The 144179-nt window shown below is 35.5% G+C and overlaps 1 long non-coding RNA gene across 1 annotated transcript; it reads left to right on the top strand.

The window, feature by feature from the left end:
- Positions 1-78801: 78801 nt before the first annotated feature.
- On the top strand, positions 78802-135667 carry LOC122893845. Its single transcript, XR_006381700.1, has 3 exons — positions 78802-78811; positions 79470-79531; positions 135640-135667. It is a non-coding gene; the product is annotated as an uncharacterized LOC122893845 (long non-coding RNA).
- Positions 135668-144179: the final 8512 nt, after the last annotated feature.

Raw genomic sequence — 144179 nt, 5'->3', positions numbered from 1 at the left:
GAGAATAGTACAACTAATATACTCCCAAACAGTCCCTCAACTCAGTTGAGAAATGAGTAAATAAAATTCTCTATCTCTAATATCAGAGAACACATGTGAGAGGCAAATAACAAGACTGAAGTTATAATACCTATGCCAGATGAAATCAAGAAAAAATATTGAAGATATATATTCTGCTGTTGTTAGTGGAGTGTTCTGTAAATGTCAGTTTGATCCAATATGTCGATGACATTGCTTAGTTCTCCTGTATCCTTCCTGTGTTTCTGTCTATATATCTTTGAGAGAGAAGTGTTGAAATCTCCAACTATAATTGTGGATTTATCTATCTTTTTAATTCTGTCAGTTTTTGCTTCATGTCCTTTGCAGTTCTGTTGTTAAGAGCATCCACATTTAGAATTTTTGTTAAACTAAAACTTTTATCATTATTTAATGTCCCTCTTTATCCCTGGTAACGTCTTTGCTATAAAGATTACTTCATCTGATTTTAATATAGACACTCTGATTAGTAGCTGTTAGTTATCTAGCACATTCTTTTACTTTTAGCCCATCTATATTATTATATCTGAAATGAGTTTTTTATAGGCAGCATATAGATGGTCATGTTTATTTATCCATTCTAACAATCTTTTAATTGCATCCTTAGATCATTTAAATGTAATTTAATTTTTTGATATGTTTTTACTTAGGTCTATCACTTTTTTGTTTTATGTTTATTCCTTCTGTTTTCATTCCTCTGCATTACCTTTCTTGCCTTCTTTTGGGTTATTTGAAACTTTTTAGCATTCATTTATCTTTTATGATTTTGACTATATATCTCTTTTAGTGGTTGCTCTAGTGATTATAAAATATTTACTTTTCATTTTATTCAGAATCCATATTTTACTACTTGAGTTGGAATATAGACTCTTACTGTCTTGTTGCCTCCCATGTGTGCTATAGATTACTTATATATCTACATAAATTCAGAATATCTTTTTTCACTTTCATTCCTGCAGGGTATATTCACTGGATATAGAATTCTCGGCTGACAGTTCTTTTCTTTCAGAACTTGAAAATGTGCTTTTATTTTGTTTTGTTTTGTTTTTTGCTTGTTTGTTTTTTGGTTTGCTTGATTTCTGATAGAGAAATCCCCCCTATCTGAGTCATTGTTCTGCTGATGTATTGTTTTCTCTGGCAGCCTTCAGATTTTTTTTTTCGTCTTTACTGTAAAATGGTTTGATTATGGCATATATGGGTATGGATTTCTTTGGGTTCATCCTGTTTTAGGCTCACTGAGCTTCTTGAGTCTATAAAGACCTTTTGTTTAACTTGAGATGTTTTTGACAATTATTTCTTCAAATATTTTTTCAGCTCTGCACATTCTCCTCTCTGTAACTCTGATGACACAATGTTAAGCTTTTTTTTACTGTCCCATAGCTTCAGTGGGACTCTGCTCATTTTTTAAAACTTGATTGAATAATTTATGTTGATCAGTCTTCAAGTCTACTGACTCTTATCTGTCATCTCCATTCTTGCTATTGAGTCTATTCACTGATTTTTTTCTTCAGTTATATTTTCAGTTCTAAAGTTTCCATTTAATTCTTCTTTATATCTTCTGTTGCTTTGCCAAGACTCTCTTTTAAAACTCACTTTAATAGTATTTAAGATTGCTAATTCAGACATTTTATAAAGGAAAATCTCTGTGAGATTATTTCAGCATCTGTGTCGTTTTGTTGTTGGCATCTGTAGGTTGTCTTTTCCCTTATGAGTAGGACTTTTCCTGGTTCTCCATATGCGAATTAATTTTACATTTTAGGCATTCTGAATATTATAAGATTCTGGATCTTATTTAATCCTATTGGGAGTATTGAAATTTATGTTTTAGCAGAAAATAAACCTGCTTATCTTCAGGCCACATGTTTTGCTTTGCCTTCTGTAAATGGTGTTTCTTATAGCAGTTCAATTTTTGAAGGTTTTGTAATACTTTTGGGATATTTTCTGTGTTTGTGCCATCTGCTGTTCATCTTGGAACTTGGGTGGTGGCCTCCCCATTATTCAGGTCTCAGTTTTTATTACTGTAATTAGGGTAAGAGTCACTCGTGCAGCTGGGAATGAGCCTTGATGTTCACAGACAACATGTTGAATTGTTCTTTGAGTTTTTGTTTTTTGGGCTTTTTAGTTCAGGCTAGAAATTTGGTATTACAGTTACTATACTCATTGCACACTTCATTTTTTGAGCCAGAATTTCAGTACCAAGTGATGTGAGGACAGAAAGAAGAAAAAAGTAGTGAGGGTTAATCCTCACTCACTTGGAACCACAACTTTACCAGAGAGGAAAGTCTACCTCCTTCAGATTTTTTTTATTTTTTATTTTTTAAATTCCAGCATACTTATCATACAATGTTATATTAAGTTTCAGGTGTACAATATAGTGTTTCAGCTATTATGTATATTATTCAGTGCTCATCATGATAGGTATACTCTTAATCCCCTTTACCTAAACCTCTCTATAGTTATGAGTCTCTTTTTTGATTTCTCTTTTGTTTGTTTTGCTTCTTAAAATTCCATGTATCAGTAAAATAATATGGTATTTGTCTTTCTCTGGCTGAATTATTTCACTTAACATTATACTCTCTAGCTTCATCTATGTTATTACAAGTGGCAAAATTTCATTCCTTTTTTATGACTGAGTAATATTCTATTGTATATATGTACCACTCTTTTACTTGTTCATCTATTGATGCAAGTTTAGGTTGCTAACATAGTTTACCTATTGTAAGTAATGTGATAAAGGGCTGCATATATCTTTTTGAATTAGTGTTTTTGTATTCTTAGGGTAAATACTCAAGAGCATAATTACTAGATCTTATTTAAAATTTTTATAAATATATATTTTTATCCCCAGGGGTACAGATCTGTGAATCGCCAGGGCTACACACTTCACAGCACTCACCATAGCACATACTCTCCCCAGTGTCCATAACCCCATCCCCTTCTCCCAACCCCCTTCTCCCCAGCAGCCCTCAGTTTGTTTTGTGAGATTAAGAGTCACTTATGGTTTGTCTCCCTCCCAATCCCATCTTGTTTCATTTATTCTTCTCCTACCCCCTTAACCCCCCATGTTGCATCTCTACTTCCTCATATCAGGGAGATCATATGATAGTTGTCTTTCTCCGATTGACTTATTTCGCTAAGCATGATACACTCTAGTTCCATCTACATCGTTGCAAATGGCAAGATTTCATTTCTTTTGATGGCTGCTTAGTATTTCATTGTGTATATATACCACATCTTCTTTATCCATTCATCTGTTGATGGACATCTAGATTCTTTCCATAGTTTGGCTATTGTGGACATTGCTGCTATAAACATTCAGGTGCACGTGCTCCTTCGGATCACTACGTTTGTATCTTTAGGGTAAATACCCAGCAGTGCAATTGCTGGGCCATAGGGTAGTTCTATTTTCAACATTTTGAGGAACCTCCATTCTGTTTTCCAGAGTGGTTGCACCAGCTTGCATTCCCACCAACAGTGTAGGAGGGTTCCCCTTTCTCCGCATCCTCGCCAGCATCTGTCATTTCCTGACTTGTTCATTTTAGCCATTCTGACTGGTGTGAGGTGATATCTCATTGTGGTTTTGATTTGTATTTCCCTGATGCCGAGTGATATGGAGCACTTTTTTATGTGTCTGTTGGCCATCTGGATGTCTTCTTTGCAGAAATGTCTGTTCATGTCCTCTGCCCATTTCTTGATTGGATTATTTGTTCTTTGGGTGTTGGGTTTGCTAAGTTCTTTATAGATTTTGGACACTATTGGGAGTATTGAAATTTACTGGGAGTAAATTTATCTGATATGTTTATCTGATATGTTGTTTGCAAATATCTTCTCCCATTCTGTCAGTTGTCTTTTGGTTTTGTTGACTGTTTCCTTTGCTGTGCAAAAGCTTTTGATCTTGATGAAATCCCAATAGTTCATTTTTGCCCTTGCTTCCCTTGCCTTTGGTGATGTTCCTAGGAAGATGTTGCTGCAGCTAAGGTCAAGGACGTTGCTGTCTGTGTTCTCCTCAAGGATTTTGATGGATTCCTTTCTCACATTGAGGTCCTTCATCCATTTGGAGTCTATTTTCGTGTGTGATGTAATGAAATGTCCAATTTCATTTTTCTGCATATGGCTGTCCAATTTTCCCAACACCATTTATTGAAGAGGCTGTCTTTTTTCCATTGGACATTCTTTCCTGCTTTGTAGAAGATTAGTTGACCATAGAGTTGAGGGTCTATTTCTGGGCTCTCTGTTCTGTTCCATTTATCTATGTGTCTGTTTTTGTACCAGTACCATGCTGTCTTGATGATGACAGCTTTGTAATAGAGCTTGAAGTCCGGAATTGTGATGCCTCCAACTTTGGCTTTCTTTTTCAATATTCCTTTGGCTATATGAGGTCTTTTCTGCTTCCATATAAATTTTAGGATTATTTGTTCCATTTCTTTGAAAAAAATGGATGGTATATTGATAGGAATTGCATTAAATGTGTAGATTGCTTTAGGTAGCATAGACATTTTCACAATATTTATTCTTCCAAAACAGGAGGATGGAACATTTTTCCATTTCTTTCTGTCTTCCTCAATTTCTTTCATGAGTACTTTATATTTTTCTGAGTATAGGTTATTAGCCTCTTTGGCTAGGTTTATTCCTAGGTTTCTTTTAGTTTTGGGTGCAATTGTAAGTGGGATTGACTCCTCAATTTCACTTTCTTCTGTCTTGTTGTTGGTGTAGAGAAATGCAACTGATTTCTGTGCATTGGTTTTATATCCTGACACTTTTGAATTCATGTATAAGTTCTAGCAGTTTTGGAGTGGAGTCTTTTGGGTTTTCCACATATAGTATCATATCATCTGCGAAGAGTGATAGTTTGACTTCTTCTTTGCCAATTTGGATGCCTTTAATTTCCTTTTGCTGTCTGATTGCTGAGGCTAGGACTTCTAGTACTATGTTGAATAGCAGTGGTGATGATGGACATCCCTGCCGTGTTCCTGACCTTAGTGGAAAAGCTTTCAGTTTTTCTCTCTTGAGAATGATATTTGCTTTGGGTTTTTCACAAATGGCTTTGATAATATTGAGGTATGTGCCCTCTATCCCTACACTTTGAAGAGTTTTGATCAGGAAGGGATGCTGTACTTTGTCAAATGCTTTTTCAGCATCTGTTGAGAGTATCATATGGTTCTTGTTCTTTCTTTTATTAGTGTGTTGTATCACATTGACTGATTTGCAGATGTTGAACCAACCTTGCAGCCCTGGAATAAATCCCACTTGGTCGTGGTGAATAATCCTTTTAATGTACTGTTGGATCCTATTGACTAGTATTTCGGTGAGAATTTTTGCATCTGTGTTCATCAAGGATATTGATCTGTAGTTCTCTTTTGATGGGATCCTTGTCTGGTTTTGGGATGAAGGTGATGCTGGCCTCATAAAATGAGTTTGGAAGTTTTCCTTCCATTTCTATTTTTTAGAACAGTTTCAGGAGAATAAGAATTAGTTCTTCTTTAAATGTTTCGTAGAATTCCCCTGGGAAGCTGTCTGGCCCTGGGCTTTTGTTTGTTTGGAGATTTTTAATGACTGTTTCAATCTCCTTACTGGTTATGGGTCTGTTCAGGCTTTCTATTTCTTCCTGGTTCAGTTGTGGTAGTTTATATGTTTCTAGGAATGCATCCATTTCTTCCAGATTGTCAAATTTGTTGGTGTCGAGTTGCTCATAGTATGTTCTTATAATAGTTTGTATTTTTTTGGTGTTAGTTGTGATCTCTCCTCTTTCATTCATGATTTTATTTATTTGGGTCTTTTTCTTTTCTTTTTGATAAGTCTGTCAAGGAGTTTATCAATCTTATTAATTCTTTCAAAGAACCAGCTCCTAGTTTCGTTCATTTGTTCTATTGTTTTTTTTGGTTTCTATTTCATTGATTTATGCTCTGATCTTTATGATTTCTCTTCTCCTGCTGGGTTTAGGTTTTCTTTCTTGTTCTTTCTCCATCTTCTTTAGGTGTAGGGTTAGGTTGTGTACCTGAGACCTTTCTTGTCTCTTGAGAAAGGCTTGTACCTCTATATATTTTCCTCTCAGGACTGCCTTTGTTGTGTCCCACAGATTTTGAATCATTGCGTTTTCATTATCATTTGTTTCCATAATTTTTTCATTTCTTCTTTAATATCCTGGTTGACCTATTCATTCGTTAGAAGGATGCTGTTTAGTCTCCATGTATTTGGGTTCTTTCCAAATTTCCTCTTGTGAGTGAGTTCCAGCTTCAGAGCATTGTGGTCTGAAAATATGCAGGGAATGATCGCAATCTTTTGATACCAGTTGAGACCTGATTTAGGACTGAGGATGTGATCTATTCTGGAGAATGTTCCATGTGCACTAGAGAAGAATGTGTATTCTGTTGCTTTGGGATGAAATGTTCTGAATATATCTGTGATGTCCATCTGGTCTTTTGCTTGGATGATCTGTCCATTTCAGGAGGGGAGTGTTAAAGTCCCCTACTATTATTGTATTATTGTTGATGTCTTTCTTTGATTTTGGTATTAATTGGTTTATATAGTTGGCTACTCCCACGTTAGGGGCATAGATATTTAAAATTGTTAGATCTTCTTGATGGACAGACCCTTTGGGTATGATATAGTGTCCTTCCTCATCTCTTATTATAATCTTTGGCTTAAAATCTAATTGGTCTGATATAAGGATTGCCACTCCTGCTTTCTTCTGATGTCCATTTGTATGGTACATTGTTTTCCACCCCCTCACTTTAAATCTGGAGGTGTCGGGATGGCTGGGTGGCTCAGTTGGTTGGACGACTGCCTTCGGCTCGGGTCATGATCCCGGAGTCCCGGGATCGAGTCCCACATCGGGCTCCCAGCTCCACGGGGAGTCTGCTTCTCTCTCTGACCTTCTCCTCACTCATGCTTTCTCTCACTGTCTCTCTCTCAAATAAATAAATAAAATCTTTAAAAAAAAAAGTCTGGAGGTGTTTTCGGGTTTAAAATGAGTTTCTTGTAGGCAACATATAGATGGGTTTTGTTTTTTTATCCATTCTTATACCCTGTGTCTTTTGATTGGGGCATTTAGCCCATTAACATTCAAGGTAACTATTGAGAGATATGAATTTAGTGCCATTGTATTGCCTGTAAGGTAACTGTTACTGTATATTGTCTCTGTTCCTTTCTGATCTACCACTTTTAGGCTCTCTCTGCTTAGAGGACCCCTTTCAATATTTCCTGTAGAGCTGGTTTGGTGTTTGCAAATTCTTTCAGTTTTTGTTTTTTCTGGAAGCTTTTAATCTCTCCTTCTATTTTCAGTGATAGCCTATCTGGATATAGTGTTCTTGGCTGCATGGTTTTTCTCATTTAGTGCTCTGAATATATCATGCCAGCTCTTTCTGGCCTGCCAGGTCTCTGTGGATAAGTATGCTGCCAATCTAGTATTTTTACCATTGTATGTTACAGACTTCTTTTCCCGGGCTGCTTTCAGATTTTGTCACTAAGACTTGTAAATTTTACTATTAGGTGATTGGGTGTGGACCTATTCTTATTGATTTTGAGGGTGGTTCTCTGCACCTCCTGGATTTTGATGCTTGTTCCCTTTGCCATATTAGGGAAATTCTCTACAATCATTCTCTCCAATATACCTTCTGCTCTTCTCTCTCTTTCTTCTTCTTCTGGAATCCCAATTATTCTAATGTTGTTTCGTCTTATGGTGTCACTCATCTCTCGAATTCTGCCCTCATGGTTCAGTAGCTCTTTGTCCCTCTTTTGCTCAGCTTCTTTATTCTCTGTCATTTAGTCTTCTATATTGCTAATTCTTTCTTCTGCCTCATTTATCCTAGCAGTGAGAGCCTCCATTTTTTATTGCACCTCATTAATAGCTTTTTTGATTTCAACTTGGTTAGATTTTAGTTCTTTTATTTCTCCAGAAAGGGCTTTTATATCTCCCAAGAGGGTTTCTCTAATATCTTCCATGCCTTTTTCAAGCCTGGCTAGTATCTTGAGAATCGTCATTCTGAACTCTAGATCTGATTCCCTTCTCTGCCAGTCCTTTCAGAGAGTGGTTGATTTTCTGTTTGTAGAATTGCTATTCTTCTTCTCTTCTATCTCCCATTGGATTGTAGGTGTTTGCAATCTTTAGATAAGCTATCTAGCTGATCTCCTGATACCTGAAGTAGTCTCAACCTGCTACTTCTCCACCATCTTGACTTCTCCTCTACTTTTCAATTTTTGAGGAAACTCTGTACTGTTCTCCAGAGTGACTGTACCCATTTGCACACAGCACACAACATCCTCCCCAACATCACACAACATCCTCCCCAACATCCTCACCAACACTTGTTTCTTGTGTTTTTTATTTTAGCCATTCTGACAGGTGTGAAGTGATATCTCAGTGTGGTTTTGATTTTTATTTCCCTGAGGATGTTGAACTTCTTTTCATGTGTCTTTTGGCCATCTTTGTGTCTTTTTTGGAGAAATGTCTTTTCATGTCTTCTCATTTTTAATTACACTGTTTTTTTTGGTGTTGTAGTTTATCAGTTCTTCACATATTTTGGATAATAACTATTGGTTTTGTCATTTGCAGATATCCTCTTCTGTTTGGTAAATTGTCATTTAGTTTTGTTTATTTTTTCCTTGCTGTGTAGAAACACAGCAGTCCCAATATTTATTTTGTAGTCCCAATATTTATTATGTAGTCCCAATATTTATTTTTGCTTTTGTTCCCTTGCTTCCAGAGACATGACTAGAAAACTGTTGTTATGGCTGATGTCAGAGAAATTACTGCTTGTGCTGTCCTCTAGAATTTTCATGTTTTCAGTTCTCACATTAAGACTTTAATCCATTTTGAGTTTATTCTGGTATATAATATAAGAATGCCGTCCAGTTTCATTCTTTTGCATGTTGCTGTCTACTTTCCCCAAACCATTTGTTGAAGATGAAATGACCATATAATCATGGGTTTGTTTCTGGCTCTGTATTCCGTTTCATGGATCTATATGTCTGTTTTTGAGCCAGTACCAGAAAAGACTACAGCTTTGTACTATATCTTGAAATCTGGGTTTGTGATATCCGGTTTTGTTGATATTTATTTATATTTTGTTTGATATTTTAAGATATCATTGTCTTTTTGGGGTCTGTTATGGTACTGTACAAAATTTAGGATTATTTTTTCTAGTTCTATGAAAAATGCTGTTGGTATATTGATAGGGATTGTGTTAAATCTATACATTGCTTTGGGTAGTATGGGTATTTTAACAATATTTATTCTTCTAATCCATGAGCATGGAATATCTTTCCATTTGTATGTGTAGTCTTTAATTTCTTTTATCAGTGTTTTGTAGTTTTCAGAGGATAGGTCTTTAACCTCTTCGATTATGTTTATTCCTTGGTATTTTATTGTTATTATTTTTAGAATTTTTCTATTTTTGATGCAACTGTAACTGGAATGATTTCTTAATTGCTCTTACTGTTACTTCATTATTACTGTATAGAAATGCAACAGATATCTATATAATGATTTTGCATCTTGTGACCTTACTGAATTCATTGATCAGGTCTACTTAATTTTTTTTTGGGTGGAGACTTTAGGATTTTCTATATATAGTATCATGGCATGTGAGATAGTGGATGTTTTACTTCTTCTTTTCCAGTTTGGATAACTTTAATTTCATGTTGTCATGCACTTATTGAAGTGCATGTTTCAATTCATTCATTGAAGTGAATGTTTCATTTCATGTCAACATTTCATGTTGACAACTTGTTGTCTGATTGCTGTGGCTAGGACTTCCAATACTATGTTGAATAAAAGTGGTGAAAGTGGACATCCTTGTCTAGTTCCTGATTGTTAGGGGAAAGGCTCTCTTTTTTCACTACTGAGTATGAGGTTAACTGTGGGTTTTTCATATATGGCCTGTACCATGTTGAGGTATATTTCCTCTGAACCTACTTTGTTGAGGATTTTTATCAGGAATGTCATTAGCAAATGCTTTTTATGCACTTATTGAAGTGCTATTTTTAAAAATCCTCTCTCCTGTTGATGTGATGTACCTGTGTTGATTGGTTTGTGAATATTGAACCACCCTTGCATTGAAGGAATAAATCCCACTTGATTGCAGTGAATGATTTTTAAAAAACCTATTGTTGGATTTGATTTACTAGTATTTTTGTTGAGGACTTTTACATTTACGTTCATCAGAGAGATCTCTGATAGAATTCATCAGAGAGATCAATGATCTATTCTATTATGTTTGTTTTTAGTTACTACTTTGTTTATTTCTAGTGAGATCTTCATTATTTCCTTCTTTCTACTGATTGTGGATTTTGTTGTTCTTCATTTTCTAGCTCCTTTAGGTATAAGGTTGGATGGTTTATTTGAAATATATTTTTTTAAATTTCCTCTTTGATTTCTTGGCTGATCAATTTGTAGTTAAGTAGCATATTATTTCCTCCATTTATATTTGTGTTCTTTCCATATTGTTTTTTTGTAAATGGTTTTTAGTTTCATAGTGTTCTGATTGGAAGATTCATGGAATGACTTCAGTCTTTTTAAATTTCTTGAGTCTTGTTTTGTGGCCTAATATGTGATGTGTTCTGAAAAATGTTCCATGTGCACTTGAAAAGGATGTTGTATTCTGCTGTTTTAGGATGGAATGTTCTGAATATATCTCTTAAATTCATCTATTCTAGTGTGCTATTCAAAGCCACTATTTCCTTGTTAATTTTTTGTTTAAAAGATCTCCTAATTGATGTGAGTGGGGTATTAAAGTTCCCTACTATTATTTTGCCACTAACAATTATTCACTTTGTGCCTTTTTTTAAATTAACATATAATGTATTACTTGTTTCAGGGGTACAGGTCTGTGAATCATCAGTCTTATACAATTCACAGCACTCACCATAGCACATACCCTCCCCAATATCCATAACCCAACCACCCTATCCTTCAGTGCGCCCACCCCACCAGCAGCCCTCAGTTGTTTCCTGAAACTAAGAGTCTCTTATGGTTTGTCTCCCTCCCCAGTCCCATCTTGTTTCATTTTTCCCTTGCTTCTCCCCATGACCTCCTGCTCTGCCTCTCAAATTCCTCATATCTGAGAGATCATATGATAATTTTATTTCTCTGATTGACTTATTTCACTTAGCATAATACCATCTAGTTGCATCCATGTACATGCACATAGCAAGATTTTTGGTTTTTTTGATGGCTGTATAATACTCCATCGTGTGTGTGTGTGTGTGTGTGTGTGTGTATCATACCTTCTTTATCCATTCCTCTGTTGGTGGACATCTAGGTTTTTTTCCATAGTTTGGCTATTGTAGACATTGTTGCTATAAACATTCGGGTGCACATGTCCCTTCTGATCACTACATTTGTATCTGTAGGGTAAATACCCTGTAGTGCGATTGCTGGGCCATAGGGTAGCTCTATTTTCAACTTTTTGAGGAACATCCATACTGTTTTCCAGAGTGGCTGCACCAGGTTGCATTCCCACCAACAGTATAAGAGGGTTCCCCTTTCTCTACATCCTCACCAACACTGTCATTTCCTGACTAGTTAATTTTAGCCATTCTGAATGGTGTGAGGTGGTATCTCACTGTGGTTTTGATTTGTATTTCCCTGATGCTGAGTGATGTTGAGCACTTCTTCATGTGTCTGTTGGCCATTTGGATATCTTTGCAGAAATGTCTGTTCATGTCTTCTGCCCATTTCTTGATTGGATTATTTGTTCTTTGGGTGTTGAGTTTGATAAGTTCTTTATAGATTTTGGATACTAGCCATTTATCTGATATGTCAGTTGCGAATATCTTCTCCCATCCTGTCAGTTGTCTTTTGGTTTGTTGACTGTTTCCTTTGCTGTGAAAAAGCTTTTGATCTTGATGAAGTCCCAATAGTTCGTGTTTGCCCTTGCTTCCCTTGCCTTTGGCAATGTTTCTAGGAAGAAGTTGCTATGGCTGAGGTCGAAGAGGTTGCTGCCTGTCTTCTCCCTGAGGACTTTGATGGATTCCTGTCTCACATTGAGGTTTTTCATCCATTTTGAGTCTATTTTTGTGTGGTGTCAGGAAATAGTCCAGTTTCATTTTTTTGCATGTGGCTGTCCAATTTTTCCAACACCCATTTGTTGAAGATACTGTCTTTTTTTCATTGGTCATTCTTTCCTGCTTTGTCAAAGATTAGTTGACTAGATTTGAGTTGAGGGTCCATTTCTGGGCTTTCTATTCTATTGCATTGATCTATGTGCCTCTTTTTGTGCCAGTACCATATTGTCTTGATGATAACAGCTCTGTAATAGAGCTTGAAGTCTGGAATTGTGATGCTGCCAATTTGGTTTTCTTTTTCAATATTCCTCTGGCCACTCAGGGTCTTTTCTTGTTCCATGTAAGTTTTAGGATTATTTGTTCTATTTATTTGAATAAAGTTGATAGTATTTTGATAGGAATTGCATTAAATGTGTAGATTGCCTTAGGTAATCCATGAGCATGGAATGTTTTTCCATTTCTTTGTGTCTTCCTCAATTTCTTTCATGAGTACTTTATAGTTTTCTGAGTACAGATACTTTGCCCCTTTGGTTAGGTTTATTCCTAGAGATCTTATGGTTTTGGGTGCACTTGTAAATGGGATCAACTCCTTAATTTCTCTTTCTTCTGTCTTGCTGTTGGTGTATAGAAATAACAGCTGATTCCTGTGCATTGATTTTATATCCTGATCCTTTACTGAATTTCTGTATGAGATTCTAGCAGTCTTGGAGTGGAGTCTTTTGGGTTTTCCACATAAAGTATCATATCTGCAAAGAGTGAGAATTTGACTTTTTCTTTATCAAATTGGATGCCTTTTACTTCTTTTTGTTTGATTGCTGAGCCTGGGATGTCTAGTTACTATGTTGAATAGCAGTGGTGATAGTGGACATTCCTGCCATGTTCCTGACCTTAGGGAAAAAGCTCTCAGTTTTTCCCCATTGAGAATGATATTTGCTGTGGGTTTTCATAGATGGCTTTGATGATATTGAGGTATGTACCCTCTATTCCTATACTTTGAAGAGTTTTGATCAAGAAAGGATGCTGTAGTTTTGGAAGGGAGGTGGGTGGGAGGTTGGGTGAGTTTGGTGGTGGGTATTGTGGAGCACATATTGCATGGAGCACTGGGTATGGTGCATAAACTATGAATTCTGGAACACTGAAAAGAAATAAAAAAAATAAAAAGGTTGTACTTTGTCAAATGCTTTTCAGCATCTATTGAGAGTATCATATGGTTCTTGTTCTTTCTTTTTCTTTTTTTTTAAGTATTTATTTATTGGACAGAGATCACAAGTAGGCAGAGAGGCAGGCAGAGAGAGAGGTGGAGGCAGGCTCCCCACAGAGCAGAGAGCCCGATGCGGGGCTCGATCCCAGGACCCTGGGATCATGACCCCAGCTGAAGGCAGAGGCTTAACCCACTGACCCACCCAGGCACCCCTTGTTCTTTCTTTTATTAATATATTGTATACCTTGATTTATGTGCAGGTGTTGAACCAACGTTGCAGCCGAGGAATAAATCCCACTTGGTTGTGGTGAATAATCCTTTTAATGTACTATTGGACCCTGTTGTCTAGTATTTTCATGAGAATTTTTGCATTTGTGTTTATCAAGTATATTGGTCTGAAATTCTCCTTTTTTGATATCGGACACAGCAACTTCTTTCAAGACATGTTTCCAAAGGCAAAGGAAACAAAAGTGAAAATGAACTTTTGAGACTTCATCAAGATAAGAAACTTTTGTACAGCAAGGGAAATAGTCAACAAAACAGAGAGGCAACCCATGGAGTAGGAGAAGATATTTGCAAATGACACTACAGACATAGGGCTGATATCCAAGATCTTTAAAGAACTCCTCAAACTCAACACCCGTAAAAAACAGATAATCACATTAAAGAAATGGGCAAAAGACATGAACAGACACTTCTCTAAAGAAAACATACAGATGGCTATCAGACACATGAATAAGTGTTCGTCTTCATTAGCCATTAGGGAAATTAAAATCAAACCCACATTGAGATACCACCTTATACCAGTTAGATTGGCCAAAATTAACAAGACAGGAAACAATAAGTGTTGGAGAGGATGTGGAGAAAGGGGAACTCTCTTAACACTGTTGGTGGGAATGCACGTTGGCACAACTTCTTTGGGAAACAGTGTGGAGATTCCTTAAATAAATTAAAAATAGAACTTCCCTATGCCCTTGTAATTGCACTACTAGGTATTTACCCCAAAGATACAGATGTAGTGAAAAGAAGGGCCAATTGTACCCCAGTGTTCATAGCAGCAATGGCCACAATCACCAATCTGTGGAAAGAGCCAAGATCCCCTTCAACAGATGAAAGGATTAAGAAGATATGGTCCATATAAAGAATGGACTATTATGCCTCCATTAGAAGGATGACTATCCAACTTTTGTATCAACATGGCTGGGACTGGAGGATGTTATGTTGAGTGAAATAAGTCAAGTGGAAAAAGTCAATTATCATATGGTTTCACTTCCTTGTGGAGCATAAGGAATTACATGGAGGACATTAGGAGAAGGAAAGGAAAGGTGAATTGGAGGAAATTGGAGGGGAAGACGAACCATGAGAGACTGTGGACTCTGAGAATCAAACTGAGGGTTTTGGAAGGGAGGGGTTGGGGGCATGGGCAAGCCTGGTGGTGGGTATTAAGGAGGGCATGTATTATATGGAGCACTGGGTGTGGTGTATAAACAATGAATATTGGAACACTGAAAAAATAAAATAAAAAAGAAAGAAAGAAAGACTAAAGTATCATGGGAAAAAAGCCATGAGTATTCTGTGTTGCATTCCCCTAGCTCTGGAGTTCCATGGTTCTCACTGATTGAGGAACTTGATCTTGACTGGATGTTCTTGCTAATGGGAGGCCTGTTGCTGTGGTTCTCAAATGTCTTTGCCTGACGCAGAATTGCACCACCTTTGTCAGGGGCCAGGCTATATAATCTACTCGCGCTTGCTCTTAGTAGCTTTTGTTCCCTGAACATTTTCTGTATGGCTTTGGAGGAGAGAAATGAAGATGGCAGTCTCCCAATCTCTGGCCTGGAGGAGTTGAAAGTTTGGGTCCTAACTACTCAGTGCACCGTCAGAGAAAAGCAGTCAGTCACTCCTATCTACCAGGTGTCTGGCCACTGTGCTTGCCTGGCCTATGACTGAGAATTTCTATCTCTAATGCACAGCCCGGTTTGGAGTCTCTAAACCTAGCCGATTTCTTCAGCACACTCCCATGCCTGTCCTCCTGGTGGAGGAAGGGGGGTCTCCCTGGATCTTTCACTTGTTGGGTGACTGCTTGAAGAGTAGTGGTCTGATTGTGCCTTGGATTACGGTTTAAGGTAACCCCGAGCCGAAAGCCACCTCCTCGTCTCCATCTTTGCACCTGGTTTCCCCACTGATACCTGGGAACTCTGCCACACTCAGGCACCCCTGGTCTTTCTATGACCCTGAGGGCCTTGAGACTACACTGTCTCAGGGAGGGCTCTCCCCAGCCCCAACCTAGCCTCTGGAGCAATGTCCCTCAGTTGACCAGACTTCTGTAAATTCCGATTTTGTGCTCCACTGCTCTACTGCTGGTCCAAGAGCTGGCCCCTCTCCCCGGGGTCTATCTTCTCATGTATCACCTGGGATTCACTTCTCTGCACGTCTTACCTTCCAGAAATTGGTTGCTTTTCTGTACCTAGAATTGCTGCTATTCTTTTCTTCAATTTCCTGTTGAGTTTTTAGGTGTTCAGAATAGTTTGATAACTATCTAGCTGAATTCCTGGTACCTGAAGAAATTAAGGTCTCTTACTCATCCACCAACTTGCTCCTCTCACCATTTATGTTTGTTTTTAACTGCTCTAAATATTTCGGTGCTCCCATGTTGGTGCATAAATATTTACAATTGTTACATCATCTTGTTGTATTATCCCCTTAATGATTATATAGTGTCCTTATTTGTCTTTTGTTACAGTCTTTGTTTTAAAGCTTATTTTGTCCAATATAAGTATTGCTACCCTAGCTTTCTTTTCAAATCCATTTGCTTGTATATCCCTTCACTTTCAATCTATATGTCTTTAGGTGTGTAATGAGTCTTTTATAGACAGCATATAAATGGGTCTTGCTTTTATATCAATTCTGTTACTGGATATCCAGATATCTTAATGGGGCAGAGTGTTTAGTCCATTTTCATTCAAAGAAATTAATGATAGGTATGTATTGTCATTCCATTTCTTTATGGTTGTTTTTGTGGGTCCTCTCTTGTTCTTTTTTCTCATGGTTTCTTGGCTTTCTTTAGTGCTGTATTTTTTCCCTTTTTCCTTATTTTTTGCATTTCCAGTACCAGTTTTTGTTTTGTGGTTATCATTATATTTATATATAACATCTTACCCATATAGCAATTTATATCAAGTTGATGGTGGCTTAAGTTTGAAACCATTCTTTCCTCTTCTCCCTGCCATATTTTAGGTATATGGTATTACACTTTACATCCTTTTGTTTTGTGAATCCCTTGAATGATTTTTATAGATATACTTCATATTATTGCTTTAATCCTTCCTACTTATCTTACTCTTTGCCTTTCCTTTCCACTTAGAGTCCCTTTTAACATTTCTTGTTTAGTGATGATGAATTCTCTAAACTTTTGTTCATATGGGAATCTCTTTGTCTTTCCTTCCATTCTGATTGATGACCTTGTTGGATAGAATATTCTTGTTTGGAGGTTCTTTTCCTTCAGCACTTTGAATATTATCATGCCAATCTTTTCTGGTCTCAGAGTTTCTGCTGAAAAATGCACTGATAGCTTTATGAGGTTTTCTTTGTATGAAATTGTTTCTTTTTTCTTTCTGCTTTTACTTCATTTCATTTTTTGAAAAGATTTATTTATTTATTTTAGGGAGAGAGAGTGTGCATCCCTGCCAGTGAGGAAGAGGAGGAGGGAGAGAATCTTCGAGGAGACTTCCCACTGAGCTGGAGCCTGTTGGGGGGGCTCAGTCCCCCAACTTATGAGTTCATGACTTGAACCAAAAGCAAGAGTTGGATATTCAACTGACTTAGCCAGCCAGGTGCCCCATTTTGCTGCTTTTAAAATTCTTTATCTCTTCTTTTTGTCATTTTAATTACTCTGTGTCTAGTTGGACCTCCTTGGGTTGATTTGTTAGAGTCTCTGTGTACTTCCTGGATCTGGATTTCTGTTTCCTTCCCCAGATTCAGGAATTTTTCAGCTGTTATTTCTTTAAATAAATTGTCTACATCTCCATTCTCTCTTCTTATTCTGGCATCCCTATAATAATGTGAATGTTATTATGCTTAATGGTGTTGCTGAGTTCTCATAATCTATTTTAATTTTTTATAATTTCTTTTTCTTCATCTCTAATTGGTTCTTTTTTATTTTTTCTGTCTTTTCATTGATGATCTCAGTGAAGTCCTCCACTCTTTTCTCACGTCCAGTGAATATCTTTGTGGCCATTACTTTAAATTCTCTCTTAGTCATTTTACTTATCTTTGTTTCATTTAGCTCTCTTGCTGTGACTTTGTCCTATTTTTTCATTTGGGACCTATTCCTCTGTCTCCTCATTTTCTCTAACTGTGTGTCTTTTCGCTGTGTTCAGAAAGTTGCTATGTCTCTTGTTCTTATGAAGAAGAGGTCCTGTAGCCCCCTGCAGTGCAATGTTCTTTGTTCACCAGAATCCAGCACTTTAAATGTTACTATGTTACTTTTAATACTATGTGTATTCCATGAACCCTACTATTGTGGGTGAGCTGGGTTTTTCAGTTTAATCTGCATTGGCTCTCTTTGCCTATTCTAGGTGGGGTTTGGTCCCTGTGTTGTTAATTTTCCTGATTTTTTAAATATTTAATTAAATGGAAGGATTCATACATAATAGTTGTTTTAGGAAATCTTGATTATTTTGTAGAGTAGAAAACTGACATTGGTTTCTTGTTCTATAGTAGACAACATCTTGTATCCATCCATTATAAGAAAGCCAAATTATAGGCAGAGGAAAAGATTTTGTTTTCCATTTTGGAAATATATATACTTCTACTTCATCTATTTTATATATCCAAAGCAGAGGTATAAATTAAAGAAAAGAAGAATTGAGAATCATTGTATATTTGTGCCTTTGTATTAGAATCTCGTCAATTTATACTTGGGATTCATATGGGGGATGAGTGATGAGACTGGGTTAAGTGTTAACTCTCTCAGTTTAAATAATTAATCAGCTATGGGGTCCCTTAAGCTTTCTGCCCAGCTCATGTCCAGGGTCTCCAAATTTATGGATCTCTCTTCTAATTTTTGTGGCAAACATCTTATTAATACTGATTATATGTTATTTGGCAAAGACTCTTTTTTTTTTTTTTAAGATTTTATTTATTTATTTGACAGAGAGAAATCACAAGGAGGCAGAGAGGCAGGCAGAGAGAGAGAGAGAGGGAAGCAGGCTCCCCGCTGAGCAGAGAGCCCGACGCGGGACTCGATCCCAGGACCCCGAGATCATGACCCGAGCCGAAGGCAGCGGCTTAACCCACTGAGCCACCCAGGCGCCCTGGCAAAGACTCTTTATTATGAGTTATTGTTGCTTGGTTAGATAGAGAGCAACTTTGCTCAGATCTGATACTTTTTCTAAGTTCCAGTTTACTGTTGAAAGAAGAATTCAATCAAGTCCTCAGTCATCTTTGAAGACAGAGGAATGGTTACAAACTAACTGCTAATTATTTTTTCTGATGTTATTTTGTTTTTCTTGATTTTTTTCTTTCAATGGGAATAAATTACCTTAAAATTCTTAATATTAATACCTAATATTTCACTAATAATGGAGCTGATAAATAATAATTGTTTACTATTCCTTATTTATAGAAAATTCTAAAAACATAAATAGGTGTAAATATAGATTGCTCCCTACTATATTTAAAATAGCAAAATACTGGCATGTCAAATGAAAGAGAAGTCCTTATGTAGATCCAAATATATATGTGGGGATTTAAAGGATACAAATTTCATCTCATAATTAGTGTTGAATAATATATTCCTTAAATGACAGTGGCATAAGTAGCCATTTGAGAACAAAGAATATGGCTTTTTAAGTTCTCTACACCAAAACAAAGTTAAACATTTGCTTGTATACAATGAAATTACAAAGTATTGGAAGAAAATGTTTTTTCTTTAATACCTATGTAGTGTGAAAGGCTTATCAAATCTAATGTGAAACAGAAGTAATTTTAAAAAGTTAATAACTAAAATATATGAAGGTTAAAAATTCTATATGACATCAACAAAGAAATGAAGCAAGACAAATTTCAGACTTGCAGAAATGTGTCACAGATGTAAAACCTCTGTATTTCAAAGACCTCTTAAAAAATCAGTTTAAAAAGGCACCTTAATAGGAAAAGATGGAGAAGACAGAATCTAATGTATTAAAACACAAATTCACTAGTTTAAAAAAAAAAAAAAAACCTTGAACTGAGATAAGCATTTTACCTATCATGGTGATGCAAATTAAAATATTGATAATGTTCATTTTGGGGTAAAGTTATAGGCAAATATATGTAGTAATTTGATATTGGTTGAGGTATAATTCATTATCATTTTTGGAGAACGGTTTAGTAATATGTTTAATCTGAAAATTTTCATATTTTTTTCACCAGCAATTCTACTTTAAGAAATGAATCTTACGGAAATTCTCTCATTACTACCCTCCCAAATTTGTAATTTACAATAAATATACCTTGCAGTATATTTTATAACAACCAAAATTATAAGTAAATTAGATCAATCAGAAAGAGACTAGTTAAACAAATTGTGGTACAACTATTAAGAGCATGTTAGAAACTAATGCAACTGTTAAAAATAATAAGGTAGCTTGAAATGTCTGAAAGTGTGAAAATCAGACCAGTAATAATTGAAATGGAAAAAAGGTGCAGAGCAATATTTAATGTGTGTGCTCACTTCTGAAAAGACTACAAATATGTAAAATTAGAGAAAGGTAGATACATTTATCTAGATAGATAAATATGTACCAAAATATTAAAAGTTTTTACATCTGGAGGTTAGGGTTGCAATAGGAGTACTTCTGGTTTTTGTTTGTTTGTTTGTTTTACTGTTTCTATTTCTGTATTGCTTAAAATTTTATAGCACACATATGTTATTTACTTAAGAAAATACAAAGAGGATGAATTGCAAAGAAAGACAAATGGCTTGTTACCATCTGGGAGTGCCACAGGGCTCTGACTTATGCCTTTATACTGTTGAAAAATGTTACCAATTAGTTGAGTGAAGTCATATATAAGAACCTTATCATGTTTTTGGATGGAAAAAAATTGAGAAGGATGTTTAAGATAGCTGACTGAATCAAGTTTCAGCTTCCGTAGAGCTGGAATATCTGGTTGAAACTAACAATAAAAACTTAACAAGGATAAATATTTTTACTCTTTTGGGGCATAAAGAATTGATCAGTTATTTCAAGATATGGGGATACCTGGTTTTTTCTTCACATGGAAAAAGATTGTTTCCATGAACTGCATATGAACTGAAGATGTGATATCCTTGCAATTTTAGATTATCCAGGTTTCAGGAATTGTGGTGCTGTGTTTTGGTACATCTGGATTATTTGTTCTGTTAAGTGTGCTATACTTTTTAGAGAAACATTGCAGTGGTATGTATCCAGAGGAGAGGGATCAAGATGGTGAAGGATGTATAAACCCTGACATAAATTGGGAGTTCTTCAACTTAGAGAGGAGAGAATTAAGGGCACACAGGAAGGTTGTATTGAAATATTTGGAGGTTGTCTTGTGACAATATTTTCCTTTGCAGATTTGGAGAGCAGATATAGTACTAATTAGAGAACCAATAATGTGAGTTTGCCTTGTATAATAAAAAAACTCCCAGTTCTCAGACATTGAGCAAAAACTAGAAAATGTAAGCAGACACAATACAATGTATTCTTTACCTGGGCAAGTTGTTGACTTAGGTGTTTTCTAATATTAAAACAAAACAAAACAAAACAAAACTCTAATCTAGGGACGCCTGGGTGGCTCAGTTGGTTAAGCAGCTGCCTTCGGCTCAGGTCATGGTCCCAGGGTCCTGGGATCCAGTCCCACATCGGGCTCCTTGCTCAGCAGGGAGCCTGCTTCCCCCTCTGCCTCTGCCTGCCATTCTGTCTGCCTGTGCTCGCTCTCTCTCCCTCTCTCTCTCTGATAAATAAATAAAATCTTTAAAAAAAAAAACAAACTCTAATCTAGAATTCTTATGATAATGATTATAGATTCTTCATATATGAACAGAATATGTAGTTAAACCTGTAAGGATTTTAAACCCACACATTTTACAGAGATCTATGGCTGTGTATCAGAAAATTCTAATAAGGCTTACGCCAAATGGTTAGTTTAAGATTATTTTTTCTTGAACTTTTAAAAATAAGAATAAAATACAATTGGAATAAAGTTCAAAGATGTTTTAGTTTATGTATGTATCTGTTAGAACTGTTTTTGAAGAATAAGCCCTTCACAGATGGGACTCTTTTCTGTATCCCATCTATACAGGATAGTTCCTGAGACATATAGGTGCTCAATTTTATTTATGTATTTTTTGGGTAAGGAATAAAAAAGGAGGGACCTCGGTATCAGAATCAAGAATAAAGTTACAGAGGGGTGGGATAGATTTGGTGATGGTGGGAGGAAATATGCTGGAAAGGCTGAGATTAGAAGTCTAGGCACATCCATATATCAGGTAAATAATTTATATCAGAATATAGGAAATTTGGGCATTAGTATGTATGTATGCCAGGACCCTGAGATCATGAACTAAGCTGAAGGCAGACATTTAACCAGCTGAGCCATCCAGACACTCCTATTTCTACTGAGGTATAATTAATGTGTAGTGTTATATTAGTTTTAGGTGTAAAATATAATCAAACAATTCTATACATTAGTCAGTGCTCATCATGGTTAGTGAATTCTCAATCTCTTTTATCTGTTTCACTCATCGCCCTACCCACCTCTCTTTTGGCAACCACCAGTTTGTTTTCTGTATTTAATAGCAATGTAATAGGATAGATGGTAGCTACACTTGTGGTGAACATAGAGAACATAATGTATAAACTTGTCAAATTCCTGAGTTGTAAACCTGAAAGTAACATTGTGTATTAACTATATTCAATGTAAACAAATTGTTTAAAAATCTTTTGTTTTTTTTTCTTTGTTCATTTTTTTTGTTTCTTAAATTTTACATATAAGTGAAATCATATGGTATTTGTTTTTTCTGTCTTTAATGGATAGGGAGGCAAGTGGTTTAATTCTTAATTCCTTAAACTTGAACATTCCAGTATATCCAGGGTTCTTTCTCTCAGACAGTACATTTGCCTGACCACATTTATGTATTGGATATTTTGCATGGGATCCTTTCCCCCTTTTAATCCTCATGGTCTTTGTTTCGGTTCTCATTCCTCTAGGACTCCTCCATTTCCAACAAAATATAAACATTCTCAAGTCTTTTCCACCAGCATCATCTCATTTTCCTTCCTGGAATATCTTTTTAAATGTTGCTCCAATTCATAAGAAAGGTTAACTTTGATGGGAAAAGAACAATATAGCCTCTAGACATTGCTACTTCATTGCTCATTCAGTCCTCTATTGATGTGAGTCTGGGGTTTGTTTTCACACACTCTTGAAATTCTTGCTATGGAACCAAATGGCATCTAGGTTGCTAAGTTTGGTAGACCCTTCTCAGTTCTTTTATAGATTCTAAAGTGTGGTTCATTTACATCTACAAATTTTTTTTTTTAAAGATTTTATTTATTTGACAGACAGAGATCACAAGTAGGCAGAGAGGCAGGCAGAGAGAGAGGAGGAAGCAGGCTCCCCACAGAGCAGAGAGCCCGATGCGGGGCTCAATCCCAGGACGCCGGGATCATGACCAGAGCCGAAGGCAGAGGCTTTAACCCACTGAGCCACCCAGGCGCCCCCATTCAACTGTTTTCATTCTATTCCTAAGAATTTATTTTATCCAATTATATCAATAGCTTCAAAATTGTTTCCTTGCTACTAGTCTTGTGACCTCCAACTTGTCCTCTTGCCAGAATCATCTCTGAAACATATTTGATCATTTCCGTGCTGATTATAAATCTCTGATTAAAAAAAATTATAGATTTTTATTTCTTTACTTAACAGAGAGAGAGAGAGATCACAACTATGCAGAGAGGCAGGCAGAGAGAGAGAGAGAGGGAAACAGGCTCCATGCTGAGCAGAGAGCCCAATGCGGGGCTCGATCCCAGAACCCTAGGATCATGACCTGAGCCAAAGGCAGAGGCTTAACCCACTGAGCCACCCAGGCACTCCATCTCTGATGTTTTAATGATCAAATTTAAACTCATCTGGCCAATAAAATTAGGCTTTCAGTATTTGGCCCTTTCCTCATATCCCTAGTCTCATCTTCTTTATGCCACTCTATGCCACACTACACATGTGCCTAAGTTTGCCAAGCTGTCACTTCTGTATATTTGTATATCCTGTTCACCCTGTCCAGAGTATTCCTCTGCTTTTTCTATGCCTGGTTAACTTTTGCATATTGCTGTAGACTCACATCAAGTTCCACCTCTTTTGAGTTGTCTTAATCTCTTTCTTTCCCTGTAATCCATGTAGAAGCCCATGCTTCTCTGGGCTTCTAAAATATCTTGTGTATATTTCCATCACAGCACTCATTTCTGTATATTTGTTTATTTGCTTAAGTCTTTCTTTTAGAAGACAAGAATCTTACGCTTTTTGGTTTCCCTGTCTTCAGTCAGTCCTTAGAACTTGCAGGCATGACTCATAGAAGGCAATGGTATAATTATTTAAATGAATGAATTAAAGGATGAGCTTATTGTCCTCTAGTATGAAATTGTGACTGGTTTATTGTTTATTATCTGTTTATAGAGGGTCATCATAGTAAGGATTGATTTATATGTTCTAGTTTAAGACAAACTTTTGTCCTCAACTCCAACCTATTTTATATATATATACTACTTCTTAGTGAAACTGCCCCCAAGTTTACGATGCTCTACTACTTGATAACCTGTAGAAATCCTCAGTTCCTGGATGGCTTTTCAGCTTCTGAGTTACTATATTCACATTGTTTAATCAAACATCTCTCATATTATGCTTCAGCATGAGTCTCTGAGCAGAGACAGAATTTCTTCGGATGTATGGTATATCATTTAGGATCAAGTTCAGCAGCATTTAACTAAAACTCAAATTAATAGTGTCTTAAAATGTTTAAAATGAGAAAAATGTTGTTTTTTCCTCTCATGTCAAAGAACCTTATTTATTATCTGCTTAAGATAGGTATGGTGGTTCTACAAAATCATCAGGGATCCAGACGCTCTTCAGTTCATGACTTCCTTATCTCTAGACATGGCCCTACATGGTTACTAGAACTCTAGTTATCACCAGTATCTTTTGGGCTTCAGAATAGAGGCAGGACCACAAGAAGGGCATGGCCCAACCATAAAGAAATTCTCCTGTAAGTTCTGTAGAATATTTCTTTTTATCTCATTGGTTATAACTTACATAAAATGCAAAAATGTTCTGTCCAACTCGATAAAAATTCCACTCATTATGTGGCTTGAGGTAGTTATTTTATCTCTTTAAAATCCATTTTCTTGGGGTACCTGGGTGGCTCAGTGGGTTAAGCCTCTGCCTTCGGTTCAGGTCTGATCTCAGGGTCCTGGGATCGAGCCCCGCGTCGGGCTCTCTGCTCAGCGGGGAGCCTGCTTCCTCCTCTCTCTCTGCCTGCCTCTCTGCCTGCTTGTCATCTCTCTCTGTCAAATAAATAAATAAAATCTTTAAAAAAAAAATAAAATCCATTTTCTTCATTTCTAAAATGTTATTAACAATGCACATTCATAGAAATTCTAAAGAAATCATAAGAATGCACTTGAAACCCTAATATAGTGACAGTCACATAGCAGATTCTCAATAAATAGTAGTTGCTATTGTTATTTTTATTAGAGATGAGATTATTGAGATTCAGAGATATTGCAGCTCCTCCAAAGCCCCACAGTTGGTAATAGTTAAGCCAATAATCTAGATTTATCTGACTCTGAGACCTTTGTTCTTTCAGATAGAATGAAATGTGGCAGAGACTAGAATCAAGAGCCTCTATTTTCTCATTCAACACTCCATGTCTTGAATTGTGATATCCTTTTATTCTAAGATTTTAGGATAATTGAAAATACTTTTGAAACAGAAAGTCCCAGTTTCTTTGGTGTGATTTATCCAAATACTTGCCTTGCTTTCCACTTCTTTTTGTGGATTCTTGGCTGAAATCAACAGCATTAATCGAGTGTGTAATTCTGGAACCATCTAAGAAAGCTAAAATCATTTAAAATTAGTTGGGGTTTAGTAACTAGGTTGAACTTTGCCTTTGTCAAGCAGTTTCCAGCTGACTCACTGCAGCTGCAACAATTGACATCATTTTGTGCCTTTCATGCAAAGTCTAATTTGGCAGGCAGCACTCCCAGTGGAGTGGGTTTCAGAGCCTCAGTGAATCTCAGGGTTGGAATGGACTGGAAAGGTCATGAAATCCGAACCTTAACGTAATGATTGAATTGGATTGCATCAACCCCGCCAAGAGGTTTTCTAACTTATACGTGGACAAGTTCAGTGATTAAAAAAAATAGTGAAGATTTCCACATGGGCTGAATTGTGTAAGCCATTCTATATTTGAATAGCTATGACTTCCTATATTGAAATGAAGCCTTGCTCTTTAACCTTCTAGCTTCTGGTACTAGTTTTTTTGTTTGTTTTGTTTTGTTTTGTTATTTTCCACTGATGCTATCCCTGGTTCTGTCCCTAGTATTATAGTCCCATTTGGAACTTTACAGCCTTTAAAACGTTTGAGGATCATGACCTTGACTCGTTCCTAGAATTTTCTCACTGCTAAAAACCTCTGATTCCTTTAACTTTTTCTTATTTAATATGGCTTTAATTTCCTTCACATTCCTGAGTTCACTGCTAAATCAGTTTTGACTTGGCCAGATTTTTCTTAAAGTGTTTCCCTCTTGGATGCCTGGGTGGCTCAGTGGGTTAAGCCTCTGCCTTCAGCTCGTGTCATGATCTCAGGGTCCTGGGATTGAGTCCTGCATCGGGCTCTCTGCTTGGCAGGGACCTCCTTCCTCCTCTCTCTCTGCCTGCCTCTATGCCTACTTGTGATCTTTCTCTCTATCAAATAAATAAATAAAATCTTAAAAAAAAAAAGTGTTTCCCTCTTATTCCAGGATTTCTCCTGTAGCTATAAATTGGGAGAATTGCCTAATCAAACTGTCTTAGTATAAAGTAAGAAGGAGTTGCTTGAAAATTGTGGAGACTTGTGAGAGGTTAGAAAGTGATCAAATTGTTGAGGCTTTGTTGGCCTTCCTACAATAAACCAATGTGACGTATTAATTTTATACTATGAAAAGTTCGAATACATGACAAAGTCATAGTGCTCTAAGCACAAAGTAGAGTAAGTTGGGTTATTTACTGTGATAGTTTAGACTCCCTCTGCTTTATTTTATTTGTATGGCTCCCTTATTTTAGTACTGAGTGATCTCATTAGGATAAGCAGGATCAGATACATACATCCATGGATGTATGGGCAACTGTTTAGGGAGATTGTCCTTCAGGGAGCAACTGGGCGTCTCAGTCAGTTGAATGTCCAACTCTTGGTTTCAGCTCAGATCATGATCTCAGGGTCCTGGGTTGGAGCCCTAGGTCTTGGGGCTCTGAGCTCAGCAGAGAGTCTGCTTTCCCTCTCCCTATCCCTCTGCCCCTTGCCTTGCTCATGTCCTCTGTTTCACTCAAATAAATAAAATCTTAAAACAAAAGCAAAAACAAAACAAACAAACAAAAAAACAAGCTTGTCCTTCATTCAGTACATACAGATTTAAAACAAACCCCTCAAAATCATTATTTCTGAATCTGATGAAGTTCTGAATTCTGTATAGAATGAAAGCAGCAGTTTCAAGTCATTTGATAATATAAATAGATCTTAAGTAACTTCAGAAATCTGGCTCTGCTCTTGAAGAACATTTAACTGAAGTAGGATTGGTAATGTTTCATTCTGTGATTAAATAGTTGTGTGTTATTTGAAAAAAAGTCACTCACCATCTCTGTTTATGAAATTGGTGAAAATGATCTCTTTATTGTATAACAAAAATATAGTCAGGATAAAATGATATATTTTCTCTACTCCAACTAGTATTTATGGAATGCTTTTCTTGTTTTATTTAATGTTCTAAGAACTAAAGATTCAGTGGAGAAAAAGTTAGATAAGGGCTATGGCTTTATAGAGCTTTTATTTTTATAATAAAACTTTGCATTGGTTTTATGGGCCTTGCAGTGCAAAGTACTTTAAAATAGTTTTTGAATCCCTGAATTTTTTTTGTTTGTTTATATTGATGTTGCCATTTCTTTCTGCTACACATTTTAAAAATACCCCTAGTTTTAAATTAGAGTTTACTCCACATTTTTAAAAAATCACATAAAGCTTTTTCTTTTTCTACATGGAGAAAAATGACTTATGTTAAAGTTTTGTTTATATCTAGAGATTATTTTGCTTTTTTGTAGTCATTCTCAGTGCTTAACTGACACTAATTACTGGAAAATATTGCATCTTCCTCATATCCTATTCAGAAGATATGATAACATGCTTAGAATATATCATAATTCAAAGAGTTTTAGGGAAGTATTGATTACGAAAGTGTTCTGGACCTGGAGGCCTAATATTGCCAAAGTTGACCCATTTTTTACTTAATATATTGGAATAATTCTGATTAAAAAAGAGGCACAAGTAAGTGATTTCCTTTTTTTTCTTTTTTCATAGATATGCTGGCAAATATTAAAAAATCTGCAACTTCTGAATTTCATTTATTTATTCTTTATAAAAACAGAATTTTGAAGACGAAACTTTGTTTTCACTGAATCATATTTTTATGTATTTTCAACTTTGGAAGTTTTATAAAATCTTTTTATATAGCAGTATATAACATCCTTCAATTTACCTAAGCTCTAAAAATATCATACATTGGTTATTAGAGACATTCTAAAATGGATACTGGAATTGAGTTAAAGTATATCTTTATTCTTATGTATTTTCTTTGACATGAATAAAAAGGGCATTGGTGTTAATTTCATGTTGTATTTAGCAGTATCATATTTTAATATATTAACTGTTGTGTTTCCCCCAGGAACTCTTGTTGTCCCAAACTACACTACCCCTTGTCTCCTTAAGAGATATCTATTGCCTCAAAGAGATCTATTACAGATTTTGAGTGTCTGATACCTCAGTAGATGTAAAAACATGGTACTTTTGGCCATCAGAAACTTAGGCCTGAGGAAATTTTGGGCATAAAATGTATTTCCTAAACAATAAATATGAAAAAAAATGCAGTATCAATTCAGAGCAAAATCTGTCCCTGCCTCCCTCTCTCCCAGAGCAAATAAAATTTCCACTGCCTTTTAGAGAGCAGAGTGGTAGGAGATGAAGAAGGGACACTTAAGGATGTATGTATGTGTGTTTGAAAAGGTGGCCTTTGCTGTGATTCTCTTCTGTACATTATTAGCCAAACTACCAAGATGGATCTGGTCTTAGCCTTTTTCCTTACCGAGAACAATGTGACAGTATCTTTATTGGTAACTGGTGTGTCTAGGGAGTTTAGTCAATGTGAGGCACCCTTAGAATTTCAGATGTTTTCTGTGTGTTGAAGGATACAGACATAGCTAAGAGAAAGCACAATCCAAACTTTGTGTTCAGGAATGGGGAATATCATAAATGGTTTGGATTAGAAAATGATTGAGGACAAGGTGGGGTCAGGAGTAAAGATCTGTCAGCAATTTATATAGATTGAGGATTCAACATAGGATGGGATAATAGCTATCAGTAGCTAGCATTTATTGTTTACTTAGCAGGTGCCAAGTATTCTAAGCATTTTCTATGTACTATCTTACAGATTCTTCATGACAACACTTTTATGTAGACTACACTTTATTATTTCCATTTTATTGAAGACAAAACTAAAGTACAAAGGGGTTAAACCACTTGCCTTGACTCTTACCCACACATCTACTGCTTATTCATGAGAGGGTATACATGTTGGTGTGTAGATGACAATGACCTAGAATTGGATGCTTCCACCACAGAGCCTTCGACCTGTGTTAGTCTAACTCTGCAGAGCACTGAGTTGTATATGGTATCGAGGCCCTGAAATGATAGAAAACCATGAAATAACTGGAAAACTTCAAATACACTGGGGTAGCTCTAGGTAACCCCAGGTAGAATATGTTTAGATAGAAAATGTTGGGTTAGGAAAATTTAAGATACATTTCTTATGCACCTGATTTTGTGACTAGCGTTTTATTTCTGTTACATATTACTACAAAAGATGGGGCAGAAACAGTAGCAAAAAAGAACTAAAACTGTGACCCAGTAAAAGTTCACAAACTCTATCATCCTTTCCAGGATCTCTTGGATAGAAAATCTTTCAGTGTACTTTTTAGAGAATGCTCCCCACAGTATAGTGAAAATTTTACCATAGTTTGCTATATAAAAATGCACTCATGGAAGTGTGTTGATAATTTTCATTTACAGTGGCTTCAGAGCAATCTCTTCAACCATACATTTATATATCCTTGAATTTTGCATACTACCTGATATGTGAACTAAAGACTAAAATGTCATTGAAATTAAAATCCAATTATATATCAGATTATCATTGGGCTACAATTTCCAATCCAGTTTTTCTAGGTTTCTTATAGGCTTGTTCTGTTTCTAAACCTTATTATTTATTTTAGATTTTATTAGAAGTACATTGCTATTTAGTAGGTTGAATGTTATAGGCCCAGTCTTTGAAAATATAATAATCAGATGACTTTTGGGTTTTGCTAAATTTTAAGAAGCTTAAAGATGGGGGCACCTGGGTGGCTCAGTGGGTTAAGCCTCTGCCTTTGGCTCAGGTCACGATCCCAGGGTCCTGGAATGGAGCCCTGCATCAGGCTCTCTGCTCAGCAGGGAGCCTGCTTCCCTCTCTCTCTCTGCCTGCCTCTCTGCCTACTTGTGATCTCTGTCTGTCAAATAAATAAATAAAATCTTAAAAAAAAAAAAGCTTAAAGATGTGGGTATATTTTGACATGCTAGAATGTGCTTTGTTTTTCTACATGAGAATACATGCATTCATATGTTTTAGAAGGAAACAAGATTATATATTAACTTACCTGTATGAATAATTGGATTTTTTTAAAAAACAAGGGATATTTGTATTAGAAGAGTAAATAAACTTTTTTAAAATTTTATTTTATTTATTTGAGAGAGTTCATGAGAGGGGAGAGGTCAAAGTGAGAAGCAGATTCCCGGCTGAGCAGGGGGTCTGATATGGGACTTGATCCTGGCACTCCAGGATGACCTGAGCCAAAGGCAGTTGCTTACCCAATTGAGCCACCCAGGTGCCCTAAACTTTTAATAAATGAAGATAAAGTAATTTCTATTTTTTTACTTAACAAGGGCAAAAAAAAAAAAAAAAAAAAAAAAGAAAAAAGAAAGAAAGGAAGGAAGATGAGTCCCTTATAAATGAGTAGTGCTTTACTGTTTAAAAAAAGTAAAGCCTCATTTTCAGCAGTTAGTAAAACAGAGACTTTGAGCATACAGTTGCTTTGTTTTCCAAGTTAAAGGAATGTTTATTGAAAGAACTATTTTGATGTGTTAAATTTACTATCCAGACTTTTTGATTTTCTGGATTATGAATCAATTTCAGGGGGAGTAAAAATGTGTCAGTTACAGAATATTCAGGCTATTGGAGGGAACATAGCCCAAATAAATCATTCAAGCATTCCATCAGCACAAGTGCCCATTGTATGGTAATCTAGGCAAGAGCATAAACTGAAATGATAAGTAGTGGTCAGAAACTTAGCACATCAAAAAAGTATTGTTTGTTTTGTTAATGCTTAGTGAGGTATAGAGCTTGTGTTACAGTTTGTTCCTGGAAATAAATTACTAAGTTGCATTGTCTCTTTCAGACTTCTAAATCAATTTCAACACTTTTCTTTTAATTTACTATATTAGTTGTGTTTTGTGGGAATCATTGTCTTCTTTCAAAGCTCTTTTAGAGTGGTTTGGGCGCTGAAGATTCTACTTCATTAAGTCAGAAAACCACAGGGCAATTTTATTATTACAAGACCCAAATTGCAATTCTACTTTGTCAATTTGGGTAACTCTTTACTACAGCATCAATAGTATTCTCTCTCTCTTTTTTTGAGATTTTATTTATTTATTTGTCAGAGAGAGTACACGCGTACACACAAGTGCATACACACACAAGCAGGGGGAGTTGGAGGCAGAGGGAGACGCAGACTCCCCACTGAGCAGTGAACCCTCATGGGTGACTTGATCCCAGGACCCTGGGATCATGACCTGAGCTGAAGGCAGGTGCTTAACCAACTGAACCACCCAGGTATCCCAACATTCTTGAAATATTTTTAGAGTATATTACTAAAAAGGAGAAACATTTGATCTTTCACAAATGTGAATTACATGTTCTTCTAATGTCACCTTAGAAATGTTTTCATCTTGGTAATTTTGCAATGTAAACAAGCATTACAAAACACTGATATTTTTTCTACTAAAATATTCTGTGTTAGAGTTTCTGATGTCTATGTTAGGTCCTTTTCATGTCTATTTGAATAAAAACAGGGCATATTAAGTGTAACTGCCTCATTTTTAGACTGGTCATATACATTCTTAAGAAGGTCAAAACTATTTTTGCTCTGATTCAAGATAATATTATCTGTACCTTCACAGAGAGCACACACACATGGAAGGCTATTTAAATGAACTTTTTTTCCTCATCAAATTGAGAAAATGAAAAGGAATGTAGGAACTTTCTTGGAAAGTAATGCAAGACTCTACAGACCTCAATTCATCATAGAAAACAATGGCATTTTGCCAGTAGGATTATTTCTGGTAAAACAAACAGACAAGTGAAGATACCCAGACAGTTGGGATTGGACATATTTTATTAGTAAATTTGTAACATCTGTGTACTATGAGAGTTCCCCTGATGTAGTGTAATTTACAATTTAGAATATTTTCCTTTCCTTGTTAGGAGGTTTATAATGGCTTTTACCAGTGTACTTTACCAAAATCATTGGAGTTTTTGCCCAGGTTTACTCAAATAACAAAAATAAATATATTGAAAATATTTTATTTTGTAAAAAGAATTGTGCAAGCAAATGCCTTGGCAGGTAGCATGATATGAAATACTGTGGCTCTATCTCTTGATAGCTCTGACTGTACATGAGGGTGCCAGTGACAGAGAAGGTATGCATGTGTGTATACACATAGGTGTTTGTGTAATGTGCTTCTTCCCTCCCTAAGCAACACATAATTCTGAAAGGAAATAGATTCTGAAATTTCTATAACACCATCTTTCCATTTCTATATTTATCTTGGTCTAGGCCAACAGAAAATACCCTTTTTGATGAATTTCTCTATGTTGTTGGGAAATAAGGGGAGAGCTATTATCTATCTCATAATACAATGACACTCATACAATTACTATGCAATTTCTTTTATTAACAATAAATACTTAGGTGAGAAACTGACATGATGGAATGCTTTTTTATAAGATATATTAGAGTAAAATGTAAATTTGGGGGAAATACATCAAAATAAAAATCTCTGGCAAGGTTGTCTGTAACTAAATTTCATATTTTGTGGTAATTTTCATTGGAAGCAAAGAAATGTTCAACCCTGTTTATAAGAGGGCTCATTTTCATTTGTTTATATAATATTATATAGTACTTGTTATGTCCTAGTTAACTATATAACTTTTGGGAAAAATACGGAGACGAAGAACATTATATACAGCAGTCCCTATCCTATAGTGGAGGAAAAGGGCAGATAAACAAATAATAGGTAATACTGCTATGCTGAAAGTATGTGCAGTAGAAACATGGAGGCAAGAATATTTCTCTATGACAGAATTTCTGACCATTAAAGTGATACTGGAGTTAGAACTTAGAGGATACAATATGTACATTAGGTGGAGAATATTGGAAAAGATATTTTATATAGATGGATAATTTCATTTTAAAAAGCTCCAAGTGTCATTTAGGGAATGACAAACAGTTAAGAGGAGTGTTCTGGAGGAAGATGTCTATTTGGGCTATATATTTTTTTTTCTGGGGTCATCCATTCTACTTGTGGATAGAGTCTTTTTTGTATTTCTCTATCTCTGGCTCCTACTTTTAAATTAATGATACAATTAACTTATTTAGGGGCTATTAATTAATAATCTTAAGGACTAATGATATTTTATAAGGATAAAATACTAGAGACAAAGTGACTTAAAAAATCAGTTAAAAACAGAACATTTTGATAACTGCCATTTATTTGGACTCACTAGGTAGAAACTTACTATGGGATTCAATCTGAATAGTGCCAATGGGGCATGAAGGCTTCAGTGTATATGTAGAATTGGAGATGCTTTCACTTTCCATTTGATGAAGTTGAATTTCTCAAAAATGGACTCTTTTTAATTCAAAGATTTTCAGCAAGAAGGAGGGAGATATCCTATAATGAAGATAGTTATTTTATTTTATTTTTTTATTAGCCTTCAGCTTTAGCAACTGCTTATTTATTTTTTCAGCCATCTTGCTGCTGGTAATCCTTATAAGGCAAGTGCTTTCATTTTCATCTTCCTTAGCACAGCTGGTGCTTACACTATTCTGAACACCCATTGAGTCATTTCCTGCTGATAAATGTCTATATGTAGTCACGATTGTCACCTATGTATGTGATACAAAACTGTCCTCTCTTTTTAAACCAAGATAGCATTTGTACCAGCCTCTAATCTTATGTACCACTTTCTCCCCTTTCAGAACCAAGCTGGCAATTCTCATCTTGAATAGCTTTAAAATTGCTCATAGCAATCAATGACAACTGAGGCATCACTAAAGAATTTCTTTTATCTCCAAGCTCCAATTTAGATCTGTCATTAAGCTTGAGTAAGCTTGAACTGTCAGAACATTTTCCCTCATCACATGCTCTAAGCACAAAAAGTCAACTTCAAAATCAAATTTGTTCTATCTTTTACTATACTTTGTAATGGTTTCATGTGAACAATAAACTTCACTGAAATAGTACTGTCAATCTTTAGTAACTCAGATAACTGTAGCTTTAAAAAAATAGTGACATGCTGCTGAAACTCAAGTATGACGTATGGTAAATACCTCACATTCAGTTATTTTTTGTTGTGCTTTAAGGGAGGAGCATTATGATAATGGGGGAAAGAGCACTTGGCAGTAAGTAAGGAAATGTGGGATCTGTTTCTTCTTTTTGCATTAAAGATTATATAATCTTTGGCAAGTCACTTTACTTCTTTAGGCCCTAGTTTCCAGGTCTGTAACATGAGATGGTTTTGTTAGGTGAATTCTAAGGACCCACCCATTTCTAATTTTTGGCATCTTGATAAATTTGACTTTCTATCCTGTGGTATTCTTCTTCTTTGAGAAATGTATTAGAAACAGTTACCATTAAGAGCCGAAAGTCATAAATTATTTGGGAAGTCTATATTCCAAACTTAACTCAAAAATGCTTCAGCTTCATCTTCTGGACCAAAATGGGTCGTTGTGTTTGGGTTCTGTTGCTGAACAGTAGCTGTCTTAAAGATCACAGTTTCTATCTTGGAGATCTTTTCCACTGACAGATTCTTCAGCCTCAGCCACATATTTAAATGTGCTTTGATCTTTCTTTGTTTTGCAAATTTCATTTTGAGACAATCTGTGTGAACATTGGAGGTGCCAGACTGAGACTAAAGACCACAAAAATCTGGCAGAGGTACACATGCAAAGTGTTCAGCAGCTTGCAAATGTTTATAGAGTCCTTGTTCAAAATTAGAGTGTTTTTTTAATAATTTTCAAAGCTCCAATTTGGCTTACTGTATTTTTTCTCTTACCCATAAAGTAAAAAAGCTTCTTTCTCTCTCTCTCTGTCTCTCATTCATTCATTCATTCATCATTATTAAAGTATAATTGACCTATAGTGTTTTATTAGTTTCAGGTGTACAACAAAGTGATTCAACAATTTTATATATTATAGTGCTCACCAAAAGTATAGTTATATCTGTCATCACACAAAGGTGTTAATAATATTATTGATTATATACTCTGTTATACTTTCTTTCTCCATGATTTGTTTATTGTGTAACTGGAAACTTGTATCTTTTTAATCCCAAGTAGGTTGTTTCTTAATACTCATTATTTTGTTTTATTTTTTAAAATATTTTATTTATTTGTCCATGAGAGACAGAGAGAGAGAGAGAAGGGCAGACACAAAGGGAGAAGCAGGCTCCCTACTGAGCAAAGAGCCTGATGCAGGACTCCATCCTAAGACCCTGGCGTCATGACCTGAGCCAAAGGCAGACACTTAACCGAGTGAGCCACCCAGGAGCCCCAATACCCATTTTTTAAATAAGTACTGTAGTTTTCAAAGTTAATTTTTTTCTCATCTATCTTCCTGTAAAGATATGACTTAAATGGAAATATAGTTCAGGTCATTATTCCATGATGCACTAGAATGAAAAAAGAATTTGATGATCCTTTTAATTCTTAAAAAGCAAGGTCTTAATACAAAAGTATTTAAGCAGATAATCACTAAATCAAGCTTGCCATTCTGTGATTTTTCACTTCTTTTTAGTGGCAGATCTCAATCATGGGAGTTCTGTAATTTAGCCCAGAATTCTTGGAGATTTCTTATCACCCACCTTTCCTTGTTGTCACTCTGATATTTCTTAGCCTAACTGATTAAAGTTAGACTTTGATATGAATCTTTGCAGTTTTGGTCACATTTCCTTGTTTCTAATTAAAACATGTGTGGTTCCTTAGGAATTCATTTGTTAATGGCTAACTGGTCTTTTAGGCTATTCTATCTTAGTTGTTAATGGCTAATAGCAGTTTAGGAAAAGTCATCTCTGACATTAATAGCATTTTTTTTTCCAATTTATTTGTTTTCAGAAAAACAGTATTCATCACTTTTTCACCACACCCAGTGCTCCATGCAAGCTGTGCCCTCTATAATACCCACCACCTGGTACCCCAATCTCCCACCCCCCCGCCACTTCAAACCCCTCAGATTGTTTTTCAGAGTCCATAGTCTCTCATGGTTCACCTCCCCTTCCAATTTACCCAAATTCCCTTCTCCTCTCTAACGCCCCTTGTCCTCCATGCTATTGGATAGCATTTTAACAGCAATGCCTTAACTGGATGGATTGAGGATCTGAGGTACTTTGGCAGAGAATTGGGCATAGATTTATGGCAAGTTCTAGCTTTTCATGATCTTCTAGAATCTTTTGACACAAGTTGATGTCTGCTTACTTTTTCTCATGCTTATTGGTTTGAAAATTATGTTTCTTTTAAAAATAAGCACCATACAATTCTCTTAGAGGCACACTAACCTATAGTATGATTTTTAGATCTGTAAGGCAATGTTAATTTGCAAAATTGTTTTTGTAGCAAAAAGAAAACTGTTTTTTCCATCTCTGATTTATGAATATCTTTTATATTTAAGGACTGGACCTAGGTAGATTTTGCCCTATAGATAGATCTTTTGCATTTATATGCCACTACTTTATTTTCATAAGTGAATTTTATATTTTAGCATCTAACATTTATTTAACACATTTCTTAATATGTAATGCTAGGTTATGGTGCTTAATATTTAATTCTCATTTGTGATTAAATTTTCTACATATTACATGTTATAACAAAAGATAAATTAAAATTTATATTTGCTTTATCTTACATACCAAATAATTTATGACATTTCACCAATCTTAGATGACTTCAGTTGTTAGATGTACTGTTATTACATATCACTAATAAAAAAAATTTTAGTCCAATTGTGAAATGTCACTGACTATAAGTTTCATACACATGTAGAAATGTTAGAATATGAAAATATGTGCATCTTACAGTTAAGAAATTGTGTTAATATTAGAATGTATGTAATTAGGATGTAACTATTCTAAGCAGTTCTTATTGTCTAAAACATTTAAAACGTATTTAAACATATGATCTCATTTGTTTTTACAAAATTTTTATAGTACTCATTAAGATACAACTTAGGTTTCCTTTTATGTACTGGAAAAATTAAGTAAACTTGTAAAATAGAAAACAAATCCTTCAATCTGCTATGAACTTGAAATATTTCTTACATTTTCTTAATTGCTGTTGCTGGAGTATTAGAATATTTGAAATTGGATTCTGTACTGGAAATATTTTCAACTTTAACTTTGGTTTTACGGAGGCAGGCATATTTTTATATATATTATATGCAAGTGAAAATTTACTTCATTTGAACTTGTATCTTTTTTTTTTTTAAGATTTTATTTATTTATTTGACAGAGATCACAAGTAGGCAGAGAGGCAGGTAGAGAGAGAGAGAGGAAAGCAGGCTCCCCGCTGAGCAGAGAACCTGATGCAGGACTCGATCCCAGGACCCTGAGATCATGACCTGAGCCAAAGGCAGCGGCTTAAGCCACTGAGCCATCCAGGTGCCCCTAAACTTGTATCTTTTATGGTGGTAAATATACGCATTAACATTCTAATTAGTATTCTTTCCTTGGCCTTTCACCAGAGCTTATATTACTGTATATTTACTCTGAGAATTTCCTTGTAATAACACTAATGATGTCCAGTATTTGTATTGGTTTGCGGTGGATCACTCTGCTGCCCCAGTTTATTTGCATTGTCATACATAGCTCCCAAACTGGAGACAAGAATTCAGTGACACAAAACAAATCTTTATAAAGGTAATCTAAATATGGAGAAAAACAATATTTATCTTCATGGGAATTTCTGATATGTATGTTATTATAAAAGTTAATTCCCCCTCTGAATAAATGATATTTGATTTTCCTATTAGCATAGTAGTTTGCACAGCTGCACAAAACTCCAATAAAAATTAAAAAGTTTCAGATACAAATTTTGTGTTCAGATTAACAGGTGCAGAAGAACCCAGGATATATAGTTTTGTCTGAAAGAAGGATTTTGTTTGGAATACAGATCTATTAGGTTTGCTATGACTAATATGCATATGGTAATAGTAAATACTTTTACAGGTGTAAGTTTTCACATATATTAGATTAAAATGATTAGGAGGGAAAAAAGCTAGCCCTTGTGACTGAGCAATATGAATACTTGTAACAATGAAGTCACTGGACAAATAAGCCTACTATACAGCTGATCCAGGTGCTATCAAAGCAGAATTTCATATTTTTATGTGTATGAATATATTATATATGTTATATATTAGAATATATAACAACACAATAGCAGTATAACAGTAATATCTCTATTATGTATAATACAGTAAAATACATTTTATTATTTTATTTTATTTTTTAAAGGGAGAGGGAGAGATATGGGAGGAGGGGCAGAGGGAGAGAGAGAATCTTAAGCTCCACACCCAGTGCAGAGCTGATGGTGCACTTGATCTCATGACCCTGAGATCATGACCTAAGCTGAAATCAAGAGTCCACTTAACTGACTGAGCCACCCAGGTTGCCCAAAATACATTTTAAATATAATTTATAAAATGTGTCACATAGATCACTTAAAGGTTTATTTATTTATTTATTTTTAAAGATTTTATTTATTAAACAGAGAGAGAGAGATCACAAGTAGGCAGAGAGGCAGGCAGAGAGAGAGGGGGGAGCAGGCTCCCTGCCAAGCAGAGAGCCGGATGCGGGGCTCGATCCCAGGACCCTGAGATCATGACCTGAGCTGAGGCAGAGGCTTAACCCACTGAGCCACCCAGGTGCCCCGATCACTTAAAGATTTAAATTAATTTTATCCTATGTTTATAAATGTTTACTTTTTTTATTATTTAAGGTCTATTTAGAAGTTAGGAATTGTATGAAACTTTTATTTTATTCTGGCTGCCATTTTGTGCCTTGCCTCTTTAAATGTTAGCAAAGTTGACCAAGAAAAACACAAAATAATCCCCTGAATCAGTTGATATATTTTTTTTTTCCTCCTTACACTGACTAACAATTTCCTAAGCATTTGGGGTAATCCTCTTTCTTCCTGTGTGTCCTCATATTGTTTTCTCTGCTTTGCTGTATTCTTAAATAATTCATTCTTTCATTCTCTTATTCACTTATTCATCTTTTCAACAAATATTTATCAGTGATGCAACATGTCAGCCATAGAACACAAATAAATGAGGCAGACATGGATCTTGCTGTCATGGACTTTCTGTTTTGTGGAAAAGAGACAACTAAATAATTTAATTCCAGAGTATGTGAGAGATGCCATAAAAGGGAATTGTGCTGTGCTGTGCAAGCACATAATATAAGAGATATGTAACTAAGGTTGAAGAATTTGAAAAAAGCTTTATTTCTTGTTCACATCCCCATTAGTTGATTTGTAATAAGTTTCTATTTAATTAAATGTTTCTGATTATGTTGGTTTCCTATGGCTGCTATAACAAGTTATTACTAATTTACTTGTAACAACAAGTGAATTGTAACAACAGAACTTTATTTTCCTTTAGTTCGGAGGCTAGAAGTTCAAAACGGGTCCAGAAAACTGGGCCCAAACTAAGGTATCAGCAAGGTCATATTCCCTAGAGAGACTTATGGGAAAAATCTGCTTTCTTGCCTTTTCTAGCTTCTAGAGATGCATTCCTTATATTCTTCAGCTCATGGCTCTTTCCTCCATCTTCAAGGCCAGAAGCATGGTCACATTACCTCTCCTCTTCTGTTAGCAAACTCCCTCTGCCTTCTTTCAAAGATGCTGGTGATTACATTTAAGGTTTATCTGGATAATGCAATATAATTTCTCTAATTTAATATTCTTAATCACCCATGTGAAGTTCCTTTTTTCAATTAAAGATATAAATATATATAGATATAAATATAAATGTGTGTGTGTGTGTGTGTGTGTGTATGGTAATATTTATAGGTTCCAGGGATTAGGGCTGGATATTTTGGGGACTAATATTTAGCCTGGTGGACTGACCCTGGGTGGCTCAGTTGGTTAAGCAGCTGCCTTCGGCTCAGGTCATGATCCCAGCGTCCTGGGATCGAGTCCCACATCGGGCTCCTTGCTCGGCAGGGAGCCTGCTTCTCCCTCTGCCTCTGCCTGCCTCTCGGCCTGCCTGTGCTCCCTCTCTCTCTGACAAATAAATAAATAAAATCTTTAAAAAAAATTATTTATAAGTGATTGTCTGAACATGTATTCTAAGAGAGGTCTTATAAATTCCATGATCAGATATTTTATAACTTACTTTTGGAAGAGAAGACCAATCTTGATGAAGTACTAAATCTTTATGCTTTTAGTAAAATAGTGAAATTATATTTTATAATATTGTAAAGTATTTTGTATGTTACTCAAGAAAGGGGGCCTACTTTTATTTAACTACTGCAGGTGTAGTGAAAGTGTATAGACAGGATTTGAACTGCTGAATCTACTTTATCAGACAGGTGTCTGATAAAGCAGTTGCTGCTCTCCTTGTCCATCCTAACCTGGGTCCCATGTGCCTGAAAAGAAAAGTAATTAATTACTCATTTGGCTTTGAAATGCTCACCTCTCCATCTCTGGAGAACAAAGCTGTACTTCATATGTATCACTAGGACTACTGTGTCCCAGACAATGGACAGGCTTAAGTAGCCTGCTCCTCAGTTTTTTCCTGGGTTTTTCCTCTATGGTTGTTGAGTGTGGAAAACAATGCCTCTTCTATTAGGAAAGGGGACTTACCAGGCACAGGGAATAATAAGAAGGAGAGTATTTCAAGAGAAAAGTGATTCAAGAAGGCCAAGAGCATGTTTACCTGGGTTCAGCTATCTTTAAAATTACTTTCTTCTATCCAACAGAAACTCTACCTTTTAGTTGATTCCATTGACCATAGTTCTATTTTATTCCCCCTAGTGCTAGGGAAGGAGTGGAATGAGGTGATGGGAAGAGAAAATTTGGGGGACTTTCAAATGATATGGTATGTACTCAAAACTTGTGATTGCCTAGGGGTAAAGCAGAATATAAAGAAATGGAAGTCCAGATCACATAAAGGAACACAGAATTTTTGACTAGCAGCTGATAGCATAGAAAATTAGAGTAGAGGTAATGCCTGAGATAAGTGAACTGATAATTATTGAGTACACATTATCTTACAGATAATCTGCTGGAGTTTTTTTTTTCCTTCAATCGTTCTGTTTAGGTAGTGAATCCTCTTTACTGTAGAAAGAACTGAGGCTGAGAAAAGTGAACTAATTTTCCAAAGTATTTCACTTACTGAATGGCAATGGTTGTATTTAAAGTCTAGTTTCTCTGAATCCAAAATCCATTGTCATTTTGATACCCCACCTTTTCAGGGGGTGTGAGTTTATTTTATCACAAAATTACATGGGAGAGACTGGGAAAATAACGTTAAAATGTCAAATCATTCTTCTATAGAGGATTTTGCCACAGCTGTGGAAATATGCCCAGAGGGTGTTTGATAGAATGTGAAACAGATCCATGGAAAATACATCTTGACTGTGCTCTTTTACTTTCCCTCTGTATCCATGGTAGGAAATGAATGTCTCTTTCTTTCCTGTAGGTATTGATATTGTTCACTGTGGATATTCACAGTGTTGTGTCCCCCCTCCCCCATAGGATTATCTTATGTAAGTGATGTTTCTTTTAAATTTGGGGTAAATTTTAATAGGGTTAGTTCTGAGTTTGCTCTTCTAACTAACACAAGCTGAGTAGGTATAAGTTAAATTAGTTTGGCTGCTTCCAAAATGTGATCAGCTATTAATAAGTGGTCTGTGGATTTTCTTTTTTTAACTGAAAGATTGATTCTCTCATTCCCTTCCTGAAAATTAGAAAAGCTCTTCTGATTTCATTTGCATGTTGAGATTTTCTATTATGACTTGTATTCAATTTAACACACTAAAATATGAAGCAAATCTGTTCATTTAATCTGCTGATGACTGAGCCAGTATCTCTGCAGCAAGAGATATCGTTCCTTCTTGTGTGCTTGTGCTCAACAGCCATTGTTTGCCTATAGCTTTTATTAATATAAATCAACATCTACAAAGAAAGCCTCCTCTATTCCTGCAATTCATATTTATATAAATAGAAAAGTAATGGATTTCAAAAAGAGCCCAATAGGTTTGAGCTTTTAGAATTATCCCAAGAGTATAGGCAGGATTGAAATATTTCAAGGTGTTTTGGAGTGAGGTGTTGATAAAGTATTTCCATGTTTGCTGAGTGCCTCTGAGCTGGTGGATTCATACTAATAAAGGCAGAAGCTAGGAATAGTTATAATACGCTTAATTAACTCTAAGCTTATTTAATGCTATGGTCCAGATGAACTCTAGATAGGGAGATATAATACATATAGCTCATTAAAAAATAATTTGGACTTTTCTAATCTATATTTGCATAAAGTTCAGGTCTTTGTCCTGAAGGTATTAATTATTTTATAATATTATTGTTGAAAAATGGATTCCCATGAAAAAAATGGTAATTAGAGGAATGCTAGCTAAATAATTCAGTTTCACATAACATACTCATGCCAATTATACCATGAGATGCCTTTGTTTTGAGGAAATATCCTTTTACAAAAGGGTTTTAAGAATAATAATAATAATCATAATCATAATAAACATTTGTATAAATGAGCTCCTGACTGAGAGCCATTAAAAAAAGTAAACAAAATTAACCTATTTGTCTCTATTTATATAAATTGTAAAGGTACTTGCAGAGCCTTTGTGTTTCCATAGGGAATAGGTTATTTTTGCTTTGATCATATTTTAGAACTCATTTTCTTAAGGATAGTACATGTTATTTTGAGAAAATGTATGCAGAGAATTAAAAGAATCTGATTAACTCTTATATCTGATGAAATCTCACATGACATGCTTCTGGAATTTTGTGGTGAATTGCTAACAGTGAACAATTCTAGAAATCAACATTCTAGCAAAGAAGCTATAATAGCATCTTAAATAAGAAACAGCAACTTGAGCTGAATGTGCTATGGGAACTTTTTCTTCTAATTTTATGCATGGTATATATTTCTTAAAATGTTTTCTCTATTCCATGTGTATATATTAAAGCTATTTTATGTAAAGGCACAGGTCAGTAACCCTATCCAATATCCTTGATATTTATAAACAAAGTAAGAAAAGCTGGAGAAGTGAACAGAAAGAGATTACAAAGGAGTAGGAGTATGGAAAAAGCATTCAACATTCACCCCTGGTCTTGTACTGCTCTGGGCCTAACCCATATTTACCTGATTGCATTGGATGATTATATTTTGACCCTATAGCCATTTGCCAGGTTGTAAATAGACTATTGCAGGTGCGGTTTGTATTGTATCCTATTCCAAATATTTTTTACTTTTGTATTGCTGGGGCCTTTCTGGATTATATTATTTAATTTATTTCTTGTTTTTTAGATTTTGCAGAAAAAAAGAGAAAACAAATAGTATTTTAAAAAATTTCTTATTGTGAGACCTGCAGCTCCTCTATGTTTTCCCAATTACTTTAGGACTTCTGACACAACTTTTTTTTTTTTTTTTTTTAGAGAGACAGGGAAGGAGCAGAGGAAAAGGGAGAGAGAGAATCTCAAGCAGTCTCCACACTAAGTGCTGCTCAATGTAGGACTCGATCTCATGACACTGAGATCATCACCAGCCAAAATCAAGAGTCAGGCATTTAACCAACTGAGCCACCCAGGTGCTCCATCTGACATAATGGCATAGCTTTTTTTCTTCTCCTTCCTGCTCTGGTTCAAGATAATATATACTGCTAAAATAGTGCAGTCCTTCCAAGGAACTTGAATGCTGCTGATATTGAGATGGTCTCCTGATCTAATGATGCAAACTAAGTTATGCTAATGCTCTATTGAACTGAAACTGGTCCACCATTGCAGACTAAAGTCACTGTTGATGCTGAAGAAGCTCCATGCGGCCATCCTGCTTTATGTTTAGGGGCAGCAGAGATCATTCTCTCACTTTTATGGTGTGTTGGATACATGTATTCCAGAGTGTAGCTGCCTTATTCCCTTGATATCTGTGGAAATTCTGGTGAAAATAACTTTTATTTTCTCCTGAAGCCAGTTGCACTAGAATACAGATGTGAGACTAAGACTGGGCTGAGGAATAAAGTACCTTTTCATAACTGCCTCTTCTTTCTTACTTGAAACATCATTCTCAAGTTGAGCTGGCATGCCTCATTTTTAGGATAAAGGATTTTCTAGTAGGGAATCCAATGAAACATATTCCTGATTGGCTCAACTAACTAGTTCTCTGAGAAGTTTTACGAACACCTCCTTAAATGTAGTTCATGTGCTATAAAGCTGATGTACCATACCAGATCCTATAGTTTTATGCCAGTTCCATTTAACTGTTATTGTTATCAGGAAATGGGGCTAGGCCTTGTAGAAAATGGAGTATTTGAGTATGTTCCTAGAAAATTACTTTTGTGCATCTTGTTTAGAGATCATTCACTTTAGCTCAGGACATTTCTGCCATTTTTAGATTAGGTATGTGATCCATAGTCAACTTCCAGGGAGTACTGTAGCACATGGATGGAGCAGAGTTTAGTCATCTGAGAGTTAATACTGCAACACGGTGCAGGAGGATGTCTAAGTACTAAGACAGAGGTACAGATCTAAGGTCAAGGCTATATATACTTTAAGTCACAAAGATAGGAAGCAAAGAGTTTTGAAGTACCATTCTGACTAATATGAGGCTTCTGAGACAAGCAGGGAGGTTGTTGTCTGTAAAGCTCAGATAAGCAACTAATCAATATGGCAAAGGGTAGCTTATTAATAGTAACAGATAGGATTTTTGCTGGACAGTGACACATATGAGACTGTCAATAGTGATGAATATGAGCCAATGCATGTTGAGAACAGAGGGAAGCTTCAGACAAGGTCTCCCTGGCAACAATCGAAGGGAGTATTGAAGGCGATTTTGTTTGTTTGTTCCTTTTTTTCCTCCTGAACTCAGACTTGTCTGATGAAAGTGCTATATGGACCTTTTAAAAAGAAATTTTAAGCATCTTTTGGGCAAAGGCAAATGAACCTCAGATTAAGGATATGCATTTATCCACACCCAGAGATCAAATTTACTCATGTAATAATGGAAGTATATTTACCAAATAGGGCTCCTAGAAGCTGGGGGTGCCCAGAATGGACGTTGCCTCTTCTGTGAGGGGAAACATGAGGAGGACAATAATCTAATTGTTGATAAAAACTTAAACCTCTTTTTATGGGTAGCATCTTCTCATCTATATTTAACCCCAAAGAAGAAATAAACCCCTACCTTTTGTGTAGTGTGTTGGTGTTAGAAATATCTCAAAGCTTGCTTGGAAAATAAAATAAAATGTGTAAAAACATCCACTCTGTGCCAAGTATTGTGCTAAATTAACACCATAGGGATAGAAAAGGCGTAGAAGCTATTTTGTAAAATGTACCCGTGTTTCCATTCTAGCTTTGGAGACAGGAAGATTATATCTTCCAAAGATGGTCCCAACTATATTTCCTATTATGTGTGTGCTTTTATAATGTGATTTTGCCACTCTCTCAAGTCATGGAGTTTGTTTCTCTGCTCCTTGACTCTGAGCAGGCTCCATATTTGCTTTTTATTGCTCTATATTTGCTATCCTATTTGCTTTGGTTTATAGTTTATGGTGAAAGAGATGTTATGCATAATTGGGGGTCAATGTATATCTGCTCAATCCTGTAGAAGGGTGATTCTGGGAGAAGGGGGAAAAAAATCACTTCTTTGAACATTTTAATTCTTTAATGTGAGGCCTTCAAGTTAGGATGTAGCAGTAAGTTGAAGTCTGGGAGTTAAAGAGCAAATACTGGTTTGCAATAAGAGAGAGCCCATTTAATGTCATTTGTGTTTTGGTGTAAACATTGCTTTTTTTATGCTAGTGGTTTAACGTACTTATTTTTATTTATCTTAATGAACTAAGGGGACAGTTTAGCCTATCCAAGACAGAGATGATACTATTTTAATGTCACCTTTCTCTGGTAGGCTAAGTACTACTTGGGGGATATTGACCCGTGATGGAGAAAACCAGAGGTAATAATATTAACAGTTAAGATGAAGGAGGTGGAACAGATGAACGTGATTTTGAGCTAGGATTCTGGTTATATTCCAGAAAAAAATAGGCTGGTATATTCTTTACTTTACAAACACATGTATCTTCTTTATGCTTTCCCACTGGATTATAAAGGTACTTCTGAGTGGTAAGAAACAACCATGTTTGGATCTCCACTCCTGTTAGGATTTCATTGTAGGTTTTCAGAAAAAGAAGGGAAGCCTGAGAAACTGCTTCAGCAACCAAATATCCAGGCTTTCAGAAGTTCTTTGAGTGTCCCTAGAACTTTTAATTGTCCCATTAGAGGCAAGGGTCCATTGCCCCTGTTTTTAGTCACTCTGCTTTTCCATTTATTTATCTGGTTTTATTTGTGTCTATGTCTTCCTTTTCTATTTTTACCTCTTGGCTTTTGCTTACTCATGGTATATACTTTCTCATGGCTCTTGCTCATTTATTTATTTGTGTGAGTCTCTTAAATTCCTTCACTCTCTGCTCCTTCTCTAATTGGGTTGGATAGTCTCTTAGTGACTAATTTTAGTAAGACCAATTTTAGTAAGACCTTATAAGTTCAGAATACTCAAGCTGGCCAGGTTTTGACAGATTCATTCTGCAGGAGATCGTGTGTATGGACAAAATTCAGTTTCATGGTCAGTTCTCCAGAACTCTGCTATGCAGTTCATTGTTGATTGTTCTCAGGTGGTAAATTCTGACTTTAAAATATGTTAAAACTGAGTATTTACTAATGTGGAAATGTTTGGGTTCAGAGCCGATGGCCAAGGAAGAATTCTTGAGACGTCTTGGGTGCAAAAAGGTGGTTTTATTAAAGCACGGGGGCAGGACCCATGGGCAGAAAGACGTGCCCTGGGATTGGGAGGAGCAACTGATTATATACCATGTAGTTGAGTGAGATAAAGACAAGAGAAGTTTCCAAAAGGATTTTCGTATGTTAAAGAATGCTCACAGGATCCTCGGGTCCTAGCTATTTTTAAGCTACAGTTATTTTTCCCTCTTTTAAAACATTAACATTAAGAGAGTTGGGAGTTCTGGAGGAAAGTTATACTCGGCCTGCCTCAAGTATTTGTCAGTGGACTGCAGGTTATAAGGAAATTTGGTTTTCTATGCATTTCCTTTTTGCCTTTTTCCTCAAATCATCTACCATATAGCAGGAAAGGTAGGAAGGAAAAAGACTCTTCAAAGAAGTAAAATTCTGAAGTCACCATGTCACCTTTATTTGCTTTGCTTGAGAGGCTGCCCATTCTTACACAGAAGCCCTGAATGGTATCTGAATTTATACCACTTAAATGAATGTGTACATTTTGTTGAAGTCAGCAAATATTTACTACTGTATACTCTATTAAATTTTGTTTTAAATCCCTCACCTTCTTTTGTGTGTGTTTCTTCATTGTTAAGAGTATTACTGAAAGACCAAAAGGGTTATCTCTGAGGGTAGAATAGGATTTCTAATGATTGGCTAGTTCTTTTCCAGACAAGAATATTCTTATTTTAGCACTTGGCTCCTCTACTGAAAATTGTGCATTTGAAAGAATCAGGCCACAACGGGAAAGTTGACATTCTTTCATTTTTTTGGTGCATTAGGTATAGGAAGATGAAGGACAGCATCAACACTTACATGCTGTCATTGTTGACTAATTCAGTACCATCTGGAGAGCTAGCTCTGGCATTTACTTTGTAAGACTTGCTAACCAAAGCCCTTTAATACATCTTGAGAGAGCTCTAAGATGAAATTACTGATTGAAAAGGAGTGAGTGGCATATTTCCTGGAATATTTTTTAATAAGGTTGAGAAGGATTCAAGTTTAGTCTATTTTCTTCAATCTGTTTTATTTAATACCAGGAAAATATATTACATGCATCCTGGGTACACGTATAATAATATTTCCTTTTCAACTGGACACTTTTCCTCCCACCTGTCTCTTAACTTATTCAGACATCACATCTATTACATACTAGAATCTGGGGTTAAAAAAATGAGTAAGAAGTCATCTAAGTAAAGTTGAGAATAGTCTAAAGTGGAGACAAATGTAAGCAGATAAGTACATTGATGTGCTGTGCCTGATAAAGACCAGTGCAGAAAGTAGTGGAAACATAAAGGGTGTAAGACTACACTGTACCAGCTGCTGCTGCTGGTGGTGGTCGTGGTGGGGTGTGTCTGTGTGTCTTTGCTTGTGTATATATATTTGTGGGCATAAATGAAATGTGGAAATCAAATGAGGCATATGAGTAGAATCAGTCAGGCTTGTCAAAACAAGACTAAGTTTACCACTATTAGTTTTATATAAATTAGGGGCAACTGAGTTACTGGAAGAAATAAGAGGCTACCTCATGAAAGCACTCGCATTTCTTGTCCCATTGGTAGTGAGATGTCTTTGAAGATGTTTAAGCTAGGATATCCCTATGACAACATTTGCTTAAGAAACATAATTTGGGGGCATGACAGAATAAGAAGGGAAGTAAATAATTTCAGCAGTTCAGTATAAAAAGATGAAGCATAAACTGAAGACTGAGGCAGGAGGAATAGAAAAGAGAAGATAATAGAAAAAAGAAATCTTAAGGAGGTAGCAGTTTCAGGGCATGACAAACATTTGAAAATGTAGCGATAGGATGGGAAGGAAGAGAGCTGACTTTTTCTAGCTTAGTTGACATGTGCATGGTGGGATCAGTTTTAGAGCATAGAGAATAAGGAATCAAGAGAAAAAATATATTAGTATTGGTGTGGTGTAGAAGAATGAAGAAATCAGTAATGAAAATATTAAGTTTGAGAAACCTGAAAAACATTTAGAAGCTGAGATAAAGTTCAGGGTTGGATAGGGAAGTGAACTGGAGGAAGCTGCTTGGGAATTTTCAGTATATGGTTATTCCAGTGAGACCATGTAGAGATGCCTCCAAAGACCTGTGAAGTTTGGTTAGAATGGTTTTTGATATATCTGCAGGAGAGGTGTATTAGAAGTCAGTTAATGTATATAAAAGTTGGTTCATTTTAGAAGTTACTGTATGTAAAAGTTAGTTTATTTTTACAGGGTATCTAAAAACTTAGAAATAAAAAAAATTATCATATGGTTTCACTTATTTCTGGAACATAACAAGTAGCATGGAGGACAAGGGGAGTTAGAGAGGAGAAGGGAGTTGGGGGAAATTGGAAGGGGAGGTGACCCATGAGAGACTATGGACTCTGAAAAACAATCTGAGGGGTTTGAAGCGACGGGGGGTGGGAGGTTGGGGGAACCAGGTGGTGGGTATTAGAGAGGGCACAGATTGCATGGAGCACTGGGTGTGGTGCAAAAATAATAAATACTGTTATGCTGAAAATAAAAAAATTAAAAAAAGAAATTAAAAAAAAATTATGCCTCCCTCTGTGCTAGGGAGACAAACAAGATTAAGAGTACACTAATTTTGCAGTTAGCCCCTATTCTTCATCACTTCTTACATACATATCCCTTTGCCTTGTGACTTTAAATTACTCCTATTAAAACTTGGAGTTTATTTCTCTGCTCATTGATTCTATGTTCAGCCATCGTAGTTTGATTCAGCCAATGGGCCAGCAGATGTGATGAATGAGGAGGCTTGAAAATGCACAAGTGCAGTGACATTTCTGCTTTTGCTCCTCTGCCTTTGTCGTAAGAACAAACCAGCATAGTCAGCTGGATGATGTGAGAGATGCACGAAGCACAGCAGAGTTGTTGTAGCCAACGCCCAGCTAATCCATATGTATAAGCCCCAAACTGGCAGCCAGGAGAACCTCAGATGTGTAGATGAGCTCATCTGAGACTAGAAGAATTACCTGGTTGAGTCCAACCTAAACCATCTCCTTATGGAGCTGTGAGCTAAATACACGTTTACTGATATAGACCACTGATGCTTTCTGTTCATTTATTTCACAGCATTATGGTGGAAACAGATAACTGATATGAGTAGGAAAAGGTGAAATTGCTTTGTAATTAGATTTGTAAGGGTCACGGAGTCCTGAAAATAATCTTAATTCTCTACTTTCTTCAGCCTGACATAGTTATAGCCAAGAGTCATCATGAGGAGAGGAGCCATTGACAAGATTTAATGCTTTTGAATATATCAAATAGCAGAACAGATTCAATGTAGATTATGAGATAGGTTTTTTTTTTTTTTTTTTTTTTTTTTTTTTTTTTTTTAACCCACAACCTTCTGTCAAAGGAGCATAGTCACAGTATCACATCAAACTCAAGAATGATTATGACTTGGGTATTTTCTTGAAGGACTGCTTTCACATGATTTGCAGTGATTACAGTGATGGGCACCACGTGTTTTCTCAACCATGCTGACCTTGTTCTCTCTAAGCATAGACATTTCTTTTTGAAAACCAGAGCACATATGATGAACCCATACCTAGATATATTCCCAAGTTAACATACAATTTATAATGTAATTTATGGGTATGGAAATGGGATTTCAGGACATATTTAAAAAAAACAAGATGACAATATGGTAGGTAGTGCAAAGCAGGGAGTGTTATGCTTAGATGTAGGTTTTTTAACACTTTCCCCCTTATATTAACCGTGCATCTTTTATATGAAATTTTTTGACCTGACTGGGGATTAGGCATATTTTACAGTCTTTCTGGCATAGACCCATAAATTTTTATGTGTTTTTTCCCTCAAAAGATAAAAACCCTTAAAAATAATCTGAGCGGGCCTGGGTGGTGCAGTGGGTTAAAGCCTCTGCCTTTGGCTCAGGTCATGACCCCAGGATCCTGGGATCGAACCCCGCATTGGGCTCTCTGCTCAGCGGGGAGCCTGCTTCCTCCTCTGTCTCTCTGCCTACCCCTCTGCCTACTTGTGATCTCTGTCAAATAAATAAATAAAATCTTTAAAAAAACAATAATTGGATATTCTAAGTCAAGGTAACATCTCATACCTCCAGGTCTATGTTGACAGATACAGTCTCATCTTGATTGTTAGTTTCCTGTATTCTCTCTTATGTCCTCTTTTAACAAAAAGTCAGAAATTGGGCAAAACAAAAGCTAAATGCCTACTCACTGCTGTTTTAGTTTTCCTTCTCTCTCATTCTCCCTCCCTAGACTTATTCTCTAGATTCTCTGTTCCCCATAGTTAAAATACAAAAAAGCATGGAATACAAAAAAGCATGTTACAACTCAAATGCCAAAAAGCTCATTGAAACATAACTGGAAAGTTTATGAGGTATTATTACTATTTTTTAGATTTTTTTTTTTTTTTTTTTTGACAGAGAGAGATCACAAGTAGGCAGAGAGGTAGGCAGAGAGAGAGAGAGAGGAAAGCAGGCTCTCTGCTCAGCGGAGAGCCCGATGCGGGACTCGATCCCAGGACCCCGGGATCATGACCTGAGCCGAAGGCAGTGGCTTAACCCACTGAGCCACCCAGGCGCCCCAATTTTTTAAATGTCACTTTACCTTTCTCTGTGCTCTAAATTTCTAAGTTCTTCAATCATACTTGTTTCTTTAATCTTTCTTATTTTTAAAGTTTTAAAAATATTTTAAAGTATTTTTCTTGTTTTGTAGTTGACATACAAGATTGTTTCAGGTGCACAACATAGTGATTTGACAGCTCTATACATTAATCTCTGTTCACCACTGTGAATATGGTTACCATGTATTACCATGCAACATCACAATACTATACACAGTATACAATACTATGACAGTATACTATAGGGAATATAATAATATTCCCTATACTGTACTTTTCCTCTCTGTGACTTATTTTATAGCTGGAAGTTTATACTTCTTAATCACCTTCACCTATTTTGCCTATTCCTCCACATCCTTCCCTGGGCAATTACCAGTTTGTTCTCTATATTTATGAGTCTGTTTCCATTTTTGCTTGTTTGTTCATTTGTTTTGTTTTTTTAGATTCCACATATGAGTGAAACCATATGGTATTTGCCTTTCTTGATCTGACTTGTTTAACTTATGAAATGTTCTCTAGGTTCATTCTTGTTGACATAAATGGAAGGATCTCATTCATTTTTATGGGTAAGTAATATTCCATTATATATATGTTTATACACATACACACCCCCATCTTCTTTTTCCATTTATCTATTGTGGACCCTTTAGTTCTTCCATATCTTGGCTGTTATAATGCTGCAATAAGCATAGGTCTGGGCTGCATATATCTTTTTAAATTACTATTTTTTGTTTTGGATAGACTTACTAAATTGTATAGTACTTTAATTTTTTGAGGAACCTTTGTATTTTTTTCATAGTGATTGCACCTGAATGTATGTGAGGGTTCCCACCAGCAGTATGTGAGGGTTCCCTTTTCTCCACCTCCTCATCAACATTTGTTATTTCTTGTCTTTTTGTTGCTAGCCATCCTGACCATGTTGAGGTGGTATCTCATAGTTGTTTTGATTTGCCTTTTCCTGTTGATTAGTAATGTTGAACATCATTTCATGTATCTGTTGGCTATTTATAGGTCTTATATGGAAAAATGTTTACTCAGTTTCTTTGCCTAGTTTTTAATTGAATTATTTTGCTTTTTAAGCATAGAGTTGTATAAGTTCTCTCAATCATACATTCTTAACTCTTGCCATGTATTTAGCCACATACAATCCCTAATTCAGCTTTTCTCCTTTCACCTTTCCCTTGGTTCCTCATATGAATCTTCATGATACCAAGCACAAGAATGAATGTTGAGTGTTCTAGGAGTGAGGAAATGGTGTCCCCTAGAAGCATCATTAATGTCATGACCAAGCAATTTATAAGCTCATTTGCCCTGCCCCCTTGATATTAATGAGGAAAGCAAGGTTGAAAAATTTTAACGATGTGTGCAAAGCTACAGGGTTAATAGCTGATAAAGTAGGGGCTAGAAATGTGTTATGACTGGCCCAGACCTTTTTCCATTATAGCCTGATGCATGTTAAAACTAAATCTGAAAATTTGAAAAATACTGTGGATACTCTTTCCTTTCTCTACAGAACCTAGAACCTATTATCAAGGATGGATAAAACAGAACTCGAGATCTGTTAGATTCTCTACTGGTCAAGAGGAAAATAGTTTCAATATGTAGATATAGGGAGAAAGCAGCATCTGTTGAGTATGGGAGATAGGGCTTTTGAATCTCAAATATTCGCTCTAAGTGTGGGTGTGTATACACGTTGGGAGGAAGATGGGGCTATAGTGATATATGGGTGATCAAACTGGGATAATTTTGAGGGCTAAAGGAGATGCTAACTGGACATAATATTGATAAATAACAAGCATAAATTGGGAAATACCTATGCAAACTGGATTATATGGTCATTCTAGGGATTGGAAACTAGTATTCATTCATCAGGAAAGCCCTAATGATTTGTTGCGTTTGGCAAGCGGAGGCCAGTAATTTTGCCTTTCTTCCCAAGTCCCTCATACTTATCTTCTGGGAGAAAGATTCCGTATATAGTTATTGGTTATTGCTTAAATTCATATGTGACCCTTTTTTCTTCTTTCAGACAGGCTATAAAAGAACCTGTTTTCAACGTTTAGTGACTTTTCATTCCTGTAGTATAAAATCATGCCATTAATTTGATCATTTTACAGCTGATGCAAGGCCTGCTTTTATTGATTACACAATTTCTTTTATCTTTGCAAATTTATCATATTTTCTGGATAACCAAAAACTTAAATAATGTTTTCCAAAATATGAATTTCAACTTTTTCAAAATCCCTATTTTAACATTGTGGGTATCTGGATTCTTGACGATGGGAAACTAATAGTTATGAGCTGAATTGTCTTCCCTCTAGGCTCAAATGCTGAAGTCCTAAACTCTCAGTATTTCAGAATGTAACTGTATTTGTAGATAAAGTCTTTAAAGAAGTGATTAAGTTAATATGAGGTCTTTAGAGTAGGCCCTAATCTGGAATGACTAGGATCCTCATACCAAGAGTAAATTAGGACACATGGAGAGACACCAGAAGGGGTGTGTGTGTGTGTGTGTGTGTGTGTGTGTGTGAGTGTGCACAGAGAAAACACCATGTGAGAACGCAGTGAGAAAGCAGCCATCTGCAAACCAACGAGAGAGATTTCAGAATGAAGCTGATCCTACCAACACCCTGATCTTGGACCTCTAGCCATCAAAACTGTGAGAAAATAATTTCTGTTGTTTATTTCATCCACTATGTGGTATTTTCTTATAGTGGCCTAGCAAACTAATATACTAAATATCATACATTAAATTTTGTTCCTTCTTTTATTTTCTTTAACTAATTAGTGTACTCATTTCTGTACATCCATAAACTCCTTCCTAATCTAGTTGTTGGAACAATTCTTCCTGCTCCATCCTTTATTTATCCTTGCAGTTTTTTTTTTAAAGACTTTATTTATTTATTTGACAGAGTGAGAGAGAATGCAAGCAGGTGGAGCAGTGGGGTGGGAGTTGAGGAAGGAAGTTCCCTGATGACTAGGGAGCCTAACTGGGGGCTCAATCCCAGGACCCTGGGATCATGATCTAAGCCGAAGGCAGTTATGTTACTTCACCAACTTTAACCGACTAAGTCACCCAGGTGCCCCTATCCTTGCAATGTTCTTAAAGTATTTCTGACAAGAGTAAAACATTCAACAAATTTATATATTCATATATTAAATGAATAGTTCTATGCTTATTAAGGACCAGGCACTTTTCAAGCATAGTGGCAGATTCCAAGACCCACCAATATGACTTTTAAATTAATATAAATAACAACATCTAAAGATCAGATATAAATATTAGAACTTTTTTTGACACCCATTATTTAGCAAATGAGAGTTATTTCTTTATGGCACTAAATTTCACGAGGAAAAAGGAACATGTATGTAAAGCAACATTTAATTTAAAATTATGTTTTAAATATAGAAATTACTAAATTCATTTAATGTCTTATGTTTAAGAATTAGTCTGTTGGAGAGGATGTGGAGAAAGGGGAACCCTCTTACACTGTTGGTGGGAATGCAAGTTGGTGCAGCCTCTTTGGAGAACAGTGTGGAGATTCCTCAAGAAATTAAAAATAGAGCTTCCCTACGACCCTGCCATTGCACTCCTGGGTATTTACACCAAAGATACAGATGTCGTGAAAAGAAGGGCCATCTGTACCCCAATGTTTATAGCAGCAATGGCCACAGTCGCCAAACTATGGAAAGAACCAAGATGCCCTTCAACGGATGAATGGATAAGGAAGATGTGGTCCATATACACTATGGAGTATTATGCCTCCATCAGAAAGGACGAATACCCAACTTTTGTAGCAACATGGACGGGACTGGAAGAGATAATGCTGAGTGAAATAAGTTAAGCAGAGAGAGTCAATTATCATATGGTTTCACTTATTTATGGAGCATAACCAATAGCATGGAGGACAAGGGGTGTTAGAGAGGAGTAGGGAATTTGGGTAAATTGGAAGGGGAGGTGAACCATGAGAGACTATGGACTCTGAAAAACAGTCTGAGGGGTTTGAAGTGGCGGGGGGGGGTGGGAGGTTGGGGTACCAGGTGGTGGGTATTATAGAGGGCACGGCTTGCATGGAGCACTGGGTGTGGTGAAAAAATAATGAATACTGTTTTTCTGAAAATAAATAAATTGGAAAAAAAAAAGAATAACTAAAATAAAAAAATAGTGACAAAACCAAAAAAAAAAAAAAAAGAATTAGTCTGTAGGTAGTTTATTGTTTTATTTTTTTATTTTATTTTTTTTTAATTTTTAATTTTATATAAACATATAATATATTTTTATCCCCAGGGGTACAGGTCTGTGAATCGCCAGGTTTAACACTTCACAGCACTCACCGAAGCACATACCCTCCCCAATGTCCATAACCCCACCCCCCTTCTCTCAACCCCCCTCCCCCCAGCAACCCTCAGTTTGTTTTGTGAGATTAAGAGTCACTTATGGTTTGTCTCCCTCCTACTCCCATCTTGTTTCATTTATTCTTCTCCTACCCCCTTAAGCCCCCATGTTGCATTACCACTTCCTCATATCAGGGAGATCATATGATAGTTGTCTTTCTCCGCTTGACATATTTTGCTAAGCATGATACGCTCTAGTTCCATCCACGTTGTTGCAAATGGCAAGATTTCATTTCTTTTGATCGCTGCATAGTATTACGTTGTGTATATATACCACATCTTCTTTATCCATTCATCTGTTGATGGACATCTAGGTTCTTTCCATAGTTTGGCTATTGTGGACATTGCTGCTATAAACATTCGGGTGCACGTGCCCCTTCAGATCACTACCTTTGTATCTTTAGGGTAAATACCCAGCAGTGCAATTGCTGGGTCATAGGGCAGTTCTATTTTCAACATTTTGAGGAACCTCCATGCTGTTTTCCAGAGTGGTAGCACCAGCTTGCATTCCCACCAACAGTGTAGGAGGGTTCCCCTTTCTCCGCATCCTCGCCAGCATCTGTCATTTCCTGACTTGTTGATTTTAGCCATTCTGACTGGTGTGAGGTGATATCTCATTGTGGTTTTGATTTGTATTTCCCTGATGCCGAGTGATATGGAGCAGTTTTTCATGTGTCTGTTGGCCATCTGGATGTCTTCGTTGCAGAAATGTCTGTTCATGTCCTCTGCCCATTTCTTGATTGGATTATTTGTTCTTTGGGTGTTGAGTTTGCTAAGTTCTTTATAGATTTTTGACACTAGTCCTTTATCTGATATGTTGTTTGCAAATATCTTCTCCCATTCTGTCAGTTGTCTTTTGGTTTTTTTGACTGTTTCCTTTGCTGTGCAAAAGATTTTTATCTTGATTAATCCCAATAGTTCATTTTTGCCTTTGCTTCCCTTGCCTTTGGCAATGTTCCTAGGAAGATGTTGCGGCTGAGGTCGAAGAGGTTACTGCCTGTGTTCTCCTCAAGGATTTTGTTGGATTCCTTTCTCACATTGAGGTCCTTCATCCATTTTGAGTCTACTTTTGTGTGTGGTGTAAGGAAATGGTCCAATTTCATTTTTCTGCATGTGGCTGTCCAATTTCCCAACACCATTTATTGAAGAGGCTGTCTTTTTTCCATTGGACATTCTTTCCTGCTTTGTAGAAGATTAGTTGACCATAGAGTTGAGGGTCTATTTCTGGGCTCTCTGTTCTGTTCCATTGATCTATGTGTCTGTTTTTGTGCCAGTACCATGCTGTCTTGATGATGACAGCTTTGTAATAGAGCTTGAAGTCCGGAATTGTGATGCCACCAACCTTGGCTTTCTTTTTCAATATCCCTTTTGCTATTCGAGGTCTTTTCTGCTTCCATATAAATTTTAGGATTATTTGTTCCATTTCTTTGAAAAAGATGGATGGTACTTTGATAGGAATTGCACTAAATGTGTAGATTGCTTTAGGTAGCATAGACATTTTCACAATATTTATTCTTCCAATCCAGGAGCATGGAACATTTTTCCATTTCTTTGTGTCTTCCTCAATTTCTTTCATGAGTACTTTATAGTATTCTGAGTATAGATTCTGTGCCTCTTTGGTTAGGTTTATTCCTAGGTATCTTATGGTTTGGGGTGCAATTGTAAATGGGATTGACTCCTTAATTTCTCTTTCTTCTGTCTTGTTGTTGTTGTAGAAAAATGCAACTGATTTCTGTGCATTGATTTTATATCCTGACACTTTACTGAATTCATGTACAAGTTGTAGCAGTTTTGGAGTGGAGTCTTTTGGGTTTTCCACGTATAGTATCATATCATCTGAGAAGAGTGATAATTTGACTTCTTCTTTGCCAATTTGGATGCCTTTAATTTCCTTTTGTCGTCTGATTGCTGAGGCTAGGACTTCTAGTACTATGTTGAATAGCAGTGGTGATAATGGACATCCCTGCTGTGTTCCTGACCTTAGCAGAAAAGCTTTCAGTTTTTCTCCATTGAGAATGATATTTGTGGTGGGTTTTTCTTAGATGGCGTTGATGATATTGAGGTATGTGCCCTCTATCCCTACACTTTGAAGAGTTTTGATCAGGAAGAAATGCTGTACTTTTTCAAATGCTTTTTCAGCATCTATGGAGAGTATCATATGGTTCTTGTTCTTTCTTTTATTGATGTGTTGTATCACATTGACTGATTTGCGGATGTTGAACCAACCTTGCAGCCCTGGAATAAATCCCACTTGGTCATGGTGAATAATCCTTTTAATGTACTGTTGGATCCTATTGTTTAGTATTTTGGTGTGAATTTTCACATCTGTGTTCATCAAGGATATTGGTCTATAGCTCTCTTTTTTGATGGGATCCTTGTCCGGTTTTGGGATCAAGGTGATGTTGGCCTCATAAAATGAATTTCGAAGTTTTCCTTCCATTTGTATTTTTTGGAACAGTTTCAGGAGAATAGGAATTAGTTCTTCTTTAAATGTTTGGTAGAATTCCCCTGGGAAGCCATCTGGCCCTGGGCTTTTGTTTGTTTGGAGATTTTTCATGACTGTTTCAATCTCCTTACTGGTTATGGGTCTGTTCAGGCTTTCTATTTCTTCCTGGTTCGGCTGTGGTAATTTATATGTTTCTAGGAATGCATCCATTTCTTCCAGATTGTCAAATTTGTTGGTGTAGAGTTGCTCATAGTATGTTCTTATAATTGTCTGTATTTCTTTGGTGTTAGTTGTGCTCTCTCCTCTTTCAGTCATGATTTAATTATTTGGGTCTTTTTCTTTTCTTTTTGATAAGTCTGGCCAAGGGTTTATCAATCTTATTAATTCTTTCAAAGAACCAGCTCCTAGTTTCATTGATTTGTTCTATTGTTTTTTTGGTTTCTATTTCATTGATTTCTGCTCTGATCTTTATGATTTCTCTTCTCCTGCTGGGCTTAGGGTTTCTTTCTTGTTCTTTCTCCATCTCCTTTAGGTGTAGGATTTGGTTGTGTACCTGAGACCTTTCTTGTTTCTTGAGAAAGGCTTATACCGCTATATATTTTGCTCTCAGGACTGCCTTTGTTGTGTCCCACAGATTTTGAACCATTGTATTTTCATTATCATTTGTTTCCATGATTTTTTTCAATTCTTCTTTAATTTCCCGGTTGACCCATTCATTCTTTAGAAGGATGCTGTTTAGTCTTCATGTATTTGGGTTCTTTCCAAACTTCCTCTTGTAGATGAGTTCTAGCTTCAGAGCATTGTGGTCTGAAAATATGCAGGGAATGATCCCATTCTTTTGATACCGGCTGAGTTCTGATTTAGGACTGAGGATGTGATCTATTCTGGAGAATGTTCCATGTGCACTAGAGAAGAATGTGTATTCTGTTGCTTTGGGATGAAATGTTTTGAATATATCTGTGATGTCCATCTGGTCTAGTGTGTCGTTTAAGGCTTTATTTCCTTGTTGATCTTTTGCTTGGATGATCTGTCCATTTCTGTTAGGGGAGTGTTAAAGTCCCCTACTATTATTGTATTATTGTTGATGTGTTTCTTTGATTTTGTTATTAATTGGTTTATATAGTTGGCTGCTCCCATGTTGGGGCCATAGATATTTAAAATTTTTAGATCTCCTTGTTGGATAGACCCTTTTAGTATGATACAGTGTCCTTCCTCATCTCTTATTATAGTCTTTGTCTTAAAATCTAATTGATCTGATATAAGGATTGCCACTCCTGCTTTCTTCTGATGTCCATTAGGCTGGTAAATTCTTTTCTACCCCCTCACTTTAAATCTGGAGGTGTCTTCAGGTTTAAAATGAGTTTCTTGGGGCGCCTGGGTGGCCCAGTGGTTAAGCCACTGCCTTCGGCTCAGGTCATGATCAGGGTCCTGTCATCGAGCCCCGCATCGGGCTCTCTGCTCAGCGGGGAGCCTGCTTCCTTCTCTCTCTCTGCCTGCTTCTCTGCCTGCTTGTGATCTCTCTCTGTCAAATAAATAAATAAAATCTTTAAAAAAAATCATTTTAAAATGAGTTTCTTGTAGGCAACGTATAGATGCGTTTTGTTTTTTTATCCATTCTGATACCCTGTGTCTTTTGATTGGGGCATTTAGCCCATTAACATTCAAGGTAACTATTGAGAGATATGAATTTAGTGCCATTGTATTGCCTGTAAGGTAACTGTTACTGTATATTGTCTCTGTTCCTTTCTGATCTACTACTTTTAGGTTCTCTCTTTGATTAGAGGACCCCTTTCAATATTTCCTGTAGAGCTGGTTCGGTGTTTGCAAATTCTTTCAGTTTTTGTTTGTCCTGGAAGCTTTTAATCTCTCCTTCTATTTTCAATGATAGCCTATCTGGATATAGTATTCTTGGCTGCATGTTTTTCTCGTTTAGTGCTCTGAAAATATCATGCCAGCTCTTTCTGGCCTGCCAGGTCTCTGTGGATAAGTCAGCTGCCAATCTAATACTTTTACCATTGTATGTTACAGACTTCTTTTCCCGGGCTGCTTTCAGGATTCTCTTTTTGTCACCAAGGCTTCTAAATTTTACTATTAGGTGATGGGGTGTGGGCCTATTCTTATTGATTTTGAGGGGCGTTCTCTGAACCTCCTGAATTTTGATGCTCGTTCCCTTTGCCATATTGGGGAAATTCTCCCCAATAATTCTCTCCAGTATACCTTCTGCTCCCCTCTCTTCTTCTTCTGGAATCCCAATTATTCTCCTGTTGTTTCGTCTTATGGTGTCACTTATCTCTCGAATTCTCCCCTCATGGTCCAGTAGCTGTTTGTCCCTCTTTTGCTCAGCTTCTTTATTCTCTGTCATATGGTCTTCTATATCGCTTATTCTTTCTTCTGCCTCATTTATCCTAGCAGTGAGAGCCTCCATTTTTTATTGAACCTCATTAATAGCTTTTTTGATTTCAACGTGGTTAGATTTTAGTTCTTTTATTTCTCCAGAAAGGGCTTTTATACCTCTGGAGAGGGTTTCTCTAATATCTTCCATGCCTTTTTCAAGCCCGGCTATAACCTTGAGAATTGTCATTTTGAACTCTAGATCTGACATATTACCAATGTCTGTATTGATTAGGTCCCTAGCCTTCGGTACTGCCTCTTGTTGTTTTTTTTGTTGTGAATTTTTCCGCCTTGTCATTTTGTCCAGCTAAGAGTATATGAAGGAGCAAGTAAAACACTAAAAGGGTGGCAACAATCCCAGGAAAGTATGCTTTAACCAAATCAGAAGAGATCCCTAATCGTGAGGGGGGAGAAATTTCTCCCCCCTCACAATTAGGTGAGGGATCTCCTCTGATTGGGATCTCCTCTGATTGGGATCTCCCAATCTCTTCTGATTGGAATCTCCTCTGATTTGGGGATAAAAAGAGGTTCAAAAAGAAAGAAAGAAAGAAAAGAAAAAGAAAGAATTAAAAAAAGAGATGGAATTAAAAATTCAATCAAGAATTAAAAAAAGAATTAAAAAAAGAGATTGAAGAGATTGGGATCTCTTCTGATTTGGGGATAAAAAGAGGTTCAAAAATAAAGAAAGAAAAAAAGAAAAAATATTAAAAAAAGAAAACAAATAAAGAAAAGTATAAAAAGAAAAAAATATATATATATTAGATAAACTAGTTAAAAAACGTTAAAAAAGAAAGGTAAGAGTTTAAAAAAATTTTAGAAGAAGAGAAAAAAAAATGAAAAAGAAAAATATTAAATTTACTGCAAGATTAAAAAATCACAGGGAGAAAGCCATGAGTTTTGTGGTTGTTTTCTCCTCCTCTGGAATTCTGCTGCTCTCCTTGTTATTGAAACTGCACTTCTTGGTAGGTGAACTTGGTCTTGCCTGGATTTCTTGTTGATCTTCTCGGGGAGGGGCCTGTTGTAGTGATTCTCAAGTGTATTTGCCCCAGGCAGAATTGCACCGCCCTTACCAGGGGCTGGGCTGAGTGATCCGCTCGGCTTTGCTTTCAGGAGCTTTTGTTCCCTAAGCGCTTTCCGTAGAGTTCCGGAGGACGGGAATATGGCGGCCTCCTGGTCTCCGGTCCGGAGGAGTCGAGAGCCTGGGGCCCCGCTCCCCAGTGCGCCCTCAGCGAACAGCTCCTAGTAACTCCCGTCTGCCTAACCTCCAGCCGCGCTCCGAGCTCACCGAGCCTGCGACCGGTACAAGGCAACACCGAGCTGTGAGCTTACTGTCGGCTCTGTCTCTGTAGCTGGCTTTCCCGTTCCAATATCCGCAAGCTCTGCAACACTCAGACACCCCCGATCCTTCTGTGACCCTGCGAGACCTGAGGCCACGCTGACCCCGCGTGGGCTTCGCCCTGGTTTAGCCTCTGGAGCGATGTCCCTCAGTGGAACAGACTTTTAAAAGTCCTGATTTTGTGCTCGTTGCTCCGCCGCTTGCCGGGAGCCGGCCCCTCGCCCCGGGGTCTATCTTCCCGTCGCTTTGGATTCACTTCTCTGCCAGTCCTACCTTTCAGAAAGTGGTTGTTTTTCTGTTTCTAGAATTGCTGTTCTTCTTCTCTTCGATCTGCCGATGGATTTGCAGGTGTTTGCAATCTTTAGATAAGCTATCTAGCTGATCTCCTGCTAGCTGAAGTAGTCTCAGCCTGCTACTTCGCCATCTTGACTCCTCCCCTGTTTTATATTTTAAAAAGTAAAAATTGGAGCCTCAAAGCCCCATATTTCAGTAATTTTCTTATGGTAGGTATTCCTTAAATGTCCTTTGTAAATGTGAGGATTCAGCTGTCCATTGGCATAGCTATACCACAAAAACCTTGATGGGTCTATCATTGCCTTGGTGAAAATAATTATTGTATGAATATTTTTTCCCCTATATAGCTCAAGATGACAAAATGAGCCTTGTATCTGGTTTGTTAGTTTCAGGGATACAATGATTGTTTACTGTTGTATTCTGAAACAGGCAAACTATGAGCTAAACTTTTGGCAGTCTGGTCACTTTAGCAGCCACTGGATAAAAGTGACTTACTAAGTTAATGTTCTTTTTTATTAACACATGTTAGAAATTGAGATAAGGAGGAAGCTTGAGGTTGAAATTTTCCTCCCATAGGAACACATCGCTTAGCTCTTATGGGTTTAGCACACTTTTAATATTTTAATGAAGGCTTTTTATGTGCCTGTGCTACTTAATATTCCAAATTAAGGTCTATTCTCCTCCTGATATGCACATATAGCTCCCATTATGAACCATCAAGAGGAGTATAGTAGAAAAGCCTCTATCTGCATGGAACAGCACATGTCTTTAGCACAGAAGGTCAACATCGTGCTTTGAGTAAGCTAAGACTACTTAATGAGAGCTTCAATACTTCAGTAAAAAGTGTTTTACATTTTAGTCAAAGCACCAGAGTTGGATAATGATAAATTTCAATATGTTCTCAGTCAAAAATAATTTCATAATTTTTCTAATGTCATTCTCCACTTCGAAAAAGACAACACATAAATCCATGATGTGAAGGTACCTCAGGAATTTCAGAAAAGCACAAATTTAAGTTTTAATGTGTAATATAGCTTGGTTAACTGCCACGGTCTTTCCACTTAGGTCCTGATGACCTGAATTCACTCTTTTTTTTTTTTTTTTTTTTTTTACTAACGGCTGGTGTCTATCACTAGGAGGAAGATAAGATAAAAAAAAAAATCTACGTGGAAAATTTTCAGCTCTCTAACACTTGACTAATTGAAAAAATAACTAGGGATAATATTTATTTAAGGAAAAAAACCTTAGCAATATACTGTAATATCTAAAGATGAATAAGAGCGTATGTTGGGTCAGAATACTACTTGAGCAAATCTGATCCTTAGGAAACTCTGTATGCATTTTTATTTGCTTTCTGGAGCAAACAACCAGAAATATATCTCTGCCTAATATTCTACCCATTTAATGATGTCAGAGAGAACTGCTTCTGTGCACTGTTGTGAAAATGGAAACTATCCGAATTTTAATCCAAAGACATCACACACTGTTTTTAAAAGTAATTAAGGAAGAGACGTAAGTGTCTACCTCTCCCTTAAGAAATGTTGAATTGATATAACTGTAACTAGGGTTAATCTAGGGTTGGAGAAAACTGATGAAGATGACAACATAATGATATATTTGAGAGATTCTAAGCTAAATATTTGGAAATAAAATTATAACTCCACATCTAACACCATCGGTGCTTCATTATTCAAAATTAAGTCACTGCTCATGAGGGCTAAAAAGGACAAAAGTGAAAGGGACCTAGAAATTATAAAGCACATACCCTTGGTTTTATAACAAGGAAGCTGGAGGCTCACAGGCTTATAATTAGTTATCACCTATTAATACTTCACTGTGAATGGTATTTATCAGATCTTTTACAAATACTAACTGGCTATAAATATATTGTTATTGGAGAGATTGTTGTTCAGAAGTCGAAAGAAACAACTACTGCTTTGGGATATATTCCAGTTATCTATTCTTATATAATAAACTACCACAAAATTTAGGGCTATAAAACTACATTTATTATGCTCATGGAATGTTCAGTGACAGGGAGTAGTTCAAGAGCTGAAGGCTGAAAGAGTTTGGGCTGGAGAGTCCCCTTTCAAGATTCTTCACTCACATGTTTGTCACGTAACTTAGGATGACAGAAGAATGGACTCAACAAGGAATGTACATCTTGGGATCTACATGACTTCACTCCAGCATGACAGCAGTTGCTCTGGGCTCCTAGAGCATGTATTCCAGTAAAGAAAATGGAAATTACATAATCTTTTATAACCTAGCTGTGGAAGTTACATGGGCATATTATACTGAAGATACAACCCTGCCCAGATTCAATGAGAAACACTTAACAATGAAACTTATGTTAAAGACTTTGTGTTTTAGAACTGCATCAGAGTGGGATGGGTAAAATGGAGAAAGAAGACACTGAGATAGTTCAGAATTCAGATGAGCAGTGACATTAAACATAATCTTTCTCTATTGCTGTCTCTAGTTGTTAAATGTAATTTTAAATTTAGAAGAAATAAAGGAATAAAAGGAAAGGAAAAAGAAATATCAAAGTCTTTACATTTTGTCTTTAAAAGTCTTTGAAATTTGTTGTAGTTTTTCTTATAATGTTCTCTCCCATGGCTTATATGGAAAGTTGTGATTTGGTATCTTTATGAGGACCAGAGGTAACAATAAGAGCATGATTTTTTATAGGATGAGATTGGTGCAGATTTAGTCCATAGTGGTTTCTTTAAAACTGTAACTCAAGATATCTTGCTTAGAAATTTTAAAGTGATAGAAGTGAAAATTGGGCAGATATTCTTTTCACCTATTGGATTTGAAACTTCCTTTTAGCATTGTCTTTCCATTTCTTTCCTACAGTAAACTTGCGAGGTTATAAACCTTAAAGTAGGACAAAGTAAACTGGCATTACTATTTAAACAAAATGAGTGATGAATGGGAAAAGGAATCAATTTAATTACTCAAAATGAATTCTTAAACCTAATCAAGATTTCTTTTGTTAGTTGCTTGAGTGAGCTTGGTTGCTCCATTGGCAGTATCTGCTGAGCTAGGCAGGTTTCCTGGTAAGAGATTTGGACCTATATCAAGGGTCATTTAAATGATCAGGAGAAGGCTTGAATAAAATTTGGAAGGTTAAATTTCTATGGTTCATATTAAGTAGGTGAAATTCCTTTATACTGAAATGGGTCATATATTCTTTGAGGGAGAACAAACTAGGGAGCTGTGGATAGCCATCTTTCATTAGGAATATGAAGAAGCAGTGAGAGGCAGAAATGAAATTGGGGATGGAGGAGAATAGATGGAGAGAGAGAAAGAAGCAGAGGCTGCCAGAGATGTAGTGAATGTGCAGAGAACCAGAGGTAAACAACCACCTGGCCCCCACAGAGAGACTGTCTTTCCAATTGCTTTTTCAGTTTCTAATTTTAGTTATTTCTTAAGTGTGGAGAAGAAAGTATCTGATAATTTTCATTTCAGTGAAACACTCATGCACTAAAAATTTTGCCTCATCTAAAAAATATTAACTTGTTTGAGTTTGTACTCGTTGTTCCGAAATATTACTAAGACTTATGTGCAGACCAAAATGCTGAACATTGTAGGTGGAGGTGTGGTTAACGAAGATAAATGAGATACTAATGTTTTCTTAATGGAGACCACAAAATGAGAAAGGAAATAAGATATATACAAATAACTTCACTATAGTGTGTAGTATGTAAAATAGCTTAAAAGAGGGAAGAGTGATTCATTCAACATTGATGTAGGCACTTAAGATATATTTGTGACCAAACATATATAATAGATCTTGCATCCTAGTAGGAAGAGATGGAAAAAATAGACATTGTATATGTAAGTTAAATAGCATATTAGGTGATAAATACCATGGTTAAAAAATAGAAGAGGTAGAGCTAATCAAGAGTGTGGGGGGTGGTGGGAGAGTTGTAATTTTAAATAGGATGGTCAAAGTAGGCTTTATGGAGAAGGAGGTATTTATGTAAAGACTTGATAGAGGTGAGAAAGTTGGTCATAAGAGTATCTTGATGAAGAACATTCTAGACAGATAAACCAGTCACTGAAAATGTCCCAGAGGGGAGTGTGTTTGGTTTATGTGAGGAATAGCAAAGAGACAAGTGAGTCTTAAAAAGAATGAACAATGGAAAAAGGAGTAACTGATGAGGCTACAGAAATAATGGAAATGATGGGTTAATGTAGATCTTTGCAGACTATTGCCTATTGTATCACGAATAATAAGAAAAAAGCTCATTTTAAAAAAGCTTATTAATCAAGAAGATATTATAAAAACATATAAGAAAATACTGGTGGATAAGACCAGATGATAGCAATCAAATTACTGGGAATTAGTTAGATTCTAGATAAAGTCTAAAGGTAGAGCCAAAGGATTTTCTGATGCATTGTACAGGGTTTGCTAGAGACAGAGATATGTAAAGGAATGTTTAAAGTTTTTGGTGTGAGTAACTGCAAGGATGGTGTTTTTACCCTCTAAGATAGGGAAGAGCAGTTTTGGATGGAAGATTAGGAGTGCAGTTTTGGACATGTCATGTTTGAGAAGTTTATTAATCTTCTTGGTGGAAATATCAAGTTCATTACATAGGTCTGGGACACTGAAAAGAAGACTGGGTAGGATAAGTCAATTTCTGAGTCTTTGGCAAAGAAGTGGTATTTTAAGCTATGAGATTGGATGACTCATCAAAGAAGTGAGTGCAGATAATGAAGAGGAGGTGATGATATATTGAACTTTGGAATATCCAAAATTAGGAGGTCAATTCAAGGAGAGAGTGCTTCATGTACAAAATACAGAGAGATTGTTTTATATAAAATAAAGAGGTTTGAGTAGGGAAAACTTATGAATGAAATAACATTTCAGTTGAATCCTGAGACTACGAGGCATCTGGAGTGTGTAAAACTGAGGGGGGGTGGTGTAACATTATAGTAAAAAGGAATAGGTTGAGCAATATGTGAATGAGAGATAGCAGGTATTTCACTTTGACTGTTAATAGCTATATCAAGGTTTAGCAGTAGGTTATATAGATAATATAGACAGTACTGCTGTGAGTAGACAACTGTGGTGGGCCTTTGAACAGAGTGACGTGATGAAATGGTGCTTTAGCAAGAGTAATCTAGCAGCATAGTGTGGTTAAATTGAGAGGGGTTGGGTTTGGTATCAGAGAAATAAATGAGTTAGAGATTAAGTTAGATGATATATAAGAAAGATGTGTGTGTGTATATGTGTGTGTGTGTGTCTGTGTATGTGTGGTTCACTCATACTTTGTCACTGTGATGGTTAATTTTATGTGTCAACTTTACTGGATCATGAGGTGCCCAGACATTTGCTCAAGCATTATTCTGCATGGTTTCTGGATGAGACTAGCATTTAAATTGGTAGGTAGAGTAAAGCAGATTGCTCTCCCTAATGTGGGTGGGCTTCATCCAATCAGTTGAAGACATGAACAGAACCAAAGCCTGACCCTCCTGCAAGTAAGGGGGAACTTGCTCTGTCTGACAGTCTTTGAGCTATGACATTGTTTTCTCAGGCCTTCAGACTTAAACTAGAACTAATGCCATCAGCTCTCATTTGTCTCCAGCTTCCCAACGGCAGATCTTGGGACCCATCAGCCTTCATAACTGTATGAACCAATCCCTTCTAATAAGTTAGTCTCTCTTCTTCTCTCCTTCCCCATGCACACACACACACACACACACACCCTATTGGTCCTGTATAGAGAACTCTAATACACTTGCTAAGGAACTGGGGGAATTATTAATTAGGTGTGACTAAAGGCAAAAAGAAAAAGTTGTTTTAGTAGAGTATGGCCTTGCACCAGGCCCTAATTTTGTACCATAATTTTTAATATTTGCTCCCTAGGTTAGTAACTGTTTCATATCAAGTCTTATACTAACAGCTGAAAACTACTAGTCTTTCATTATTTAACTTTCACAGAGCTTGCACTTAAGGGTACAGGCTCTGTTTTTATAACTCAAAATACAACTTTAACTCATATTCTATTGTGCTAAACTGTGTAGTGCTAAAATAAAAGAAGTGTTGTTATCATTAAGTGAGTGGCCTACATGACACCTGTTATTACTGACAGTTGGTTTTTTCCTAGGTCATTTTGCACCCCATCTATTTCATATTTATGTTCTATGGTGTCACCTAGGGTTTTATAGATAACCTCTATCTTATTTATATTTTGTCTACTCTTCCACTACCCCTAAAATATGTTCATTAGTGGAGGTACATTATCTATTTTGTTCATTACTGTGTACCTATTGCCTAAAATAGGACAAGACACATAGGGACTACTCAAAACATAATTGCTAATTGAATGACTTGACTGACTTAAGTGAGTGCATTTTGGGGGCTCGAGTTTTCAGATTTGATGCAGTCTGACAAAAGTTGTCATACTATGAAGCTATCTTTAACCCTAAACTATTTCCATTTTTGCATGATTGTGTATTTCCCCTGGAGGTAACAACCATTGTTCTGTTTGAAAGTTTTACAGCTACTTGAAGATCTTGGAAATTAAGAGAAGATTAATGTGTTTAAGTTACCTGTTCCAAAGTAAAAACAAAATGGGTAGAAGGCAAGATTTCATTATAGTAAGAATATTTTTACATGAGATTGATGCTTTTAACATTTTTAGGTGTATAATAAAATTACAATATCATAAAGTAGATCTCTAGAACGTATCTTGCTTAACTAAAACTGCACTTGAATCTGTGCTAAAGTATTTGGAATAGTTTATGACTTTTTGACTTCTTGGTCTGTTCTTCTGTCTTGAGGAAGCCTGTTTCTCTGGCTCTCAAACAGTTGTTTGCCTCAATTTATAGGATAAGAGTGCAGAATTCATCTGAATAGAGAGACAAAATGTATGGGAGTTGCTTAAAGAAAATATTGAAAAAAATGTGAGTTGTTGGGGTGCCTAGATGGCTCAGTAGTGACATGTCTGCCTTCTGCTCGGGTCATGATCCCCGGGTTCTTGGATCGAGCCCCACATTGGGCTCCGTGCTTGACAGGAAGCCTGCTTCTCCCTCTCCCACTCCCTCTGCTTGTGTTCCTTCTCTCTCTGTGTCTCTCTCTGTCAAATAAATAAAATATTTTATAAAGAAGTGACTTGTTTTTGGAGCTCATCAGCCAAAATGAATATTAATTCAAGTTCCTGCACAACAACAGACTGACACATCTATCTCTTGGTGTATCAAATATTTATTTTTGAAATATTGCTTATAAGAGTTTTTTTTGGCTCAATGCAACTGCCTTCTTTTTAAAATTCAGGTTTATTGAGGAATAAATGGCATAAAAATTGTAAAATATTATCAGTGTTGGGGTGCCTGGGTGACTTAGTTGGTTGAGTGTCTGGCTCTTGATTTTGGCTCAGGTCATGATATCAGGGTTTTGAGATGGGTCCTGTGTCTTGGCTCCCTGCTCAGTTGGGGGTCTGCTTCTCTCCATCTCCCAATGGCCCTCCCACTGCATGCATGCACTCTGTCTTTCAAATAAATAAATCTGAAAACAAAATTAAAGTATACATTGTGGTGGCTTGATATACATATACAACTGTCTTAATGATATTATCCATAAATTTTTTTGTTATGTGAGAGAATATACTCATATTCTCAAGAATAGAGAATTATAGTGAGTTATCAAAGTATAATAGAGGCTAGAGCCACCAATGGGTAATAGTTTTTGCGAGGCAACTTGTTATACATCCTGTTTGCATGAAAAGGGGAATTTTCTTTTAGACTTCAACTATTCTAACAGATTTTTCCATTAATATCATCAGAGTATGTGTAAGCAAGTTTTTATTGTTCAAACTTTAAAATTTTTTTAGGACTAGTAACATTTTTAAGTAACAACTGGAAGATATTTCTTAATATTAAAAATGTCAGAAAGAAACTTGCATATTTTTGACCTGAAGTGGAACCTGAGGAAGTTTTACATTCTTTCTACTGTAGTAATACCGTAAACTGAGCTTTCTCTACTAAAATTGAGCAATTTCAAGAGCAATGTCACCCTACAGCTGACATATTCAACATTTTTAGTGTTCTTCTTTGCTATAGGTTTAATAAAACTCTTTCATATGACATCCATCCAAAAAACCCCCAAAACCCAGTGACGTCATCAAATTTTGGCATAGAAAGAATGTGAAGTGTTATTTTTTAAATTGTTGTTATAGTAAATGGATGACAAAAAATTGTAGATGTTGTCATGACTGCTATTTCTTTGCTTTTGAGAATAGGAAATTCTCTTTTATAATTAGGTTATTTTAGGTTAATTTAACCAATAATTAGGTTATTTAGTATTTATAATTTACTTATTTATATTAATTATTTATGTATAATGGTTCATACAAGTGACCACTGGAAATACAATCTTGAGTCATTATTAATGAAAAATACTATGGAAAGATACAGACATTTATGTGAATCCTCAAGAATAACTTTAGTTTTTATCCTAATAAAATAAGCAGGCAAATATTAGACAATATATCAACTTTACTTTTTAGCCCTCAGAAATCTATTTTTTAACTTGAAAAATATATCTTAAAAGTATTCCCTATTGCCCTAATTAATTAAGTTTATTGCTCTTATGTGGTGCTTGATATATTATGGTGTGTATTTTCTACCTTTTATTCTTGCTTTAATGGGTATAACTGAACCTGAGAAGTGAGAATTTCTTTCCCTCAATGAATTCCTGGTTTGGTCTATAAACCTGAATAATTATTGAAGGTTATTTGAATCTGAGTTCTTTTCATGAAATTTCAAAATAACAGGTACTGTTTAAATGGATTTTTAAAAAATATTTATTTTATTTTATTTATTTGCGAGAGAGAGAGAGAGCACAATCAGGGAAGAGGGGCAGAAGGCAATGGAGAAGCAGAGCCCCCCCCCCCCCCCAACTGAGCAGGGAGCCAGATGCAGGGCTGGATTCCAGGACCCTAGGATCATGACCTGATCTGAAGGGAGATGGTTAACTGACTGAGTCACCCAGGCACCCCTATTCAAATGGGTTTTAAAAATATTTTCCAACATCAGATATTACAAACTTGTTTTTAAATTTACTGAAGTGTATTTGAAGTCAAATATTTGTGTAAGATTTACAATTTTGTTATGCTATAGATAGAAGCATTTCTAGGGATGTCTGGGTGGCTCATTCAGCTGGGTGACTGACTCTTGATTTCAGATCAGATCATGATCTCAGTGTTGTTGGATACAGCTCTGCCTCTGGCTCCACAGTCAGTGGGAGTTGGCTTGAGATTCTCTCCCTCTGCACCCTGTTCATGCTCACTATCCTACTCTCTCTCTCTCTTAAATAGATTAAAAAAAATCTTTAAAAAAATAAGAGAAGCATATCTAAAGCCATGTTTTTCAAGATTGATGATGAATGTGATAGATGGACTCAACAAAAGATTTTAATGTAATCTATGTTTGGAAAACATTACATAGAATGTTACTTTTCGAATATATTTGGCATAAAATCAGTGAAATATAAGCAAAAATTAGAGTGCTAGTATAGAGCCTAAGAATCCTGATCTTGATTAGTTAGATTTCAGAAACCCAAGTAGATCCTGGGTTCATATCACTGTCCCACCTGTGGTTAGGCTCTCTGTGCCTATTTTCTTAACCATTCAAAATTTAAGATGTGTGTTAATTTTGTTAAAATTGTCTGACACATGCTTAATAATATATAAATGTATGCTGAATAAAAAGTCATTTGGTTTTATTTTCCTATGACCAGTGATGGTTCTGATGAACTAAATTGATATAATGACCAATTATATGTAATTTGGAAAAACAGAGCATTTCTTTCTTGGTAAATTATAATGTACACAAACTGCTTGAGCATGTGGAGATACTGTGCAGAGAAAATAAACCAATTTATCATTTCTTAGACAGTACTACTTGTTGACTTGTCCATAGAAGTCTCTTTATTTAAACCAGGTGTAGTAGATTGAATTCTAAAATAAACCCTCAAGATTTCCTGCCCTGATCCCTGGGATCGTGATTAGGATGAGATAGCATATCCCTGCTTCTGTTATCTTACACTGAAAAAGAGTATTCAGATGTAATTAAAGTTACTATTCAGCTGACTCTGAATCAGTTGAAAGGGAGAATATGGAGTTGGGCCTAACCTAGTCACATGAACCATTTAAGAGCAGAATTTTCTCATAGTGGTGTCAGAAGCAAAGTCAGAGATATTAAAGGCACAATAAGGATGTGATGTACTGTTGTATTCCTGGCTTTGAAAATGGAGGCAGCATGTTCAAGGATCCAAGTATGGCCTCTAGTTGCTGAAAGTAATGCCTGGCTAACAGCCAGCAAGGAAAAGGAACCTCAGTCATAAAATAGCAAAGGACTGAATTCTGCCAATAACCAGAATCCGCTTAGAAGTAGATTCTTCCCTAAAGCCTCCAGATAAAATCCCAGCCTGGCTGAGACCTTGGTTATGGCCCTGTGAGACCCAGAGCAGAGAATGCTGCCATGCGTGTTTGGACTTCTGACATACAGAACTGTGAGATAATAAATAGATGGTATTTTAAGCTGCTAAATTTATGGTAATTTGTTACACAGTAGTATAAAACGAATATACCAGAACACACAACTATAAATCAAAATAAACTAACAATAAGAAAGTAACTATAATTTAAGCACAGAAGGAAAGGTATAAGGGAGGATTTTATGTTGATTTTAAGTATAGTTATGTCTTACTTGTACAAGCAAGAAAAAAAGCCAGTTTGTTTTATATGATCATTATCTTGTTGAAACAACACCTTAAAAAAAGCAGCAAAAGGAAAATGCAAAAACAAATAAAATTCCTGCTTTTTTCCTTGGGCTTATGCTCTTTTTCATGTCTGGAAAGAGTTTTTTCTCTATTTTATCAACTCAAAAAGAAACCCCATACCCTTTAACTTTCATATCCCTAATCCACTCATCTGTCTCCCTAGCCTTAAGCAACCACTGTCACTATAGATTTCCTTATTATGGACTTTCATGTGGTTGGAATTGTGTAATACATGGACTTTTATGACTGGATTCTTTCACATAGAATAATATTTTCAAGATTCATTTATGTTGCATGTATTAGCACTTTCGTCCTATTTGTAGAAGAATAATATTCCCTTGAATGAATATACCACATTTGTTTATCTCTTTGTTGATTGACTTTTGGGTTATTTTCATTTTTGGGTTTTTATGCATAATATTTCTGTAGATACTTTGTGCACATTTTTGTATGGACAACTGTTTTCATTTCTTTGGGGCATATGTGTAGGAATAGAATTTCTGGGTCATATGCTAACTCTGTGTTTAATCCATTGAGGAACTAACTGATTATTCTCCAAAGCCATTTCACCATTCTGTATGTCCACCAACAGTGTATAAGGCTTGTACTTTCTCCACATCCTCACCAACACTTATTATCTGACTTTAAACTTCAACCATCCTTCTAGGCCTGCTCATATGCTATCTCATCTGTGGAGTCATTCCTGACTCATTACAAAACAGAATCATTTCTTCTCCGGGCTTGCAAAGGATTATATTTGTTTGTTTCTTAGGGCTTACTTCACATTCCTCATTGTATCATTGTTTGTATAGGTCTTACCTGCCTACCAGCTTCAGCATCTTTATTTTAGCATTTGTGTCTAATTTCATAATTTCATCCTTCAAACCACAGCTGTTCTAGGTGGCTTGAAAATAAGGGAAGTTCAGAAAGTATTTTCAAGGGTTTTAGATTAAAAATGAACCAGATGACCTAGTTCAATGTAATGTAAGACATTTTCTGCCAGTATGAGCCTAGAGAGCTTGTCTGGCTTAATCATACATGCACCGAGTTATTTTATTTCACATTTTTTTGCTACCACTTATTAATTATGTACTCTTAAGGAGATTTCTAAACTTTCTCAGATATTTCTCTATCCACAAATGTGAAGTTTAATATTATATAAGGTTTCTGTGAAGCATAAATATGATAATTTATGTGGAGCCTGGCACATTATTGTGCCAGTATTGTATTATTGTGCCGGGCACATACTTGATACTCATTACATGGTAGCGAAACTATTTTATAAATAACACTATACATAAAATGTAATAATCTCTCCCTTGACACACTTTCCTTGATAGAATAATGATACATAGATTTAATTCTAGTTGCATTTTATCAAATTTCAATTATTTTTGGATTGAATAAATGTGGATTGCAAGTCATTTAAAATTGTATAATCAAAAACATTGGGTCTATCAAAAAAAATTAGGTCTGGTTGTCCCATTTACAGCCTGCTGTAAGGTGTATTGCCCACATCTGTTGTCTTTTGCTTGTATTCTATTGCTCACCTTGAAGTATACTCTGCTTACATTAATATATTTCATAAAACACATTTTCTTTTGTAATATGCATATTACTGTCTGGTCCTTAAATTCCACATAGAAATACTGTATGAGGGGCACCTGGGTGGGTTAAAGCCTCTGCCTGCGGCTCAGGTCATGATTCCAGTGTCCTGGGATTGAGCCCCACATCAGGCTCTCTGCTCAGCAGGGAGCCTGCTTCCCTTGCTCTCTCTCTGCCTGCCTCTCTGCCTACTTGTGATCTCTGTCTGTCAAATAAATAAATAAAATCCTTAAAAAAAAAAGAAATACTGTATGATCTCAGTGATTGAAGATTTTAATAATTCTAAATCTCTATGAAATGAGTGTGGAATGGAAAGGTACAGTCACCTAGAGTAGGAACAAATGGATAATGACAGTACCTCAAGAGAGTAAAGACATGTGGAGTCTTTAGAAGGCAAAAATTAAAGTATATATGCACTCTTAGGGTGATATTAGACATAAAAGATGAGGTTGCTGTTAGGCCTGCTGTTGCAAATTATAGTTGTCACACTGAAAGTTCAGTGATGAGTGCATTCTTTTACTATTTATTTGAGTGTATATAAAGATTTTTATAGATTTCTTCAATTTCTATATAATATCTAAATATTTCATCTGAGAGTTCAAGTCATATTTTTTTAAAAAGTTTTACTGTTGTATGGAGATATATTATGTGGAGAGGCTGCGTTGTACTGGTTAAAATATACTGGGAGTGAAAAAGCTGTTCTTATCCAAATTCCACTGCTTGCCAGTAATTAAAATCTCTTTGAGACCCAGTCTCTTTGTCTATAAAACAGATAATAATATTTCTCATGTTTAGCTCAATTTTTAGCTCAGTTTGTATAGAGCACAAGCTAAGAAATGTTCGGATGATTCCCCTTTGCAATCTTTAGAGTGCTCTGCAACACAAGATGTATTATCATTTAGTACTAGGAACTGATGTTTGGTAACTTTTGGTGTCCTTATCACTATCGAAATCTACTAGTAAGGTTTTAAGCATTATAGTATTCCCTACCAGGTATCCCCTTCCCCAGGATTTACTACCTAAGTTGTCTTTCTTTGGAAGATTCTTAGTAAAATTATATTAACTTTCCATCTTGATGCAGATATGGCCATTCCATAGTCCCCTGCCTTATGGTTTCAGTCCATTTACTTCCTTATCAAACATGCAGTTCTCTAATCATTTTGTCAGTTAAAGTTTTGTTCAGAAAAATGAAACCAAGCAAAAAGAGACTTAATACAAGGAATTAAGTGTTTATAAGAACCTGGGTATATACAGGGAAATGGGTGTTTACATAGGGAATTAAATATTTACAGAGGCATTTTAGGGAGGTTGCCATTGGACTTATTGTTACAGGATCACAACAGTATAGCTGTGATAAAGACAGAGCAAAACCCTGCTATTGCCACTGCTAGTACCTACTACCACTGCTCCCTTATACCCAGATGGTTAGTGACAAGGGAGCAAGAATATTCAGTGTGTCAGAGCTCACTTGCTAACCACCATTACCTCATATGACTAATTTACTTCTAGAAACATAGTTTCTAAGGGAGTTGAAGTTGTGTGATTTTTGCCTTTTAATCTCTCCAAGAGGAGAGTAAAATGAAGTATTGTGAAAACCAAGTCTAATAACCAACAGAGTGTCTGTAGTTAATTTCATTTCTCTAGTTGTTCCTCAGTGACCTAGAAACTTTTTACCCTCGAATTCCATGTCCCCATCTACTCATGAGATACTGCAGTTCTGCCTTGGTCCTTTAAGGATTATGTGAGGGGAGAAAAAGGAACCTCACCTTATGGAGCACTATAGTTAATTAAGCTATCATTTCTTTAACTCCTCTCAGTACAGTTGGTATGTATTTGCAAAAGTAACAGGAAGTAATTCTTGGATACACATATTCTGAAGAAACATGTTACCCTTACTGAGAAACTGAAGAACTCATTCCAAGATATGTTTCATCAATCTAGAGAAAAATGAATTTTTATTATAGTCCCTATATATTCCCCTTATAAATGGGGAAGTAGGGTCCTTGGGTTTTCTTTTAATTTCCCAGGTGAACAAAGAGATGTATTTATTCAAGTACAGTGTTTGTCAGCAGGCAATATGCATGGTATCAGTTTCATTCCTCTATCACTGTGAGACTGATAGAATTCACATCTCTAGTTGGAGGGCAATTTGATATCCATATTCTTACACACTTTTGGACATTTACAAAGTGCCTAAACATTCTAGGACAAAATTCAGACCTTCTTTAAAGATACAGAAAGAATTCACAAACTACTATGGCACTCATGGAAAGGTATTTCATATCTCCTGTCGTGGTGGAGCATAATTAAAGACCTGTCCAGCTGCCATCTCCCTAGGTCTACCAGCATGCCTATAATAAGGTTGTGCTTCCCTAACATATTCTGAGTGATTAAACACAGCTAGAATACTAATGTTGGTTTATTTGGACAGCAGATTAGATACTTCTTGTGGGCAAGTCTGGGTTGGTAATCCCCCACCTTTTTGGCTGAGATTTTTCTTAAGAGTTGCATGCAACCTGTGCTCCTTCTTGCTCCTTTTCTTTCACCGATGTCAGGACTACATTGCAATCTGAATGTTTTCTTTGCCTACTGCTTCCTCCCCTTTATTCTTAGAAGGTGTTTCTCTAAGTCTCTTGAAAGACTGATCCCATCTCAGTATTTGCTTCTCAGATGACCTGAACAAATACAGAAACTAAACAGATTACAAAGTAGGGGCACCTGGGTGGCTTAGTGGGTTAAGCCTCTGCCTTCGGCTCAGGCCATGATCTCAGGGTACTGGGATTGAGCTCCGCATTGGGCTCTCTGCTCAGCGGGGAGCCTGCTTCCTCCTCTCTCCCTGCCTGCCTCTCTGCTTACTTGTGATCTCTGTCAAATAAATAAATAAAAATCTAAAGAAAAAGAAAATTTTTTTAAAAAAAGATTACAAATTAGAAATTGTTTTGAAGATGGTGTACATAGAATTTCCATCTTCATGGAGAATAAGAGTGGGAGTGACTGATTAAATCTAAACAAGGGAAGTTACTTCAAGTAGCATTTTCAAATACAAAATATTACAGGTCCTGAGATGGGATAATGTTGGAAGACAAGTTAGAAATATACTTTTTAGAAAGCTTTGGGAAGAGAGCCAATAAATATATTGACTTGTTATATTTATGATGTATAAATAATGCCCTAATCTATGAACATTCTCCCTGAGTAGTGGACCCCTGTCAGTTTTAGCCATAAAATTGTGCTACTGAACTGTCGATACTATCCATCCCTAATACTAGTTTTGGACAGGTTAGCCACATTATAGGTTCAAAGCACTCAAGGATGCTAATCATTATTTATGGAATTTGTCTGTATGTTAATGCATTTTGGGGTTCAAATTTGGAACAGAGACTCACTACAATATAGAAACTATCTGAGCTTATTGTTGTTAGTGATTTAAATAAGAAAAAGTTACCTTTATTGTAGATGGTGCTTCTTTCAGGGTGTGGTAGCCCTGGTAGCCCTAGTTTAGCAAACCACCTTCTTTCCCCCACTGACTTCCTACTATAGCCCATCATTAATCAACATATTTCTTTAGTATGGAACTCTGGCAGTTTTACCCCTCCCTAGGATCTGCCTTTGTATTGTAGCTTGCTTAAGAAAGCACTTCTCATTTTTCCAAAGGTCTACATTTTAGGGTGTAGGCAGAGTTCTGTAAGGAGATGAACATGATGTCCATAACAAGTAACAAGAACACAGAAAAAAATTTCAACTTTTCACATTTGGTATTTCATATTAAACTGTTATCTTTCTGCAATACTCATAATTTGTGTTCAGAATATGTGATGATTATTTTTTTTAATATTTTATTTCTCTATTTGACAGACAGAGATCACAAGTAGGCAGAGAGGCAGGCAGAGAGAGAGAGGAGGAAGCAAACTCCCCGCTGAGCAGAGAACCCAATGCCAGGCTCCATCCCAGGACCCTGAGATCATGACCTGAGCTGAAGGCAGAGGCTTTAAACCACTGAGCCACCAGGTGCCCCTTTTTAAAATTTTTTTTTTTGAAGAAGAATATGTGATTATTTTTCAAAATGTTTGTTAACTCATTCTTTGCACAAAAATATGAGCAGCTTAGGTGGGAAATACTTTAAATAATTATATATTTGAAGTACAATCACTGAAATAACTCAAACAGATTTTAATATGTGAAATTATCTGTTGGATGATAATATATGTTTTATTATACTTAATATAATTTACAAGATACATTATATATAGAGAGATAGATATTTATATGTATATAAATGATATTTATATGTATCTATCTATATTTCTGTACTCTCTTAGTTCATCCTGAAGATCATCCTTGGTATGTAATTGAGACAGTTTTCCTTCAGTCTGAATTTTATGAGCTTTTAGTAGCCTCAGCTTCAATAACTATTTTCTTAGGAAGTCTGTATTTGTATAAATATATTAAACTTGATTTTTCACTGAAAGCAAATATGGCTACATTTATTATTCCCAGTTTGAAAATAAAGCCTCAAATCATAATCTCTAGGTAAAGGACTTTTCTTTCATGGTCCTAGGTAAAAAGAAAATCTGTTTCACTGTTTACTTAACATTTGATGGTGATGCAATAAATAAAACATTAGCCAAAGAGTGACTGTTATTTTCGCTGCTTTTTCTTTCTGTAGGTTGTATTTCATGTGGATGTAGGTATTACGTGCTGTATGTAGCAACATGACGTCTTGATTAGGTGAGTCTCTCAAGACTGCTTTAAAGAACATTGTCACTGCAGAGTTCCCAAGTCATGACATTGTATTGTTGGTATTCCTAGCCTAAATACCGAGGAGAATGGGATTCTTTTTGCTTTCTTGCTGATCTTTGGTGGAGTAAATCGAATTCCAGTTTCCAAAAAAATAGTATTTGTGCGTTTTTTTTAATGGGACTTATATTAAAAGTGAAATCAGGGAAGTATCTGAAAAGTCCATTAAGGTGAGGGCAAAGCAATATCAAAACAGGTTATATGTCATCTTCTTCTTATAGAATAGCCATAGTAGACATTTACAGAGCTCCAATAATGGACATGTCTTATGTTGAAACAGTTAGTATATTATATATGCAAGAAATATATCTTGATTAGTATTCTTACCCAATCTGTACATATGTAATTTTTCTGCTAATATATTTTGGCACCAAATCTATAATTGTGAACATTCACTTCCAAAATTTTCTTGATTTGGATACAGTCACTCTTGCTGAGTGATGTCTTATTTATTGCATTGCCACCAAATGTTAAGTAAACAGGGAAGCAATTTTATACTATAACTGGTTAAGGTGCTGCAAGAATAGGCAGGTGAGCATCTGAACAAATGGCTTTTCCTGTCTCATGACCTTCATGACCTAGTACGTAAGATCTTGATTCTGTTTGGCAGATAGAGGAACATGTCCCAGAGTTTTCAGGTTCCTGTTAGTTTATACTGCCATTTAGGTGTTGATAATAACTAATAGAGTTGTGCAGCTGGTCTGGTGTAGTAAAATGAATGTTGGCCTGCCAGGAACATCCCTTCATATTAATCTTGTTTTTTATCTGATCATGTGTGCGATCATGTGTAAAACATGTCACTTTTTACAGACATAGTCTCTTTATCTATAAAATGAAGTGCTCCTGTAAGGTGATTCTCACCCTTAATTTTAGGTTTGTGATTGTATGGATTTTTAATGAATGAAATTTTTTTCTGTCTGATGAATGGTAGTAGTGCTCCAGTTGCCAGAGTGATCACACTGTATGCAATTGGACAGGTCAATTATGAACATGATAAGCATTTAAAGTAATGTGATTTTCTCATGTCTGGAGTATTTCTAAATAAAACCAGAGGTTAATGAACTGCCTTGTTTGATTCAAGATGCTATAGTTGTTTTTCTCCTTCTACTAATTCTCTTTCCAGGCAGCATGGATATCAATTGAATAAAATATTAAGAACCCTTCCAATTTTATGGTTTTATGAACTATTACCTGATAACACCGTATATTGGTATTGAAAGAAATGGGAACTTTTCCTGATTTCTATTCCTCTTTTCTCTTCTTCTTTTTCCTCTTAGAAAAACAAAATTTCTTTCCTAGATGACCCATCTCTTTGTAATGCAAAATAATTAAAATATTCAAAAGCAAAGTGTCACTTATAGCCATCACCTTTTAAGAGTGTTCAACCATATTTTAGTTGAACTTGCAGATTTATGATAATGTCCTTTTCAAATCACCCTTCATAAAACACTAAAATATTAATACTGACCATTGTGTGAGTATGTTAGTTTTAGTAGGAGTATTTTCAGATGCTAAGTAATCAGTTGTCCAAATAACTGGTAAAAACTGCAGTCCTATCAGAATTTGAGAATCTTGTAACCTTTCTTCCTGTTGTAAGTGCATAGTCAGGTTGCTAGAAATAATATTTTTTTTCTTTTATTAGTCTTATTATTATTAGTGAAAAGACACATATATCAGGATATTTATACATTTACCTGGGAAATATAGAAGGAATCAGTGGTATATGTGGTGCCAAGCACATTATATATTTTTAATGATTAAATATTTCAAAAAATACATATATGTGTATATATATGTGTGTGTGTGTGTGTGTATACACACACATATTCATTCTCCCCAAGTTGATTAGATAGCTCCTTTCTGGATTTATAGTAACAAAGGCTTTATTTGCCTAAAGGGACAAAGGGAACCATTTAGGAGAATGATGCAGTTAATTATAATTAAGTTATAATTATACAACATTCTGAAAACATTCAGTATTTCCCACCATTTGATTTTCACTTCTGGAAGCTGCTTTTCTCACAGTAGCAGATTAGAGTACTTAGATCCTCATACCCCCTCCCCTGTCATTCTTCTTTTCATCATGAACTCATATTTTTTTAATAAAAACATTTTCTGAAAAATTAATACTTATAGTGAATTTTGCAAACTTAACAATATAGGATTTGAGATGTTTTACTCCAAAGAATTAACAAAAAATGGTTTTAAAAGCATACTTTTGTGAAAGTATTATCACCTCCAAATTGTGTCTTGCAAATTTTGTCTATACTATCACTCTCACATATTCAGGATGAGAAATAAAGCAAATGAAATGAAACAAAACAAAACCAAACAAAAGGAAGAAAATACTAGGGGAGAATAATCTATCATAAAACAAGAACAAAAACTCTCAAGTCTACTGAAAAGCAGGTGGGAAAAGTGGATGAATAAATATAATGTATGGCTGATCCAAAAACCTCAGTATAGTCTAGAGTATCAATCTGTAGAAATACAGAACAGTTGCCCAAAATTGTTAACAAGTACTAACACTAACCAAATTAAAAGATGCAGTTCTCCCTTCTGCTAGTCCCTCTTCCCTACCAAAATAATTAACAATAAAACTGAAGGCAACAGAAACTAGAAGTGAAGATCTTGGGAAATCTACTAAATAGAATATTATTTTCTAACAATTGTTTATTAGACTGTATTTGTTACATGGTTATGCAGGACAGTTTTTCTTTGCCTTCCTATATATTAGGTACAGTGTTTTATTTATCTTGGGCAGAACATATAGCATCTGATAGGAATTCTAAACGCCAAATGGTAAGATGACAGTTTCATTATCTGTGAATCTTAATAGCCCTGGCAAATAGCAAATAGCACTATTTTTTTTTTTCTCATAGAGAGAAGAGAAATACAGATAGAAGAAGTTTCAGTGAATGAGTTATGGAGTGTGGTCACAGAATCTTTTCTAAGTAGCCTCTTAGGGAAAATAAGTTCTGATGAGGAAACCTGGATTTGTTTCTCAGCACTGACTTTGTGGACATACTTCCTTGAGGAAGTGACCAAACTTCTTTGTGTTTATTTAACAGTAAAATGAAAAGATAGGATTAAATGATCTCAAAACTTCTTTTTGCTTTAGGTGGTTTCGACATAATAATGATACATAAGACTTACTTAGGAATTAGATTGTATCAGACCCTGTAGGATACTATCACTTTAAGTTTTATGTGGCTTGTGTATTTGTCAAACAATCCTGTGAATAGGTACTATTATTAGTTGGCTTTTATGAGGAAATTAAAGCTTAGGGATTCAAGTATCAAATAACGCACACTTTTAGGAACAGCAGAATTTAATTTTTAAATGAGGCCATCTGACTCCAGAGTCCACGATCTTAAGGACCATGCTGTATATCCCTAACGTTATCCACAAGCCAGTCAGGACTTAGGAAGTTATAAGTGTATGAAACCTGCCTTCTTTCCAACTTTATTTTCCCGGAGTAGATAGTTATCTGCTCATCAGCCTGGCTTATGCTATAGTGAAACATCCTTCCCCTCTGGTTAACATTTTCCATTCATGTTCACTCTTTAGCCCTAATCAAGATAGTATCATATCTTCTAATGAAATATTTCTACTGAGTATATTCCAGAGACTGCCCATGCAGTCATTGAACATGAATCAGAGGGAAGGTTTACAGAAATTATAAATGAACAGTCAAGGGAGAGTCTTTTTGTAGCAAAATTATAGGAGTGTCTCCTTAGGTCAAAGTCAAAGTAAGGATGAATTAACTCCCGAAGCAATTTCAAAAAGGTGAAATTCAATGATATTGCAGTTGTTGGACCAGGTGTTAAAATGTTATTGGGTGTTAATTTAATTTTCATCCTGTCAACACTCATCTGAACTGTAACAGCTGCTAAACACGGTTCCACAAGAGCAAACCATCCACAGAGAGGAAGCAGATGCCTAATCAATAGGGCCAATAGAAATGTATGGCTCAGCTAAGCAACCTGCACAAGGGGGAATGAATCCCATAGGGCTTTGTCTTACCTGAATGGAAAAGAATTTTAAAGATAGTGAGACTACTTAAGCAGTAAGAACAGAAGACTGAAAGTCCTAGGTTGGCTTCTTGTTTTATTGACCCTTTCCTTTCCTATCCTATCCTTTCCTTCCCTTTGCTTTCTTTAATTCTGCATGACCTTGATTGACAATTCCTTGGTTTCTCAGTTCCCCTGAGGTTTCAGAGGTATTGAGGATGTTGTTTCAAATCCATTTCTATCTTTACTGCTTTTATCATCTCACAAGCCTTGCATAGTTGAGAGTAAAAACTGGCTGCTTCTTTAGAAAAGTTATAACATGAAAGAGATTCTAATGATGATGTAATAGTTAATAGCTGTTCTTCCTTACATCCTAGATGGATAGGAATAGGTGACTTGTAACTGAGAAAGACATTTTGAATTTGAATAAGTTTTTGACTGCTATACTTGCTAACATGATAGGATGTGTAATTTCCCCTATTGGAGTTTTTTAAATAAAATGGTAGGTTACTATGTTTATACCAAGTGAAATCTTACCTAGAAATTGTGGTTTGACTATATTAACCCCTTAAAGTTAATTAATTTTCCATGCTTTTAATAAATTTTTATAAGTTAGTATGCCTCATCAAAAATATCCTCTTTGTTTAATGCATCTGACTTGGCTCTAAATCCTTCTGTGCCAGCCATTCTCTAAACTCTCCTATACAGAAGAGTTGTGGCATCCTGGAACTTCAGTATTAGAAGGTTTGGGAGCTGTTTTTCTTTCTTTCCTTTTTTTTTTTTTTTTTAAATAAGTGAAAGTAACTGGATTTAAATGAATAGAATGCAAATTTTATGTCATTATTAAAATGATTCATCTTTCAAACAGTTTGAATGTTGAGATAGACTTTTTTGGCCCATATGCAAACACTCGGTAATTGTTCTCCTTTTAGGGATCAGCAGGGAAAAGATTCACTATGGCTAGTCATCTAATATGTTCTCCTGAAGGAGAAATCTTTCATTTTCCTGAGCTTGTTACATGTCAAATAAAGCAAAACAACACAAAACAAAGAAACACCTGCCTTCTATGTAGAATTTTACAGAGCTTATATTGTTCCCCTTCTTCTGCTTTCTATTTCTGTAGAAAGTAAAAGGTCTAAGGAAGTATGCAGTGTGGGTTATTTTATCCTATATTGGTGTGGTACTACTATGACCTTACTGCAAAAAAAGGTTAGTTTTGAGTAGGTAAAATAATTGTGGCATTTGGGCTGATGAACTGGACTTTTTAATATTTTGGAGATAAGATGAGTTATTATTGGGAAGAATTCAAAAGACAATCAGAAGCACATTGAGAATTTTGTATTATGAAATTTTTATCCCAAATGTAAATGCAAATAAGGCAGATAAGGGGAACTGAGCCAGGGTTTTTTTTTCTTTTTAATTTTATTTCTTTTACAGTGTTTGAAAATTCATTGTTTATGCACCACACCCAGTGCTCCATGCAATATGTGCCCTCCATAATACCCATTAATAGAACAATAATTTTGAAATGACTCTTTAGAGATCTTAGTAGAAAAACAGAAGGTAAAAGCAAGAATTGAATTTCTTAGTATCTAACTGAAACTGGGGACAAGAGCCAATATTGGTTATGTTTTTTATGACAATATACTACATGGTTCCAATTTTGTGTTAGGTATTTGAAAAACCTAAAGTTTGTTGTAAGAATATGATTTTAAAACTTCTTTCCTTCTTCACTCCTCTCCCCTTCTCATCTTCCTTCCTACCTGCTCCTCACCCTTTTCCTATTGGTAAGAAATGAATGTAGATGGAACACTTTGATAAATGGATTTTGTATAATTTCAGTGAAGAAATACGTACTTAACAGGTTAAATTGGGTTTCTCAGTGTGTTCACACATTATCAGAGTTATTTATAATATAACCTGTATCCTTATGGCTAAGGATGAATTTCATTATACAATTTTTATAAAATAGATAATAGATTAATGAAAGTTATTATTTCCTTACTTTCACTAATTAGGTTATTATTAAATGAAATCAACTGAATTCTGAAGCTTTTAATGGAAAATTGATGTAGCTTTTGTGAGCCCTAGAAATCTTACTTCTTTGTTCTATCACTGCAATATATAGAGAGATCCATCATCAAAATTTGATATTTAAATCAAATTAAAAGGTATGATCAGCCTTATAAAATTTATGAAAAAAGTTAAATGAAGTTCATAGAGAGATTAATGTTTTACCTTTTCAGTTACAACTAGAAGGTTTTCTAAAGAGAAAACTGCTTACAGCTATTCACTCTTTTTTTAGTGATTTCCATACAAAAATGAACAATTTCAGGTGCCACTTTATTTTGACTGTGCTGTCTAGTAACTAGTGTGATTGTTTGATAGAGCAGAGTAAGTAAAAAATGAGAGACAAAGGAGGAGACAGAAAGAATGCTGGTAACATTCTGTAAAAACTCCTTTAAGATTTAGACATGTTTTAATCTTAATTGGTTAGTTCACATTTCACTCAAGAATTTAGTAGGGAAGATAATGATGTACATAACTTGGTTTATTTTCCCATATATCCTTTATATAGGGTTTTAGACTTATAATAAATTTTAAAGTTATAATAATATAACATCCTACTACTGTTATCATACAAGTAAGTACGCATTGCCTTTTTTCTATAGAACTTTGAAGAGTTAAGATACATCACTTAATAAATGCATTGTCATATACTCATCCTATAAGTCTATGCTTAAGTTTTAGAGCGGCTTATTTTTCATCTAGAATAGGGTAGTCTCTAACTTTCTAACACCTTTAATGAATTACTTAGTGTTTGTTGTCTCCCTCAATGTACCTCTGTGCTTATCATAATACCTGGTACATGATGTGTTGAATTAAATTGAACAGAATTTCTCAGATACTCCTTTATATTTATTTGAAAGTGCTTATCCGCATTTGCTAGTTGGAGGAAACCAACAAAAAAGAGATTAAGATTTGCTCATGATCTCATGATCTCTTGAATCACTAGAATCCTCATTTACTGAGTTTTATTCTAATGCTCTTCTTAAGGTAATACTATAATCCTTAAACCTAAATGTAGCCTATGGCTAATGAAAGCTGAACACTAAGACATATATCTAAGCATAGCCTAGAATTAAAAAATGTTGGACCTTGCACTAATCCTGCTACTAATAAGTTTGGAAAAGTTTCTTATATAAGTATGAATATAAATGATCTTTGCAAAAGTTGTTTTCTTGTTTCATAACTCTAATAACATTGCTGACGTTATTTTTAAGTATATTTTCAAGGTATTTGGTGCAACATGGTTGTTTGAGAGTTCCATACTTTGCATTTTCTCCAGAGCACTTAGCATTACTTTACATTTATGTATTTTGTGTATTTTTTTTTTCATTATAGGTGGAAGCTCTGTGGAAGGAGGGACTTTGTTTAGGTTGTTCACTTCTGAACCCCTCTCTTAGAAAAGTGCCTAGAACAGCACTGATGCCCAGTTAACATTGGATAAGTCAGTCAAGGAGGGAATCATACTTGTGACTAATCAGCAATGACTCTATAGCTGAAATTTTAGTCTTGGAACTCTGTCCTACCTTAAGGGACCCTACTATGAGCTTTCAGCACTACTTTCTAGTGGTTGTTCTGACAGTACCTTTGCTTTGGTTTTGGCTTGGTCTTTGGTTGCTTCTTCATTTTTATCTTTTGTCCAGCTGAATTCACTGGGGTTCTGTTGTGGCTAGACATCAATGTAGGATCTCCTTCCACTGTTATTCTAAGATTTTAAGGTTGTGGCATTTCTTGTTGCTTATAAGAAACAGTTTTTTGAGGGTAATCCAGTCAAGGATGATAACTTTGTCAAGGTGTTGTGCTCAAATTCAGAGATCTATGCTCAAGTGGGCTTGCTTGTGTAGGCCATCTACTGGTGAGACTTACCTCAGCAGTGCAAACTGAAATGATACAGATATACCATACATCAAATAAAATAATAGTATAATGCTAACTAATCTTAGAGAAAGATAACTATTTTGTGGAACAGAAGGAACCAATATAAATGAAATAGCTGATTCTAAGCAGTAATTGTTACTCATTACTGTAATCTAATTTTGACTTTAAATTCCAAGCCTAAGTATCTTACCCTGGATCTTTTGATAGCATTAGATGACTCTTGGCTTTCCTAAAAATTAAGGCACCTTGGGGTGCCTGGGTGGCTCAGATGGTAAAACGTCTGCCTTGCTCAGGTCATGATCTCCAGTCCTGGGATAGAGTCCCACATCCGGCTCCCAGATCAATGGGGAGTCTGCTTCTCCCTCTCCCTCTCTCTCCGCCTCTTCCCCTGCTTGTATTTGCTCTGTCTCTCTGTCTCTCTCAATCTCTCAAATAAATAAATTAATTAATTAATATTTGAAAAAAAAATTAAGACTCTTTACATGTACAGGTGTTGAAGATTTACTTTACTAGGTAGGCCAAATGACTGAAGAATCCATTTGTATGTTTTAAAATACAGGAAGTATCACAAGAATAATGTAACTGTGGCATGTTTCCAAGAAATGATTTGGGAATAGATTTTATTGGACAAAATATATTCATAGTATGTGACTGCTCTGTAAATTTTGACCTACAGTAGTAGAATATGTGTCTCTTTGTAGATGCAAGGAAGAGGAAAAATATAAGTTGCTGGTATGCTGTGGTAATAATAAGTTCCTAGAGGGATATCAGGCTAAAAATATTTTATTGAAACTGTCCTCTATTTCTAAAGACATTTCTGAGTTGCATTTAGAACATAGCCATTGATTACAAAGTGTGATTTGAGAAGGCAGAAGAGGCCAATTTTCCTGCAAACAAATTAAGAGATGCATATTGACCACGGGGAAGAATGTCATCACTGAGAAATCGAAAGCAATGGGACTTTAGGAAATCTATCAGCAGTCTTGTCAAATTAGATTTTTTCCTCATACTTTGTAACTGGAGCCCTGTGTGGGATGTACATATTTTTGGCAGATAAAAACTTTTTATTTTTATAGTAAACCCAGGTCAGTAAAATGAATAGAGGGACAGATTATGGGTTCTAACTCATTCACATTCCATATTTTAGACCCACCCCCCAAAAAAACAGAAGTTCCCTGATATCCTATGTAAATATCCATTCTTCTGTAATAAATTTTGTCCCAGTAACCCATTTTTCTTAGCATTTCAGGTGCCTTGTGAGAACGTATTACTCTGATCTGAGGCCAATAACCAGTTGCCACATTTATTTTAATGCTTTGGGGAATGAAAAAAAAAGATGTCTTTTTTTCCCATATAATAGCATTACATTCTAGTTCATTCTACATGGAGCTATATGCTATAAGAGTTCAAGTTTATTTTTTTTCCTGAAATAAGGAAGGGAAATTATTTTTAAGGATAAAAATTCAAATAATGCTATTAGATCTCAAGCACAAAATGATTGATCTGAACATACGTATTTGCTCATTGTGGTACTAAATGCTCTGTTTTTTAAGATGATAAAACAGAGTTGATACTTAACAAGTGTGCAGTATGCCCCAAATTTCTTATCTTCAACATGATGATACACACTTTTTCCAGAAACTTTTAAAAAACTATTTTTTAGGAGTTAAAACATATCTTCCTAATACCTCAAGTTAGGCGGTTGATAAGATGATACTGAGCTGTGTATAGTTTCAAGATTATGGAATAAACATATACTGCAGTTATCCTTCACTGCCTCAAACCTTAGTTAGGAATGATAGGTATAAAAGTAAATAAATGTGTGTATGTGTAATGTATAAATGTGAATAAATATAATATATATAGTATATATAGTATATATATATAGTGTATATAAGTGTATGAATATAGTGTTTGTATGTGTGTATGTATATATAATGTATAAAATTTATATTATATATACATGTATATTGTATATGTATTATATATATTAAATACTGTTAATATTTCTATACTCTGGTTTCTCTTCAAATCATATAAATCATGGGATGCCTGGGTGGCTCAGTCAGTTAACTATCCAACTCGATTTCAGCTCAGGTCATAATGTCAGGGTCGTGAGATCCAGCCCCATGAGTCCAGTTCCCCACTGGATGTGGAGCCTGTTGAAGATTCTGTCTCCCTCTCCCTTTGCCCCTCCTCCTACTCCTCCTCAGTACTTTTGCACTTTTCTTCATTTTAATCCTGGATATTTTGGACAAAGTTTATGTATAAATATTTTCATGTTTTCATTGTTATGATCTTTTTCTATGTTCTAAGATACAAAGAAAAGTTACCGAATCTTGCATATTATTTTTACCTATCTTCCTCAGTTCTCTAATTAATTTAAATTTTGGCTATGTTAATTATTATTCTTCATATACCCTCAGAGCATCCTCTGATTGCGAAGTTTTTGTTTTTAACATGCATCCTGACTTAAGCTGTATACATTTGCAATATCTGATTTTTAACCACACACTCTTCATCCTATTGACCCAGAGTGAAAATTGATATTCTTGTCTGAAGGACTGTTCCCTTGAGTATATTTAAACCAGACCAATCTCTGTGTTTAATCTGGGTTCATCAGGAACCATTAGCCTTGATTGGTTTGTTTTTCTCCCCCTCCATCTCAGGACTTGATTCTATTGAGTTAACAACTATTCTCCCCAGAGAATAGCTACCATAAGCCTGTTTCAAGTAATTCCAATCTCTTGCTTATAGAAATTGAACTGATCTTTTTTTCTTTTTCCTTTTTAGTTTTATTTGAAGAACTGCTATAATGAATTCTGTATTTGTTCAGATCATCTTTGAAGATCTGTGAGGACAAAACAGTTACTCAGATCTCTATCATGTTAGCATGCTATTTATCATACTTTCCAATCGTCATTGCTGAATTATGCAATCCAGTTGAAAAGAGTAAGCATTATTTATTGAAGACTCATGCTGATATCCAGTAAATCTCATTAATCATGATTTGACTAACTTGAGATTTATGGCATTTCAGAAAAGAACTAGGTATATGTTTATTTTTGTAAAATATCAGAGAAATATATTAGTAAGCATTTTAGTAATATAAATAAGACTGTGGAAGAATTATTAGGAATAGACTATATTTCTTTTAAAATATTGTAGCATAACATATTACTCAGAAAATAAGGTAATCTATTGAATTATTGAATTTTCTAGGGAGCATATTACATCTATGAGCCCCATTATAGCTCTTTTATAATAGTGCTTAATTAAGTTGTGCTGCTAATATGTGCAGTCCATCCCTAAGTACAGTAAAACTCCCATTCAGATTTTACCACTATAATTCTGACATAGAAAAACCACTGTGTTATCATTCAAAACATAGTTCTAGCTCTATTTTTGAATATCTGTGACTTATGACCCCAAGTAAATAATTTACTTCTTCTGAGTCTAATTGCTTATTTCTTAAATGAAAAAAAAGCACTGTGCATACCTCAGAGTTACTTTGACAGTTAAATTGAGACTGAAAACCATCTTAAAAATCATAAATCACCAAAATCCCAACTACTCATTACTATGTACTAGAATACTTTTATTATAAATTCACAAGTTGATTTTTGTCTTCCAGGTTTTTGAATTCCATATGGTAAGGAACACAATGGCTTGTGCTAGCTTGTCTAAATTTCAGTTTGTACAGCTTTGATAATTGCCTTGGCTACGAAATTCTTGAATAATTCTCAGTTTCACTTCAAATATTTGAATGAGTGAAAAAATACCCCTGATATCTTAGAAAAAGAATAAGGTTCCTCATTTAAGCTCTCAAACCCTTCCCATTCTGTAAATTAAACTCATCATTTATATTTAAGAGTAAATTCTGATAAGACTATATTTACTCCTATACTATTACAGCACAGATTTTACATGTCACAGGTTTTAAATTAGTGATGTTAGGGTGCCTGGGTGGTACAGTAAGTTGAGTGTCTGACTCTTGGTTTCTGCTCAGGTCAGTGTTGTGAGATCAAGCCCTGAGTTGGGCTCCGAGCTTGGCATGAAGTCAGCTTGAGATTCTCTCTCCCTCTGCACCTTCTGCTTGTGTTCTCTCTCTCTGTTTCAAATAAGTAAATAAATAAATGCTATTTTCCCATGAAATCAAAAAGAAAACACTACATGAAGCAAACTCAAAATACATCCTTACGAGAAACTTTATAGACAAGTAACAAAGTTTAAGAGTTTAAGACTTGCTTAGTACGCTGTCATTAAGTGATTACATTCAGAAAACTATAACCTATTTTTTTTTAAGATTTTATTTATTTGTTTGAGAGAGGGCACATGTGCACACAAGGGAGAGAGAGAAGGACAGAGAGAGAGAGAGAGTGAGCACAAGCTGGGAGAGAGGCAGAGGGAGAGAGAGAAGCAGGCTCCCTGCTGACCAGTGTGGAGCTTGATCCCAGGACCCTCGCATCATGACCTGAGTTGAAGGTAGAAGCTTAACCAACTGAGCCACCCAGGTGCCCAGAAAACTATAACCTATCATTGAAGCCTAAATATAAAAAAAAATTAAAATATTAAATATTAAGTCTTTTTGTATACTGAGGCACTTTTCTTTTTCCAGATAGCGACTACATAAGTAGTACCCCTTGTTTAGGGGAAGATGGTTTCAAGAGAATAGCAGAACAAAGGCAAAAATCTAATGTTCTTGTCTTTGGTATTTTAAAGGATACTATGCAGGTATAAGACTACAAAATGAGGAAAAGGGTACATACTACACAGAAGCAGATTTTTTCCCCTGGAACCCTTGCCGAAGTAGAGAAAGCTCTTTAGATCTGAAACTAATCAAGTAATCAAGATGCTGTATGATTTTTGTACCCCTTCCTGTTCCACTTGAGGTGATTCTGAACTGATGGGGAGACAGTGGAATCCCCTGATAATTTTAGGGACTTGCAGTTAGGTAAAAATTTGTGCTGCCACAGTACTATGTGTCTTCTTGGCAGAAGAAGATAGAATAAAATGGCTAAATGGGTTCTCCATGCACCAATTTACAGGATAGGTGGATGGTTTTTCAAAATGATGTTGGCATAGCTTTGTGAGTCAGAAAAATTGGAGGAGACTTGCAGCAGCTTATGTGGCATAGATGGTATGGTGAGACCACATGAGAATGGACACCTCAAATTATACCATTATGAGGATTTTAATGCCAGATTGGAGAATATACCTCAGTGAATATCACTATAGCAATAGTGATGGAGGATATGATGCCACCATCTCCCATTCCACCTTTCACCAAAATGACCTTAGCATTTATATACAATACCAGAAAGAAAAGGAAAGGTAGGAGGAATCCTAGAAGTCTGCCTTGAATTGGCAAAAGGATACTTATTTTTTATCTGGGACTGAATGGGATTAAGATTGAAACTAGGTTGAGTTCTGGAAAATAAAGAAAATTACTGTTATGTACAGTTGAGTTTGACAGTGTTGTACTTACTACCCTAGTCTTGCTATTCCATTGATTGAGCAGAATTCACCATAGAACTCATTTTTATATATATAAAACACAAAGCAGAAAGATAAGGAAACTGTTACTACCTTAATAAATTTTCTCCTTTTCCTTTGACATAGGCTAAGTTTATCTATAAGGGAGGGGTCTCAGTTCTGTCTAGAATCATGTTTGGATACCAGGAATAACAGTTTATTTTCCTCTTTACCTTTTATCCACTTGAAGATAATTCTAACTCTATCACAGATGGGTAGAAAGAAACATTGTTCTTTATTAAAATCCTTTCCAGGTAGGGGTTCCTGGGTGGCTCAGTGGGTTAAAGCCTCTGCCTTCTGCTCAGGTCATGAACCCGGGGTCCTGGGATGGAGCCTGGCATTGGGCTTTCTGCTCAGCAGGGAGCCAGCTTCCTCCTCTCTCTCTGACTGCCTCTCTGCCTACTTGTGATCTTTGTCAAATAAATAAAATCTTCTAAAAAAATCCTTTCCAGGTAATAATTTTTTGGTTCCAAGTAATGATTTTTTGTTACAAAATATTTTTAACCAATGGTGACTCCTTAATTTCTCTCAAGGAGCTTAGGGAGGCAATCTGCCATGAAGATCAGAAGTGGCTGCATTTACAAAGACACATCCTGTATTATTTCGATAGAGGTAATGGAAAAATTAACAAGGATTACTCATCAGCCCTCACCCAGTGGCATCCACAGATGATGAAACATTTCATTATTAGTTCTCCTGTATTCTGCCTTCTGCAATGGCTTGTATATTTTATTTAATTTGTAATATGTTCTGCTTCAAATTTGGTCAAGGATTAGGTAGAGAAGATGATTCTCTAAGAGGTAGGTTTTAACCTGACCTAAGAGGTCAGGTTTTAGCCTGACCATGTAAACATGTCCATAGAAAGTTCTTGGATATGTTAGTGCTGAGATTATGTCTGGAAGCTTCAAAAATAAAAGCTGGAAAGTTTGATCTTCCATTTTTATTTTCAAGCTATCTTAAATTATGTCACAGGAGGCATTCTAGACATTTTATTGCTCTTCAGTATACTGTACATTCCTTAATCCAACTTTCAGATTTAATTCTTCACTTAAATAAGACATGAATGTATTAATGTATTGAATCTTAAAATGCCAAGTTAGCAGTCTCCTATTTCTGTGGTGATTGTTTTATCTAACTCTGAAACTTGGAGAGAAAAATATATTTTAGGACCTAGAAACTCTATGACTTAGTAAAGTTGATTTAATTTTTCAATAAAAATACTGAGGATTTTGGTCCAAGTAGTAGAAAGTTCACCAGCCTATTCATTTAACAAGTACCTATTTAACACATACAGTGGAAAAGGCACTTGTTCTAGACTTAAGGATGTAGTCATTAAAACCACCAATTCTCTCCTTCTCTCAAAATCCTAGTAGAATGAACAGACAACTAATAGGCTAATTTAAAAAATAACCCAAAATGAAAGCAACAACAAACAATAACAAGGTTTTCTGATGAGTGCCTGAGTGGTTATTTTACAATGATTTTCAGCTAATGTTCTTCTGAGAAGTTAGTATTTAAGCTGAGTCTTAATAATAAGAAGGCAGGGATGTGAAGATAGTCTGGGAGAGTTTGGGAGGCAAAAGGATAATTTTATGAATAGCAGTTCTGAAATGTCAAAAATCTACTAGATGAAGTGAATGGCAGCTTGAGGGGAAATCAGTTTAAAGGGGTTGATGTGGGATGATATTGTCTGTAGGTGTCAGGGAAATTGGATTTTATTCCCACAGTGATAAGAACCTAGGGTAGGTTTTAATACAAAAGCATAAAGTGATTTGTTAGATAATTTAAAAATACTACTCTCTATTATAATCTCAGTGATTAAATAATATATCAAAATTTGCTTAAAAAATATTTGGAGAAGTATTGGGTAGGAGCAAATGAGGTTCAGATGAAACTAGGTTAGCCATGATTTTTTTTTTAAAGATTTTATTTATTTATTTGACAGAGAGAGAACACAAGTAGGCGCAGAGACAGGCAGAGAGAGAGGGGGAAGCAGGCTCCCTGCCGAGCAGAGCGCCCGATGTGGGGCTCGATCCCAGGACCCTGAGATCATGACCTGAGCCAAAGGCAGAAGCTCAACCCAATGAGCCACCCAGGCACCCCAGCCATGATTTTTATACTTGTTGAAGTTACGTACATGAAATTCATTATACTATTTCTACTTTATATATATTTGAAAGTTTTCATAATACAAAGTTTTAAAAATATATAAAAACCACAACTTTCCCCTCAGCGTAATAAGCGATCTAGTGCCCAGATTTAGACCTATAAATAGTGCCCTTCACAAAAGTAGAGAGTTAATAGGATAGATAGTGAGACGATGGTGGCCAGAAATATAGAGTGGATGGTGGTGCCATTTATTGAGACAGGAAAAATAAATCAGAGGATTGCAGGTTGGAGAGGGCACTGGAAATTTAAGGTTCATTTTGGAAATGGTAAATGTGAGATGTTTATTAGATATCCAATTGGAGTTATCAAATAGCTTCAGTGTGTATATGAATCAGGAGTTCAGAGAGAGGGTAGTGCCATAGGTGGCATTATTTGTTCACAGGAATTTGTCTCTTCTTCTCCCTTGCCTTTTCTTCTATAGGTAGGACATGCTTTTTACCCAGTTACTTTGGATCTGGCCACATGACTGGCTTTAGCCAATAGGATATGAATGGACTTGAAAGTTGCTGTATCTGAGCAAAATCTCTAAATGTGCTAGCATCTTTTGGTTTGGTCCCGTTTTCTGCTCTCTACTGAGAGAGTGGTATTTTTTAATTCTCACACCTGGGATCTGAAATAAGATGAGATGACACTGAGCCCATCAGAGTTGTTAACACTGGAGAAGCAGGCACAAGAAATAAATGTTGCTGAAAGCCATTGAGATAATTACAGATATTTGTTATCTCAGTAAAGTCACTTGATACAGTCAGAGATGGAGATATAAATTTGGGAATCATTGGCTTATTAACTGTAGTTAAAGCCATGGTATTGGTGACATGATCTAAGGAAAGTGATGATTTTAAAATTGCTTTTTATATTGGGAGATAGACTTAACAAAACAAAATAAAACAAACAACCCCACAAAACCTAGAAGTTCTTCGAAATTTTGACTAAGAAGGCATTTATTTTTTGTTTCTGTTACATTTAGGTTAGTAGGATTTTGAAAATTGGCAAGTAGATACTTTAAGTCAACATTTGAAAAGTATTTTTTCATGATGTATATCAAGTCAAACAATGTGAAATGCCTTCTTAAGTTACACATCACAAGACAGGAATTTCTGATAATTTTTCAAGTTTTCATAATGTAGTTGAAATTGGAGAAAGTTCACTTGAAATAAGTTGATTGTTCTGTGCCTAAAATTAGGTCACTAGCTTTAAAACATAAAAAATATGATTTTAGATTATATTGTTTCTTGGTGTGAGTTTCTATCACAAAATGTATTAGGCTTTGTTTTAATTAGATGAAATAAGGCATTTCTAAATTGATGACAAATGTTTCTTTAAAGTGCATATGAAATTATGCTGGTTGGCAACTTGTTAAATTATTATGGAAATTTCACACTTCCACAATGATATGTTTCATGTGCCTTTGATTTAGGCTAAGTGTCCTGTTATAAACTGCCCACTCCTCTCCATATCCACTCAGCTTAGCGATTTCATGGACATCTACACGCACTTGTATTTTCCCTCGCACTCAGGGTCCCAAAGAAATTGTAGTCAAGATGGGGGTGGTAGGGTTAGTATAAAATTATTATTTTAGCAAACACTTCTCTTTTCATTTTCAAGTTATATTCTTTTCCTTTGAGTGGTTTTTCTCCTATGGTTTTAGATTTTATTATTATTAATTAGTATGTCTCTTTAAGGTACTCTCTTTCCTTAATCATTTTTATAACAAATTTGGAGTTTCTTTTACTTGCTTGTTTCTATGCAATTTATTAAAGTCCTAGAAATAATACTGAAATATGACCTTATACTATTATGATCCATCCCATCTAAATATATTTGTCTAGTGATAGGATTTGCCTCAATCCTTTGTTCTCACATAAAAATTATATCATGTTTCATTAAGTTAAGGAGAGATTTTTGGGTGACCCCATGAATTCTGTATTTTCAGTTATTTCAGTAGTTAACAACAACAACAATTATTATAACTGCCATTTTTAAGCTCTTACTGTGTTTCAGGTATAACTATAAAAACATTACATAACATGTTTAATCTTTATACAACCACCCTATAGAGGTGGGTTTTGGTAATATTCCCACTCAACAAACGAAGGAATAGGCTAAATAACTTGCCCAGTGTTATGTAGCTAGTAAATTATGGAGTCAAAATTAAATCTCTGCTCTGTGAAATGCTAAAGCATTCATGCTTAACTCTACTTTTTATAGTTGCTATTAGAGTAGGCTAACAGCTCTATCACATAAACTCCAAATCTCACTAGTTTAACAAAGTAAAAATTTATTTTTCACTCTTGTCACAGTTCAGTCAGATAATTGTCATGGACCTTCTAAGCTCTTTTGATCTAGAGTCTTTGTTCTTCCCTAGAACCACAGTAGTGGTGGTCATTATTCAAGTGGCTTTTAAATTTAAAGGGATTAAAATGAAAAATTCAACTCTTCAGTTGTAGTAGCCACATTTCAAGTGTTCAGTAGCCACATTTGGCTCTTAACTGTTGGGGAGTGCAGATACAGAACATTTCTATCACCACAAAATTTCTGCTGGACATCTTTGTCTAAAACCTCTATTTTTTCCTCTTGGACCTCTGTTTCAAGCTTCACTATGGTTTGTCAGGGAGATTTTTTGAGCCAGACTGAGGTCTAATATATTATTTCATTCTACTTTCCATTGGTCAGAATTCAGACAAATAACTGAACCTAAATTTAAGGGAATCTGGAAAATGTGGTTGATCTGTATGTCTAAGAGCAAAAGGGAAATGGCTGGTGAACAGTCAGCCAGATTTTATATTAGTGTTGCTCTAAATCTTTCTTTTCTAAGCATTTGCTAAGCACTTATTTAAAATAACAATATCTAAGTATCTGAAGTGCATTTTAAAACTCTCACAAGAAATTGGGGGAAGATTAGATTATTGTTCAGACCATTGTCTTTGCTTTTCCCCTTACCACCTCTGGGGGAGAAATTTTCTTCCACATCTTCTTGATGTTGGGCCTGCTATATAATTTGCTTTGGCAAATATGAGTGAAATGGCATTATCCTTGTGTAGAACTTGGGTCCTAAGAAGCAACTTGTTTTCCTACTTAAACCTCTGGAAGCGTCATAGCTCTACCGTGAAGAAAACATGTCTCCAGGTAGCCACTGCCCATCCAGTTCAGGCCCAGAACATCAAAATCGTAGAGCTAACCTGGACTTTATCCACTCACTAAGCCATCTTGCAAATCTTTGAGTTAGAAAATAATTCTTATTCTATGCCTACATGATTTTGTGGGTTTTGCTATGTAGCAAAATCTAGTATAAATTTTTGAAGAAACTGTTGTAAGGAAATTGAAACCTAGATTGACTAAGTGTCCTACATCACATGGTTATTGAATAGCCAAACTGGGATTCAGACTAAGTCCCTCTGATTCCAATATACATATCTTTAATCATTATTCCATGCTGCCTCTAAGTAGGCATATTATTTTCCAGTACAAAGAAACATTATTTAGAAAATAGGGTTTCTTACGCTTCTGTTAAATATTTCTATTATTAATAGTTTAATTTTCTCACTCTACTCATTAAGCTCTCCATATTTGTAAACTTAATTTATGATTTGTACACATATGTGCATATAACAATGAACAAAATTTTGATGTTTTCTAAAGAATGTAATTCTTCAAGTGAATTGTTAGATTGGTTTCCAACAAGTTTCTCTTTTTGAAAGGTGGTGATCTCTTGGGTAGGTGATCCTGGTGGGTCACATTGTGGTCAAGTTGAATGAATACAGTGCATGAATTCAGGCAAGTATTCCTTCAAGTTGGGTTTGAACAATGATCTCAAAGAAGTAGCACCTTTTGGTGAGAGCTCAAGAGAGATGCTTTTAAGAATGTTCATATTTCCGGGGCACCTGGGTGGCTCAGTGGGTTAAGCCGCTGCCTTTGGCTCAGGTCATGATCTCGGGGTCCTGGAATCAAGTCCCGCGTCGGGCTCTCTGCTTAGCAGGGAGCCTGCTTCCCTCTCTCTCTCTCTGCCTGCCTCTCCATCTACTTGTGATTTCTCTCTGTCAAGTAAATACATAAAATGTTTAAAAAAAAAAGAATGTTCATATTTCCATTTGTGCAAAGGGGGTTTGTTATTACTTAAGTAGCATATGGCTGTGAAATGAGAGATGAGCTCTTGCTAAGCTGCCACGAGCACTTGTGGACACTGAAAATATGAAAAATAAATAAATGAGCAAGATGTAAGGAAATCTTATGGTTGAGAAAGTGTTAGTATAGTTGTGAAGTGTTAGTGTAGTTGAGAAGTATTAGCTACTGACAGTTTGTTCCACAGTTAGGATATGTAAAACATATTCAACAGTATAAAAGGGGTTTTTTCGGGGTGCCTGGGTGGCTCAGTGGGTTAAAGCCTCTGCCTTCGGCTCAGGTCATGATCCCAGGGTGCTGGGATCAAGCCCCACATCAGGCTCTCTGCTCAGCAGGGAGCCTGCTTCCTCCTCTCTCTGGCTGCCTCTCTGCCTACTTGTAATCTCTGTCAAATAAATAAATAAAAAATCTTAAAAAAAAAACAGTATAAAAGGGGGTTTTTAAAACTCTTAAAGTTATTATATTTTCCTTTCTTTTCAGATGTTGTTGTAAGTTAAAATTATATGGCTTTCTAATCATTGTAGCCAATGTGAACTAAATGAAATGAAAATTGAATATTGCCCTAATATGACTGCAACCTTATTAGGCATCCCAGCAACATTAGGCATCCCCAAGGAAATTTTTAGAACTGTGTGATTACTGTTCCTACCCAAAACCAACTGAATCAAAATATTTATTTTAACAAGGTTTCAAGGTTTGATGAAGGGTAATGACAGAGAAATTATGAGTTATTATCCGGAAATCACCAAATTCAATTCTGTTATTAACCAGGCTAATATTTTCTTTATACAATAGTCAGGAAAGGAATTACTTACTAAGGTCAAAGGGAAAAGAAGATGAGAAGAAATGCAAAAATATTAGCTCTCTTATTCTGTAATAAATACTTGACTACCAATTAATGTCTAGAGGAGTGTGAAAAGAGGTTGTTTTTGTTATTATTGATATTGTTGTTTTTAATGGTCAAAATAGGGAAGAAAATGTGACAATTCCATTATTATTTGGTTTATAATCCTATCAAGTTAGCATACATTTTTTCTTAAATAGTATTAGGTACATAAATAAGAGAAATATTATATACTTAATTTATTTGACTTAAAACCTTGGCCAAAGCATTAAAATAAAATGAATAGGTTTGGAAATTAGAATAAAATTAACATGAGTATCAATAATGTGCTAATTATCTTTCCTTTCTGTTGACTTTAGGAAAACTTGGGCCATAATATACAAGAATATGACTTAGTTCTGCTATTTGATGCCTTACTTCCATATCTTTGTAATAAGTCAAAAACATATTTATTCCAGTAATGTCCAATTTAAGATTGATGTGATTTGCATAAGTTACAGTAGGGCTCTTGTTTGTTGAAATATCTGTAATAAATATTTAGGTAAAAGTGCTTAAGATTGTAGAGATTACAATGAGGTTCTTGATATAGTTTCTTTTGGTGAGGATTTTTATAAGAGCATTTGGCATGTTCCTATTGAAATGGCTTTTAATTTGTTTTTAAATTTATTACAGTTAGTCAAAGGATTGGTTACCAGTTAACATCCTAATTTATTCTGTTGGGTTGTTTTTCTTTTCTTTTGATGGGTCAGTGTGAGGGATATATAATTCTTGTTATTATAAAATGTTTTATTTGTTCTACAAGGGGAAGTTCTATTTTGATTCAACATCCAGGCTCAGTGTGTTTCATTAGCATTGCTTCTGGTGATATGTTCTTGTTTCTGTGTTTTAGTTTATATGACCATTGGTAGTCAAGCTAAAGCAGCTATCCCTGTATGGGCACACTGGGAACAAAAGGAGTGTGACCTACTTATCTTTCCAAAATGAGGATATGGGTGGAAGCTTGCAACTTTTCAAAAGCCAGTCACTATAGGATGCTATTTGTCCAGATTGGAGACTGCTTACAATCTTGTTCAAAAATGTCTGTTTCCTAGTGTCAGAGGTCACCTTTATTCTTCTTTAGTGCTGTCAATTTAGTGCCTTCTGATGCCATGATTTCAAGGACATCAGGAAAGCACCTTTGTTTTCAGAGGACTTTTCTACTGCTTACAAATAGATTCTTTTTTCTTTCAAATACTTGACATTTAGCTATTTTATTTTATTTTTTCTTTCTTTTCCTAATTTTTTAAATTTATTTTTTAGTTTAAATTCAGTTAGCCAACATATAGTACATCATTAGTTTTATATGTAGAGTTCAATAATTCATCAGTTACGTGTACATTAATTTATTTTAATGAGATAGTCTATATTACTTAGAATGAACCTTGAAAATGTCAAATGTAATTCTCAATATTTACATGTGTGTCCACTTAATATATTTTGATTACTACAAATCTTGAAAAGTTAACCTCTGATCTGGGTAGAATTTTTTTCTTAAAAAAAAAAAGTGTGTAGCATAACTTGAGAGCTTAGTTAATTGAATAGGCTAAATGCTAGTAGGGGGTTACATGGTGGGCCCTGAAGCCAGTGACAGATGTCATTGGGAAGGCAGGGAAACATTTAAGATACACAGAGATACGAACTAGAAATCAATGTGAAAATGGTAATAGAGATTAGAATGGTATCTAAAAGCCAAGAAATACCAACTGTAGCTACCAGCCTCCAGAAACTGGTAGAGGCAAGGAAGAACACTCCTCCAGAATTTCAGGAGGGAATATGACCCTGCAGATACTGTGCTTTTGGATTTCTGGCCTCTAGAACTCTGAGAGAATAAATTTCTGTTGTTTTAATCTACCAAATTTGTAGTAATTTGTCAAGTTAATCTTGGGGAACTAATACACTGCTATACCAAATTCCCAAACCTCATGACTTAGCAAAATGTATGTTCATTGCTTGTTTACACCTCACAGTCTATTGTGTTGGGATATATGAGACTCTGCTTAATGTGGTTACTCACAGACCCATATTCTACCCATTATGTGATTCAGCTATTCTCAAGAAATGGCTTCTAATATCTTTGCAAAAGAGAAGAAGGAACATAGACAATCTCATGGGTCTTGTTTGTCTGTTTATTTGTTTGTTTTTGCCATGTGTGAAAGTGACAACATCACTTCTACTCACATATCTTTGTCAGATTTCAATCATATGACCCACACCCCTAGCCCTCAAACAAAGGGATGTGTGGAAAATGTAGTCTTCCTGTGTGCTAAGGAAGAAGATGTGTTTGATAAGTACATAGTATTTTCGCTGCCAGAGTCAGTCTATAGTATGAAGTATCTGTTTCACTATTTCTTTTAAACATAAAAAACATCTTCTTGATCCATTCATCTGTTGATGGACATCTAGGTTCTTTCCATAGTTTGGCTATTGTGGACAATGGATCAAGAAGATGTGGTATATATACACAATGGAATACTATGCAGCCATCAAAAGAAATGAAATCTTGCCATTTGCGACCACATGGATGGAACTAGAGCGTATCATGCTTAGCGAAATAAGTCAAGCGGAGAAAGACAACTATCATATGATCTCCCTGATATGAGGAAGTGGTGATGCAACATGGGGGCTTAAGTGGGTAGGAGAAGAATCCATGAAACAAGATGGGATAGGGAGGGAGACAAACCATAAGTGACTCTTAATCTCACGAAACAAACTGTGGGTTGCTGGGGGGGAGGGGGTTGGGAGATGGGGGGTAGGGTTATGGACATTGGGGAGGGTATGTGCTTTTGGGTAAATTCGAAGGGGAGGTGAACCATGAGAGACTATGGACTCTGAAAAACTATCTGAGGGGTTTGAAGTGGCGGGGGGGTGGGAGGTTGGGGTACCAGGTGGTGGGTATTATAGAGGGCACGGATTGCATGGAGCACTGGGTGTGGTGAAAAAATAATGAATACTGTTTTTCTGAAAATAAATAAATTGAAAAAAAAATACAGAGAACTCACAAAAAAAAAAAAAAGAATGTTTGGATCAACCAGGAAATCAAAGAAGAACTTAAACAATTCATGGAAATCAATGAGAATGAAGACACTTTGATCCAAAACCTATGGGATACAGCAATGGCAGTCCTAAGGGGGAAATACATAGCCTCCCTCAAAAAAATTGAAAAATCCAAAATATACCAGCTCTCTTTACACCTTAAAGAATTGGAGAATCAACAGCAAATTAAGCCAACCCCACACACAAGAAGAGAAATAATCAAGATTAGAGCAAAGATCAATGAGATAGAAACTAGAGGTACAGTAGAACACATCAGTGAAACTAGAAGCTGGTTTTTGAAAGAATCAATGAGATAGATAAACCATTGGCCAAACTAACCCAAAAGAAAAGAGAGAGAACCCAAACTAATGCAATTATGAATGAAAAGGGAGAGATCATGACTAACACCAAGGAAATAGAAACAATCATCAGAAATTATTATCAATAGTTATATGCCAATAAGTTAAGCAACCTAGGCGAAATGGATGCATTCCTGGAAACCTATAAACTTCTAAAACTGGATCAGGAAGAAACTGACAACCTGAATAGACCAATATCTAATGATAAGATTGAAGCAGTGATCAAAAACCTCCCAAAAAACTAGAGCCCAAGACCCGATGGATTCCTTGGAGAATTCTACCAAACATTCAAAGAAGAAATAATACCTATTTCCTGAAGCTTTTTCAAAAAATAAAAATAGAAGGAAAATTTCCAGACTCTTTCTATGAAGCCAGCATTACCCTGATCCCCAAATGAAGCAAAGACACCACCAAAAAGGAGAATTTCAGACCAATATCCCTGATGAATATGGATGCCAAGATTCTCAACAAGATCCTAGCTAATAGGATCCAAAGGTACATTAGAAAGATCATCTACCATGACCAGGGGGGAATTATCCCTGGATGCAAAGGTGGTTCAACATTCTCAAATCAACCAATGTGATAGAACAAATCAATAAAAGAAGAGAGAAGAGAGAAGAACTCAATTGATGCAGATAAAGCATTTGACAAGATACAGCATCCGTTGCTGATTAAAACGATCCAAAACATAGGGATAGAGGGAGAATAGCTTTGGTTTAATCAAGAAGAATTGTAAGAAATTCCAACCAAGAGCCCTGCGCCCACCCCCTGCCTAATAGCAGACACTGGGGGGTGCTTAGTGCACCATTCACATCTTTTCTGTTTCCCTACAGTTTCAGTGCAGAGTACCCAGTACATTTACAGAATCGCTCACTAGATTATTTGCATTCTCTGACTCTGCTTAAGGACTACAGAATCAGTCCAGGACTAAGGCCACTCAAAGTGCTAGGGATTTAATTAATACCTGCATGTGCAGCCTTGATTCAGTGAGGCATGGGGATCAGTGAATAAAAATACAGCCAGAGTCTATCTCTTTTTAGATGTACCACACAATTTTTCAGAGGCTTCTAAGTATGATTGAATTTCAGTAGCTATGGCTTAAACTACACATTGTTGGTTTTCTTACCTTCTCTGAATCTATTTTACAGCATTCTTACTTGTGCTTTCCAGGATCACTTCCCAAATAAACCACCTGCACTTAATATTTAGATCAGTGCCTGCTAAACACAAACTAATATACCCCTGAAAGAAAAAGTTTGGTCACATATGAAAATATGACCACATTTTTGCATATCTCAATCTCTTTCTCCATATCTGTCTGTTTATTTAATAAATTGCTTAAGATAATTTCTTACTTTAATTGGATTTTTGATTAACTGGTCAACTTCTAGTAGCCATTATTTTAGATAAGATTTCTATCAAAGTTTGTTTGTTTGCCTGTTTTGTTTTGTTTTGTTTTGTGATCCAGATTGAGCTTAGTGACTAAAAACTCAGATTCTGGATACTTAACTGCTTTGTGTATACCAGCTAAACATACAGATGTTTTAACAACATGATATTTGGGGACAACAATCAGCTTTAACCTCTAGGAAGATATTTGTTGAAATACACCTTTGTAAATCAATGTCAAGGCAATTAATTACATCCATACAACAGGATATTACAGGGGGTCACCTGAAAGACCTAAAATTCTTGTTCCCCCCTGCACAATAAAATAATTTAAATTTATTTTCTGGTCAGTGTGAGAATCCATATATTTTACTTTTTTTAAACCCTAGGTTTTGTAATTTATTGACATTGACCTTCATAGATATATTTTTACAACTTTTTTTTTTTTAACTATGCATTAACAACATGGGACATCCACTTAGTTTAGGCCAGTGCTGAGCAGATTTAAACCAAATTTTATATCATGCTGTTTTTGTGTCACATAAACATCTATAGGATCCACAAAATTATTTCAGAATGGCAATGCTCTGATTTCAAAGTTTCTCAAATGAAGACAACCTTCCTGGATTAGCTTACAAAAAAACACAGTTATATAAAGCCTAAAATTCACCATCTATTTTGCATGAAGCATTTGTAGATCACTTTTTTTTCCCATTTTATCTTATTTTATTTCTTTTCAGTGTTCCAAAATTCATTGTTTATGTACCACACCCAGTGCTCCATGAAATACATGCCCTCCATAATACCCACCAGCAGGCTCACTCATCCCCCCCCCGCTCCCCTCCCCTCCAAAACCCTCAGTTTGTTTCACAGTCCACAGTCTCTCATGGTTTGTCTCCCCCTCTGATTTCCCCCATCTCACTTCTCTTCTCCATCTCCCAATGTCTCCCTCCCTATCCCTCATATCAGGGAGATCATATCCTCCGTGTGTTATTCCTTATGTAGCTCACTTTATGCAAGCACCAACAGGAAAGTGCTACAAGCATTAATCCAGGAGTGGTTTTACTGTACAGTAGAAATGTGCTAGGGAGAAAAAAAAATAGGGGTGGAAAGATTAGCTTTCTTTCTTTCGGATTTTTTAGTCATGAGGATCTTTGTTAAGGAAGGGAATTTTAAAGCCTTTGGACAAGAAGAGAGAGGAAGAATGACAGCACTGAGCAAAAGAAGTCAAACAGGGTTTCCTGAATGTTCCTGAGTGGAACAATTGGAGAGATCAGAGAAGTCATGATAATTCAATGCAGTCACACAGTGTGTTTAAATAAAGTTTCCTTTGCCTAAAATAATTGTAAAATTTAAATTCCAGCCAGGTATTAGGTATAAAATGACTCTCTTTTTCTATTTAGTTATTCTATGAAAGTGTAGAAAACCTTCTTGTACACCTATAAAATTGAAGGAGCAGACCATACTTTCCCTATATATTAAATGTTGATTTTTACAGATAAAGAGAAAAAATGTGTTCAAACTATAATGAAATACTAAATATCCATTAATAGATTTTGGTAGTCTTTGGGGTGGGGTATTTGGGAACATAAACGAAGTTTTTCTTCAGGAAGATTACAACTCAGAGTGGCTAAGTTATTTTCAAAATTTCATAATTCTGGGTTATTTTCAGCAAGTTGCCTAAGTTAAACAACTGTTTTAAATTTAATAATAGCCAATTCTTCCACTGTTGGAAGCAGAGATGCGACAGCTTTTATAAAAGTTCTTGCCTTATTAACAAATGCTAATTATGAGTAATGGAAGTCAAATTAGTTTCCATTTCTCCAAGAGCTGTACTATATTTGCAAAGAATTTCAAAGAAATTGAATTAATCTGTTTGTTTTAATTACAATTTGTTTTCATAACAGCCAACCGACAGGTGATACTTACACTTGCTTGAATTACATCCACGGGTTATGCTTTCATGTTTGTAGCTGTATTATTTATTTTAGCTCAATGATAGTATTTAGTCATAAAATAAAACATAAATATTTTAAGAACAGACTGAAGATGTTTATTCCCTAAATAGATTATTACCTATTGGGCATGCACTTAACATCTGTGATATCGAATATAAAATCCAAATTACCTTGAATACTCTCTACTACATTTCCTGAAAAGTTTACATTTTCCTCTCATGAATTGGGTTGCCATGTTTAGCAAATAAAAATAGACAATGACAGTATATTTTCCTACATTTTTTTCTCCCCCATCCCACTGTTACCTCAATTATTATAAGGTGTATATTTTTACTTTTTAAAATGGTAGAAGCCAAACAAAAAAAGAAATTGCCTTTTCTGGTCAGCAAATCATAAAGCTACTAAGGGATAGATATTCCTCTTCCTTGCTTTAAAAATTGAGTTCCTTATTAGACACACTATGAATGCTTCCAGATAAGGTTCTAGTGCAGTTCAGTGGGGGAAGCAGAGAGAAGTATAGCTATCAAGGACAGGTTTTATGAGGGTGTATTGCATCCTTAGGGCCAGGAGTCTGAAAGGTTCTTTTTGTTGTTTTTGTTTTAACTTCTTTGAAAGGAGTGTCTCATGGGGGAAAAAATGAAATCTTAGGTTATAGGAGTTAAGGGAGGAGGTTTAGTTAAATATTGTGGGATAAATCATTTAATTTCCTTGAAGTTCGAATGGTGTCTCTGGGGATTCTTGATATTTTTGTCAATCAGCATTTAATGATTATTCTGCACTAAACTGCAAGAATCATAGGAAGACTTGATTTCTATCAGGGAGCCCAACTGATTGCTAATCCTAATACTGTAAAATAAAATCTCAATACTTTGGTGAGCCTTGATTTCCTTATCTGTGATACTAGACTGGACCAATCTACTCTTAACCAAACAGAGGAGGTAACATTTCTTAATCAATTGGGGTCTTAAAATGACTGAGTTTTTAAATGAATTACATCAACATTTATATAAACCTTATTGTCTTTGGATTTTCTTCTTGTTTTTTCATGTCGTTGTTTCATCTACCCACTCCAAGGTTAAATTTGATCAGATGTTTGAATATAGAATTCATACAAATATTGTGAGATTCACTTTTCCCATAGAGTAGAAGTTTGGCATGTAATTTAATAGCTCTGATTATTGCTATAAACATCTCCTTCTCCTCCATCTTCTACTTCATCTTCCTTTCTTCTTCCCTTTGTTAAACTCTTATACTCCTAAATAAGGGATTAGTGGTAGGTCAGTAATTTTTATTGTGTTTGCTAAATGCTTTTTTTACTTACACATTTTTATAAGTTTTCTCTGACCAATGGGAAACAAACTCAAATGGAGTTCCTGCTGTTGCAGTTTACTCTCTTGCTCATTGGGTCTCTTGAAAATATTTTATTTTGATCCCTGGATATGTTTCAAAAGAATACCACATAAAAGACCTTGGAAAAGATTAACTGGATAGGGATGGGAAGTATACATACATTACCTGCAGACCTAAGATAGTGTAATACTGTGTAATACTTTTACTCCAGATGTATATGCCATTGCTTAATAATCTAGACATAAATAATTTTTAGAATACTTAATGACCAGATAAAAGATCTTCCTTGAAATTCTTTACTTCTAAAATTATTTCATTATTTTAACCGAATAATGTTTTTCCTACAAATACACTTCCTAGTCTCAGATGGCTACTAACCAAAACCTCATTATTTCTTAGAAGATGGCTTAAGTCTCATTCTCCCTGAAGTTTGCTTCTGGTACCTGCAGCGAAATCAGGCACATGTTTTGTTTTGTTTTGTTTAAGATAACAAATTGATCTCTGCAGTCTATATTGTGGCTGACTGCAGTGTCCTTACACATTGGGTCAGCTATCCATGTTGACACAAGGTTCAGAGAACTCATCTCTGAGCAGCATTCATCATTCCCTGGAAGAAGGAATGGATAATGTTTAAGGATAAGAATAATGAAATCATGATGGGATCTGGATTACTTAAGTGAATGAAAGCAAAACAAGACAAAATCTCTGGAAGAGAGATCTTAGTATTTTTCTGTTTGTTTCTAAGTTTCTATGACATTCAGGAAGTACTAGTATCACTGCCACTTCCTAGTGATAATTGCCCTCCCAATAAATGTCCTTTCCTGACTTTATGAAAGTATAGATTATAAAGGTTTTTTATCAACTTAATTTAATTTCATGAGATGTAATAATGATAAAGAATCAAATTTTCCTTCCACATGCTTTTTCAGGTCTTCACCATTTATCAGAATCTCATTTTATTTGAGACACAAATAATTATGTGGATGTTTTATTAGAGGAAAAAAAGGCACTCTCTTATCAAATTTAGATTTTTTTATGAATGCAAAATTAAATAGAAAGCTGAAAATGTAATCTTGGAATTCTGCCAACATTTTCCTCTTGAGAAAAATAGTTGGGATCTGGGTTATCCATATTGGCTGTCTTCATTTTCACACTCATTTCACAATTATTTTTCTGTCCACGTTATTTTTCTTGAATTGACATATATTTAAAGAAACTGTGTTTTATGTAGTGTTTAATGTTTCTTAGTAGATAACTTGCATAGATATAGAACCATGAACCTAGTCATTCACCTGAAAGCCTTTCTGTGAAAATAGGCACTTTTAAAAATACAATGGACTACCTGTTTTCAAAAATTTGCTGCATGACCACTGGGATATTCATGTTACTGAGGAAAGGTTCTTGAATGCTATTGAAGTTTTATCAGTTCTGTCTGACAAGAAATAGCTTGGATTGGCTATGAATGGAATGAGCCAATAACCGAGATAAACATCAGATAATATGTGAGTCCTTAAGACACTTTTGAGATATGATAAAACATGTCAGGGGAACCTATCTCGGTAACCTTCGAACCACAGAGTATTAGTTTTGAAAGATTAATCTTAATAGAGTTTGAATCAATTTATGCAATTCCCATACACACAATGAGACAGCAAGGTGCTTCTGTCTATTCTATTTATATTCCCTGAAGGTTAACTTTCAAAATGTATGTGTACTTTGCATTTGGAGAGCTGTCAGATGATTTTTAAGACTAGAAAACAGATTAGATTTTGAGACTGAATTTCTTACCCACAGGGAATTTACATTTAAGCAGAAAGCCGTTTTATGTACAAAAATGAAAGGAATTTAAAATTTCTACTTGATTTTTGAAGGATAAAGAATACAGGCGTTACATTAATTAAGCCATAGGTAAAGTTTTAAGTATATTTCAAAATGGGCTATGTTCCTAATTACATTGGGTGTACAATTTAAAATACATGGTTTTAAAATTACAGAAAATATTCTGAGGCACATATTTTCATGGAAATTCTTGAACTAGTTTGTATGTTTTATGCATGAACACTTGCAGTGGCAAGCCAAAATGACTTATTGGAAAGAGTGTATTTCCCGTAAGCACCTGAGCACTTGGGTGATCTATGCTTTTGGTATGGCACTAGCTTAACTAGATGTGAGAGGGTTAGGTATTTTGGGATTAGGGTCATTAACATAATGTGGGTTCTTCTGAAGCCAGGGAATATAGGTGATCTAAACACAATCAAGGTCATGAAGCAGCAGCTGATGTTCAAGTCAGCTAACATTTTTTTTTTTTTTAATTTAGGCCACCTTGATAGAAGGATTTTTTTCCTAAATATATATAACCATGTTAAGTCCATTATAAGATTATATAAGGAAAGTGATTGTTAAACCAGCAAATATGCCTTTGTTGAGCCTATCCTGTGAATGTGGTCTTACACATGTGCAATTAAGGTAGGAAAGAAGCCAGTTTAAAGAAAAGGCAAATTCACTGTTGCAGTATGAATTCAATCTTTTTTTCCTCCAAGATTTCATTTATTTATTTGACAGAGAGAGAGAGAGAGAGAGCGAGCAGAAACACAAGCAGGGGGAGTGGGAGAGGGAGAAGCAGGCTTCCCACAGAGGAGGGAGCCTGATGCAGGGCTTGATCCCAGGACCCGGGGATCATGACCTGAGCCAAAGGCAGATGTTTAAGGACTGAGCCACACAGACACCCCTGAAATCAATCATCTTAGTTAAAAAAATTTCTCTCGGGGCGCCTGGGTGGCTCAATGGGTTAAAGCCTCTGCCTTCGGCTCAGGTCAGGATCCCAGGGAGCCTGCTTCCCTTCCTCTCTCTCTGCCTGCCTCTCTGCCTACTTGTGATCTCTGTCAAATAAATAAAATCTTAAAAAAAAATTTTCTCTCTAAGCAATGATCCTTAATGATGGTGAATTAGATGAGCTGCCTTTTTTAAAGAGAGAGGCTGTGGCAAGATAAGATGACAGTAATATGATTTGTAAAATTTTCTTTCTGGAGCTTTTATAGTTAATAATTAAACCTAATTATAACTCTCCCACAGTAAATTATAACAATATAAAGTTGATGACTGCTAAAAATCAGCAAGTTTGCAGTGTTTTCCAGTAGCTATTTCAGGCTACTTTATGAAGGGTGTGAAACAAAGATCAGTCAATCAAATCAGGATGACATTCATTTATAAGAATTTTGAAAAGACTAAAGATATAGCTGAAATTGTTAGCTCAGCTATAAACCCGATTTAGAGAAATTATCCATGTAATTTCTTGTCTACTCTACTCTTATCTACTCTTTTTACTCCTTGTCTTCTAGGTCAGACATGGTTTTATGTGTAAGTCCAAAGTTGCAGTTTGCCATTTAAATAATTACATAGAAAGTTACAAAAAAGGACAGAAAATCATATCTAGGTACTTCCCTTTGACATTGTCACAAGAGAAATGTAATTTATGCCATTACCTTTAGATAACACTGCATGATTCCATCCCAGGCTCCTATGAGAATTAATGATCAACATGGATATTATGTTTGAAGGAGGATTTCAAGTGTTCCTTGAAGTCTCTCTTAGGTTTGTAAATATTTGCTTCAGACAAAACTCAGATGTAGACGAATCTTTTATATCTATATCATCTATATCTATATCTATGTCTATCTGTAATTGCACAATCTAATCTGTAATTGCACATAATTTTATTTCTAGACCCATATCAATGCTTTTAACCTTTTCTCACAGATCTTCTTGATGAATCATTTCCATTGCTCTATTCTGGACACATTCCAAGGTTTCCACATCCCTCTTAGTAGTGGAGACACACAACAGTAGTGATTTTTTTTATGAGCAAAGCTGAATGGAATCTCACTTGTTTTTCCTTCTGCTGCAAGACTTTGTGGGACTGTCAAGGAGAAAATAAATATTTGTTACTTTTGGTAATGAAAAATTATGTATGACTCAGCAACACATGGTGAGCAGATGTGTTGAGTAAGAGCCCACTCCTGTACATCAGACCTGTCACTGAGTCTATAAATAGAGAAAAAATAAGGGAGAATAAGCTGCATCCCTGATTCTGCTCAATTACATTGATTAGAAATGCTAAAGTTTGGGTTTTGGATGTAACAATGATCCTGTCTGTATGGATGACTGGTCAACACATATTTAAGTGAGCCATGCACCTGGAAAACAACTGTCCCTCAAGCCCCATCACCACATACAGAGGCTATCTGAACAATGAGAGTCTTTTGGATGTTCAAACACAGAAATTCAATGGTGGATATCTTGCTTTAGAATTGCTAGGTTTGCCTGATTAAGTTGACCATCTCTGCCTTTTCCATTCTTGCAGGTAAGAGCTGAAATTTTACCTTTCCCATCCTGGATAAATTGGACTTGCTCTGACACTTCTCATAGAAGATGTTACTGAGCTTCCAGTATGCAAAGTAAATGCTTACAAAAGACATTTCTTCTGGATAGAAATCTGCCCTATCAAATTGCCCCTCCCTTTTTTCCCCAGATCATTTTTTCAGTTTGGGAATTGACAAGAGAACTAGATTTGGATTAGTAACTGCAGGAATTGAACTGTGTAGAGTTTACAAGGTGTCTGCCTGGCTTAGTCTGTTAAGCATCTGCCTTTGGCTTAGGTCATGATGCTGGCTCAGGGTCCTGGGATGGAGCACCTCATTGCATTGGGGCCCCTACTCAGGGGAGAGCCTGCTTTTCCCTCTACCTCTGCCCCTTCCCCTGCTTATGCTCTTTCTCTCTCTGTGTGTGTGTGTCAAATTAATAATTAAAATCTTTAAAAAAATGTGGAGAGTTTACAAAGGGCCACTGCTTGGACAGTAAGTATCCTTTTGGTAGGTGCTGATTCCCTAGAAATAATACACTTGTAACGTTGCAATGTGACTGTTTTCAAGCTTGCATTAATACTTTGATACTTACAGTAGGGTATTTTTTTCATAATACTGGTAAAATGCAATGGGACATATATGCTCCTATGTCTTATAATTTTCTGGATAAATGCTCTATAAACATAAGAAGAAAGGCGGCAATTTGAGTGATCCTATGAGAAACCTATTATGTTATCATATTGAAGTCCAGGAACCAGCTTTAGTTATCTTTGTATATGATAAAACACTACTATAGCCCCCAAACATAGTACATACTCTGTATTTTTGTCAGATTACATTAACAGTTCTTTCACAGCTAACCACTATTAGAATGAGATTTTGAAGCATTCTCCCAAAACCCTAAGTTAAGAGTGTTTTCCCTCCCAAGCTATCTCTTGGTCACTTCGTGAAGATGTTTTCCTTCTTTGTAATCATAACCTTTCAGGTTATAAGGTTCTTAAAAAATTGATAAGCCTATTAAAAAAGTCTGGGTTTTTTTTTGGTTTGTTTAAGCAGATTGAAAAATTTACCTTCAACAATAAAGGCAAATTTTAACCCTGGGCTTTGATATCATATAGCATATGTTCCTTTATTTCAAAGTTGAAAATACAGTAATAGCTAATGAAATAACTATGATCACTGGATTGTGATGGAACATACTTACTTTCTAAAATCAGTAGCTGAGATACTGCTTTAGTATCTGTACTACAAAGAAGAATTGATAAGAAATTTTTCTATACTGTGCCATTTAGAAAATGCTGATTAACTCTCATTTAGGTAGGAGTCTCACTCAGCTACAGGGCAGCATTTATTAGAATGTCATTCTTTCCTTTTGCTTTCCACTCCCTGCTTTTTCTTTTATACTTTGTTGCCAGGACTGCTTATTCACTGAAAATTACTAACACTTTGACCTCTTATTTGAGAATGCCTTACTGATAGACATGGGAAATACTGACAGTTTGCAGAATGACCTAACTAAACTTCATTGCAAGGAAATCTAGTGGCCAATCTTTGTCAGCAGTGGACACCTGGTTATTATCCTAGGAAAAGAGACGTTTTTTGCTCCTTAGGCTCATGGATGATAGGCATTTTATAAGCTCTTTCTAAATACTATAAAATAAACCTTTGGGTTAACTATAGTCAGGAATAATTTTATTCTCGTTTTTTACCAGCAAAAAAAAAAAAAAGCTTTCTCTCTTATGTTTTACAGCCCCCAATTTTTTAGCCCCTCTCTAGTATTTTGAGTTAACTTCTAGTCTCCCATCTCACTTCTTTTTCCTCTCTTCCTCTATTTATCTTAGGCATCAAAGTCTCCTAAAATGAATATCTCCTTCCCATAATTTAATGTATTATTTCATTGGCCTTACTTATAAATTGCTCATTTTCTTACTATATAAAAAAAGAATATAATATAATACAAAATAATTATCTATGTACAAATTAATTACATACAATGTGGGAACACTCCACTATAATTACTGCTCATTGACATAAAATATCTGCTCCAAATCAGAAGTTTCACTTGCAGTTTTGATGGTTGTTTTATTTTTCTCTTAAGAATAGATGCTCTTGTTTTCCTCACTACTTTATGCTTAATTCAGTTTTATTGTAAAGGCTTGATCTATTACTGAACCTTTCTGGCATACATACGTGTGCTCTCTTCTACCCCAATATTGTGTAGTGTATAATGTGTATCATCACCAGTTCCCCATTTGTCATCTGTCTTGTCCTAAACCAAGTCTTGCCCATGTTAAAAATTCTATAACTGCCATCATCTTGGAAATGTCATGACATTCATGGATCAATAAAATCCTTTCCCAGAGAGGATGAGAAATATATGAAAAGAGCTTACTAAATTCAAACGGTTTCTTTTAAAGGTCCAAAGGATGAGTAAGAGATTTGTATGAAAGTGATTTCAGGGAGGGGTTGTTGGATGAGAGTAGGATGACACTGACAAGGTAGGTTATAGTGGTGGGGAATTGAGGGGGTGAGAGGAAGTTCAATTTGAGATGCCTTTAAGATTCCTTCATCCTAGAGATTATTTTCCTTAGAAGAGTGCAAGTGAAAGGGTGAAGAATTCAGGACTGCAAAGTGCAAAGGCTCCTTAGTGGCCATCAAGTCTCTGCAGTTTACTAGGCCACACTAAGATATAATGAGGTGCTTTGTATGCGCTGTGTGTAAGAGAGAAATCAGCTCACCAAATGCCTTTTTTTTGGGGGGGGGGGCTGTGATGACTTACAGTCAGGGGCAGCTTTGTGAATTTGAGGGATCATAAAGATGCTGGAAGGAGTCCTGTGTGTCCAGGGAATCGGATAGAAAACAAAAAAGGATTTTGATGTCTGTGCCCTCAATGTCACCCTAGAGCAAATAAGGAAAGGGAAGAATTGTGTGATAAAGGCTGTGACATCAGAAAAATGAGCAAAGTAATTTTGTAGTTATAGTTAGACAATCATTAAAGTCTGATGTTTAATAGGTAACTGAAATGAAGAAGGTAAGCAGAATGTCAAGGTCCTTTTAAAGAGCTCAAAGATTACAAAACAAATCAAAGGTTCTGGCAGCTTCTCAGACACTTGCAAGCTGGAGAATTCACAGAGCAACAAGGTGCATGGGGTTTCTCAAGTTTCCTTTCCTTGAACAAAAAGCAAATTTAAACAAAAAGGGTATACAGTGTATGTAACAACAATGCTGCCAGATGTACATGATGAGACCTTTAAAATTTACCCATTTTCTAAAATCAAACAAAAATTTTGGCTTATTACTTTCTATGGACTTCAATAGGAACAATTCAGATAGATATGCTTTTTCAAAGCATTTTTAAAAAGTCAAGGCCAACCAAAAACACAAGACCATCCTAAAATTCAACAAGATTTTTTCCAAGAGGCAAAATTAGTATTCTGTAATTATGTTCCAAAGATTACAAAACATATGCTCTTTTACTAATATGTTATTGATTAATGGTGTATTAAAAATTCATTTCAGAGTGATGGAAGAAGTTAAAAAATTAGTATTTAGATTAATATTAACTTTTAATTTTTCAAGGTAACATAAATATAGATAGAAATTTTGCTTTTCTGTCATCCATTGAGTGGAAAGATAACAATGAAATTATACTTGATTCTAATTTTAAGATAAAGCTGATAAAGAACTACAAATTCATTTCTGTAGAGCTTTACCTAAAATTAATCCATTTAATAAATCTGTTCTAAATATTCGTCATTTTTCAGGTACTGTACTTGGATTATATGAATTTCTGAGGCAGAAAAACATTTATTTACAGAACAGAAAGGCTTTGTGGACCACATATCATTGGATTTGTCATAAAAGATGAAGATGAATACCATATGATCTCACTTCATGTGGAATCTAAAAAAATGAAAAATTTTTTCTAATTTGAGATGGCCATTTTCAGATTTTTGAATGATAATGACATGATTGTCAATCTAATCTGACAGTAGTGTTGTGCAGTAGTTTGGAATCGGAGATTCTGAGACATGGAAGACAGTTAAAAGGTGGTAATGAAAGGAAAGAGCATTTTAAGTGCATTGGCAAGTGTTAGGAGAGTATAGGGAGCCTTGGAAAAATTTTGACGTGAGTAGTTTGATTGCTGTAGCAAAAAGAACATCTGGAGGAGAATGAGAGACCATATTTAAAAGTTAGATAAGGCTGGACCACTAGGAGCCTTGAATTATGCACTACAGACTTTGAAACTCATTTCCTAGTAGTTGAAATGGAATTATTGAAGGATTTTCAGTAGGAAAATGACATGATTAATTGATGTGTTTGTTGTCATGGAATATGATTGCTTAAATATCATTAAAATGTGTATTGACTACTAAAAGCACTTCCAAAATACATTAGTATATTAATGAAATTGAATCATCTGAGGCTTAAGTGTTTCTTTATTATTGCCCCATTAGTCCAGAACTGAACATCAACTCTATTTTTGTGCATACAGATATGCACATGTAATGTATCAGTCCTCAATTTTAAGAGGTATTATTGAAAATAATGTGACCGATATTTGCTTTATTCAAGTTTGAATACACCTAGGCATTTGATTAGTGCACAGATATTACTTCCTCTTTCAGTTGCCCTTTATGACTACATATTTTAATTTCTCCATACATTTCAAAGTACCATGTGATTTTAATTGCTGTACACCAAGATCCTCTTACAGTCTTGCATACAAAGTTTATGACCTTTAATTGCATTCTACCTAGGACCAGATGTTTAGACATTATTCTGCATGTGGACAGATTATGTAGATATTAGAGTTGCTTCAAAGTTAATTGGTGTCAACCTGTAATCCATATACTTGTTTTGGGTAAATGTGAGCCTACTACCATTTTTTTAAAATAGTCAAGTGAAGACTTTAGGAAATACTAATGAAAATGCAAAAAAAAAAAATCTATCTGTGCACTGGCAGTTCTGTGCTTTTACAACATACATCTTTTGTGTCAAAACTCAGAGTCACAGTCATTGTCCTCAAATATTATTGAATGGGTTTTTATTCATCTTTGTCAAATGTGCGTTCCTTGAACTACATGAAAGTTACATCTTCAACGTGATGAATTGTGGATAGATTATACAATACACAGGAAGACCTAACAGTGCTTAAACTGATGAATATTTATTGACAAGAGTTTCTTTCACTTATATTAAGAACATATGCTGTTGACTATCATCAGTAGGCTTGGCATTTGAGTCCTAGTGGTGGTAAGAGCATTGTTGACTTCACAACTTTAACAGAACCCATGAATCCAAATGTTATAAATATTTTCCAACAATTACAAAAGTATAACAAATAATGTAGTTAAATACTGTATACTCAACATGAAGCTTTGTCAGATCTTAACATTAACAACATAAACATTGACTGGCATCTGAAATAAATAAGTATTTTTTTAAAAATAAATAAATATAGAGATAGTAGATCTTTCATCTCTTATGACCTGCTCTTTTTTTGTTGTTGTTGGGTTTCTTGTGATGTCCCTCAGCATGTGTGTTCATAGTTTAGAAGGCAGCTAGTGAACCTGGAAGAATTTGATGTCATATTTTGGACATCTGACTTATCTGTGGTTCTTTCTCTAGAAATTTGCTCGTCAAGTAGTAGTCAGTTTTGTTGTCTCAAGTGCCAGCCTATGTTCCTTATCCCAGAGAGATCACTGCTTTCTGGTAAGGTGATGTTTTCTACCATCTGAATTAGAATATATCCCAAGGAAAAAATCCAGGATAAATGTTGACCTCTGTCATGCCTATCTTCTGTGAATGATAATAGTTCCTCCAATTCCTGCTTATAGGGACTCTTCAGTGCTTTTGAAAATTTATATCTTAAATATGATACAGCTTTTATAATTTTGGTAGGAGATTTATTCCAATAATAGCTATAGTCTATAATGACCCAAATTCAATGTCAAATAACAAATCTTTTTTTAAAAATACTTTTATTTATTTATTTGACAGACAGGGATCACAAGCAGGCAGAGAGAGAGGAGGAAGCAGGTTTCCCGCTGAGCAGAGAGCCTGATGCAGGGCCCGATCCCAGGACCCCGGGATCATGACCTGACTCCGAAGGCAGATGCTTTAACCCACTGAGCTACCCAGGTGCCCCCCAACAAATCTTTTAAAATTATATTTTCCTGTTGCTTGTTACTAGTTTATGAGAATTCAATATGTGAAATTTTTATGACCTAATGATTTATAGGAAAAATGAAGAGCTTTCTCATTAGTTCTGTTATTTTAACTTTATGTCCTTTTAGATTTTTTTATATAGGCAATTCTTTCTTTAAAAAAAAAATAATTTATTTATTTATTTGTCAGAGAGAGAGAGAGAAAGAGAGTGTGTGCGCAGGCAGGGGGAGCAGCAGGCAGAGGACAAAGCAGGCTTTTCACCAGGCAGAGAGTCTGATGTGGGACTCGATCCCAGGACCCCAAGATCACGACCAAGCCAAAGGCAGATGTTCAACCAACTGAACCACCCAGGCATCCCAATTCTTTTTTTTTTCCCCCTTGTAAATAATTTGCTGTGCTGTGGTTCATTTACAGTCATTTTACTTAAAATTTATTTTTCTTTCTTACAAGTTTGCCAGGACTTCTTCAATCTTGAATGGATGATACTATAATGGGCTTATTTTCCTCTGTATTTCTGATTTTAAAGGGGATGCTTATAACATTTAGAGTGATTATATATCTTTGTTTTCCAAGAGTAGTTATTATTAAAGCATGCTTACTAGTAATGTTTCTTTTAGCACGTGAGAAGTCTCCAGGACTCCTACTTCTGGAACGGATATAGAAGGTAATGATGGCAGGCCAGTGATATCTTCTCTGCAACTGGAAAAAAAACTGAAGAAATTATAAGAATCTTATTTTTAAGGGATTATAGGGCTTTGAAAGCAATGAAGATAAAATGAAATTATAGAGTGGGACACCTTTCCATAGTGAAATAATGATCACTAGCCACTGTTTTCTGAGTTACTTCAGGAATTTTGAAAGTATAATGAAGTTTGTACTTGGACTGGTCAAAGAGCCTCTTCTGGAGGGAAGAAAAATCAGGAAAGCTTTTAGATATTAAATAAGGTTGAAACAACAATTGGGAAATTTAAGGAACCTTAGATACACAACAAACTTTAACAAATGTATGTGTTTTGGATTTGGAGAATGTAAAGGGAAGAGGAATCAAGCCAAAAGGTGGTGTGAAATATTTTTTTTTTCTTTAAAGATTTTATTTATTTACTTGACAGACAGAGATCACCAGTAGGCAGAGAGAGAGAGGAGAAAGCAGGCTCCCCGCCGAGCAGAGAGCCCGATGTGGGGCTTGATCCCAGGACCCTGGGATCATGACCTGAGCCGAAGGCAGAGGCTTTAACCCACTGAGCCACCCAGGTGCCCCTTGCATTAGCTACTGAAGAACATTACCTGTTGGGAAAGTGAGTAGACCTGAGTACATTGCTGGACTTGTGCTCACTCTATATCTCCTGGATTTTGAAACTTTGTAGGAAACATGCATTTTGGGAACTGTGAGAGACAGAACTCAGGCATTTTTTTAGGATGAAAGAAATAAATACCCAACAATCTCTTGGTTAAAACTTGGAAGATCACACCAGAAGAATGAAATGAATCAGAGGTAGAGTCAGTCATTAAATCTTCAACCATGCTCTGTGCCAGTTGAATTTTTTTTTTAAAAGATTTTATTTATTTATTTGACAGAGAGAGATCACAAGTAGGCAGAGAGGCAGGCAGAGAGAGAGAGAGGAGGAAGCAGGCTCCCCGCTGACAGAGACCTTGACGCGGGACTCGATCTCAGGACCCCGAGATCATGACCTGAGCCGAAGGCAGCGGCTTAACCCACTGAGCCAATCAACTTTTGACACCAACTTACAAAAACAGAAGGAATTTATTCTGTTGTAAGATAATAACATCTGTTGCCCTTATAGTTCTTTTATGGATCATTTCTGGAAAATAATAAAATATTTACTAGGCATTAAAAAAGGAAAGAAAACATGTTGATAATAAAAAGGAAACACACACTAGAAGCATATCTTTTTTTGATCTAGATATTGGAGTTGGCTGACAAGAATTTTGTGACTGAATATAAAAAATTAAGAAATATAGGAAGAAAAAGCATTAAAAAGATGTAACTTCAACAAAAATAGAAGTCTATTAAAAATAATCAGATGGAAATTACAGAGCCAGAAAATATTACACAACTCAAAAGAACTTACAAAGAACTCAAAAGATCAGTTTAGTAACAAATTGTACAAAGCTGAAGACAGGATGAGTTAATTAAAAAATAGGCAAATAGAAAATACTAAATGCAGAGAGGAAAAGAGTAAAATTTAGAAAACTGCATGAGAGACATGTGGACATACTAAGAAGACTTAATGTAATTATAATTGGAATCAAAGAAAGAGAGATGAGAGAATATGTGTCAGAGGCAAAATTCAGAGATCAGGTAACTGAGAATTTTCAAAATTTGAACAAAGATACAAATAAGGGCATTCAATAGCTTACCAAATCTCAGGACAAATACAAAAAAATTACACCAAAGCTCATCATAGTAAAACTGTTAAAAAAGAGTAAGCATTCAAAAATAAAAGGATGCATTGCTCTCAAAGAAATAACCAGAATGATAGTGACTTCTCAGAAGAAATGATGAAAATTTAAAAAAAAATAGTGATGATACTTCTAGAAAATAACTGCCAGCTGAAATTTTTATATCCAAATAGGGTAAAAAATAGGGTAAAATAAATTTTGAGACAAAGCTGAAGCAATTTGTCACCAGCGGACTTCCACTAAAAAACAAACTAATAGGAAAGGGAAAATGATCCCACATGGAAAATGATTTCCCACATGGAAATGTGAAAGTGCTGTAGGTAATAAATACCAGTAAGATAAATATATAGGCAAGTGTAAAAACTATAGATTACATAAAATAATAGTTATATTGTTTTTATATTATTTATATAGATATATGTAAAATATATACCTAATATATATTAGAATGAAATTATATTTAGAACTTAAATGTATGACTATAATAATATAAATGGCAAGAGAGGGATGCCTAGATGGCTCAGTCAATTAAGCATCTGTCTTTGGCTCACGTCATGATCCTGGGGTCCTGAGATCCAGCCCTACATGGGGCTCCCTGCTCAGTGGGAAGTCTGTTTCTCCCTCTTCCTCTGCCCTTCCCCTGCTCATGCTCCTGCTCCCAAATGAATTAAATAAATAAATAAATAAACCTTTGAAATAAAATAAAAGTCAAGAGAGATAACTGTATTTTGAAATTCTGTGATTCCATTCGGTATCAGGAAAGTAGTAAGAATAATCAGTTTGTTAGATTGTAATAACTCAGTGATGTGTGTTGTAATATCTAGTATAACCACAATAAAGATAGTAAAAGAATATATAATCTACATGTTATTTGAAAAAAACAAAGGGACTTATAAAATATTTAATTTTTCCAGAGGTATAGAAAGACAAAGAATGTAAAGCAGGTGGACTAAATAGAAGAAAACAGTAATAGGGTAGAGCCAAACGACACTATAATTATATTTTATGTACATGAATAAATATTGTATTTAAGGATTATTCAATTTGGGTTAAAAAACCATATTCTCCTTATAAGATAAACATTTCGAATATAAGGACACAGAGAGGTTAAAAATCAATGAGTAGAAAAGAAATATACAAATCCTTAATAAAAGTTAAGTGATTTAGCTATACTGATGTTAGAGTAAACTTTAAGGCATGAGGCATTTAAAATAAGAAAGAAACACTTCATGGGGCGCCCAGGTGGCTCAGTCAATTGAGCATCAGACTCTTGGTTTTGGCTCAGGTCATGATCTTAGGATCAAGCCCACACTGGGGCTCTGTACTCAGCAGGGAGTCTGTTTGAGATCCTTTCTCTCCCTCTCCCTCTGCCCCTTCCCTTGCTCAAGAGCACACACATACACACACTCTCTGTCTCTAAAACAAAGAAATCAGTCTTTAAAAAGGAGGAGACAATTCATAATAATGAAGAGGCTGATCCAGCATAAGATACAAAAATCTTATATCTATATACAACTCAAAACAAAGCTTCAAAACATCCAAAGCAGAAATTGACAAAACTAAAAAGTAAAAGAAACAAATCTACTGTTGCAGTGAAAGATGTTAACACACCTCACCCCTATCAATGACTGATATGCAGACCAAAAAATTTAAGTATATAGAAGATTGAACTACATAGTTAACAACTTGTCCTAATTGTGTGTGTGTGTATACATCCATGTATATATATGTGTGTGTGTGTGTATCTATATATCTACAGATATATAGATATATATATAACTGCAACTAATGATGGCAGAATTCACAATAGTTTTTCTTTTTTTTTTTTTTTTTTAAAGATTTTATTTACTTATTTGACAGAGAGGTCACAAGTAGGCAGAGAGGCAGGCTGAGAGAGGGGGGAAGCTGGCTCCCCACTGAGCAGAGAGCCCGATGCGGGCCTCGATCCCAGGACCCTGAGATCACGACCTAAGCCAAAGGCAGAGGCTTAAACCACTGAGCCACCTAGGCACTCTAGTTTTTCAAACTTATATGATACATTTACCTAAACTGTCCATTTGCCAGCACAAAGCTTCAACAAATCTGAAAAGATTGAAATAAAACTGATTGTGTTCTATGACCATGATGTTACTAAACTAGAACAAATAACAAAAATCTAAGTAGAAAAACTCCCTGGAAATAAGACAGTACATTTTAAGTAATCCATGAGTCAAAGAAGAGCTCAAAGCTAAACTTAGAAGTTATTTTAAACTGAATACAAATGATAATACAGCATATTAAATCTTGTGAAATACCCGGAGATCAGGGTAAACTTACTACACAAAAGCTAGGAAAATATTAGCACTTCAAGATTGAAGAAAGTAAAAGGAAATAATTAATATAAGAGTAGAAGGAAAGAAATAATTACTGTAAGAGCAGAGGACAATTAAAAGAGAAAAAACAAATATGCAATAAAGAAAACATAGATGAAAGCTAGTCTTTGGCAAGGCTAATAAAGTTGATCCAAGCCTATAAAGATTAATAAAGAAAAAAAGAGTAAAACATAGATTACCAATATCAAGAATTAAAGAGGACATAACCCCATTCTTACTAACATCAGAAAGACAATAAGAAATTATTATGAATAACTGTACACTAGTAAGTTTGACCATTACTTATAAGTTTCTAGAAGAAATAAAATCATACCTGTACAGTCTGATACGATGAAAGAATAGTATCTGTTATTAAAAAAATCTCACTTTTAAATGAAACAAGATGGGACTGGGAGGGAGACAAACCATAAGTGACTCTTTTTTTTTTTTTAAAGATTTTTATTTATTTATTTGACAGAGAGAGATCAGAAGCAGGCATAGAGGCAGGCAGAGAGAGAAAGAGAGAGGAGGAAGCAGGCTCCCTGCTGAGCAGAGAGCCCGATGCGGGACTCGATCCCAGGACCCTGAGATCATGACCTGAGCCGAAGGCAGCGGCTTAACCCACTGAGCCACCCAGGTGCCCCCATAAGTGACTCTTAATCTCACAAAACAAACTCAGGGTTGCTGGGGGGAGAGGGGTTGGGAGAAGGGGGGTAGGGTTATGGACATTGGGGAGGGAATGTGCTATGGTGAGTGCTGTGAAGTGTGTAAACCTGGCAATTCACAGACCTGTACTCCTGGGTATAAAAATATATTATATGTTTATAAAAAATAAAAATAAAAAAACCTCACTTTTTAGTACTAAATGATATTTATTTAAAGAAAGAAGTAACATCCATTTTGTACAAACTCAGAGATTAGAACAAAATTGAGACCATAGTAACAAGTCAAAAGTGTGACACAAAGAGATTGTGAGATGGAAATTTTAGGATATTCACCTCTCATAGATACATAGACTTATTTGAAGATGATGTGATTGTATATAGAGAAATTCCTAAATATTCTATAATCAAATTATGCTCACTACAAGTCAATGTAACAAAAATGATCTTTATTTCTGTATTACAGCAACAAATAGGAAATAATTCAAAATTGTAGCAATTACTGTGACAAAAACATCAGCTACCTAAAAATTAATATAACAAAAATATGCAAGAATTATACATTGAAAACTATGAAACATTGATTGAGAAAATTTTAAGACCTAAGTAAAGACCATACCATGTTCATGTAATTGGAAGAGTCATTATTGTAAAGATTTTTAATTATACCATAAATTCATGTAGATTCAGTACAATCCCTATATTTGAAGAAATTGATAAACTGATACTAAAATTGGCATGCAAATGCAAGTAGAAAAAGTAACCATTAAAAATTGAAAAGGAATAATAAAACCATAGGACTTACACAAGGAGATAAAAAGATTTTTTTAAATAAAGGCATTTTAAAGCTATAATTTTAAAAGTATGTTATAGGCAAAATGATAGGAAAAATATATGACAAAATGATAGAGTGCCTAGAATCAGACTTGTACTTATACAATCACCTGACTTACGACAAAATTAATTTTCAGGTTTATTTATTATATATGATAGTCTTTTTAGTAAGTAATGCTGTGTCACTTGGTACCTATATAGGAAAAAAGTAAATCAATAAATCTTGGTATATCTTTACCTCACACCAGCCACAAAAATTAATTACTGATAATACTATTGATATAAATGCAATCAACAAAACAATAAAGCTTTTGGAGAACTCTATTGTGGTCTTACTGTAAGCAAAGGTTTCTTCAGAAAGACACAAAAAGCATTTGCTATTAAATTGATACATTGTAAAATGTTATAATTAAGAACTGCTATTGAAAAAAAAAAAGAACTGCTATTGACTAAAAACCCATGAGATTTAAAAACCACCCACATAATAGGAGAAATGATTAGTAATCAGATATATGAAATATCTATTCTGAATGTATTCTTTAAAACTACAATAGGAAAAAGACAAGTAAAAACCCCACTTGAAAAATGGGGTAAAAACTTGAAGAGGTATTATATAAAAGAGAATGTCCAGATGAAGATTGGATTTGCAACTTCAGTATTTACCCAGCGAATGCAAAATAAAACTCCCTCTTATCACAATGAGGAAGATTGTTAAAAACTATCAAGTACTGGGGAAGAACTGGGGCACCTGAAACTCTCATACTCTGCTAATGAAAGTGTAAATTACTATATTAATTTAAGAAACTGGCTGTATCTAATAATGTTCAATGTGTCCATACATTATGGTTCAGCTGTTCTTCCTATGTATACATTCTGAAGAAATGCATACATATAATTCCCTTAAAATATGCCCATAGTGTTTGGGTCATCATTAATAATGATAAAAGTCTGTAAAGTACATGAGTATTCATTTAACAGTAGAATTGATAAGTATATGGTGTTATAATTACACAATAGAACACTATATACCAATGATAATGAAAGGACTACGACTATATATAAAAATAGTTTGATCAGTTTGGTTACCCTATAAGTGTTTCAGATTAATTTTGATGTCACTTGCAGTTAGTTAATAGGTATCTCTTAGCAGATTGAGTAATTCCAATTCAATCCTAATTTTAAAAACTTGGGTTATATGTTAAATTTTTTTATCAGTTTTATTGTACTGTAAGTTACATACAGAAAAGCACATTAATCATAAGTATACAGCCTGTGGCTTTCACAGAGCTATAACACCTATGAAATCACCCCCAAATCAAGAGGCATAACCCTATCAGGGCTCCAATAATTCCCCTCATACCCTTTGTCTTTCACTATCAACTGTCCATATCTACCTAGAATAACTGTTATTCTCACTTCCAACATTGTATGCTAGTTTTGACTGTTTTTTGAATGCATATAAATGATATGATACCATATTTATTGATTTATGACTTCTTTTACTTTATATTGTATCTATGAGATGCATCCATATTGTTTTCTATATCAGTAGTTGTATCTGTATGGCAAATTAAAATCATATTTTTTTATAACCCTATCTTTGAATCCCTAGATACTCTTTTTTTTTTTTCAAGATTTTGTTTATTTATTTGACAGAGACAGTAAGAGAGTGAACACAAACTGGGGGAGTAGAGAGGGAGAAGCAGGCCTTCTGCCAAGCAGAGAGCCTGATGCGGGGGGGCTCGATCCCAGCACCCTGGGGTCATGACCTGAGCCAAAGGCAGACGCTTAACAACTGAGCCACCCAGGCACCCCCCTAGATACTCTTAATTCAGTTGTGATGTACTTTTTTGTACACTGAAATAATAAGTTTTTAATCGTAGAATCACTTCACTTTTCTTAAATAGTATCTATCTATATTCATTCCCATTTTGCCCTTATGTAATTTTCATATTAATGTAATAATGTTCATTGTATAAAGTGAGTTTTCTCTTATTTGAGTCTCAGGGACAAAGTTTTTAAGAGAGATCATTTATTAATTTGTGGTTTTAGAAAGCATATGTAAATTGTCTTAGGCAGTAAGATTTTGAGAGAGAGGGAGAGAGTGTGTAGATCAGTGTACAGTAGCAGTTCCAGTGATTCTTTTTTTTTTTTTTAAAGATTTTATTTATTTATTTGACAGAGAGAGATTACAAGCGGGCAGAGAGGTAGGCAGAGAGAGAGAGGAGGAAGCAGGCTCCCTGCCGAGCAGAGAGCCCGATGCGGGACTCAATCCCAGGACCCTGAGATCATGACCTGAGCCGAAGGCAGCGGCTTAACCCACTGAGCCACCCAGGCGCCCCAGTTCCAGTGATTCTTAATTGGGGAGCCATTTTCCCCCACGGGGACATCAAAGTGATGTCTGGAGACATAATTGTCATAACTCTGAGGGTGCTACAGGCATTTAGTGTATAGAGACCAACTATGCTGCTAAATATCCTGCAATGTACAGGGCAGTTTCTGGCAACAAATAATTACGTCAGTAGTACTAAAGATTAGAAACCCTGGTATAGACTGACTGGATTATTTTAATGGTTACAAATCTTTTACTGAGCCATGTCTACAAGGAATTTGTCTTTCTAGATGTGTAACCCTTAAATTGAATGTCCATATTCATTGGCTAACTTTGTTCTGAGTTTCTTTTACTACTCTTAATCTCTTCTATAATTAAATCTCTGTTTGCTATTTATTGTATTATCAGTTTGTGGGTGTTCACGTTGGCTTTTACCTTGTGTCAAAGGTATGTTAATCAAACATGTGCTTTTATATTAATTTTTTAGCTTAAGATTTGTGGGACCATACAGTTTGAAGTTTGATTTACAACTTCAGATCCATGTTAGGCTTAGGCCTATTTTGAATTCTTAGGGCTCTTTATTCATCCAAAGTCCATAATTTGGATGGTTCACCCAAAGTTTACTTTTTGTCTCTCATTATCTGTATGTATATATGTGTATATATGTATCCCCAGTCTTTAACTGAGGGTGCATTCAGCTTTATGAGGGAGTATTGTTGATAATTTCTTATCCCTCTCAGACACAAGTGTGTTATCCTCATCTGAGCATTAAAATCCAAGATCCTTTATTAAGCAAAGGAATGAACTCTTCCCCACTACACCCCAGTCAAATTATCAGCTCATGTATCTCCTTTTTTTTACTTTTAGTTCCTTTTCCAGCTTCTGTGCCTTTAAATTTCTCATAACTATAATTTAAATATTGGCCATGTAGGTAAAAGTATGCTTTAAAATTTTATTTCACATTTCTAGTTGTCACATAGTGTACTCATTGAGAGACAAAATGATAAATCTGAGTCCAGTAACTCAATAACTTGGAACAAACAGAGGCCCGAGGGGGCTGTACCACCAGGCACAGCCAAGAAGTGCAGACATGGAGGTGAAGCCCCAAGTGCAGGTGGGCTCTTGGCTTTATTATCCTAGAATGTAAAGTATGCGAAGCAAGGAAAAAACAACTCAAGCAAGCAGTCACTTGAGGGGCAGCAAGGGACTATGTACATGATTTTCAGTATAAGTCCTAGTTGAGGTGTTAACTAAGGGGTTACAGGAGATGGGAGAGCCATCCTTAGTAGGCCTTAACTACCTTATTCTCCACCATCATTGCTGTTTTTAGCAAGTGCTGTCTTCAGTATGGAATGATGGGGAAATGGTTAACTTTTACCACAGGCATACAGCTTTTGCCATATATGCATATTCCTGTTTTTACTGTTTTTTGTACCTGCTGAGGTCTTGCTCTTCCAAATCTAGCTATTTCGGATCAGGTGGATTTTCAAATTACTTAGATCATCATATTGCTGGAAACAGAATTCGTTCCACTACTTGAAATAAATGACATTTTTGTAAGTTATTTGAAGTAAATTTCTCATAATTTTGACTGAATTTATATTTGCCATTTCAAGAGAATTCCTTGATTTCATAGAGTAAAGCTATAATAATGAAATAAAGAGAATAACATCTATGAAATGTTTCTTGGATAAAAACAATTTTGCTAATGTTCTAGGACAAAAAGTCAGTGCCAGGCCTTATTCATTCTCTCTATCAAATCAAGAATTTATGTAGGTTATCTGATATTGAGGCATTTTTTTTTCTTATTTACACTTTTGGAGAAGTTCCCATTTTACTAAGCAGCTCCCTCCTGGAAAAGACAACCAGTGCTTTATTTGTTACTATTTAATGAGTTTATTTGAGTATTAAAAAATAGAGTCTTTGTAAGAGTGAAGGTTTTTCAATTATCAGCAATAGAGAATTAACTGCTAACAAATATAAATGTATGAATTTAATGGATAGGTACTAACTTAACTAGATTAAAGGAAAAACTTGAAGAAGTAGGTTTTGAAAAATCAAGAATCACAGTAGTTTCAGGCATTTAGGTTTTAAGAATTGCTGTATAGTTTCTTTAGAACTCACAGGATGAAAGAGCTCAGCTCTTTTTAATCTGTGTCACTCAGGCTGATTGCTATTCTTTGGAGAGAAATTAGATTGACCTAGCTTTGGTCATATGTCCATCTCTTACCTAGTGGAAGCAGAGAATCTTTACAGAAAGTCTCACAAAGACCAAAGGGAGAGCTTGGTTTTTGTGTCTATTAGACACAAGTAGCAGTGATACTATATAAACAGCCACAGAATCTCCTCATCATATAATGATAATTATTTCTGTTCATGTCTCAGTGAGTTGGCTGGGTTTGGCTGATCTTGGCTGGGCTTATCTGACTTGGCTCCCGGACAGATGTTGTTTTAGCTCTGCTCCCCTATTATTTTTCTGGGACTTGTGGATGGCAGAGGGACATCTGTTTTCATGCCAAGGGCTGAAAGACACAGAGGACACTGACACAAGTATCTTTCAAGCATCTCTGTCATATCTGCTATCATTCTGCTGACCAAAGCAAATAGCATAGCCAACACTTCATCAGAGTGGTAGGAAAGTGTTCTCTGCTTACTACTGGAAGAACTGCCATGGTTAAGAATACAAGTAGGAAGAGATATTGAGAATAAAAGTTACAATGTATTCTTGCTTTCTAAAGGATCATTTCGGTGCTTTAGCAAAAGATTGGGAAAAGATACTAGACTTAGAAAAATTTCATATATACATCACAGTGTCTAAAGTATTACTCAAAAAGTGCACTGCATAAAGAAGTGAATATAGGAAAACTTGGGAAAACCAATTTTTATTAACTGTATTTTAGAAAAGAAAAAGTTTGGGGAACCTGGGTGGCTCAGTCATTTGGGCATCTGCCTTTGGCTTGGGTCATCAGTTCATGGGTTCATGCCCCACATCAGACTCTCTGATCAGTGGAGAGCCTGCTTCTCCCTCTCCCTCTTCTGCTCCTCCTGCTTTTTTTTTTTTTAATTTATTTTTTATTTTCAGCATAACAGTATTCATTGTTTTTGCACCACACCCAGTGCTCCATGCAATCCGTGCCCTCTATAATACCCACCACCTGTACCCCGACCTCCCACCCCCCGCCCCTTCAATACCCTCAGATTGTTTTTCGGAGTTCATAGTCTCTCATGGTTCACCTCCCCTTCCAATTTCCCTGAACTCCCTTCTCCTCTCTAACTCCCCATGTCCTCCATGCTATTTGTTATGCTCCACAAATAAGTGAAACCATATGATAATTGACTCTCTCTGCTTGACTTATTTCACTCAGCATAATCTCTTCGAGTCTGGCCATGTTGCTACAAAAGTTGGGTATTCATCCTTTCTGGAGGCTAAAGTGAGCTGATTACCTTCCAAAGAACTCCGCGATCACCCACGAAATCAGCCTGAGACCAGAATTATACATGTCTGGATCTCTACTGCTCCTCCTGCTTTTGCTCTCTGTCCCTCTTTCTCTCTGTCAAGTAAATAAATAAATAAATCTTTTTAAAAAAAGGAAAAGAAAAAGTTTCTTTTAAATCATGCATAATTTAATTTTGTAACATAATCAGTTTCTAGTTTCGTCTCTTGGTGGGAAATATATTAATAGAATTTTCAAAGGTCACAGATAGGGCTGAATCTAGAGGGCATTAGGGTACTTCCCTTTGTGTTTTACCCATATACACTCCCTTCCTTTGAAAAAATTTATCTCTAATCAGATTAATATGTATATTATTTCAATCAGAATGGGGAAAAGAAATGTTATGTATTTTGGGGAGATCTGAGGTACAATCCAGAAGTCTCTTCACACTAACTTTATTCACCAATTCTCCATTATGCTTTAGTTTCCTAATTCATAATTTATTAATTTATTAATTTTATAATGGTATGTATAAAAGACATAGGGCCATTATAAAGAAACTACAGGTGAAAAGATGAATATCTATTCCTTAAGAGAAGTATTTTCAAGGGTTCTGTCCTTAAGTAGAATCAAGGGAAAGAATGTAAAGAGTTTAGGTAGAGGAATTAAGATGTAGGAAAACCGTCAAAGTGTGTATCTCTTTAAGAAGAAACGAAACTCTTAATGGCACCTTTTTGAATTTACTTGGATGATGTCTTAATTTCCTGGACCCTGTACACTTGAGATCTGTTATCCTTATTGGAATTTTTCTACATTGGGCATATTGTCTACCCAACATCTTTCTTGCATTCCCATGGTGACATGATTCTTAATTTTTGTAGGTTTCTTCTCTGGTTTTCCAATATCTGGGATCTGGATCTAGTATCCAGGATAGTGTCTAGCACACTATGTGTGCTCTTTAAATTTTAGAGAAAGAAGGAAAGCAAAAAAAAGTTTCAGTTTCCAGTGTATTCTGAAGGGAAAACATTCTATAAGTGCCCATCTGTGGAGAACCTGGGTTTTCCTAGGAGTACACAATACTATAGTATTAAATGATGAGGACTTGGCAGTAGATTTCCACTTTAGAGATCCAGAGTTCTTGTTCGTTGTGACTCTCTCCTCTTGGGCTTGTCTGCCTCTTCGTTCTTCTAAGCATGACAGTGATATCAGCTGAATTTCATTCCAACTCTTCTCCTGAAATTGGAAAGCTTTGAATTTCCCTCTTGGCTGCAAGGATCAAGTTTAAATGCTCTTTCAGCCTCTTGCTGCATAGGGAGCCTACAGGATATATTCTGTCTTTGCCATGGCGAACAGGCCTATCAAGCATGTGGTAGAAAACCTAAGGGGGTTGCTTGTATACAGAAATTGGCCAGTATAGTGAGCAGCTTGCTTCAGCCCTTATTGCAAACACGTTAATTCAGGCTTAGTTATGCTAAAACCTCGAAGGCCTGCCCTTTAAAAATTAAATCTGTTCTTTCACACAATTATTGGCTGAATATAAATTATACTGTGATCCTAACTAAAGCTTTGCCACAGCTGTGAGAATAGTTTTGCACAAATCAGCTAGCTTAGCCTGAAAAACTGCCATTGCATGGGGAAGTAGAACTTTGGTCACATGTGTTTTGCTTTGCAGTGTGGCAAATTGCTGTCATGGCAAAGGACTATTTCCTGAATAATATTTCAGAGCTCTGGGCTACTGCCCTTTTGGAGTGATCCACCTGCAAATTGGCTTACTAGAGATATTTGGAGGTCTAAAACTGTATTTTAAAATGATCCTGGGTTATTAGTAAGTTTGAATACTCATTATTTGGGTCTTCTATGTTTAGATTGGCATTAATAGTTTAATAATACATTAAATTTGACCATATGAAATTGACATTATTCAACCATTTTTGACCTACAAAAATGGCATTTTCAATGTAGTTCAGCCTAAAAGCTTTGATTTCTAAAGCCACTTAAATAATTCCAATATTTCTTTTCTAGGTATTTAAATCACTAAATTATTAATCAGTTGATAAATATGAACAGTGGGGAAATTGGCTCATCTTAAATTCTCTTTTTGAGGCCTTAGAGCTTTGGGGAACATTTTTTGCTTTGATTGATGTAGTCCTTCAGAAAGGAAAGGAGCCTTCATGCTGATGTGGGAAACAAAGGCAAAATAAAAACTGAATTTCCTTACTACCTACAGCCCACTGACAAGTCCTTTAACAGGCAGAGTGGCATTCCTTCAGGACCTTAGTTGCCTTGATATTAATACTTTGCTAAGGGCAAAAGGCAGTCTTAGCTGACTCCCAGGATCCTGTGAGTCTACTTTAATGTATAAAAATTCCTTTGGAAACTCCCCTTATCTCTACCCTCCAAGGTATATGCTGGCAATCATTCCCTAGGCATATGGCCCACACATATACATCAGAAGGGTCTCATGACTAAGGTTTTTTTGGACAGTTATAAGTGACTTTTTCCTAACATTAGCTAGCCCCTCTCAAGGTCCTGCTTCCAAAATTTCTTGGAGATAAGCTATCCCTAACCCACTCCCAACTTGGAAGTATATAATGAGCCATTCCTCCTGACTGCAGTGCAGCTCTTTCTGCCCACAGGTCCTGTCCCTGTGCTTTAATAAACCACCTTTTTGCACCAAAGACATCTCAAGAATTCTTTCTCGTCCTTCAGCTCCAGACTCCAACATCTTTCCTATATCAATGCTATCCTTTTTTTTTTTTTTTCCTTTATATTTCCCAAGGCAGATGTCCTGAGGGTTAGGAACTCCCTATTTTTTTCTCTTTCTCTGGCTCGCTCCTTCCTTCCTTCCTTCCTTTTCTTTTCTTTCCTTTTTTTTTTTTTTAAGATTTCTTTATTTGGGAGAGAGAGCCAGCACACTCATAGGAGTGAGGGGGAGGGGCAAAGGAAGAAGGAGAGAAGTAGACTCCCCATTGAGCACAGAGCCAGATGTGGACTGCATCCCATAATCCTGAGTTCTTTATTTGAGCCAAAATCAAGAGTTGCCCAACTGAATGAGCCAACCAGGCACCCCTCTGGCTTCTCTCAAGAAAAGTTCTCATTCTGTTCTCTCTGATTAGTTGATAGTTTTGCATTAGATAAGAAAAAAAAAACTTCAAAGTTTTACTTAGAGTTCTGAAGAGGAACCCACCTTCTCTTTCCATAACTCATAGAAGCCAGAATAAGCTCAAGCTGCCACTGCTTGCTTCTGAGCCAGGGTACTTCACCGGCAAGAGCTGCCACTGGGTCAGCCCTCCTTTTTACTGATGGTGTGATCCTAAACAGATTAACCTAACCTATTTGAGCAAAGTCTCACCACTGGTAATATGGGGTTAATACCACCTGCCTCACAGGCCTAACGGAAAGGCTAAATTTATAATATATAAGCTATGAAGTGTGCACTGTCCATAGATACTCAGTAAATGTTATATCCATTTTATTTCTTTAGGTTCTTCAAACCCAAGACAGATTTCAAGCAGAGAATTATGTAGCTGCAGACTTTATTTTCGCTCCCTTTGCCATAGCTGATAGGGGAAATTAGAGAAATTGCAAGGAGTTTCATTTTCACTTCTTTCACTAAAAGTTTTATTCCCCTAATAGTGGAACTCTGTTCTAGGAGGGTAATGTTTTGTGCCTTTGTTGTGTTCCAGGACTTACCTGATGAATTTGGAGTAGCTTGTAGAATAAGCAGCAAAGGGAGTTGCCAACATGATTTTCAAAACACAAAAAAGAGTATTGGGACGCCTGGGTGGCTCAGTGGGTTTAAGCCTCTGCCTTTGGCTCAGGTCATGATTCCAGGGTCCTGGGATGGAGCCCCACGTCGGTCTCTCTGCTCTGCAGGGAGCCTGCTTCCTCCTCTCTCTCTCTGCCTGCCTCTCTGCCTACTTGTGATCTCTGTCTGACAAATAAACAAATAAAATCTTAAAAAAAAAAAGAGTATTTGTGATTGTGCATATCACTGGTATGAAAGCACTTTGCAATATTAGTTATGCTATAAATTGAAACTAGTAGTTATGCGTAATATTATTACAATTCCCCAAATGTTAATGAACTCAATTGTAGATGTGTATGATATAGATGTAGGTCTGTATGTTAATTCATCTTGAAAGTCTTGAGGATTATTAAGGACAAAGAGAGATGAAAAATTCATAAGCCAATGATTCTGATTATAGAATATATAAGATATCAGAATGGTTTTTATTACCTAATTTAGTACTTTTTTGAATATCTACTCTAAGCCCATCACTGTGCTAAGAGCACAGTCTCTCTTGCTGCTCCTTTCCCTGGTCAATTACTTGTATTTCCTTACTCAATCCTGATTGAAAAAGCTCTGAGAGACCTCTGTCAGCTTTCTGGAAAGTCTCTGCTCAGAAACAGAGAGGTGTCTGTGCTGTATCTTTAGAGAACAGAAGTGTGATAGTCGATGGCTGTACTGGGTGCAAATACAGCTATAGAACTGAGTGAACTGCCTACTGGAAATAGCTCCTTCTAATTCAAATGAACTTCCTTATTTGTTTAATATTGCCTTCAACTACCAATATTGCTTTGGGAAAATTCTATTCTCTTTGGAAACACAAGGTTAGACAGGAGCCTAGGAGTGTAAAATGTAGGGATGGAAATACCAAAGCATCTATATTGTTTATTGTCCAAGTCGTACTTTTGCTTTTTTTTTTTTTTCCTGCAGATTCTTGTATTTTCAGTCCATGAGAAGAAGAGAAGCAAATTTTCACTTCAAGGCTTGAGAATACGTTTTATACATGTTATATATAACATTGCCAGAGGTGGGATTTAAACTGTTTTGAATTTTTGTAATTGGTAACATCATGGACGGCTTCAGGTGTTTTAGTTTTACTTGCTTTTATTTTTTTCTCATAATGTTAGATTCTTATTAAAAGTTTTCTTGTTAACTTTGATGTACAATTAATGTTTTCTATCCAGACTTCCTATATCTGCTACAGAAAATACAACAATTGTGTCACAGTGGAGTATGTAATATAACCACGATATACCTACTAATTTGTTGATGACCAATTTTTAAAAATTCTGTAATGTAGATTCCATTATTGATAATGGGTATAAGAATGTGTTCCTTACATTTTTCACAAATGAATTGAGAACATCCATTTTGGTTGAATGCAATTATTTTTACTAACATGATTAAAATATAGGCCATAAAAATATAAGCTTTACATAAAAGCAGGTGTATATTTTTAAGCCAAACACTTTTTACTTTAAAAGAGTTATACTCTGACCAAAGATAACTCAGATAATTGCACTATTATCTAAATAGCGAATCTGGTTTTTTAGATTGATCTTTTTGTTTACAAAATGCAAGTATTCCTTTGGAGAAATTTTCATTAGTTGTTCTGTAGAAACTCTTATTACTATTGCGGATCCCATTTTGTTAATGGTGCATTAAAAATATATAGAGGCTTTTAGGTTAGCTAAATGTTGCACAGTAAATTTTTGAGAGACAGGTACGAGAATATGCAAGCATATCTTTTATAGGAGAGCATTAATTTATTCTACCTCATGCTTTTCAGATTATTTATAGTCTTTACTTAAGGAACAAAATGAAAAACACTGACCATTGTAGATTGTTTTGGTAAAACTGCATCCCTATGTCTTTAGGGTCTTTGTAGCTTTCAGATGTATGAGAGTGGTAAATACAATAATGGGGGTATGAAGAGTCAAAGTGATGAGGAGGGAGAAAGTCCAGAACAATTTGTGGAATGATTTGTGGTGTCAGAAGGGACACGTGGAGGCTGTTTTACTGTCAGAGTTGTCAATGGATGCAAGCAAAAGTAAATTTTGTATTTGATATTGACAAATTTGGCAGTGATGAATCATAGAACTTGAATAATGTAAAGCAAAGTGATTCAGAAAAAAAAATAATGGGAAAAAATGGATAGCGGTTTCCTCGCCTCTTTCCTACTTTGTTATGGTTGCTTACAGTGATTTCATTAAATTCCATTGAGAAATTAAAATAGAAAAAATGAGGTCATTTAGTAATTTAATAATAGTCAATTTATTTTGGTATATAATATTCTAGATATCGGTCTTGGAACAATTCCCAGTGGATATTCTACATATACTCTTAAACTCTTCATCATTCAGTAAGAATAGCCTTTATGCCACTAAGCCCCTGGACAAAGATTTATGCCAAAAAATCTGTGTGGGATTGGTGAGACAGGCTCTCATCACTAATTTCATTTAGAATAAGAATCCCCCCCCACAAGTGGTATTAGTAGCTAGGTAGCAGAATCCAATTTGAGCACTTAAAAAAGTTCTATTAAGCCTGAAATTTAAAAATAAAACAAAAAGAATGGGGTGGAAATACTAAGAGCCTCCTATGAAATAGTCTATGTCGGTTATTCTAGGGTTAACTACTGAGTTCTCATTACTGAGATATTGTTGACATCCCTGGAAAGTTGTAGATGGGACAATAGCGTTTTGAGATCCAGTTTCCTCTTCTGTTAACCTCTGAAATGAGTTGTCTCTCATTATAAATGCTCAGTTGTTCCGCAGAGGAGGCCTTACACCTTTAAGTTCCATCTTTATAAGCTTACTGCCTCACCAACACAGATTTCATCAATACTACTAATACAGTTCTAGGTTTACCTAATGCTCTATACCATTCCACAAATGTACATAATGCAAGAAACTCCTGAAATCTGGAGGATTGTCTGTCTTTATCTGCAGATAGACTGATGCTTATTAAAAGAACCCCCTAAAAGAAATAACTCAGTGCTGGAGCTGCCATCTGAAGCAGGAGAGTTCTAAGAGATTTTTTATGCTTTCAGTAACTCTGAAGGTTCTCCCCATTTATTCACATAAACATTATGTTGTGGTTATTTCTTGTCTCTCCATTTAAGCTGTCATCGAGCAACCAGGACTAGGGTTAAAAACTATTTTCAGGGGCACCTGGGTGGCTCAGTGGTTTAAGCCTCTGCCTTCGGCTCAGGTCATGATCTCAGGGTCTGGGATTGAGCCCCACATCGGGCTCTCTGCTCAGTGGGGAGCCTGCTTCCCCCTCTCTCTCTGCCTGCCTCTCTGCCTACTTGTGATCTCTATCAAAAAAAAAATAAAATCTTAAAAAAAAATTTAAAAACAAAGACAAAAACTATTTTCAGTTGCAGTAATAGTGTCTTACACAGCTTTTACATTGACCTATCTTATCTAAGCCCAATTTCAAAAATATTTTTTAACTACTCATGTGCTATTTGATGGCCAAAAATAAGTTAAGTGGGACTAACATAAGTGGTACAGTGTGGCACTAGGGTTAAGAAAAAAAAAATAACCACTATAGTGAGACATATCAAAAGTGAATAGCAGGAACAGACCAGTTTGATTGTAGTCTCATTATAGAAACATGTGTTTGAGCTTCACAAGATTTCTATGTTTTAAACCCAATGCCAAGTTTCACAAATGAAGTGACAACAGATACTTCTAAAGCATGAGACATAAGCCATTAATAGATTTAGACCATAACACTATATGTAAAATAAATACATAAATAAAGTTAGGATTTTTAAATTTAGACTGTTTTACTTCTGAAGAATTAAGCAGTAATATAAGAGATAGATAGTAGACATATCTTGACAGGGAAATGTCTGTTTCTATACTAGAACTCTCATAGATCTTCATAATTCTAGGAAAATGTGTGTGATTTTCTCCAACTAGAAACCAGTAGTTTCAAACAAATAACATTGCAGATGGAATTCCAATATCACCAGCTGCTTTAAATGAATCCCAGAAATACTAGAAGACTCACTTTTTGTTCATTCTTGCCCTTGGTCCACCTACCAACTCCTACCTACCTGAGAAAATACAGTTTATAACATCTGTAACAACCAGCATAATGTTAATGCCATGTCCACAGTGACTTTTCAGTAAAAAGTTGTTTATGATTAAAAAAAAAAAAGGAGGACTGTTAATGCAGTGCAAATTACATGGAAGGCTTGTGTTGATGGCATTTATTCACTTAGGCAATGGTTAGCTAACCGCTGCTTTTACAAATAATTAAATCTCCATTCAGAAAGAATTATTACAAGTTTGGATGCCAAAGACTTTTTATTATGAGTATTCTGATTAATTGAAGGGACACTTATGATCTAGGAACACATTTTGAAATCACTTTTATAAATTAATTTTATATATACACTCTGTACATTATATTCTGTGAATGGCTCAAATAATTCTTATCTCCTGAAAGTTTAGATTCACTATTCCAGATTGTATTTTTTTCACTATTTTGTGTTTTATAGCAGCTATCAAATGAGCTCAATTATTTTCTTTTACTGGGTATTTGGAAAAAACAAAAAAAACTGTTAGTTGTCCCTTCAAGTAAAGTGAACATATGTAACAATAGCAATGTCAGTATCACTCACTCTTTGTAAGTTTCTTTTCTGGATTGAATGTTATTTAATAGTGTTCTAAAATCATTATTTCTCTGTACATCATCTTTATCATAATCATATTTATTAAGTACTAGCTGTTGTCTATATCTGTCTATCTCTATATCTACATCTATCTGTCTGAAGCCAGAGGTTATATAATCTCAAGTGAGAGGGACAAATGATGGAAAAGATCATCCCAAGGAAATATGGGTTAATAGCACATTGATTAAGACCATGGTCAGCCTTAATAATACCGTTCCCTCTGAGCCTTTGAGGTCTGTGAGTTTGTGAACACCCATTTTATCTTTCTGCATTCTCAGTTTCCCACTGGAATAGGAACTTCTTAGAAAAACCATAGCATTTTTTCCCCCTACCAAATGGACTTACTCAAGAAACAGAATAAACATTTAGAGAATTTTTTAAAAGTTGTGTTCTAAATTATGCTAAGTAAAATAAGCTAGAGAAAGAGAAATACCATATGATTTCATTTATATGTGGAATCTACAAACTGTAACATTAACAAACAAAACAGAAACAGACTCATAAATACAGGAAACAAACCGTTGGTTACCAGAGGGAGGAGTGGTTTGGAGGGCAGGCAAATAAGTGAATAGAATTAAGAGTCACAAACTTCCAGTTATAAAACAATCCTGGAGACATAATATACAACATAGGATATATAGTTAATAATATTGTAATACCTTTGTATGGTGACAGATGGTAAATAGATTTATGGTGGGGATCATTTTATAATATATAAAAATATTGAATCACCATAATGTGTACCTGAAAGGGACAGAAAATTGTGTGTTGATTATACTCCAATAAAAAAGGAAAAGTGAGAGTATGAGATAAGAAAAAGTGCACAGCGCATGAGACTGAATCAAAATTATTCTGAGTGAAATAAGTCAAGCAGAGAGAGTCAATTATCATATGGTTTCACTTATTTGTGGAGCATAATGAATAGCATGGAGGACAAGGGGTGTTAGAGAGGAGAAGGGAGTTGGGGTAAATTGGATGGGGAGGTGAACCACGAGAGACTATGGACTCTGAAAAACAATCTGAGGGGTTTGAAGTGGCGGGGGGGGGGTGTGGGAGGTTGGGGTACCAGGTGGTGGGTATTATAGAGGGCATGGATTGCATGGAGCACTGGGTGTCATGAAAAAATAATGAATACTGTTTTTCTGAAAATAAATAAATGGAAAAAAAATTATTAATTAAGGGGTGCCTGGGTGGCTCAGTGGGTTAAAGCCTCTGCCTTCGGCTCAGGTCATGATCCCAGTGTCCTGGGATTGAGCCCCACATCAGGCTCTCTGCTCAGCAGGGAGCCTGCTTCCTCCTCTCTCTGACTGCCTCTCTGCCTGCTTTTGATCTCTGTCTGTCAAATAAATAAATAAAATCTTTAAAAAAATTAATGAAAACAATGAGAGCAATGACTAATAGTCATGATTATGCTGAAAAATTAAACCAGTAAAGAAGATGAAAAACTGCAGAAAATTCTCCTAACTCAAAAAGAAAAGATGTGACATGGAAGAAAGACCCAAAACATAAATGATATATGATATGATACGATATGATACTATATATATATATATCTCTTTATTTAAAGTTATATATGTTTTTAAAATTCCAGATTGAAAAATAATAACTGATGGAGATGTCATAACTAAATAAATAATTACAGTATACTATCCTAACTTGGAAAGACTTGGATCTTTGAATTGAAAAGGATTACTGTTAGTCAAAATTCACCTAAGAAATTTTTATTTACACATATGCTGGATTTTTTTACATTTAAAAATAAATTTAAAAGACAAGAGGCACCCAGTTAGGAATAGAAAATAGGTTTAGACAAAAGGAAAAAGATAATCACACTGATTTCATATTTCTCATATGAAAGATCTGGATTAGCATCTAGAGATTTTCCTTAAATCTAAGAATTCTCTCTGTGTGAAGACAACAGAAAAGTATTCTCAGATTTCTTATATCCTTTTGCTAAAGAATACATTCAGATAAAAGCATAAAAATCATGACTTGATGAAGGAATTAGTTGCTTCTACCAAGGGATTGAAGCCAATTAAATAAAGATCTATCTTATAATAAATTAATGCAGTTTTCAAAGAAAAATTCCAAGTTTGAAAAAAGATGATTCCATAAAAGTAATTATAAGAAGCTGACATTTCACATTTTTTTTTAAAACCTGGGAAAAGAAGGTAGTCAATGGAAAAGGATTATGAGGATTGGCATACTAAATATCAGATGCTATATTTGGCAGGTTAATAAATTTTTTATTATTATTACTGATAACCAGACAAAATAATATGAACTAAATATAAGCATAGTAGATTAAAATAAAAATATGTCTTTCAAATCACTAGGATAAAAAGTAATAACACACATTGAGAAGATTATAAAACAGAATATAATGGATAATCCCAATTATACAGACACATTTATACATATGTAAATATAAATTATTCATATACATTTATTAACATTCCATTGAAAGATAATTATCTTTAGGTGTTGGTTGGCAGATTATTATAGATTTTTATTTGTTTTTATTTTATACACTTTTGACAATAATTATCAATTATATAATCATACAAAACAATAATATGCTTTTACTAGTCATAAAATTCAAGTGAATTTTATATACAATGACATGATTAGTACTTCTGGGGATTTTAGATATCAGAGTATTTTCAGTGACAAACTTGAAGAGATAAACCTGACTTTTTTGAATTACTTAAGTCAGTTACCTTTATTTTTATTTTTTAAAAAGATTTTAATTATTTATTTATTTGAGAGAGTGAGCGAGGGAGAGAGAGAAAGAGATGGAGAGTACGTAATCCAGGGAAGAGGCAGAGTGAGGGAGAAGCAGACTCCCCAGTGAGCAAGGCACCAGATGTGGGGGCTCCATCCCAGGATTCTGGGATCATGACCTGAGTCAAAGACAGATGCTTAACTGACTGAGCCACCCAGGTACCCCAAATAAGTTACCTTTATAATATACAATGAGAGTAACATTTTTTCAAGAAAGAGAGGTTTAATTGTGTATTTATGATGTATTTGACTTAATACACAATAGAAATGAAAAGTCGTTAACATGGAAATTGAGAGAAATAGTGAGCCTTACACTGTACTGTACTATAAGTGCATGTATTCAGCAATGTCTTGAAGAGGGAAAGACCTCAATATCCCAAAAAATCATGCTGAAACAAACATGAGTCTTTAGAAAAGTGCACAAATACAGGAATGAACATTTAGAGAATGAGCATTTCTGATACTATTTAACTTTAAAAATTTATAAAACTCAAGTATAATTAACTTTCAGTATTATATTAGTTTCAGGTGTACAGTATAATGATTCCATAATTCTATACATTTCTCAGTGCTTATCAAGGTGAGTGTACTCTTCATCCCTTTTATCTATTTCACCCATTAGTTCACCCAACTCTCCTTCCCTCTGGCAACCACCAATTTGTTCTCTGAATTTAAGAGTCTGGCTTTTTGTCCATCTCTTCTTTTGTATATTTACCTGTTTTGTTTCTTTAATTCCACATATAAGTGAAATTGTCAGGTATTTATTTTTCTCTAACTTATTTCACTTAACATTATACCCCATCCGTGTTGTTACAAATGACAAGATTTTTTAAAAATAATTATTACCCACAGATTTATAATTGAATGAGAAAGTATGCTAAGAATTTGATCTACTTTTAAAATTTCAACAAGAAAAATTAGGTAAAAGATAACATGTCTGCACTTGGGGCAAAAAGAGCTTACTTCCAGTTATAGGCTGATTTAAAGAATATTTAAAGTTGATTTGTCACCTGGTTGATGATTCTTTAATAAAAAGTTGAAAACTTATTTTAGGAGAAAAGTGAATCTTCTGTACTGTTTATAATTGAAATTGGAATGAGAAATCTAAATAGCTTTATATTTTGAAGTTATGTTGCAATAGAAACAAGGATTATATCCTAACTCATAAAAGTATTCTTTTAGAAAAACTTTGTGTGGTAAACATTTTTATTCCACATTTTTATTCCAAGTTTTCCTTAGAAGAATTAAATAGAAGAAATCTTATGAGCTAAATGTTCTAGAACCTATTTTGGTGCTTGGAAATTGCATTTGTCACCCACTTTTCCCTTTCCAATACCCACCCACCACAAGCTGACTCAATAGGTGGAGCAGGTGTCATGAATTCCAGTGAGCTCATGAAATGTTGAATGTTGTTCCCATTCCAGTCACTGTTGCACTCTTATTCTTAAATCCTTGTAGGAACTCACCATTCTTTGTTGACTTAACAATTCAGTTGACTTGTACAAGAATTTAGACAACACTCGTTTTGAGCAGCTGTTTTATTTTGTCCTGGTGAGATTATTAAAGTAAATGAATCAGAGGTTAAGGGAAATGATGATACTCTTTGACCAAATATTTCAGGTACAGAAAATCTCTTAAAATTTACTTTTTTGGGGGCGCCTGGGTGGCTTGGTGGATTAGGCCTCTGCCTTCGGCTCAGGTCATGGTCTCGGGATGCTAGGATGGGGTCCCTCGGAGGGCTCTCTGCTCAGCAGGAAGCCTGCTTCCCTCTCTCTCTGCCTGCCTCTCTGCCTACTTGTGATCTGTCTCTGTCAAAATAAATAAATAAATAAAATCTTTTAAAAAAATTTACTTCTTTGTTATATGGACTAAACATACAACTTCCAATTAGGAAGCTTAAAATTTTTCTAAAATTTGAAGCCACTTTCTTTATACCATATATTAAGTTAGTCTCTCTTATGTAAAATTTTAGAAGAAGGATTGAGGAAATTCTTTCAAT

The sequence above is a fragment of the Neovison vison genome, chromosome 13 (assembly GCF_020171115.1).
Source record: "Neovison vison isolate M4711 chromosome 13, ASM_NN_V1, whole genome shotgun sequence".
Taxonomy (NCBI): Eukaryota; Metazoa; Chordata; class Mammalia; order Carnivora; family Mustelidae; genus Neogale; species Neogale vison.
Note: the sequence above shows the minus strand (reverse complement) of the source record. Positions and strands in the feature narration are given on the sequence as shown.